The 144,179-nt window shown below is 46.6% G+C and overlaps 2 pseudogenes; one reads left to right on the forward strand and one right to left on the reverse strand.

Annotated features, from left to right (window-relative positions):
* Nucleotides 1–13,957: 13,957 nt before the first annotated feature.
* Nucleotides 13,958–88,332, forward strand: LOC147972293 (disease resistance protein RGA2-like; annotated as a pseudogene).
* A 3,931-nt stretch (nt 88,333–92,263) lies between these two features.
* On the reverse strand, nt 92,264–94,636 carry LOC147972294 (uncharacterized; annotated as a pseudogene).
* Nucleotides 94,637–144,179: the final 49,543 nt, after the last annotated feature.

The raw sequence follows: 144,179 nt of genomic DNA on the forward strand, positions 1-144,179 counted from the left end.
TCACCGGATAAGAATATAGATGGAAAAGAATGGAGAGACTTCATAACTAAAAGATGGATACTTGATTAAGAATTTGAGTCCTTGAGGAAAAAGGGTGGGTGGGCGGGAAAAACAAAGGTAACTTGGAGACGGATGAAACAAACACCATTGAGAAGAACTGATAATTGATCTTGCGAATATTGAAGTGATCGGATCCACTTGAAGAGAGACACACCGGTTGAAAAGGATTGGCATGACAATCTCGATTAATATGAAGGGGTTTGGTATTCACATAGGAATATGAGAACACCGTTTAGGAAAGGTATGGAATCAACACTTGACATTGAAGCAACTCGAATACCACAACTCAAAACAAAACAAGGATTGGCTTGCAGAATAAGCCGGAACAAACATATGACTGAGATTTCGTCCGAAGTTTTCGTGGTGGGGCCTACACGGGCTCGATCGTACATCACCATCATGTACAAGGAAGTGCACATGACATACGAAGCATCCCCGAGTCGGCAAAGCCGAGGACTCTTTAAGACACAACGAGACCACTGTAAAATCAACCGTGGATAGGCGGACCACTAGACGTCGAACCCCAATTTCATATCATACATCTGTCAGAAAGATATCCTAAGAGATACTTGAATTCCCACTTATAAACTCCCGAAATTTTACGGTTATGCAATCAGGTGTTGGGGATACAGGGGAAGCATAATATCTCACCCAAAACTAACAAATCCTACATCCAGTTGTATCCATCCTTCAACACATAACCAAGAAACCTTCGGAAATCATCTACCTCAACCTTCGAAAAGCATCCGTTATACAAGTTATGGCAATACTCCCGAACTCCCACCCCAGTACTGGGTGGCGTCGAGGTTATCTCACCAACAACTGCATAAAAGAGATTTTCGATGTCGGCATACTAAACTCAGGTATTCCAGAACTGTAAACGATAAAATTGTGACGACAACACCTCGGAGCTCAACTCCCCGGGACACTGCCACAAAACCCCTGACAGGAGGCACCAAGACAAATGTTCTCGTCACAAAACCATCGGAACGATTCCAAGATACCCGCGTGATCCTAAATTTTTTTTAGTGAAATTTGAGAAGAGAAGAGTCAAAACTCTACGTCAGGATACCTTACCAGAGCGATGAGGAGACTGGGAAGTAAAAAGAATTCCTAAACTCTCCGATATATAATTCCTAAATGTCTCAAAACATTTTTCTAGACACAACTCGGCTGCTAAAACGATCAAGCAATGGGGCTCCTAAGGTCGGGGAAGGCTCTGATACCAACTTGTAACGCCCTCGATGCGGCTATATCTCCCATGTGTCGAAGCACGACTTAGAGGCATAACCGCATTGAAAGCAATGTCGCAAGTGAGGTAATCTTCACACAACCCATGTAATACAATAGGGGAAAAGATGCATAGTTGGCTTACAATCGCCACTTCACACAATTACATGAATAAAGCATTACATCTTCCAAATACACACAAGGTCCGACTACGGAACCAAAATAAAAGAAGAACCCGAAATGCGACAAGGTCCCCGATCGACCCTAACTGGGCTCCACTACTGATCAACTAGAACGAAACAACACAAAGGACAAGATCTTCATCGAGCTCCTCCTTGAGCTTGGTTGTGTCACCTGCACGGTCTCATCGGCACCTGCAAGCTGGTTTTGGAAGTATCTGTGAGCCACGGGGACTCAACAATCTCGCACCCTCGCGATCAAGACTATTTAAGCTTATGGGTAAGGTAAAAGGTATGAGGTGGAGCTGCAGCAAGCGACTAGCATATATGGTGGCTAACATACGCAAATGAGAGCGAGAAGAGAAGGCAAAGCACGGTCGATAAAAGTATGATCAAGAAGTGATCCTAGAACAACCTACGTCAAGCATAACTCCAACACAGTGTTCACTTCCCGGACCCCGCCGAGAAGAGACCATCACGGTTACACACGCGGTGGATGTATTTTAATTAAGGTCAACTTCAGGTTTTCTACAACCAGACATTAACAAATTCCCATCTGCCCATAACCGCGGGCACGACTTTCGAAAGTTCAAATCCCTGCAGGGGTGTCCCAACTTAGCCCATCACAAGCTCTCACGGTCAATGAAGGATATTCCTTCTAGCGGGAAGACCCGATCAGACTCGGAATCCCGGTTACAAGACATCATCGACAATGGTAAAACAAGTCCAGCAAGACCGCCTGATGCGCTGACATCCTGATAGGAGCTGCACATATCTCGTTCTCAGGGCAACACCGGATGAACACTACGTACAGCTAAAACCAGCCCTCAAGTTTCCCCGAGGTGGCGCCGCAAGTGGCTCTAGTTTGGACCAACACTTAGACAAGCACTGGCCCGGGGGGTTTAAAATAAAGATGACCCTCGGGATGCGCGACTCCCAAGGGAAAAAGGCTAGGTGGCGAATGGTAAAACCAAGGTTGGGCCTTGCTGGAGGAGTTTTATTCAAAGCGAACTGTCAAGGGGTTCCCATTATAACCCAACCGCGTAAGGAACGCAAAATCCGGGAACATAACACCGGTGTGACGGAAACTAGGGATGCAAGAGTGGAACAAAACACTAGGCATAAGGCCGAGCCTTCCACCCTTTACCAAGTATATAGATGCATTAATTAAATAAGATATATTGTGATATCCCAACAAAATATCCATGTTCCAAACATGGAACAAGCTCCAATCTTCACCTGCAACTAACAACGCTATAAGAGGGGCTGAGAAAAGTGGTAACATAGCCAAACAATGGTTTGCTAGGACAAGGTGGGTTAGAGGCTTGGTTCAACAATATAGGAGGCATGATAAGCAAGTGGTAGGTATCGCGGCATAGGCATAGCAAAAGAGCGAGCAACTAGCAAGCAAAGATAGAAGTGATTTCGAGGGTATGGTCATCTTGCCTGAACTCCCGCAAGGAAGAAGAACGAGTCCATGAAGAAGACAAACAGACGAAGTCGAACGGATCCTCACAAACGCGACGTTATCGGAACCAACCCGAAGAAGCAACACCGGAAAGGAGCAAGCAACATAGTAAACAACCACCACATAACATGGCATGATGCACAACCAAGTATGATGCACGTCCGGTTTAATGAAGCATGGCATGGCAAAGTGCAACAAACAACACTACAAATTAAGTGGAGCTCAATATGCAACGAGTTGCATATTGCCAGACACCACATTTGGTTATTTAGTTCAATCTCGTTTATGTACCCAACAATATTAAATGTTCTTAGCATGGCACAAGGCTGAAGCAAAGTAAAATTACGTATCTAGTCAAGTTTAAATGAGGCCGGAAGCAACGGACAACAATTCCGGTAAATCCCCATATGCATATATTAGGTTTGGTGCTGTTCTGCCCTAAACCAAATTTTATAGTTGTTAAACATGCAAAGTGATACCACCATGTTAAACTAGGCATTTTTCTACCCCATTTACATATAAAGTTTGTTAGAAACCGAGCTACGGTTATTTAGTTATGAATTAAACCGTTTTAGCATGCTATTTATGCAAAATTAAACAAACAACATTTTAGACATTTTTAACATGCATGAAAGTGGCATATTATGAAACTAGACAAGATTCTAAGCAACTTTCGTATTAAGTTTGTTTTAATCCGATGCACGGTTCAACAGTTATTAAATGCATGATGCTTGGGGGGTTTTCTGCAAAACAGGTCTTCTTTGGAATATTAGGAAAATCCTCCTGAACTGAAAAAAACATCATGGGCCGAATCTGCAGGCTACTCGGGCGCTCACCATGGGCTGAGGCCCGATTTGGTGAAGAGGTAGGCTGGAAGGGGCGGCGCGGATCTGGCCCGACTGGGCCTGGCTTGGCGCTGGGCCACGCGACTTACGGCCACACGCAGAGGAGGCCGCTCGAGGCGAGGCGGCTGGATCGAACAAACAACTGGGGGAGGCGTGGTCAACGAGTGTAGGCGAGGCGCGTGTTCTTCCTCGAAGCAGATCCACGGCGGCGCGGGCAACTCAGAGGAGGACAGAGCGACGGGAACGGGAGGGGATCGCTGGATCTGACGGTAGGCTCCTGGGACGACGCCGGATCGGAAGAAGAAGACAACCCCGACATGGGCTCTTCAGCGAGGTGGCGTTCTAACGGAGCTGAAGCCTATCCTCTGTTCAACGAGGAGACAAATTCAGAGAGACGCAAGTCGGGGAAGGAAAAGGAGAGGCCGAGAGAGGCCTTGCTGAACGACAGCGACCCACCGGCGGCGGCGCCATGGCAAGGCACAGAACCAATGCAGGGCGAGGACTCGGCGAGGCGGATTCGGCAGCAACGACGAAGCAGCACGAGGACGACGGCAACGAAGCCCTGTGCATGGGAAAACAGAGAGAGCTTGAGACTGGAGGCAGAGGAAAAATCATATGGAGAACAAGAGAGGGCGACGGGGACGGGGAAGGAAGAGGCACGGCGACATGACCTGCTGGTCGCCGGTGGCGGCAGGATGAGATGGCGTCGGGGGCTCATCTGCTGGTCTCGGGAGGAGCGGGAGAAGAGGAGATCCTCCGGTTGGCTGGGTGGATCGAGGGAAGGGGCTGACTGCGAGGGGATCGATGGAGGTAGGTGGCGGAGCTGGTTTGGCTCGGGAAGGAGTGAGGGGATCCTGAGGAAGATTCTTTGAGCGGCGGCGGCAGGGAGGGACAAACCTCCTATGTTTTAGGTGAGGTTGGACTATAAATATAAAGAAAATAGGGAGTTTGGATCGTCCGATCGAAATCGGATGGTTCAGAAAGAATAGGCTAGGGAGTCCAAATAATAAAACGGTGACGTTTTGTAGATGTTTGGGGATGATCCAGACACAACGGTGGCGACAGTCCGGGTCGGGTCCGGGACAATTTCGGACGCGCATGTGAGGGGTTCAATGCACTGTGCAGAGAGGGTTTCGGACCGTGCGGTCGCATCGGACAACTCCGGAAGCGAAGAGGGGAAGGAGGATGGACTAGGTGGGTTGTGGCGAGACTGCGAGGGGAAGAAGAGAGAGAGAGGGCCCGACATCTGTTTCCGGAGACCGAAAACGTCCGACGTTAGACCGGCTATAATGCCGCTATAGTTAATCGTTGGGGCGTCAAACGAACTCCGAATGCGATGAAACTTGGCAGACGGCCTACGTACACTATAATAAGACCGCGCGCCAACTCTCATCCCAATCCGAGAACATTTTCCGGCCACTTATAAAATACTATCTCGGACATGTCGCGGGCGCGTGCAAGTGTGGTTGGGCTCAGAACGGACAACGGAGAGAACTCGGAGAACCCGGACGAATGCATGTTTTGAAAAACATGATGATGCTATGCAAATGATGACATGATGAAATGCAACACGCAAGCAAATGACATGGCAATGCAGCGACTAACTGGAAGACACCTGGCACATCGGTCTCGGGGCATCACAAATAGCTCCAAGTGGAACGTGGTAGCAACATCTACGATATGACATAAAGTTTTGCGAAGTACATGCGGATCTGATTGTTGCATCTCTCACAAGCATAACATGACCAAACCCAGAACTCATTAAGTGTTAATCACATGGTAATGTGAACTAGATTATTGACTCTAGTAAACTCTTTGGGTGTTAGTCACATGGCGATGTGACCTTGAGTGTTAATCACATAGTGATGTGAACTGTATTATTGACTCTAGTGCAAGTGGGAGACTGTTGGAAATATGCCCTAGAGGCAATAATAAATTAGTTATTATTATTCTATTTCCTTGTTCATGATAATCGTTTATTATCCATGCTAGAATTGTATTGATAGGAAACTCAGATACATGTGTGGATACATAGACAACACCATGTCCCTAGTAAGCCTCTAGTTGACTAGCTCGTTGATCAATAGATGGTTACAGTCCCTGATCATGGACATTGGATGTCGTTGATAACGGGATCACATCATTAAGAGAATGATGTGATGGACAAGACCCAATCCTAAGCCTAGCACAAGATCGTGTAGCTCGTATGCTAAAGCTTTTCTAATGTCAAGTATCATTTCCTTAGACCATGAGATTGTGCCACTCCTGGATACCGTAGGAATGCTTTGGGTGTACCAAACGTCACAACGTAACTGGGTGGCTATAAAGGTGCACTACGGGTATCTCCGAAAGTGTCTGTTGGGTTGGCATGAATCGAGACTGGGATTTGTCACTCCGTGTAACGGAGAGGTATCTCTGGGCCCACTCGGTAGGACATCATCCTAATGTGCACAATGTGACCAAGGAGTTGATCACGGGATGATGAGTTACGGAACGAGTAAAGAGACTTGCCGGTAATGAGATTGAACAAGGTATCGGGATACCGACGATCGAATCTCGGGCAAGTATCATACCAGTAGACAAAGGGAATTGTATACGAGATTGATTGAATCCTTGACATCGTGGTTCATCCGATGAGATCATCGTGGAACATGTGGGAGCCAACATGGGTATCCAGATCCCGCTGTTTGTTATTGACCAGAGAGATGTCTCGGTCATGTCTGCATGATTCCCGAGCCCGTAGGGTCTACACACTTAAGGTTCGATGACGCTAGGGTTATAGGGAAGGTATGTACGCGGTTACCGAATGTTGTTCAGAGTCCCGGATGAGATCTCGGACATCATGAGGAGTTCCAGAATGGTCCGAGGTGAAGATTGATATATTGGACGAAGGGTTTTGGAGTCCGAAAGTGTTCCGGAGGTACGAGGTGATGACCAGCATGACCGAAAGGTATTTTGGGAGCCCCGGCAAGTGTTGGGGGGGCTTGATGGGCCAAGGGAAGGGGGAAAACCAGCCCACTAAGGGGCTGTGCGCCTCCCTCACCTATTCCCACGTGACCAGGGGGTTTGGGGCGCCCCATCTAGGGTTCCCACCTCCTGGCTTGGGGGCCAAGTCACCCAAGGGGAAGATTCCATCTGCCCTGGCCGCCGCCCCCCTAGGGGAAACCCTAGGGCGCCTTCCCTCCCCCTTGCCCCTATATATAGTGGAGGTTTTGGGGCTGCCCAACACACGAGTCTCTCTCTCCCAAGGCGCAGCCTTACCTCTCTCCCTCCTCGTCTCTCATAGTGCTTCACGAAGCCCTGCTGGAGTACCGCGCTCCTCCACCACCACCACGCCGTCGTGCTGCTGCTGGACGGAGTCTTCCCCAACCTCTCCCTCTCTCCTTGCTGGATCAAGGCATGGGAGACGTCACCGGGCTGCACGTGTGTTGAACGCGGAGGCGCCGTTGTTCGGCGCTTAGATCGGAATTGACCGCGATCTGAATCGCCACGAGTACGACTACCTCATCCGCGTTCTTGCAACGCTTCCTCTTAGCGATCTACAAGGGTATGTAGATGCACTCCCCTTCCCCTCGTTGCTAGATTACTCCATAGATTGATCCTGGTGATGCGTAGAAAATTTTAAATTTCTGCTACGATCCCCAACAGCATGCTCCTAGGGGGATAGATTGGTAGGAGAAGACCATCGCTCGTCCCCGACCGCCACTCATAAGGAGGACAATCAAAGAACACCTCATGTTTTAAATTTGTTACATAATGTTTACCATACGTGCATGCTACGGGACTTGCAAACTTGAACACAAGTATTTCTCAAATTCACAACTACTCAACCAGCACAACTTTGATATCACTACCTCCATGTCTCAAAACAATCATCAAGCATCAAACTTCTCTTAGTATTCAACACACTCATAAGAAAGTTTTTACTAGAATTGAATACCTAGCATATTAGGACTATTTAAGCAAATTAACATGCTATTTAAGACTCTCAAAATAATCTAAGTGAAGCATGAGAGAATAATAGTTTCTACAAAACAAATCCACCACCGTGCTCTAAAAAGATATAAGTGAAGTACTAGAGCAAAAACTATATAACTCAAAAGATATAAGTGAAGCACATAGAGTATTCTAATAATTTCCGAATCATGTGTGTCTCTCTCAAAAGGTGTGTACAGCAAGGATGATTGTGGTAAACTAAAAGGCAAAGACTCAAATCATACAAGACGCTCCAAGCAAAACACATATCATGTGGTGAATAAAAATATAGCTCCAAGTAAAGTTACCCATGGATGTAGACAAAAGAGGGGATGCCTTCCGGGGCATCCCCAAGCTTTGGCTTTTTGGTGTCCTTAGATTATATTGGGGTGCCATGGGCATCCCCAAGCATAGTCTCTTTCCACTCCTTGTTCCCTAATCCATCAAATCTTTCACCCAAAACTTGAAAACTTCACAACACAAAACTAAACAGAAAATCTCGTGAGCTCTGTTAGCGAAAGAAAACAAAACACCACTTAAAGGTACTGTAATGAACTCATTCTTTATTTATATTGGTGTTAAACCTACTGTATTCCAACTTCTCTATGGTTTATAAACTATTTTACTAGCCATTGATTCATCAAAATAAGCAAGCAACACAATGAAAACAGAATCTGTCAAAAACAGAACAGTCTGTAGTAATCTGTACCAAACGTATACTTCTGGAACTCCAAAAATTCTAAAATAAATTGGTGGACGTGAGGAATTTTTCTAGTAATCATATGCAAAAAGAATCAACTAAATAGCACTCTCCAGTAAAAGGTTGAAGCTAATCTCGTGAGCACTAAAGTTTCTGTTTTTTACAGCATTATCATAAAGATTTCACCCAAGTCTTCCCAAAGGTTCTACTTGGCACAAACACTAATTAAAACAAAAAACCACATCTAAACAGAAGCTAGATGGATTATTTATTACTAAACAGAACCAAAAAGCAAGAAACTAAAATAAAGTTGGGTTGCCTCCCAACAAGCGCTAACGTTTAACGCCTCTAGCTAGGCATGATGATTTCAATGATGCTCACACGAAAGATAAGAATTGAAACATAAAGAGAGCATCATGAAGAATATGACTAGCACATTTAAGTCTAACACACTTCCTATTCTTAGGGATTTTATGAGCAAACAACTTATGGGAAAAATAATCAACTAGCATAGGAAGGCAAAACAAGCATAACTTCAAAGCTTTAAGCACATAGAGAGGAAACTTGATATTATTGCTATTCCTACAAGCATATATTCCTCCCCCATAATAATTTTCAGTAGCATCATGAATACATTCAACAATATAACCAGCACCTAAAGGATTATTTTCATGATCTACAAGCATAGAAAATTTACTACTCTCCACACAAGCAAAATTCTTCTCATTCGAAATAGTGGGAGTATCATAAGAGACTTGAATACTATAAATTGTTTCCACATTAAAAGAGTAATGTTCAGAAAAAGGGTAATCAAAATCATGACAAGTTTTATAAATATAATCATCACTACTTATTATAGCATAAGTTTCATCACAATAATCATCATAAGTAGCAACTTTGTTCTCATCATAATCGATTGAAACCTCTTCCAAGATAGTGGATACATCATTAAATAAAGTCATGACCTCTCCAAATCCATTTTCATAAATATTATAAGATTCAACGTCCTCCAAAATAGTGGGATCATTACTTCCTAAAGTTGACACTCTTCAAAACCCACTTTCATCAGTATAATCATCATCGGTAGAAGGCATGCTATCATCATAACTACTTTTCATATCAAAACTTGGGAGGCTAAAAATATCATCATTATTAAACATAGCATCCCCAATCTTGGGACAAACATTAATTGGATCAAATATATTCTCAAAAACATCATCTTCATCAAACATAGCATCCCCAAGCTTGGGCCTTTTTCATATCATAAGAATAATCACTCGCATCATTAATAGTATGGATAGCACCAATAGTATAGCAGTTATCATATTCTTCCAAGCAAGTGCCAAAAAGATTTTCAAGATCATAAGAAGTATCATTATCTTCCCAATCATAATCATCACAACAAGCAATAGGCATAACGAGATCATCATCAAGTGCATCATCTTCCACAATTATTTTTGATTCATTTTCATGGGGCACAACAATAATATGAGTAACATTATTTGGGAGAGATATCTTTTTACCTTTCTTCCTTTTTCTTTTCTTCTTCTTCACATCATGTGTGGGTTCAATCCTCTTTTTGGAGCTCCTTATTAATGAGATTGGTTGAATAGAAGGCTCCTCCTCGTTACCTGATTCATCATAAGAAATAATAGGAGAATATTGGGAAGTCTCTTCCCTTTCGTTAGTATTCTCTTCATCTTCTATTTGCTTTCTTTTCTTTATGTAATTGGCGATATAAGGATTTTCAATGCAATTCACCGCACAATACATATAAATTTCTTCTAGATCAATATTAAGAAGTTTATCACGGGCAAATACTGGAAGATGCTTAGTTATGCGTTTCATTTCTTCGTAACCCATAAGAAAACTAAGTTCATTATAATATGCAAGGGAAATCAAGTCATCACAATTTTTGGACACGATTAGATCATGAAACAATTTGCATCGGATAGTTAAATGACCCCATTCATTGCTAAGTTCACAAGTATGGCTAAGAAAATTTAAATTTTAAGCACAAACATCTAGCCTTTCTTGCAACAATTTAGTTTCTAAATGCGTATGCCTCTTACAATATCTATCTTCCCTATTTGGTGTGTACTTGCAAACCCAATGCACTCCACAAAAATTGACATGTTTATAGGAGACATTTTCATCATAACTAGTGCAATCATCATTAGTATTATGGATATTCAAGGAGTTCATACTAACAAAATTGCAATCATGCTTATCATTCAAAGATTTAGTGCCAAACATTTTAATGCATTCTTCTTCTAACACTTTGGCACAATTTTCCTTTCCATCATACTCATGAAAGATATTAAAAAGGTGAAGCGTATGAGGTAAACTCAATTCCAGTTTTTTATAGTTTTCTTTTATAAACTAAACTAGTGCTAAAACAAGAAACAAAAAGATTCGATTGCAAGATCTAAAGATATACCTTCAAGCACTCACCTCCCCGGCAACCTTCTTCTTGTAGGCGTTGTTGGGCCTCCAAGTGCAGAGGTTTGTAGGACAGTAGCAAATTTCCCTCAAGTGGATGACCTAAGGTTTATCAATCCGTGGGAGGCGTAGGATGAAGATGGTCTCTCTCAAGCAACCCTGAAACCAAATAACAAAGAGTCTCTTGTGTCCCCAACATACCCAATACAATGGTAAATTGTATAGGTGCACTAGTTCGGCGAAGAGATGGTGATACAAGTGCAATATGGATGGTAGATATAGGTTTTTTTAATCTGAAAATATAAAAATAGCAAGGTAGCAAGCAATAAAAGTGAGCGTAAACGGTATTGCAATGCTAGGAAACAAGGCCTAGGGTTCATACTTTCACTAGTGAAAGTTCTCTCAACAATAATAACATAGTTGGATCACATAATTATCCCTCAACATGCAACAAAGAGTCACTCCAAAGTCACTAATAGCGGAGAACAAACGAAGAGATTATGGTAGGGTACGAAACCACCTCAAAGTTATTCTTTCTGATCAATCCATTGGGCTATTCCTATAAGTGTCACAAACAGCCCTAGAGTTCGTAGTAAAATAACACCTTAAGACACACATCAACCAAAACCCTAATGTTACCTAGATACTCCAATGTCACCTCAAGTATCCGTCGGTATGATTATACGATATGCATCACACAATCTCAGATTCATCTATTCAACCAACAGATAGAACCTCAAAGAGTGCCCCAAAGTTTCTACCGGAGAATCAAGACAAAAACGTGTGCCAACCCCTATGCATAGGTTCATGGGCGGAACCCGCAAGTTGATCACCAAGACATACATCAAGTGGATCAATAGAATACTCCATTGTCACCACGGGTATCCCATGCAAGACATACATCAAGTGTTATCAAATCATTAAAAGACTCAATCCGATAAGATAACTTCAAAGGGAAAACTCAATCCATTACAAGAGAGTAGAGGGGGAGAAACATCATAAGATCCAACTATAGTAGCAAAGCTTGCGATACATCAAGATCGTATCACCTCAAGAACATGAGAGAGAGAGATCAAACATATAGCTACTGGTACATACCCTTAGCCCCGAGGGTGAACTACTCCCTCCTCGTCATGGAGAGCGCCGGGATGATGAAGATGGCCACTGGTGAGGGTTCCCCCCTCCGGCAGGGTGCTGGAACAGGGTCCCGATTGGTTTTTGGTGGCTACAGAGGCTTGCGGCGGCGGAACTCCCCATCTATTCTGTTCTCCGAAGGTTTTAGGGTATATTGGTATATATAGGAGGAAGAAATACGTCAGGGGAGCCACGAGGGGCCCACGAGGGTGGAGGGCGCGCCCCCTGCCTCGTGCCTTCCTCGTTGATTCCTTGACGTGCACTCCAAGTCCCCTATATTGCTTCCATTCCAAAAGTAACTTTCCCGAAGGTTTCATTCCGTTTGGACTCCGTTTGATATTCCTTTTGTGCGAAACACTGAAATAAGGGAAAAAACAGGAACTGACACTGGGCTCTGGGTCAATAGGTTAGTCCCAAAAGTAATATAAAAGTGCATAATAAAGCCCATAAACATTCAAGATGGATAATATAATAGCATGAAACAATCAAAAATTATAGATACATTGGAGACGTATCAGCGCGCCCTGGGCCGGCCACGACAGCGCTGGGAGCCCCACCTGAAACGGGAGCAGCGCCTGCCCGCCGTATGCATGCGTGCCCTGGGGGTGGCCATAGGCGGCGATCGGCGGCGGAGCTGCGTACGGGCCAGCCATATACTGGTGGTACTGGTTTAGATGGAGTCCCTGGACGGCCGTCACAAGATCCTGCAAGGTATTGGTGACCTGTTCCGGCGTGAAGACGGCGACGGTGGTCGGCGGCGCGGAAGTGATGGGGGCCGGCGGCGGTGAGGAGCCCGCGGTGGTGATCGGCCCCAACAGCGTGGGGGCCTCGACGGTGGACATCGGGGCAGAGGACATCAGGGCGGTGGTCATCGGTGCGGAGGTGACGACGGGCAGCGGCGGCGATGGTGTTGAAGAAGACATGATCGAACCCAAGTTTTTGGATACCAAATTGGTAGGAGATTGTACCCTGCTAGGCCTGGGGCATAAGCGGTAAGGGAAGGAGGGGGCTGGGCGAGGCGATGAGCGGCCGCACCGGCGGTTGGGCACCATCGCGGAAGAGGGAGATGGCGGCAGCGGCGCAAGAGGCAGGGGGCGGCTAGGGTTCCGGCTCCTCTGAGAGCCAGGCAATAGAGATAATATTCTTATTGCTTAATCTAAAAAAGAGTCTTACAACATATATTTATAACCTAGATAACTTGCATACGAATTAACCTAAGATAATTTGTGGGCTAAGATTGCCCGGTGGGCCTTCTATGGCCGTAAGTCAGGCCGGTCATAACAGAGAGGTGCTTACGTAAATAAACCGTGTTTTTCTGAAGCACCGGTGCCTATTTCTACAGGAGAGACGCTTAGTTAAGCGTCTACCCTATACAAATAAGCACCGATGCTTAAGGAAAGCCTGGTTTATTTCTCTAAACACCTCTCCTAAGTATCTCCCATTGTACAAGGCCTAAAAGGACCCATCGCTCCAGATTTCATTAGCGAAATCAACAAAGTTCACTTCGTGGGTTGAGAAAATGTATTGCGAGTTAGTCACTAATTGAGTGAAAAGTTTAAATTTCACTGGGAAGTTATCAGTTGGCAGAATAGAGTCTAACTCTGCATTGCCCATGGCTGCTCAGTTCAACCACTTCAGCGTTCCACAAAGTCAAGATGAAGCTAAGATTAGACTCTCACAAACAAATGGTTTTGTGGGGCACTCGATATTTTTATTCTCACTCTTTTTTTGGAGGAGTTGAGCACTTGACATAAAGAAAACTATCAAAGTATACTAATCCTAATCTCATCTTCCCCGATGGACCCATGTTCACCTAATCTTTAGCTCTTTCTGCATTATTGCCTGCCCAACTAGTCTTCACCTAATCTGCACTGGAGTACATCGATCTCTTCTTGGTCACCATTGAGACTCGGTTAACGGTACTATGGCAGAAGCATTGCTTCTTCCTGTGGTACGAGGCGTGGCCAGCAAGGCCGCGAGCATCCTCGTCCAGACCGTGAACCGTATGTGTGGTGTTGACGATGACCGCTGCAAACTGGAGCGCCAGCTGCTGGCCGTCCAGTGCAAGCTGACCGACGCCGAGGTGAAGAGCGAAACTAACCAGTACGTCAAGAGGTGGATGAAGGACTTCAGGACCGTCGCCTATGAGGCCGACGACGTCCTCGACACCTTCCAGTATGAGGCGCTGCGCTGCCAAGCCTAGAACGGTGTGTCCAGGACACACAAGGTACTCAGCCACTTCACGTCACACAACCCGCTACTCTTCCGTCTTACTATGAGCAGGAAGCTGAGAAACATCCACTACAACAAACACCCCCCTATAGCAACATATGTCTAGCAACGACAACAATACAATGTGTTGTTTGATTGAACCCCCCTTCCCCACTTAACGCTAACCTCCCCGTGACCACCTCCATCTCTTTTTGCGCTGTCAACGCCCGCGCACTAAGGGTGAAATCTCCCTTCGCTATTTTTTTTCGAGAGGCACACCCAGCAGCCAAGGCTCCCACCGCCGCCGCCGCCCCCTCCCCCTCGGCCGCCTGCCCTCGTTCCTCCTCCAAGCTCGCCTCCCTCACCAATTTCTCCGCTCTTCAGGGACGTACACTGCGTCGTCGCCCATCCTCCTGCGTCGGGAAGGCATCGCTCCTGCCGTTCCTCCGCGCGACCGGAGATGCAGACGCCGCCGGCGCCCCCTCGCCCTCGTTCCTCCTCCAAGCTCGTCTCCCTCGCCAATTTCTCCGCTCGTCGGGGACGCACACTGCGTCGTCGTCCGTCCTCCTGCGTCGGGAAGGCATCGCCCCTGCCGTTCCTCCGCGGGACCGGAGATGCAGATGCTGCTGTTGTTCGTCCGCACAGCCAGGAACGACACAAGGACCGACGGACCCGTCCTCCTCAACTGTAGCAGTTCAGCAGGTCTAGTTCTGTCCCTCCCGCGTCTGCAATTTTTTATTTGTGTCTTTTTTTGACGTGTGCAATTCTTTAGTTGTATCCTTAAGGCTTTGTTCGGTTCGATTTATTCCCCAAAGAGAACCAACCAACACATGTTACTCAGATCCCTTTAGGGATTGAATTCCTTGCATCAACTACTCCCTTCATATAAATACTGTTCGATTATATACAGAGTTTGGCAGCGATTATTAGTTTTTTTAGGGATTATTAGTTATTATATCATGATGGCAGACAACAAAACCCAGAGGAGGTGTTTGGTTCAGATCATGGCAACGCAAATGGTAACGAAATCAGAATACACCGGCAATGTAAATAGAATGCGAAAACTCAACTTTGTTTGTTTTGTCACCGTAACAGTATGCATATACAATATTTCGTTCTGATTCATGACTTGGGGAAGATTTTATCTGAACAACAGCCATAGGTCTTCACGAACACTGCAAGCACCGAATCCAAAACCAAAAGGCCGTGCAGCTGCTGATGCTCTTGCGCTACCGTCGACGGTGGCTCGCTGCTCTACGCAATGTACTGCCACCCCATGACCATCGTGTTCTCCTCCTGCTCCGCCGCCATGAACGGCTCGCCGATGCCAGCAGATAGGTTGAGCGACACCGCCAGTTAGAGCCGCCTGGCTGGCTCGGCTGCTCTCGGCTCTCACATCCCACGCGAACCCCGGCCCCTCCCTTGCCCCCTTGCCTGAGATCATATTTGAGGAGACGAGAAAGAACGGGAGGGATAACCCTGATATCGTTAACTGTTGCCGGTGAGGGTTGAGCGGTATCGACCGTGAGTAGCGACGTAATTGGATTACATGGAAAGGGATTACAACCCATGTAAACCAAACACGAGTAACGTTTTCAAGTTACGCTGTAATCTGGTTATGGGCAAAAATTGACGAACCAAAAACCTCCAGAGATTTGAAGCACAAACATTCTTATTATAAAAAAAATCATGAATCAATGTACGTATAGATCCCAATTAATGCATCATCACATTGCTTTTTCTAGACAACCACATGTTTGTTTACCACGATTATTGCTAGTATATATATATTTTCTCATTTAATAGTAAAGCAAAATCTTATTCTCTTGTTGCTTCACAGTTTAAATCTTCACTGCATTGGCATTACACAGTTACTAATAAGCAGAGTATACTCCAAAAGGTATATTGATAATCAACTCTAATACTAAGTGGATTTCACAAATGTGGAAAATGGAAAAAACAAATATACGCCCACAACAGCCACAACAACCGAGGAGAATTGAATAATTCAGCCCTAGCTAGGATGTAGCAGGAAACTAGGGTCAAGAACCGTCTCAATCTAACCTGACCTATAACTTAAGAAGAGGAGAAGAAAGAGAAGGGCGATGTATCTGTGTCGCCGTCGCTGCCGTCGGAAGATGGCTGCCCTGTCCCTGTCACTTCCCCCTCGTGGTGCAGACTTGCAGTGTTCTGTTCCTGTTCAATCCATGACATCTTTCTATGCATGAATGTGTAATGCAAGGAGAAGACCCTCTAGCCTGTACGAGCGCTCGCCCAAGCTAGCGCCGCCGGCAGCAACTACGCCATCATGTCCTTGCCCACAGCCCCTTAAACCTCTCACCAACGTGTTCTTCCTCCCATCTCATCCTCGTGAAGGGGTGAAAGTGCTAGCTAGCGATTCTCTTCCATCTTTTCCATATTTGGTGAGCTAATCTTCCAACTTTTTGCCCCCAACAATTGATTCCTCACAAAATTTACATCACCCTTTTGCTCCTGCTCACCCTTATTCATGTGGAGCTAGCAACTTAAATGGGGCATGGAACAATCATAAGTGCCATTACTTTACTGTTTGTACCTACAGTTCTTCTTCTTGATTTTCCTGTGTGATTACTTTACCTCGGTCATTGATTTCAGGTGGCTCTTTCAAATTATAAGTGGATATAGAATGAGGTATCTGTGATCTTTCAGTTTCTGTTCCTTCAATTGTTTTCCTCTTACCTCTAATGAATTTATTTATCATATAGCCCCTTTAATTTCCTGATAGAAGTACATGTGGACCAGCATGCACTTGCCCCATTGCACTACTATTTATAATTGGGAGATATTGTGCCTTTTGCTTTGTAACAAATGAATTCATGGCATGTGTGTTTGGCTCAGCTACTTTGGATTGTATATGTGTTTTTTTGGGAAATGTGTTGTGTAATACACAAATGCTTAACCATGGATTGTTTCTGCAACCAACACAAGTGACCTCTTCTCAAGTTCGTTTTCTTTTCACAATTTTTCTTTAGTGACTAACTACTCCATATTTGGTTACTTGAGTATTTCCTCTGCTGACAACTGGATATTAGATGTCTCATTGTGCCCGCACTCCTGATAATTCTGTCAATCAGCTATATCTAATCTTTATTTGAAATGGCCGCATGGCTGTGTCCATGGAGCCATGTGCGACTCTCATGTGCGGGGTAATAAAATGCATCTCCGCAAGTAATAGCTAACTAACGATACCCTTGATGTTACATGCTATTTGGTTGCTATGTCTGTCAAGAAGCTTGGTTTGAGTACCCAGTATTACATAGGCACTGCCTTGGTTCTCAAAATTAGTTTAGATGTATCCTTGTATGCTTAAATTTGGCTAGTGTTGAAATGAAATCTCTTAACTATAAGATAACATGGTATACGTAGTGCTCTACACTAGATCAGATGGGGTGATGATCTACTTTTTCCTTCTTCGTGCTTTCAGTTTGGTTGCCCCTCGCCATGTTTTATTGGAGAGAAAATGTGGCCATGAGAGATAACTCCAACTGTCCCAAATCTGATGATGCTTTTTTCATGTTGTTGCTTCTGCAGGTTCTGAGAATCTTATTCATGGATAAGGAAACTATAATTTGTGAATTTGTAGTTCTCAGGTAACTACGAAGTTTTGCCTGATGTAGATTATTTAAGGATTTTCAAGTTGTTTGCACTGAGATTTTCTCCTAATACACCATAGCAAGCATGGCTAATGAATCATCCCAAGCTGAGTAGTACATGAGTAATGTGACGCAAAGCTAATTAGTGCAGAGACCTCTGGAAAATGGAGATGTTCAATTTTCTATTAATCGGTACTATTGGATTTGTCATTAGCCGGTTCCTGAATTCATCTCATTGTTAATATAATACTATGTTTGTATAATTTATTAATTTATAATAGTAAAGACAAGCTGATAGTTTTCACAATGGACATCCACATCCGATAGGTCAAAGGTGCTTGGAGTTTTGCTGCTCAAAGATAAATAAATAAATTAGTACACGAATATAGGTTGCATAATCTGCAATGTTGTTTAATAAATTCATGTTAAAGTAGTTTTCTGTTCAGATTATTAATTAGCCCCACATCTATATATAAATCTATGTCCTGGTTAATCACATTTGTATGGTGGCCATTTAAATTTTAATTCTCTCTTAGCCTGATTTTCCCAACTGTAAGTTACTCACCTCATATTGTTGTTGTAGATCACCAAGATAAATTGGCGATGCATGGCTCAGATGTTCATTGCAAGGTTAAGAATAGAGCTACTACAAGATAATTAGAATGCCATTTTAGGATCAATGTTTCAAACATTACAGTTGATTGCAAGGTCAAGAATTGGGCCACTACTAGATATAGATTCACCTCATGTAATCGTTGGACCATGTTCTCTGTAATGCAACATAGTTTATTTAATATATGAGACCTATAATCTTTGGATCATGTTCTTTGTAATGCAACATAGTGGATTTAATATATGAGATCTTTCGGTTTGTTATATTGTGCTTCCTATGCACTACGGGCATCGACCTAATAATTATGGATGACAATATATAAAATTTCATTAATTGTTCATGCTATATAATGAAGCTTAAAGTCAGTTGCAATGCTTCGTTATGTCCATTTTAAAATCCTTGTGTGCAGGGTCGCCACCAACGCATATGAAGTGTTGTATGTCTCTAGCTTTATACGTTGCTACTTAACAACGCTTCTACACGCTGTTTACCAACGCATGCATATACGCTGTTGTAGATCCTTCCAACGCCACCAACGACAACGCATATTAATCCGTTGGTGTAGATCTTAGCAATGCATATATGGACATAAGGCAACGCATTGATGCGTTGCTGTAGGGGGGTTCTTGTTGTAGTGATCCTCGAGAAGATCAATGAACTTGTCACGGAGATGAACACTTTTGGCCTGCTGAACAGTGTGGAGCCGCCGCAGGTTCCTTGCCGGCAGACACACTCAGCACTGGATGAATATGCGGAGATCTTTTGGAAGGGATGATGACAAGGAGGTGGTGGTGAAACTTTTGCTCGACCAGCAGATAATCAGAAGTTGCAGGTGCTGCCAATCTTTGGGATGGGAGGTTTGGGCAAGATGACTCTTGCGAAGATGGTGTACAACGACCACAAGGTCCAGCAACATTTTCATTTGAGCATGTGGCACTGTGTCTCTGAAAACTTTGAAGCCACTGCTCTTGTGAGATCAGTCATTGAATTGGCTACCAAGGTAACATGCAACTTGCCAGACACCATCGAGATGTTGCGGGGGCGACTTCAGGAAGTCATTGGGCAGAAAAGGTATCTCCTTGTTCTTGATGACGTATGGAATGAAGAGGAGAGGAAGTGGGAAGACGATTTGAAGCCACTGCTCTGTTCTGTTGGTGGGCCAGGAAGTGTTGTAGTTGTCACATGTCGAAACCAGCAAGTGGCGTCCATAATGGGCACGCTAGGACCTCATAAGCTAGCATGTCTAAGCGAAGATGATTCATGGGAACTGTTCTTGAAGAAATCTTTTAGTAATGGTGTAGAGGAGCGAGCAGAGTTGGTCGCCATTGGCAAGCATATTGTCAAGAAATGCAGGGGGCTCCCTCTTGCTCTGAAGACGATGGGTGGTTTGATGAGTTCCAAACAACTAGTGCAGGAATGGGAGGCCATAGAAGAAAGCAGTATTGGGGATAATATAAGAGGCAAAGATGAGATCCTACCCATACTAAAATTGAGCTGCCGACACTTGACAGCCGAAATGAAGCAATGTTTTGCCTTCTGTGCTCTCTTTCCAAGGACTTTGAGATGGAAAAGGACACATTGATCCAGCTATGGATAGCAAATGGTTTTATTCAAGAAGAGGGCACAATGGATTTGACACAGAAGGGAGAATCCATTTTTCGTGATCTGGTTTGAAGATCCTTCCTCCAAGATGTGAAGACAAAGAAACTTTATTCCGTTGGCACAAGATATGAGGCAATTGGATGTAAAATGCATGATTTAATGCATGACCTAGCGAAAGATGTAACAAATGAATATGCAACTATAGAAGAGCTAATTCAGCAAAAGGCAATGATAAAAGATGTTCGTCACATGACAACTGTATATGCATGGTCTGAAGCGGAGCATGTTAGGAGTGCGTTGAAAGACACCGTCTCTCTCCGCACTGTCTTTAAGCCTTTAATACTACCCAAGAATTTGAAGGTGTCAGGACTGGAATCGTTAAGAGTCTTGTGTTGCTGGGATCCTTCTATTATCCATAATCGGGTCATAAATGGAAAACATTTGCGGTATCTGGACCTTTCTATGTCTAGCATTATTAGAATGCCAAATTCAATATGTTCGTTGTATAACCTGCAATCTTTGAGGCTTAAATGTTGCAGCCTTCTACAACAGTTACCAGAAGGCATGAGTACTATGCGGAAGCTTATCCACCTTTATCTTTTTGCATGTGATAGTTTGGAACAAATGCCTCCAAATATTGGACTACTGCACAACCTTCATACCTTAACAAATTTTGTTGTGGATATTGAAGTTGGTTGTGGAATCGAGGAGCTCAAAGATCTGAGGCACCTTTCAAATAGGTTAGAACTGTACAATTTGAGAAAAGTAAAGAATGAAAATAATGCTAAAGAAGCCAATCTCCACCAGAAGTAGAATATAACTGAACTGTTGATGCGTTGAGGGTGCAGGAAATATGACATGTGTTGGGGATATTACTACTAGGCGTAAACCGGCCAGGAGAGGCTGGGTTAACTTCATCAGTAGTTCATTACACTTGAAGCCCATGAAGACAGACGGCGACGATGTGTAAAGGCCCAGGGCCCAGAACCGGTTTAAGGCCTGTAGCTATAAACCGGTATTGATATGTAACTCGCATTGTAAGGTAGAAAGAGTGGAGACCGAGCCGGACACGTTTATGTTAGATTTCGGGTTCCGGCAGACCCTTGAGGTTCCAACACTGGGGTGCGTGTGGAGATCTCTCCCCTACTGATCTACGTCCGATCCTCTCGTGTGAACTAAGATGAAAACGATGAACAACACAAGGGACACGAGGTTTATACTGGTTCGGGCCACCGATGTAGTGTAATACCCTACTCCCGTGTGTGGTGTGGTGGATTGCCTCTGGGGCTGGTGATGAACAGTACAGAGGAAGAACAGCCTCGCAAGGGATGTTCTTAAGCTGAGGCTATGTGTTCTACTTTGCCTCTTAGCTTGGGCTCTACCAGATTTCTAGATGCCTCTACTCTGTGGTGGCTAGCTTTATTTATAGAGGCCCTGGGCCTCCCCCGAATAATTGAGCGAGAAGGGCGCCAACAATTGGCCATTTTGAAGGGGAACATCTAGTACAAGTTATCCTGACCAAAGGTGGTCTTCGGCTTCCAAAAGCACTGGTGATGACGCTGTCTTGGGCTCCATGGTGACCTCTGTCCGGCCGTCCAGCTGGTCTTGGTCTCGTTGCACCGGAATGGTAACCTTTGCCTGATGCCTTGGCCTGTGCTTGCCCCCTTTGCACCAAAGGGGAAACAAGGACTCTGTGCAAGCCGGCGCCTGCCTGGCCTTGATCGTCATGGCTTGCGTCACGAGATCCTCGCGAGGTACCCTTGCATTGATCTCTCCGCCTCCTCGCGAGCCTGCCTGAAGAGGCCGCCCTTGAGGAAGCTTCCTGTCGTCCGCCCCGCGAGGCTTGGCCCCTCGCGAGGGTATTGGGCTTGAGCTGATGAAGATGGGCCGCGTTGGGCCCCCACTTGAGCCATGCCACAGGCCGCAGGCAGGCAAGTCTGGGGACCCCCGTTCCCAGAACGCCGACAGTAGCCCCCGAGCCCAAGGCGCGCGCAGGCTTGGCTTAGCAAAGAAGCGAAGGGGCAAGCGCGAAGCGCCGCGGGCCCTAATAGCCTGCGGCCTTGGGCGCCGCGTGGCGGTTGATTGGACGTGGGCGTCTGCACTTCCCATGACGCCTCGGCAACTGCACGACTGACAAAAGGGGATGCCCGGGCCAGGCTTACTTGCCCTGCTCTCGTCCGTCTTGCCCTAGATCCCCTTTCTCGCTCTCCTTCCTCTTGCTCCCGAAATCCTCCAGATCCGTCTCAGTCCTTCGCATCCGGCATGCCATGGCGCCTCGCAAGTCTCCGGCTGATGCTTGGTACTCGCCGGCCCTGGATTCCCCGAATTTGTCGGAGAAGAACCTCGCCCTCGCGCGCCTGATGACGGTGGCGCAGGGCAGCGAGGGGGCGACTGTGCTCAAGGTCGGCTCCGACCAGCCTGAGGGCAAGGGGAGCACTTTCTATCCGTTCTTTGTGAGCGCCATTGTCGTGGGTCTGGTGCCTCCTTTCTCTGAGTTCTTCCATGCCGTTCTCCACCAATACAACTTGCAGGCTCTGCATCTCCACCCCAACTCTGTCCTTCTCCTGGCGACTTTCGCCTATTATTGCGAGGCTCATGTTGGTGTGAAGCCCTCGGTGGCTTTGCTGCGCCACTTCTTCTCCCTTCGAGTTTCTGGCGCTCAAGTCTCCGCATGCGCGAGATTCATTGCATACTCCAACTCCAACGCTATCTCGAAGCCTGGGAAGAGGATCGAAGGCTACCGGAGCAAGTGGGTCATGATGGATGTCGGGCGCCTCCATCCTCGTCTGGCATTGCCCACGGGGCAGCCTAAGTCCGTTGACGCATGGTCCCGCGTGGAGCTCGTCGACCCTCGCGCGAAGGCGGTGTTGAGGAGGATGAATGCGGACCTGAAGCCAAGCAACTTGGGGGCGGCGAAGCTGACCGGGGCCTCGCTCCTGAGGGAGTTCTTGGAGCACCGGGTGGCTCCACTCCAGGAGCACTCGCTCCCACTGTGGAGGCTTGGAAGAGCGGACGCCGCCCTGCGCCTGAGCTCTGAGGCGCTGACCGACGAAGATCTGGCCACGGCCCTCCATTCCTTGGTTGGGGAAGACGAGGCGAGCCCGGTGGGCGCCCCCGTCCCCTTGTTCCTTCGTGACGATTGGGAGCAGGTGGTGAATGCCATGCCCACCTTCAACGGCGAGGGGCTGGTGCTCGCGGCAGCTCCCGAAGATCTGGCGGTCCTGGCGATGGTGAACTTGTCCTCCGGCAGCTCCAGCGGGGGAAGGGGGAAGAAGAGGTGGAGGAGGAGGCGTCTGACTCGGAGGAGACTGGCGAGGATTGGGGGGATTCCTTCCCTCGGCGCGGGTCCCAGGCCCTCCGCTCCATGCCGTACAACGACGAGACCGGTGCCAGGCGAGGAGGGGAGGGTTCTTCCTCGGTCATGAGGAAGGGCAGGTCGAGCCTGGTTCCCCCAGGGTCTGCTTTGGTCCCTGGGGGGGTCCAAGGCCAGCTCCATCCCTCCTGACGCGCCTTCTGCTTCCGGGCCCCCCAAGGCTGACCCCCGCTGCAGGCTCTCGGGCTTCAAGTTTGGCCGGAGGTTGCTTGAGTCCACGGACGACGTACAGTAAGTGCTCGATTTGTGCTCCGCTTGGTTTCTGCCACTGAAGCTTGACGTTTGCGCTCTTTTACCAGGCCGGCACCTGCGGCCAAGAGGTTGAAAGAGGGTTCTGCGGCCTCGCTTGGGGCGAACCCGTCCGCTGGGGCGGCGCCTTCGGCTGCTAGGGGAGATGACGGCGAGGCCCGCACCTTTCCGATCCAGCCGCCCTCGCGAGGCCAACCGGGGCACCCCGGCGAGGAGTCAGCCCCCGTGGCCCCGCTAGACCTAGAATCGACTGTGCCCGACGCTGCGCAGCCGAGGCGGCCAAGGCTCAGGAGGTCCCTTCCTGCCAAGCCGGGGTCACGCTGCCATCTGCTACCTCTTGAGCTTGCGTTGGTTTTCCTCGAAGAGGAGAGGATGATGCAGCAGAGTAGCGTAAATATTTCCCTCAGTTTTTGAGAACCAAGGTATCAATCCAGTAGGAGGCCATGCTCAAGTCCCTCGTACCTACACAAAACGATAGCTACTCACAACCAACGCGATCAGGGGTTGTCAATCCCTTCACGGTCACTTACGAGAGTGAGATCTGATAGAGATAATATTTTTGGTATTTTTGGTATAAAGATGCAAAGTAAAAAGTAAAAGGCAAAGTAAAAACAAAGCAAGATTAAAGTGATGGAGATTGATATGATGAGAATTGACCCGGGGGGCATAGGAGAATATCTAGGCATGATCATGTATATAGGCATCATGTCCGTGACAAGTAGATCGAAACGATTCTGCATCTACTACTATTACTCCACTCATCGACCGCTATCCAGCATGCATCTAGAGTATTAAGTTAAAACAGAGTAACGCTTTAAGCAAGATGACATGATGTAGAGAGATAAATTCATGCAATATGAAATAAACCCTATCTTGTTATCCTCGATGGCAACGATACAATACGTGCCTTGCTGCTCCTTCTGTCACTTGGAAAGGACACCGTAGATCAAACCCAAAGCTAAGCACTTCTCCCATGGCAAGAACTACCAATCTAGTTGGCCAAACCAAACGGATAATTCAAAGAGACTTGCAAAGATAACCAATCATACATAAAAGAATTCAGAAAAGATTCAAATATTGTTCATAGATAGACTTGATCATAAACCCACAATTCATCGGTCTCAACAAACACCCCGCAAAAAGAAGAAGAAGATTACATCGAATAGATCTCCACAAGAGAGGGGGAGAACATTGTATTGAGATCCAAAAAGAGAGAAGAAGCCATCTAGCTAATAACTATGGACCCGAAGGTCTGAGGTAAACTACTCACTCTTCATCGGAGAGGCTATAATGATGTAGAAGCCCTTCGTGATGACGGCCCTCTCCGGCGGAGCTCCGGAACAGGCCCCAAGATGGGATCTCGTGGATACAGAAAGTTGCGGCGGTGGAATTAGGTTTTTGGCTCCTATTCTGATCATTTGGGGGTGCGTGGGTATATATAGGAGGAAGAAGTACGTCGGTGGAGCTTCGAGGGGCCCACGAGGCAGGGGGGGCGCGCCCTAGGGGGGCGCCCCCCACCCTCGTGACCGCCTCTCCGATGCCTTGGCGTAGGGTCCAAGTCTCCTGGGTCTTATCCGGTGACAAAATCACGTTCCAAAAAGGATTTTTCTGTTTGGACTCCGTTTGATATTTTGTTTCTTCGAAACACTGAAATAGGCAAAAAAACAGCAATTCCGGGCTGGGCCTCCGGTTAATAGGTTAGTCCCAAAAATAATATAAAAGTGGGAAATAAAGCCCAATATAGTCCAAAATAGTAGATAATATAGCATGGAGCAATCAAAAATTATAGATACGTTGGAGACATATCAGGCATCCCCAAGCTTAATTCCTGCTCGTCCTCGAGTAGGTAAATGATAAAAAGAGAATTTTTGATGCAGAGTGCTACTTGGCATAATTTCAATGCAAATCCTCTTAATTGTGGTATGAATATTCAGATTAGAAAGATTCAAGACAAAAGTTCATATTGACATAAAGAATAATAATACTTCAAGCAAACCAACAAAGAAATTATGTTTTCTCAAAGTAACATGGCCAAAGAAAGTTCATCCCTACAAAATCATATAGTTTAGTCATGCTCCATATTCTTCACACAAGAATGCTCTCATCATGCAAAACCCCGATGACAAGCCAAGAAATTGTTTCATACCTTAATAATTTCAAACTCATAAACTTTCACGCAATACATGAGCGTGAGCCATGGAAATATCACTATGGGTGGAATAGAATATAATGATAGGGGTTATGTGGAGAAGACAAAAAAGGAGAAAGTCTCACATCAACGAGGCTAATCAATGGGCTATGTAGATGCCCATCGATCGATGTTAATGCAAGGAGTAGGGATTGCCATGCAACGGATGCACTAGAGCTATAAATGTATGAAAGCTCAACAAAAGAAACTAAGTGGGTGTGCATCCAACTTGCTTGCTCACGAAGACCTAGGGCACTTGAGGAGGCCCATTGTTGGAATATACAAGCCAAGTTCTATAATGAAAAATTCCCACTAGTATATGAAAGTGATAACTCAAGAGACTCTCTATATGAAAAACATGGTGCTACTTTGAAGCACAATATATGAGACTCGCTATATCATGGTGCTACTTTGAAGCACAAGTGTGGAAAAAAAGGATAGTAGCATTGCCCCTTTTTATTTTCTTCTTTTTTTTGGGCCTTCTTTTTTTCCCTTTGGCCTTTCTCTTTTTTTGGGACAATGCTCTATTGAATGATGATCATCACACTTCTATTTATTTACAACTCAATGATTACAACTCGATACTAGAACAAAGTATGACTCTATATGAATGCCTCCGGCGGTGTACCGGGATATGCAATGAATCAAGAGTGACAAGTATGAAAGAATTATGAACGGTGGCTTTGCCACAAATACTATGTCAACTACATGCTCATGCTAAGCAATATGACAATGATGAATGTGTCATGATAAACTAGATGGTGGAAAGTTGCATGGCAATATATCTCGGAATGGCTATGGAAATGCCATAATAGGTAGGTATGGTGGCTGTTTTGAGGAAGATATAAGGAGGTTTATGTGTGAAAGAGCGTATCATATCACGGGGTTTGGATGCACCGACGAAGTTTGCACCAACTCTCAATGTGAGAAAGGGCAATGCACGGTGCCGTAGAGGCTAGCAATGATGGAAGGGTGAGAGTGCGTATAATCCATGGACTCAACATTAGTCATAAAGAACTCATATACTTATTGCAAAAATCTACAAGCCATCAAAAACCAAAGTATTACACGCATGCTCCTAGGGGGATAGATTGGTAGGAAAAGACCATCGCTCGTCCCCGACCGCCACTCATAAGGAGGACAATCAAATAACACCTCATGTTTCAAATTTATTGCATAACGTTTACCATACGTGCATGCTACGGGACTTGCAAACTTTAACTCAAGAACTTCTCAAATTCACAATTACTCTACTAGCATGACTTTAATATTACCACCTCCATATCTCAAAACAATTATCAAGCATCTAACTTTTCTTAGTATTCAATGCACTCAAAAGAAAGGTTCACAAATCTTGAATACCAAGCATATTATTATTAAGCAAATTACCATGCTATTATGACTCTCAAAATAATTTAAGTGAAGTAAGGGAGATCAATAGTTTCTTTAAAACAAACCACCACTGTGGTCTAAAAGATCTAAGTGAAGCACATAGAGCAAAATTACAACGCTCAAAATATATAAGTGAAGCACATAGAGCAAAACTACATAGCTCAAAAGATATAAGTGAAGCACATAGAGTATTCTATCAAATTCCAATTTAAGTATGGCTCTCTCAAAAGGTGTGTACAGCAAGGATGGTTGTGGCACACTAACAAACAAAGACACAAATAATACAAGACGCTCCAAGCAAAACACATATCATGTTGGTGAATAAAAATATAGCTCCAAGTAAATTACCGATGGAAGTGGACGAAAGAGGGGATGCCTTCCGGGGCATCCCCAAGCTTTGACTTTTTGGTGTCCTTGGATTATATTGGGGGTGCCATGGGCATCCCAAATCTTAGGCTCTTGCCACTCCTTGTTCCATAATCCATCAAAAAATTCACCCAAAACTTGAAAACTTCACAACACAAAACTCAATAGAAATCTCGTGAGCTCCGTTAGAGAAAGAAAACAAAAGACCACTTCAAGGTACTGTAATGAACTCATTCTTTATTTGTGATGGTGTTAAACCTACTGTACTCCAACTTCTCTATGGATCATACCCTATTTTACTAACCATAGATCCATCAAAATAAGCAAACAACACACGAAAAACAGAATCTGTCAAAAACAGAACAGTCTGTAGTAATCTGTAACTAAGGCAAACTTCTGTAACTCCAAAAAATCTACCAAAATTAGACAACCTAGAAAATTTGTTCATTGATCAGCAGAAATTGGAATCAGTATTTTATCACATTCTGGTGATTTTTAACAATTCGGGCACTGAACGCAAAGTTTCTGGAAATTACAGCAAGATCAAATAACTATCATCCAAGAAGATCCAATAGGTCTAGCTTTGCACAAACACTAATTAAAACACAAAACCACATCCAAACAGAAGGTAGATGGGTTATTTATTCCCTAACAGAAGAAAAACAAAAAAACTAAAAATAAAATTGGGTTGCCTCCCAACAAGCGCTATCGTTTAACGCCCCTAGCTAGGCATAAAAGCGAGGATAGATCTAGGTAGTGCCGTAGTAATAAGATAGATCGGTAAAACTCATTTCATATTCTCTACGTTCGGCAGCAAGTTTCCTTTGAGGCAAACAAAAGTAATCAAAAGGGCCAAATTTGATAGGACAAAAGTCCCCAAGATCAATTTTGGGAGGTATAGGTTCCTCTTTCGGCCCTTCGTATTGCACAACCAATTCATCATTATAAGCATTCTTTTGACAGAACCTTGTGAGCCTAAACTCAAGATAGCACCCTAGCTCATTATTTCGAATAGCCAAATCATCATTAAGTTCAGAGATTCTATCAATTAAAATATTGATTGGCACCTTTTTTCTAAGGTTTTCATTGAAAGCAACATAGTCAAGAGATTGAAAGCGCATAATTTCTTCTTGATCAAAGAGGATAGATTCTATGGGAGGACGGCCAGCGTCCACCCTATAGTGCGCAAAGATTTCTTTGGCTTCTTTTATTATAAATCTGAATTCATGATCCAAAAAGATAGTAGCGGCACGCTTAACAGAAGAATGCTCGATATTAGAAAATTCTAGGAAAATTCTTTGTATAGATGGGTGCATATGCATAAATTGACTTTCAAGTTCAACGATAAGCATGGCAATAGCGTCCGCAAGACTACTAGTTCTATGGAGAATAGAACTGCCCACAGAGGGCAAAGCACCGACACAAGTAAAGAAATCTTGGATAACTCCTTTTCCAATAATATTACCACTACCGATTCGAAATCTTTTTGTATGATAGGTAGGGGGTTCTTCAGCAGGAGCATCAGAATTTTCTATGATATTGTTATCGCCCATACCGGTGATAACTTCCCCAATTTCAGACATAGCGACAAACAAGCGATCCAACACACGAGCAAACAAAAGGCAAGCAAGAAAAAGACAAACGGAGAAGGAGAAGGAGAATAAAACGGCAAGGGTGAAGTGGGCGAGAGGAAAACGAGAGGCAAATGGCAACTAATATAATGCGAGAGATAGGGATTGTGATGGGTACTTGGTATGTTGACTTTTTGCGTAGACTCCCCGGCAACGGCGCCAGAAATTCTTCTTGCTACCTCTTGAGCTTGCTTTGGTTTTCCCCGAAGAGGAGAGGATGATGCGGCAGAGTAGCGTAAGTATTTCCCTCAGTTTTTGAGAACCAAGGTATCAATCCCGTAGGAGGCCATGCTCAAGTCCCTCGTACCTGCACAAAACGATAGCTACTCGCAACCAACGTGATTAGGGGTTGTCAATCCTTCACGGTCACTTACGAGAGTGAGATCTGATAGAGATAATATTTTTGGTATTTTTGGTATAAAGATGCAAAGTAAAAAGTAAAAGGCAAAGTAAAAACAAAGCAAGATTAAAGTGATGGAGATTGATATGATGAGAATAGACTCAGGGGCCATAGGTTTCACTAGTGGCTTCTCTCAAGAGCATAAGTATTCTACGATGGGTGAACAAATTACTGTTGAGCAATTGACAGAATTAAGCATAGTTATGAGAATATCTAGGCATGATCATGTATATAGGCATCACGTCTGTGACAAGTAGATCGAAACGATTCTGCATCTACTACTATTACTCCACTCATCGACCACTATCCAGCATGCATCTAGAGTATTAAGTTAAAACAGAGTAATGCTTTAAGCAAGATGACATGATGTAGAGGGATAAATTCATGCAATATGAAATAAACCCATTCTTGTTATCCTCCATGGCAACGATACAATACGTGCCTTGCTGCCCCTTCTGTCACTGGGAAAGGACACCGCAAGATTGAACCCAAAGCTAAGCACTGCTCCCATGGCAAGAACTACCAATCTAGTTGGCCAAACCAAACGGATAATTCAAAGAGACTTGCAAAGATAACCCATCATACATAAAATAATTCAGAAAAGATTCAAATATTGTTCATAGATAGACTTGATCATAAACCCATAATTCATTGGTCTCAACAAACACACCGCAAAAAGAAGAAGAAGATTACATCGAATAGATCTCCACAAGAGAGGGGGAGAACATTGTATTGAGATCCAAAAAGAGAGAAGAAGCCATCTAGCTAATAACTATGGACCCGAAGGTCTGAGGTAAACTACTCACACTTCATCGGAGAGGCTATGATGATGTAGAAGCCCTTCGTGATGATGGCCCTCTCCGGCCGAGCTCCGGAACAGGCCCCAAGATGGGATCTCATGGATACAGAAAGTTGCGGTGGTGGAATTAGGTTTTTGGCTCCTGTTCTGATCGTTTGGGGGTACGTGGGTATATATAGGAGGAAGAAGTACGTCGGTGGAGCTTCGAGGGGCCCACGAGGCAGGGGGCGCGCCCTAGGGGGGGGCGCCCCCCACCCTCGTGACCACCTCTCCGATGCCTTGGCGTAGGGTCCAAGTCTCCTGGGTCTTATCCGGTGAGAACATCACATTCCAAAAAGGATTTTTCTGTTTGGACTCCGTTTGATATTCTGTTTCTTCGAAACACTAAAATCGACAAAAAGACACAACAATTCTAGGCTGGGCCTCCGGTTAATAGGTTAGTACCAAAAATAATATAAAAGTGGGAAATAAAGCCCAATATAGTCCAAAACAGTAGATAATATAGCATGGAGCAATCAAAAATTATAGATACGTTGGAGACGTATCACCATCTTCTCCGCCTGCTCCATAGGTTCTTGTCTCTTCTGCTCCCTCCATCGTTGTCCTGGACCAGGTTGCCAATGAGCTGAGCCAACTGCGGGAGGATCTCCTGAGCGCGGACCCTCGTCTGGTGGCCGGGCGCCTGGAGTTGGCCTCTGGCTGGGCTCGTTCTGCCGCCTCCGTCCAAGTGGCGCTGAGCCAGGTTGTGTCATCCTCCGACGAGGAGAAGCGGGCCGCTAACCAAGCCAAGGCCGCTCGCGATGCTGCCCTGGGCGACGTTGCAACCGCCCAGGGCCACTGCAATACGCTTGAGGCCGAGCTGCAGGGCCTGCGCGACGAGCTCGCCAAGGAGGTGCACAGCCGGAAGGAGAAGGAGAAGGAGATGAAGGCTAGGGAGGCCGACGCCAAGGACCGGGACGCCAAGCTCGACGACCGCCATAGCCGACTGGAGACGCTGGAGCGGTCGCTGAAGGCGGAGAGGACCGAGCTGGACGCCAAGGCGAAGGTCCTGGCGGAGGACCGGGTGGCCTTCGCGAAGCTGGAGAAGAAGGCTCGTGGCATACTAAAGACGTTGTATGAGAGCGGCCTGGAGGAGCCGTTGGCTGGTGCGGAGGACGGTCCTGCCAAGCTGCTCCCCTTCCTGGTTGATGCGCTTGAGGACGTCGCAGATGGCCTTGGCCCCACGGTTGAGGCCGAGGCGCGTGCCATATCTTCCGTAGCGCTGACGCATGTCCTCAGCCATGTCTACCTACGCGACCCCAACGTCGACTTCGATAGCCTGCTGGAGCCTGTGAGCGGCGACCATGCCGCCGCTGCCGCTGAGGCCGTGAAAGGCCGAGCCGAGGTTTTACTGGGGAAGTTCCGCTCCCCCAGCGTCCTGCCCGGGCGCGGCGCCGCCGACCTTGCGACCTCGAGAGGCGAAGCTGTCTAGCATGACTCCACCACCGGTGACGGCGTTACTGGGGAGTGATCCCTTCGCGACTTCCATCCTGTTTTATTCCTGCACATGCACCATGCCTCGCGGAGGTGTTTAAATTTGTGTTTGGCGTTGTGGAACAATCTTATGGCTTGTAATATTTGCTTTGAATTTCCTGGAATTTGCATTTTCCTCTCCTACTTGCTTGCGCTCTACGTCGGTAGGGCCCGACCCCGCGCGTACCTCGCCCAACGTTAGCCCCGACCGGAAACCAAGGACGAGACTAAGGAGTGAGGGGCTACGTGGCAAGTTAGGCTCCTGATTCGCGATGCTGAGGAGTCCCCCTTGATGCGCGAGCAACAAGTACGGAAGGGGGAGGCGAGGAGTGGATTGACCGTTCTACGTCGGCAAGGCCCGGCCCTGCACGTACCTCACCCAGCATTAGCCCCGACTGGAAACCAAGGACGGGACTAAGGAGTGAGGGGCTACGTGACCAGTTAGGCTCCTGAGTCGCGATGCTCAGGAGTCCCCCTTGACGCTCAAACGGGTTTCGTACCTTGGCTCCGCTCGGGGAGTGGCGCACGACGACCAGGTCCAAGGGACCTGGCTGGGTGGCGTGCGCTCGGGCGAGGCCCGGGCATAGCCCCTGTGTCCAGCCCCCTCGCACGGCACTCCCGAGGGGAGGCGTTGCGATGGTGCCAGACACTGAGCTCTAGGCTCCCTGAGGTTGGTACGGCTGTGGGCCGCCCTCAGTTGTTTATCACCAGCGCGGAGCATAGCGCTTCTGTATGTGTACGGGCATAGCCGCTCCTCGGCAGTGTCGTCAGCCAGCGCGGAGCATGGTGGTTCCACTGGTGCGTGGGAGGGGGCTCCCCTCCGGGAGGAGCCCCGGGGCGTGTACAGCCCCGCCCTGACACGTGGCCGGCACGGTAGGGCTAGGAGAGGTGTATCTGGGCACCCGTGAGCCAGCGCGGGACTCACGAGGCCCTACCTCGAGGCGGGTTACGCCTGGCTCTGGGCCTTTATCAATTGGTGTGTTCCTGCAGGGTTGTTAGAATATAAATGCTCTATGTCCTCAGGTCCCGGCCCTCGAGCGAGCTCAGCTGCCGCTGGTATGACAGGTCGCGATGCCGTGGGTCAAGGCCAGGGGGTGAGGGCTGGAGAGCCAGTAAGAGCCCATGAGTCGCAATGCTTAGGCGCCCCCCTTTTAACGTGCAAGCGCTTTGCATGGCGATAAGCAGTAGGTGATAACTTTACGGGAATCAGATTTAGCGTGAAAGAACACTCCATCCTAAGGTAAATGCTAAAAAAGCAACTGCCGCTGGGTCGGGCCCGAGCGGTGTGGGGATGATGCAGCCCGAGGGGCGCCCCTAACAAGGTAAGTAAAGAACATGAACAAAACAGATACATGTCGCGGGGATGGACCCACGCGGCCTGGGAATGGTGCAGCCATGTGGGCGCTCCCAGCTGAAGGTAGAACTCTGAAAGATGTCACCTGATGCCGTTGAAGATGAAGTGATGTTGAGGAAGTGAGAGATGCGCGGTGAAGACGTGGGCCCTCATGAGCCCCTAGGCCCAGGGGCCTCGGGAGGCTCCGTGGGCTCAAGTGGGTCCTCGAGAGCCATCTCCATCTCTGCCAGGACTGCATGATGCCTGACCTCCTGAGCCTGCAGAATGCTCCTCAGCAGGCGCTGGCGAGCGGCGGCCACGTTTGGCATGCCGAAGGGCATGCGAACATAGCTGTGAGGTGGCCCCTCACAACGCCCCACGCGCGAAGGCCAGAGGCGCTCCTAAGACGCGGCTCGGTTGAGCCCCGGGACGTCGATGCAGACGCGCAGCCCACCATCCTCGCCTGGATGTGGGGCTACGGCGGGCAAGCGGTGGCTGCCGCGCATGATTCTTCACTCTTGTAGCTCCTGGGTGTGTCTTGCGTCGAACTCCTGAGGGTTTGGTCTTCCTTGCCTTGTACCTTCCTGAGGGAAACATGCCTGAAAGCACCCCTCCAAGTGACACCCGAGCGCCTCCCTTGCGACCTTGGCAAAGTCGGTGGCTCTCCAAGAAAGAGCCCCCGAGCCCTGCCTGAGGAGGGCTCCGGGCGCGCCTTCCTATGCGTGAGAGGGTGGCGCTCCCTAATCAAGCGCGGAGCCTGACGCAACACCCCTGGAGGTGCCAGCCTCCTTGTGGCTTGAGCCTGACGAGGTCTTCTTCTTCTTGAGGGTCGCTTCGAGAAGTCTCCCGCTCCTGTGATCTGGGTCTTCGATTGCTGTGGCTTGGAATGCGCGCTCAAGTGAACACACTGCGTCTCTTTCTTCACAGGGCACGGTGATGACTCCACCGCTTCCAGGCATCTTGAGGATGTTGTAACCATGGTGAGTCACTGCCATGAACTTGGCTAGGGCCGAGTACCCGAGGATGGCATTATACGGTAGGCGGATGTGAGCGACATCGAAGTCGATGAGCTCGGTGCGGTAGTTGTTGCGCTGCCCGAAGGTGACTGGAAGGCGCACCTGCCCAATTGGAACAGTGGAACCATCGGTGACTCCTGAGAAAGGCTTGGTTGGCTGAAGCTGATCGTACGGCACTTGGAGATCGTCGAACGTCTCGACGGACAGGACGTTGAGTCCTGCGCCGCCATCGATGAGGGTCCTGGTGACCTGCACATTGCTGATGACTGGGGAGCAAAGCATCGGGAGGACTTCGGCCGTCGCCGCGCACTTGAGCTGATTCGCTGAGCTGAACGTGATAGCGCACGTAGACCGTCTGAGAGGGCGCATGGCCTCAAGCTTGGGAAGGACTGCATTCACCTCGCGAGCAAACTGCTTAAAGATGCGCTGTGAGGCTGGGGCCTGGGCGCCACCCAAGATGCAGGCAATTGCGCGCGGCTCCTGGAAGCCCCCAACCCCATCATCTTGATGTTGGTCTTCATTCCTCCTTGGCGGTGGCGGCAGAGGAGGGAGGCATGTGTTGCCGTGCGGGCGGTCCTCGTGAGGCTGGTCCCTCCAGCCTCCCTCGCGAGGCTAGTCCTGCCAGCGGTCCTCGTGAGGGCGGTCACGCCATCCCTGGCGTGGGCCATGGTCTTCCCATCGTCCTCCACCTCTTCCTCCTCCTCGGTCATAGCCCCTGTCGTTGCGCTCGAGGCGTCGGCCGATTCGCCCGTCTCGCACGGCTCTGAGCTCTTGACATTCGTTGGTGTTGTGGGTGTGGAGGTCGTGGTACACGCAGTAGCGTCCGCCCTTCGATGACTTAGGCCGATCCCTGCCTCGCTTGGTGTCTGGTTCCGCTGCCAGCACAGGAGCCCCCTTGCGTTTCACGTCTTTGGCCTTGAGCTTCTTCTCTTCTGGGTCGGCTGCCGGGAGCTCGAGAAGGGAGAGGCGCCCTTCTTCAGCCCTGGCGCACTTGGTCGCCAAGTTGAACAGCTCCAGGGATGTGCAGAGGTCTTCATGGATTGCTAGTTCTTCCTTCATCTTGATGTCGCGCACGCTGTCGGAGAAAGCTGAGATGATGGCTTCCTCAGTCACCTTGGGGATCTTGAGGCGAGCATAGTTGAAGCGCTGGATGTACTTCTGCAGGGTTTCCCCTGGCTGTTGCTTGATGCGGCGCAGGTCGCTCACGGCCGGGGGCTGGTCGTGAGTGCCCTGGAAGTTGGCGATGAAGCGGGTGCGCATCTCGCTCCAGGAGGAGATCGTGCCGGGGGCCAGGTTCAGGAGCCAGGTGCGGGCGCCGTCCTTGAGCGCCATGGGGAACCAATTCGCCATGACCTTTTCGTCCCCGTTGGCAGCTACGATGCCCAGCTCGTAGAGCTGTAGGAACTCCGCGGGGTCTGCCGTGCCATCGTAGCAAGGAGGGAGGTTAGGCTTGAACTTGCCTGACCATGTGACGCCGCATAGCTCGAGGGTGAAGGCGAGGCAGCCCGTTGTGGCCACCGGCGCCCTTGGCTGGTGCTGGACTTGCTCTTGCAGGCGACCACGCGCCGCCGCTGGGAGCAGCGCGGGGTCTTGTCGTGGAGGCGCTGGGACGCGATCTTAGCCCGCCGGCGCCGGGAGCGCGCGAGCACCTTCTCGGGGACGTGGGATCTCTTGGCAGCTCCCTTCTTGCTGCACAGACGCCGGACGTGGAGGGTCTCGCCCTGGGGCTGCATGCCTTGCAGCCAAGGCACCTTCTTGGGGAGGAGGTGCCGGAGGCACCTCCTGATCATCGCCTCCTGCGCGGAACAGAGGGCGAGGCAGCGAGGGGGACCGCAAGGGGGAGCCCCCTGCGGCGCTGACGATCTCGGTGATGCGGGCGAGCCAGTCCTCGTAGAGGTCATCGACGGGGCGGTAGCGGAGAAGCTCTTTTCCCAAGAGCAGCAAGGCGCGCGCATCCATGGGGGCGCGACGGGCGTGGGACGACGAGCCAGCTGGGGTTAGCGACGGGTGGCAGTGCGGCCATCCCGCCGCACCGAAGGATGCTGGGACGAGGCCTGCTGCTCGTTCCCCGCCGGGCCGGTGGCGACGTTGGCGGCGGGCGACGGGGAATGACGAGGGGGGCCGCCGACGGGCGCCGTCTGGGCGACGCGGGTGGCGAGAGCAGCCCGGCGCTCGGCGCCAGCCCGACGAGCGTTAGCCATGGACACGACGAAAGATCACACGTGAGCAGCGGAAGAAAGATTCCGGCGCACCCCTACCTGGCGCGCCAAATGTCGGATTTCGGGTTCCGGCAGACCCTTGAGGTTCGAACACTGCGGTGCGCTTGGAGATCTCTCCCATACCGATCTATGTTCGATCCTCTCATGCGAACTAAGATGAAAACGATGAACAACACAAGGGACACGAGGTTTATACTGGTTCGGGCCCCCGATGTGGTGTAATACCCTACTCCTGTGTGTAGTGTGGTGGATTGCCTCTGGGGCTGGTGATGGACAGTACAGAGGAAGAACAGCCTCGCGAGGGATGTTCTTAAGCTGAGGCTATGTGTTCTACTTTGCCTCTTAGCTTGGGCTCTACCAGATTTCTAGATGCCTCTACTCTGTAGTGGCTAGCTCTATTTATAGAGGCCCTGGGCCTCTCCCCGAATAATTGAGCGGGAAGGGTGCCAACAATTGGCCATTTTGAAGGGGAACATCTAGTACAAGTTATCCTGACCAAAGGTGTTCTTCGGCTGCCAAAAGCACTGGTGATGATGCCGTCTTGGGCTCCATGGTGACCTCTGTCTGGCCGTCTGGCTGGTCTTGGTCTCGTTGCACCGGAATGGTAACCTTTGCCTGATGCCTTGGCCTGTGCTTGCCCCCTTTGCACCAAAGGGGAAACAAGGACTCTGCACAGGCCGGCGCCCGCCTGGCCTTGATCGTCATGGCTTGTGTCACGGGATCCTCGCGAGGTACCCTTGCATTGATCTCTCCGCCTCCTCGCGAGCCTGCCTCAGGAGGCCGCCCTTGAGGAAGCTTCCTGTCGTCCGCCCCGCGAGGCTTGGCCCCTCGCGAGGGTCTTGGACTTGAGCTGATGAAGATGGGCCACGCTGGGCGCCCACTTGAGCCACGCCGCAGGCCGTAGGCAGGCAAGTCTGGGGACCCCCGTTCCCAGAACACCGACAGTTTATGAGCCGGCCTCGGGACTCTGTAAACCGACGAGCGTCAACCCATGTATATAAGGGGACGACCCGGCGGCGGTTCAGGAGAACAGACAACAACTCGAGACTCAGGCAAAGCGTATTCGCTCCATGGTCATCGAAACCCCATCAATTCCATCACAACTAGATGTAGGCTTTTACCTTCATCATAAGGGGGCCGAACTAGTATAAAACTCTCTCGCGTCCCTTGTCCGCTTTAACCCCTTTAAGCTAACCCGTAGCGATGGCTCCATGACTAAGTCCTTTCATGAGGACATCTGCCGTGACAAACCCACGACAGTTGGCGCCCACCGTGGGGCTATCGCACGATGGTTTCACGTTCTTGGAGGGCAACTTCAAAGGACTCAAGGGTTATGCTGTGGGCCAGATGACCAAGAGTCGTCGCGGCAAGCTCTACATCGACGATGCAGGCTGGGGCCCTGAGGACGGCTCAATCGCGTACGGGTACCGGGTCCCCTTTGGTGGCATACACGTTTTCATTGGCAAGATCGGCGAACCGGGCCCTGAGCCGGACATCTGCACCGACCTCGTTGAAACGGCTCAGCGTGCGAGATCTGCCCGGGTCAAGCCTATCATGAAGTGTGCCTTCGTGGGAGTTATCCATGGAGGGGAATACGAGGACAGATCAGAATCTGGTGGTGAAACCGTCGTTTATTCCGGCGACGAGTCATCGACCGGAGAGACCAAGTCATTATATCAGCTACAAGATGGCCGGATTGGGGCTGTTCCGATGGTGACAGTATTCCGGACCCCTCTGATCTGCCAAACCGGGTTGCAATCTTCATGGCCGGTATGCAGCCGGCGCTCCACTCTTCGACCGCATCAGCAATGATTTCCGGATCAGCAGCGGCGACGGCAGCCGGGGCAGGAGGCCCTGTGCAACCGCCGGCTCAGGTTTTATCTGATTTGTTTGATGCATTGGCGACGCTGATGGCGGAGGCTAACCTGGCGGATCAGGATGCACACAATGCGGAGATCACGAAGGTAAAGGATCAGCTTACTCAGGCCAAAGCCGATTTAGCCGCTGAGGATACCACGATGGCCGTAGAGCGGGCCGCTTTGGATGCACAGGCTTACCGGCTTATGCTGGATCAGAATGCATTGCTTGCACGAAGTCCTAATGAGGAGACACTGATCTCGCCTGCCTCTGGTTTATGATGCTAGAAACCTCTTTAACACCCCAGGAGCCGGGACCAGTAACCCGCCAGTGGCAAACCGGGCGGAGGCACCTGGAGCAGGGGGGCCGGTTCAGCCCCGTTTGACGGATCCGCCTCTTTAGAACAACATTGTGACACAGCCTGTCCCAACACCACCGGGTCATTACTCTACTCCGATGGACAATCTTGTTGCTGCCGCTTCACGGCTGGAGGCCATCCCGATTGAAGGTGATTTGCCGACAGCGGTGGAGATGCGTCGGGTTAAGGAGCTTCTTCGGACATCCTTGGTTCAACAGGAGGCTTATTCATACAGTCGTGATCGAATTCATTCCACACCCCGTCCAAGCCGGAGTTACAGCAGGCGCATGGATGAACCGGCCGTGTCAAGCAATGCGCGGAACCGTGGCAACAACCCGGCAGGTGGCGCTGGTGATGCTCAGGAGGTGGTGGACTGGGCTTGAGCACGCAGGGGGCCGAGTTAGCGGCGCAGCATGAAGCCCGTCAGCTTACTCCAGTTCGTCCAACCACGTTGGTAGAGCCAGGGGTTACCTCTAGTTCTTTGGGGGTGCCGTGTCTCGTCCCAACGTTGTGCAACATGCGCCTTCCTAAGGATTTCAAGGGCCCGCACAAGGTACCGAATTACACTGCCGATTTATCTCCAGAGATATGGGTTGAAAGCTATGAGATGGCCATGGAGATGCTAGATGTGGATGATGCGGCGTGTGCAAAGTACTTCACCGTGATGCTAGAAGGGATGGCTCGCACTTGCTTAAAGAGTCTACCGGCTAACTCTATTAGATCATGGGCCGAGTTGAGAGCCCGGTTTATCCAGAATTTTAAGGATATATGCAAGTAGCCTATGTCGATTGTGGACTTAGCTGCCTGTGTCCAGGAGGAAGGAGAGTCAACAACCCGGTGGGTGCGCCGGGTTTCGGAAATTTTGCATTCATCAGACAGCATCAATGCCGATGTCGCAGTTCTGACCTTGGAAGGCAATTGCCGGTTTGAACCACTGAAGTTGAAGCTGGGACAGCTAAAACGCCATTGCAATGACATGGGAACCCTCATGGCTGCTTTAGTGAAGTATGCTGACTCTGATAGTACCAAGGATCCCGAGTCTGACGATGATAAGACAGGGAAGGGAAAAAAGAGCGGTAACGCCAAGGGTCAACACCACAACCCGGCGGGTCATGGAAACGGCGGCAAACGTAAAGCAGATCACAGCTTGGACTTTGTGGCTAATACTAGCGCGTAGGACAAGGGCCAGCGACGTAAGGGTAAACCGCCCCAGCGCGGCGGAGCACCTAGTCCTAACCCAGAGCGCCTATCTTACCTGTTGAACCAGCCCTGCCCAAAACATGGGACGAAGGAGATGCCGTCCACACACCTCTGGAAGGACTGCTACATCATGCAAGAGTTTAAGAATTCTAATTCTTTCCGGTATGATAACGGGCCGGGTGGCAGTTCAGGCCACCTATCTCATGGGTCGGGTTATGGTGGAGGCAGCTCCGGTTCAGGCTTCCATGGTAATCAGGGTGGAAATAATAATCAAGGTAATCAGGGCAACCAAGGTGGCTACAATCACCAGGGCAATCAGTAGCAGCAGCAGCAATCGGGTTACCAGAGCAACCCGAAGCAGTTAAACAGTGGGCAATATCATGTCTTCACCACTAGCTTAGACAAGCGTGACCAAAAGCTTCATGAGAGGGCCATGAACTCCTTTGAACCGGCAGTGCCCCATTACCTACGCTGGTCTGAGCAGCCGATTGTTTGGAGTAGAGAAGATCATCCACCCCGGGTTGACAATCTGGGTCATCTGGCATTGGTGGTGGCACCTCAGGTGGGAGGTTATAAGTTCACCAAGGTACTCATGGATGGAGGAAGCAGTATCAATATCCTTTATTATGAAACCTTCCGTCGCATGGGGTTACCAGATAAAAATCTTAAACCGTCCAATACGGTGTTCCATGGTGTCACTGGTAGAAAAAGGGTCTGTTGTCCCGGTTCGTAAGGGCCTTTTGTCCCAGTTCCTGAACCGGGACTAAAGGGTCGGTACTAATGCCCTGTCCCTTTAGTCCCGGTTCAATCCAGAACCGGGACTGATGGGCCTCCACGTGGCCTGTGCGCGGAGCCCAGGCAGGAGACTCATTGGTCCCGGTTGGTGGCACCAACCGGGACCAATAGGCATCCACGCGTCAGCATTTCTGTGGCTGGGGTTTTTGTTTTTTTTGAAAGGGGGGGGTTGGGGGTTTTGGGGGGTTAATTTAGGTGTTCCATATATTGTGTTAGCTAGCTATAATTAATAGAGAGAAGTGTCCTCTCTTATGTCCGTGCTTGGTCGACGCTACGTACTATACATACGTATAGAGAGGACTAGACACGCTAGCTAGCTAGTAAGCAAACGAAGGAAACAGAAGATCGTCATGAACATATATGCATACAGAGAGAAGTGATATCGACCACCTCTCCTTCTCCGAGAGATTGGTCGAACAACAAGTTCTCGTATATCTATCCGACACTACCGGCTACATATATACAATAATTATCTCTTACAAATATAATCATACGGACTCATGGTCCACATAGTATTCTCCGTCTTCAGCGATCACGTGGTCAAGAAAGAATGCCGCCAATTCCTCTTGAATTGCTCGCATGCGAGCTGGCGCTAGGAGTTCATCCCGCTTCCGAAACATCTAATTTGAAGAAGGGGGTCAATAGATATATATATGAATGAATGAAACTCAACACAAATGATGGTAATAAAATAAAATTGTGAATGTTGTTATTTACGTACTTCATATTGTTCGTCAGTGTAGCCCCGCTCACAGGTCATGTGGCGGATGGACTCGCAAACGTAGTATCCACAGAAATCATTCCCTTGTTCCTGCCACAACCACTTTATAAGAAATAGAGGTCAATCAAACTGATAAGCAAGAATGCCAAATGGTATTGATGAAACTAGCGCTTGAATCAATAGGAGATGCACGGAACATGCTACTATAGTACTTACTTTCGGGTGTCTAAATTGCAGCTTCTTCGGGAGTCCTGGAGCTTTTTTGGAGAATTTTTTCCAAACCCTGCCAGACAATGAAAACAATTACTTGATATATCAGGAAATGAACAAAGTTGCTGATATGGTGGATAATGATTGATTTAACTTACCTCTCGAGCATTTGAGTCATGTCTACATAGTCCTGGGGATCTTTTCGTCTTGAGTCTAAGACGGTTACTAGTCCCTGCTCAAGCTTAATCTCTAGGAGAATATAGTGGTAACTGCACATGCATGCATAACTCATCAATTACTTTACTATAACCTTGACTAATATATAAGGGAAACCAAATACGCACAAGACAGTAACACTCACTTGAAGTTGTAAGGAAAGAGTATTATATCTTTATTTTCATTTATTACCAACGATCATAGCAAGTTGGCCTCGGTATCTGCGGCATGAAATTTAACCTGAGTTGCATCTATGAGATATGTGTTAATGAACCCAATATCACCGACTTGCCTTTTCTTCAATTCGGCAATCTTCAGTCTGCATAATATATTGAGGATGATTATAAATACATGCAATGAAAGAGCTGAGCTATATAGAGAGACTTAATGACAGAAGTAGTACTACTTACAGACAGTAGCAGGCGACCGTTGTTTTATCGAGGGCTAATTGATTGAAAAACTGAAAGAACTCCTCGAATGGAACAGGAAACAGTTCAATTCCAACGAGGTCATGCTCCTTTTTAACTTTCACATACAAAGTACTCCTCCCCCTAGAGTCTCTGCAGATTTTCAAGTACCAATCATGCAATCTTTGCATCATCATTGATAGAGATCTTTCGTCTTTGACGAGAGGCTTCCCGTACTCGTATCTTTGTATCTGCACCTCCATGAAATCATAATGTACATCGTCGGGCAGGTAATCGCCAAGATTGCTATAACCGGGCACCATCCTCGGATCATTAGCGACGTTGTCGCTAGGCACCTTGAGCGGGGGGCACGATTGCTTCGCTTGTTCGCCGAGCTGGGCAATTTGTTTCCCAGCTCGTCGTTCTTTCAGCCTTTGATCACTGATAGTACTTCCCGACCGCTCCGCTTTAGCAAATTCCTTTCCAATAATGTGCTCATAGTTTCCTTTCGGCGGAGACTTGGGTGGTTTTGTCAGGGCAGCCAGAGTGCGCTTCGCTTTCACCGGATCTACCTTCTCCTCCGGAGGTGGATGTTTCTTTGCTTTCACCCCTTCAAAGTAGTTCCTCACTTATTCTCGTGCGATCTCGGCGTTCTCCTCCGGGGTCCTCTCGTATGGTAACTTCTCTGGAGTCTTCAGAGAAGGACCAAATCTGTATTTCCTCCCGCCTCTGGCTGTACTGCTAGACGCCGGCAGAGCAGACGGAGCGGTTGTCTTCTTTACTTGCTTACGAGGCGGAGGAGAAGGACTATGACGCACTGGAGCAGCCAGAGCGGCGGCAGGTCTCTTCCGCCCACTGACGAGGCGGAGAAGGAGGAGGCTGGCTGCTCGGGCGCGTCGGCGCAGGCGGAGAAGGAGGCGGAGTGCCGCCACGCGCTGGAGAAGGAGCCGGTCGAGTGCCTTGATCGTCACTCGCCGGAGGAGGAGGCGGTGGAGGAGGCGGAGTGCCTTGACTCACTGGAGGAGGAGGTGGAGTGCCCTGACTTGCCGGAGGAGGAGGAGGAGGCGGAGTGCCCTGACTTGCCGAAGGAGGAGGAGGAGGCGGAGGCGTCCAGTTCCGAAGGTTGATGAGCTCCTTCCGCCATAGGCATGGAGTCTTCAGAGCAAACCCCAGCCTAGTCTCCCCTTCACCGGTAGGGTGGTCAAGCTGGAGGTCCTCAAATCCCTCCGTTATTTCATCCACCATCACCCTAGCATATCCTTCTGGAATCGGCCAGCAGTGAAAAGTTGCGCCGGGTTCAGTAGGATAAACAGAGCCAACAGCCGCCTTGACCTTCAAATTCATCCATTGCATCATAAGGTGGCAATTTTGAGACTCCGTGATAGCATCCACGGGATAGCTGGCAGGAGCCGTCAAGGCGTGCTCCGGCTGAAGCAGCTCAGTGGAAGCCATGATGCTTCTCCGCTGAGATGGCGGGGTAGCTTCGGGGGAAGCTTCGGTAGTACGTTTGCTGCGATTTTCTTCTCATTCCTCTATCGCTTGTATCCTTGCTTGCAGCGCCTGCATTTGGGGCTGCTGCAATTTTTTCCTCCTCTCATGGGATTTGTAACCGCCTGCGTTCGGAAACCAAACCTTCCACGGAATGGAGCCTGGCGTGCCTCGTGTCCGTCCAGGGTGCTCAGGATTCCCGAGGGCCATTGTGAGCTCGTCGTTCTCTCTGTCTGGAAAGAACGTCCCTTGCTGCGCTGCTTCGATATACTGCTGAAGCTTCCTGACTGGTATGTCCAATTGATCGTTCGTCCAAATGCACTTCCCTGTTACAGGGTCCAAGGTTCCGCCAGCACCGAAGAACCAAGTCCGGCAACGGTCTGGCCAGTTAATTGTCTCTGGTTCGATCCCTTTATCAACCAGATCATTCTCAGTCTTGGCCCACTTAGGCCGGGCTACGAGGTAGCCACCTGACCCCGTGCGATGGTGATGCTTCTTCTTCGCAGCATTTTGCTTGTTTGTCGCCGACATCTTCTTACTCTTTTCCGATGTCTTGTGGGCCACAAATGTGCGCTAGTGATCTCTGATCTTCTCATATCTGCCCTTGAATTCTGGTGTCTCATTATTTTTGACAAACTTATTCAGCTCTTTCTTCCACCTCCTGAATAGTTCTGCCATCCACTTAAGAGCAAAAGACTTGATTAATTGCTCTTTAACTGGCTTCTCTGGATTATCCTCTAGCGGTAGGGTGAAATTTGACTTCAGCTCAGTCCAAAGATCATTTTTCTGCATATCATTGACATAAGACACCTCAGGGTCCTCTGTAGCCGGCTTAAACCATTGCTGGATGCTGATCGGGATCTTGTCCCTAACCAAAACCCTGCACTGAGCAACAAATGCGCTCTTTGTCTGGAGGGGTTCAATCGGTTGGCCGTTGGGCGCGATTGCTATGATCTCAAACTTTTCATCCGAGCTCAACTTTTTCTTCGGGCCTCGTCTCTTTACCGAAGTTGTGCTCGATCCAGAGGGCTAGAAAAAAGAACAAAGACTTAATTAATATGTGCACATACCAAAACAATGAATGCATCAATTAGTTAGTCAGCAGAAGCTTAACTAATATATATACCTGGCCGGACTCGGTTCGGTCACCGGAGACGTCATCACGGTCTCCTTCTTGCACCGGCATTGGGTCACCGGAGCCGTCCTCACGGTCTCCTTCTTGCACCGTCATTAGGTCACCGGAGCCATCATAATCATAGCCAGCTGCTTCCAGACCATCAGTGTCGTTGAGAAACAACGAGCAGACGACATCACTTCCTCGTGCGATTATGTCCCCCAACAACTCTTCTTGTACTTCGTCTCGGGCGGTGTCCATAGTTTCTACAAATATTGACAACATGGCAATTATTATTCAAACATGACAGATGGATATATTAGTGGCAAATGTAGAACTAATATTAATTAGTGGCCTCGACGCTGCTTCTCTAGGGTTTGGGGTGGCCTCGACAACGCTTCAAAGAAAAAAAGAGGAAGAAGAAGAAAAAAAAGAGGAGAAGAAAGAATAGAGGAGTAGAACTCCTCTATTCTTTCTTCTCCTCTTTTTTTCTTCTTCTTCCTCTTTTTTTATCAGGAACGAGGGTCGTCGAGGGTCACCGAGCGGTAGAGGAAACACTAAATAGCAAGTATCGTGGGTGTGAGATACATGTGGTCGTCGGTGTCAGACACTACATCCACGTCCCACAAGTGACGTGGGCGTCGAAGCCCGCGCCACTTGTGGGATGTGGATGTAGTGTCCGACACCGACGGCCACTTGTATCTCACACCGACGATACTTTCTATTTAGGGTTTCCTCTACCGTTCGGCGACCCTGACCCTCGACGACCCTCGTTTCCGATAAAATAAAGAGGAAGAAGAAGAAGAAAAAAAAAGAGAAAATCTTTTTTTTCTTCTTCTTTCTCTTTATTTTATCGGGAACGAGGGTCGTCGAGGGTCAGGGTCGCCGAGCGGTAGAGGAAACCCTAAATAGCAAGTATCATGGGTGTGAGATACATGTGGCCGTCGGTGTCGGACACTACATCCACGTCCCACAAGTGATGTGGGCGTCGAAGCCCGCGCCACTTGTGGGACGTGGATGTAGTGTCCGACACCGACGGTACATGTATCTCACACCGACGATACTTTCTATTTAGGGTTTCTCCTCTACCGCTCGGCGACCCTCGACGACCCTCGTTTCCGATAAAATAAAGAGGAAGAAGAATAAAAAAAAGAGAAGAAAAAAAGAGAAGAAGAAATCTTTCTTATCCTCTTTTTTTCTTCTTCTTCTCTTTTTTTTCTTCTCTTTTTTTTCTTCTTCTTCCTCTTCTTCTCTTCTTTTTCTTCTTCTTCCTCTTTATTTTATCGGGAACGAGGGTCGTCGAGGGTCAGGGTCGCCGAACAGTAGAGGAAACCCTAAATAGCAAGTATCGTGGGTGTGAGATACATGTGGCCGTCGGTGTCGGACACTACATCCACGTCCCACAAGTGACGTGGGCGTCGAAGCCCACACCACTAGTGGGACGTGGATGTAGTGTCCGACACCGACGGTACATGTATCTCACACCGACAATACTTTCTATTTAGGGTTTCTCCTCTACCGCTCGGCGACCCTCGACGACCCTCGTTCCCGATAAAACAAAGAGGAAGAAGAAGAAAAAAAAAGAGGAGAACAAAGAATAGAGGAGAACTCCTCTATTCTTTGTTCTCCTCTTTTTTTTTTCTTCCTCTTCTTTTTTATCCTCTTCTTCCTCTCATGTTCGACGACCCTCGACCCCTCGGCGACCCTAGACCCCCTCTCGACCCCCTCATGTTGAAGTTATCGGGTAGGGGGTATATCGACAATGACATACCCGATACATACATACATACATACATATCACATGCATCCATACATATATGAACAAAATTAATATCTACTAATTAACAACCTAAATAAAAAAACTAATACATATAGGAAGAAGAAGAAAAAAGAAGAGAACAAAGAATAAGAAGAAAGGAATAGAGGAGAAAAGAGAAAATAGAATATATATATATATATATATATTCTATTTTTCTCTTCTTCTCATCTATTCCTTTCTTCTCCTCTTCTTTTTCTTCTTTTTTCTTCTTCTTATTTATTTCTCCTCATCTTCCTATCCCCTCTTCTTCTCCTTTCTTCCTCTTCTTATTTCCTTTTTCCTCTCATTCCTTTTCTTCTTCTTCCTTCTTAAAAATACATGCAGTAGTATTGCTTGTTTTTTAAAATAATGTTCAAATAGAAATTTTAGAAAAAAAGTAAAGGTTTTGCCTAATTCATTGTTCATATGAATATGCAAACATTTGCATATTTACAATAATCAATATCACCAAAAAAATCTATGAACAGAAAAAAATACTATTTTTTCTGTTAATCTATCTTTTGCATACATATACACACATACATATACATATAATCAGGAAAAAACATATATGAATTTGCAAAAAAATTAAAAACAGGGGGGAAGAGGGGGGCGGTACCGGCCCTGACCAAAGCGAGAGGCGACGACGGCGCGGGGCGGCGACGACGAGGCAGAGGCGGGGCAGCAATGGCGTCGGGGTGGCGACGCGGGGCGGCGACGGCGTCGGCGCGGCGCGGGGAGGTGACCGCGACGGCGCGGGGTGGCGCGCGGCGACGGAGTCAGGGCGGCGCGGGGTGGCGACAGCGTTTGGGCGGTGCAGGACGTCGTCGGAGGCAGGGGCGACGACGGCGACGGCAAGGCGCAGAGGGGCAACCTAGCGGCGTCGGGCGGGGAAGACGAACTGAATGGAAATTTTCACAAGTGCTAGTTATATAGCAAAGGCATTGGTCACGGTTCGTGGCACAAACCGTGACCAATGCCCCCTTTAGTCCCGGTTGGTGCCACCAACCGGGACCAAAGGCCTATTTTCAGCAGCCCAAAGGGCGGGATGCGGCGGCCTTTGGTCTCGGTTGGTAGAACCAACCGGGACTAAAGGGGGGCATTGGTCACGGTTCGTGTCACCAACCGTGACCAATGCCCCCCTTTAGTCCCGGTTGGTGCCACCAACCGGGACCAAAGGCCTTGTGCGGCTGCTGCGTCGAAAGTTTAGTCCCACCTCGCTAGTTGAGAGGGGTGCGCAATGGTTTATAAGCCCCACTGCTGCACCCCTCTCGAGCTCCTCTCCATTGCAGGCTTACGGGCCTAATTGTCACTGCTATGCCTGTGGGCCTACTAGGCCTCCTGCGGGCCTGAATCCTGGCCCTTGGATGGGTTTCTAGTCGTATTCAGGCCGTGGGGGCCCAGTAGGTGGCATTTTTTTGTTTTTTTGTTGCTTTATTTATTTTCTTTTGTTTTTTGCTTTATTTTTTAATTCTTTATGCTTTTAGTTTTAGAAAAAATATAAACTTTTTGTTAATGCCATTAGTTTTCAAATTTGAAAACACTATTTTTGTTTTTTTGTTTTCTTTGTTGCTTTATTTATTTTATTTTGTTTCTACTTACAACAAAATACTTATTGTTGCTATTTTTTCCAGTTTTTTTGTTTTGTTTTCTGCATTATTTATTTTCTTTTGTTTTTTGCTTTATTTTTTTATCCTTTTTGCTTTTAGTTTTAGAAAAATTATAAACTTTCTGTTATTGCCATTAGTTTTCAAATTTGAAAACACTTTTTTAGTTTTTTTGTTTTCTTTGTTGCTTTATTTATTTTATTTTGTGATTAACTTTACTATAAAAATAGTTTTTTCCTGTTTTTTTGATTTGTTTTTTGCATTATTTATTTTCTTTTGTTTTTTGCTTTAATTTTTAATTCTGTTTGCTTTTAGGTTAGCAAAATTATAAACTTTCTGTTAGTGCCATTAGTTTTAGAAAAATTATAAACTTTCTGTTAGTGCCATTAGTTTTCAAATTTGAATAGTTAAAATTTGAATTCTTTGAAAATTGTTTGAATCACAAGTTTGTGATTAACTTACTAAAAAATGAGAATAGATGCGCTTATAGAGAAAATTCAACCTAAATTCCTAGTAAATTTCTATGAATTTCAGAGAAATTCACTATGAATTTAGGTTAAACTTTTCTCTATTAGGGCATCTATTTTCACTTTGAGAGGAGCTCAACAAGGCAGAGAGGGAAGGGCTTATAAACCGGTGTGAGCCCCCTTCGGTTGGCGAGGTGGGACTAAACTCTGCCCGCAATGAGGACCAACCCTTTAGTCCCGGTTTGTGGCACAAACCGGGACTAATGGTCATGGGCCAGGGGCGAGGAGCAAAATTATAAACTTTCTGTTAGTGCCAAGAGTTTTAGAAAGTTGAAAGTTGAAAGTTGGCATGGTATCATAATTTCACCCACATAGCATGTGCATGTACAAAACGGACAATGGTAGCATGTTCGTGTGCTACAAAGTTGGCATGGTATCATCATAATAGTTGCGGGAGAAAGTCTTCACTTTTTCTTCGCTTGTGTCATTTGCTTATTGCACTGTAACCATGGATAATCTTCATTGTTTATCAGGATGCTTGGGTCAGCCTTGACATTGAAGGGAGGAATTTCATGAAACTTTTCATAATCTTCAGACATGTCTGTCTTGCCGTCCACTCCCAGGATGTCCCTTTTTCCTGAAAGAACTATGTGGCGCTTTGGCTCATCGTATGATGTATTCGCTTCCTTATCTTTTCTTTTTCTCGGTTTGGTAGACATGTCCTTCACATAGATAACCTGTGCCACATCATTGGCTAGGACGAACGGTTCGTCAGTGTACCCAAGATTTTTCAGATCCACTGTTGTCATTCCGTACTGTGGGTCTACTTGTACCCTGCCGCCTGACAGATTGACCCATTTGCACTTAAACAAAGGGACCTTAAAATCAGGTCCGTAGTCAAGTTCCCATATGTCCACTATGTAACCATAATATGTGTCCTTTCCGCTCTCGGTTGCTGGATCAAAGCGGACACCGCTGTTTTGGTTGGTGCTCTTTTGATCTTGGGCGATCGTGCAAAATGAATTCCCATTTATCTCATATCCTTTGTAAGTCAATACAGTCAAAGATGGTCCCCTGGACAACAAGTACAACTCATCACAAACAGTGTTGTCACCTCTGAGACGTGTTTCCAACCAACTGCTGAAAGTCCTGATGTGTTCACATGTAATCTAGTCGTCGCACTACTCCGGGTGTTTGGAGCGCAGACTGTTCTTGTGTTCATCGACATACGGGGTCACCAAGTTAGAGTTCTGTAGAACTGTGTAGTGTGCTTGAGACCAAGAATATCCGTCCCTGCATATTATTGAGTCTCTTCCAAGAGTGCCTTTTCCAGTCAGTCTCCCCTCATACCGCGATTTAGGGAGACCTATCTTCTTAAGGCCAGGAATGAAGTCAACACAAAACCCAATAATATCCTCTGTTTGATGGCCCATGGAGATGCTTCCTTCTGGCCTAGCGCGGTTACGGACATATTTCTTTAGGACTCCCATGAACCTCTCAAAGGGGAACATATTGTGTAGAAATACGAGCCCCAGGATGACAATCTCGTCGACTAGATGAACTAGGACGTGCGTCATGATATTGAAGAAGGATGGTGGGAACACCAGCTCAAAACTGACAAGACATTGCGCCACATCACTCCTTAGCCTTGGTACGATTTCTGGATTGATCACCTTCTGAGAGATAGCATTGAGGAATGAACATAGCTTCACAATGGCTAATCGGACGTTTTCCGGTAGAAGCCCCCTCAATGCAACCGGAAGCAGTTGCGTCATAATCATGTGGCAGTCATGAGACTTTAGGTTCTGAAACTTTTTCTCTGGCATATTTACTATTCCCTTTATATTCGACGAGAAGCCAGTCGTGACCTTCATACTAAGCAGGCATTCAAAGAAGATTTCTTTCTCTTCTTTCGTAAGAGCGTAGCTGGGAGGACCTTTATACTGCTTCGGAGGCATGCCGTCTTTTTCGTGCAAACGTTGCAGGTCCTCCCGTGCCTCAGGTGTATCTTTTTTCTTCCCATACACGCCCAAGAAGCCTAGCAGGTTCACGCAAAGGTTCTTCGTCACGTGCATCACGTCGATTGAAGAGCGGACCTCTAGGTCTTTCTAGTAGGGTAGGTCCCAAAATATAGAGTTCTTCTTCCACATGGGTGTGTGTCCCTCAGCGTCATTCGGAACAGCTAGTCCACCGGGACCCTTTCCAAAGATTACATAGTGTAAATCATTGACCATAGCAAGTACATGATCACCGGTACGCATGGCATGGTTGGTCGGAAGAAATTGATGATGGCCCAGGTACACATTCTTCCTGCATTTGTCCAGGTATATACTTTTAGTGTCATCTAAACAGTGCGTGCATGCGTGGTATCCTTTGTTTGTCTGTCCTGAAAGGTTACTGAGAGCGGGCCAATCGTTGATGGTCACAAACAGCAACGCCTTAAGGTTAAATTCCTCCTGTCTGTGCTCATCCCACGTACGTACACCATTTCCATTCCACAGCTGTAAAAGTTCTTCAACTAATGGCCTTAGGTACACATCAATTTCGTTGCCAGGTTGCTTAGGGCCTTGGATGAGAACTGGCATCATAATGAGCTTCCGCTTCATGCACATCCAAGGAGGAAGGTTATACATACATAGAGTCACGGGCCAGGTGCTGTGATTGCTGCTCTGCTCCCCGAAAGGATTAATGCCATCCGCGCTTAAAGCAAACCATACATTCCTTGGGTCCTTTGCAAACTCATCCCAGTACTTTCTCTCGATTTTTCTCCACTGCGACCCATCAGCGGGTGCTCTCAACTTCCCATCTTTCTTTCGGTTCTCATTGTGCCATCGCATCAACTTGGCATGCTCTTCATTTCTGAACAGACGTTTCAACCGTGGTATTATAGGAGCATACCACATCACCTTCGCAGGAACCCTCTTCCTGGGGGGCTCGCCATCAACATCACCAGGGTCATCTCGTCTGATCTTATACCGCAATGCACCACATACCGGGCATGCGTTCAGATCCTTGTATGCACCGCGGGAGAGGATGCAGTCATTAGGGCATGCATGTATCTTCTCCACCTCCAATCCTAGAGGGCATACGACCTTCTTTGCTGCGTATGACTTGTCAGGCAATTTGTTATCCTTTGGAAGCTTCTTCTTCAATATTTTCAGTAGCTTCTCAAATCCTTTGTCAGCCACAGCATTCTCTGCCTTCCACTGCAGCAATTCCAGTACGGTACCGAGCTTTGTGTTGCCATCTTCGCAATTGGGGTATAACCCTTTTTTTGTGATCCTCTAACATGCGATCGAACTTCAGCTTCTCCTTTTGACTTTCACATTGCGTCCTTGCATCGACAATGACCCGGCGGAGATCATCATCATCGGGCACATTGTCTGGTTCCTCTTGATCTTCAGCAGCTTCACCCATTGCAGCATCATTGGGCACATCGTCTGGTTCCTCTTTATCTTCACCAGCTCCCCCCGTTGCAGCATCACCGTATTCAGGGGGCACATAGTTGTCATCGTACTCTTCTTCTTCGCCGTCTTCCATCATAACCCCTATTTCTCCATGCCTCGTCCAAACATTATAGTGTGGCATGAAACCCTTGTAAAGCAGGTGGGAGTGAAGGATTTTCCGGTTAGAGTAAGACCTCGTATTCCCACATTCAGTGCATGGACAACACATAAAACCATTCTGCTTGTTTGCCTCAGCCGCATCGAGAAACTCATGCACGCCCTTAATGTACTCGCAGGTGTGTCTGTCACCGTACATCCATTGCCGGTTCATCTGCGTGCATTATATATAATTAAGTGTCCAAATTAATAGAAGTTCATCATCACATTAAAACCAAAGTGCATACATAGTTCTCATCTAACAACATATAGCTCTCCAGAGCATCTAATTAATTAAACCATACATTGAAACTAAGTAAAACATTTCAATGCGAAAACAAATGCGATCATAATCGCAACCAAGGTAACAATTGATCCAACGGCATATTGATACCAAGCCTCGGTATGAATGGCATATTTTCTAATCTTTCTAATCTTCAAGCGCATTGCATCCATCTTGATCTTGTGATCATCGACGACATCCGCAACATGCAACTCCAATATCATCTTCTCCTCCTCAATTTTTTTTATTTTTTCCTTCAACAAATTGTTTTCTTCTTCAACTAAATTTAACCTCTCGACAATAGGGTCGGTTGGCATTTCCGATTCACATACATCCTACATAAATAAAATCAATGTCACGTTGGTCGGCATAATTTTCATAAACAATAAATGAACCAATAGTTATAAAGATAATATATATACCACATCCGAATCATAGACAGGACAAGGGCCGACGGGGGCGGATACCAAAACCATCGCACTATATAAGATGCAATAATAAAAGTAAGAAAATAATACAAGTATCTATGTAAACATACAAGTAAGGATATTTTTCCTTTCAGAAAGAAGAACAAGAGGCTCACCATTGTGGTGTCGGCGATGAGCTCGGCGCGGGTGATCGACGGCGGTGAAGACGGGGACGGGGCGTGACGGACCGCTAAACCTAGACAAATATTATGGAAAATGGAGCTTGGAGGTTGAGTTTGGAGAGGAGAAAGCTTAAGTAGTGTGGCTCGGGCATTCCATCGAACACCTTGTGTGCATAGGAGGTGAGCTAGAGCACCACCAAGCCCTCTCCCCCTCGGCCAGAGAAAAACAGAGCACTGGGGTGCTCTGCTCGCGAGCGAGGGGTATATATAGGCACCTCATTGGTCCCGGTTGGTGACATGAGCCGAGACTAAAGGGGAGCCTTTGGTCCCAGTTCAAGCCACCAACCGGGACCAATGGTGGTGGGCCAGGAGCGAGGCCATTGGTCCCGGTTCATCCCACCAACCGGGACCAAAAGGTCCAGATGAATCGGGACCAATGGCCCACGTGGCCCGGCCGGCCCCCTGGGCTCATGAACCGGGACCAATGGCCACATTGGTCCCGGTTCTGGACTGAACCGGGACTAATGGGCTGACCTGGCCTCGACCAAAGTCCTGTTTTCTACTAGTGTGTGGTGCCTGGTAAATCGGCATATCCTGTTGGTACGATAGCTCTGGAGGTGGCTTTTGGAGATGATCATGACTCGAGATCAGAAACTTTGACCTTTGAAGTGGTGAAAATAAGAAGTCTGTATCACGCCCTGTTTGGGCGGCTGGCTTATGCTAAGTTTATGGCACGACATTGCTATGTTTATCTGCAGCTCAAGATGCCGGGTCACAAGGGAACTATAACCGTCCATGGGAGCCGCAAGATTGCTCTGGAGTGTGAGGAAGGTGATGCGGCTTATGCTGAGTCGGTTTGTGCCACAGAAGAGTTAAAGTTTTAGAAAGATAATGTTGATCTGGCAGATATGACTTCATTGAAGAAGCCAACTACAGAGCATGATCCGGCCCTGAGGTTTAAATCGGCTGATGAGACTAAGCTTGTTGACTTCATACCTGGCGATTCGTCCAAGTAGTTCAGCATCAGCGCTAACTTGGATCCGAAATAGGAAAGCGTGCTCATCGAGTTCATCCATGAGAATCGGGACATCTTTGTGTGGAAGCCTTCTGACATGCCAGGTGTACCGAGAGAACTCGCTGAGCACACTCTTAATGTTGATCCTAAGTATAAACCGGTCAAGTAGTTTCTCCGTCGTTTCAATGAAGAAAGATGCAAGGCTATTGGAGAAGAAGTAGCCAGGCTCTTGGCGGCTGGATTTATCGTTGAAGTTTTTCATCCTGAGTGGTTGGCCAATCTGGTGCTGGTCCTTAAGAAGAACAGCACTTGGCGTATGTGTGTGGACTACACAGATCTCAATAAGGCTTGTCCAGCAGATCCTTTTGCCCTGCCCCGTATTGATCAAATTATTGATGCTACGGCGGGTTGCGAGCGTTTGAGCTTTTTGGATGCATATTCTGGTTATCATCAGATCAAAATGGCAGTTAAGGACCAGGAGAAGACGGCCTTCATAACCCCCTTTGGAGCCTTCTGCTATGTATCCATGCCCTTTGGGCTCAAGAGTGCCCAGGCGACTTATCAACGGTGTGTGTGCAGAATTGCCTTCATAAACAAATCGGCCATAATGTTCATGCCTATGTGGATGATATTGTGGTCAAATCAAGGAAGAAGGAGACGTTGATTGATGACTTGAAGGAAACCTTTGATAACCTGCGGGTTTACAAGATGATGCTTAATCCGGCCAAGTGCGTTTTTGGTGTACCGGCAGGCAAGTTCTTGGTTTTTTTGGTGTCTAATAGGGGCATTGAAGCTAATCCGAAAAAGATCAAGGCCATCACCTCCTTGGCTAAACCGAAGTGTATCAATGACGTTCAACGCTTGGCAGGCCGGATTTCCGCGTTGAGACGGTTTATCAACCGCCTTGGCGAGAAGGCCATTCCTTTGTATCAGATGCTGAAGAAAACGGATAACTTCGTCTGGAGTGACGCCGCGAATGAAGCGTTTGAGGATTTAAAGCGGCAACTAGCTAACCCGCCGGTTCTTGCTGCTCCGGTTGACAAGGAGCCATTGTTACTATATGTGGCAGCTAATGCTCGGGTTTTTAGCGTGGCTATTGTGGTGGAGCGCAAGGAGGCAGGAAAGGAATATCCGGTTCAGCGTCCAGTTTACTATATCAGTGAGGTGCTTATTGAGTCCAAGCAAAGGTACCCGCATTGTCAGAAATTGGTATATGGAGTTTTCATGGCAAGCCGGAAGCTCAAGCAATATTTCCAAGGACATCCCATCACGGTGGTCAGCTCTGCTCCTTTGGGAGATATAATTCAGAACAGGGAGGCAACCGGCCGGATTGCCAAGTGGCTATCGAGTTCGGGCCTCACGGGTTGAAATACATACCCCGAACGGCCATCAAATCTCAGGCACTTGTGGATTTCATCAATGATTGGACGGAACTACAAGCACCAGAAGAGAAGCCGGATCACACTTATTGGACTATTCATTTTGATGGGTCCAGGCAATTGGAGAGCTCGGGGGCTGGAGTCGTATTAACTTCCCCACGAGGTGATAAGTTTTGTTATGTTCTCCGTTTAATGTTCCCTTGCACTAACAATGCAGCTGAGTATGAGGCTTTACTCCATGGTCTTCGGATGGCTAAGGAGATGAACCTAAGCCGAGTTAAGTGCTTCGGTGACTCGGACCTGGTGGCTCAACAGGTGTCTGGCACTTGGGATTCCAAGGACCCACTCATGGCAGCGTATCGTCGTGAGGTGGATACTGTTGCAGGACACTTTAAAGGTTATCAGGTGGATCATGTGGACCGGAGGAAGAACGAAGCGGCGGATGCTTTAAGCCGCCTGGGTTTCCAACGTAAACCGGTTCCGCCTAACATCTTCTTGGATGTTCTGCATAATCTGTCCGTCAAGCTCCCTGGTGAAGATGATTTGGCTATTCCTGATCCGGAAGCTCAGTTGGTGGCGGCACTTCATGTTATCCCAGATTGGACGGTTCCTTATCTGGCGTATATGAACCGGGGCGAGTTACCAGAGGATGAGACTTTGGCCAGGCAGATAATCCGGGGCGAGTTATCAATGGAGAGTTGCATCATTGCAATGTGACAGGGGCATTTCAACGTTGTGTGTCTCCTAAAGAAGGCTGTGAAATTTTGCGTGAGATCCACGAAGGAGACTGTGGTCACCACGCCGGTTCAAAATCTTTGGTGTCCAAGGCATTTCGTCACAGTTTCTATTGGTTGACAGCTCATGCTGATGCCGAGGACTTGGTCAGGCGATGTGATGGCTGTCAGAAATTCTCGAGGCACGCTCATGTACCGGCTCAAGAATTGAGAATGATTCCAATCACTTGGCCTTTTGTGACTTGGGGGTTAGATATGGTTGGGCCTTTTAAGAGGTCCAAGGACAAGAAGACCCACCTTCTGGTGGCGGTTGACAAGTTCACAAAGTGGGTGGAGGCAGAGCCAGTTAGCAAATGTGACGCAGCCACGGCAGTTCAATTCATCAAAAAGATGATCTTCCGGTTTGGCTTTCCACATAGCATCATCACCGACAATGGTACCAATCTGTCAAAGGGTGCCATGAAGGAGTTCTGTTAGCATGAACACATCTGGCTTGACGTATCATCAATGGCTCACCCACAGTCCAATGGTCAAGCGAAGAGGGCCAATCAAGAGATTTTGAGAGGCATCAAACCCCGACTTATGGTTCCTTTGCAGCGGACGCCGGGTTGTTGGGTTGAGGAGCTACCTTCTGTGTTATGGAGTATCAACACCACACCCAGCAGATCAACAGGATACACGCCGTTCTTCATGGTCTATGGAGCGGAGGCAGTTCTTCCTCGTGACATACGTCATGACTCACCTCGTGTAGCGGCATATGTCGAAGCTGACAACGAGAAGGCATGGCAAGAGGCTCTTGACCTATTGGATGAGGAGCGTGACATAGCGGCGGCCCGTTCGGCGATTTATCAGCAAGATCTGCGTCACTAGCATAGCCGCCGGGTTAGAACCATAACCTTTCAAGAAGGAGATTTGGTGCTTCGGCTCATCCAGGATCAGACAGACATGCACAAGTTATCCCCCCCTTGGGAAGGACCTTTTGTGGTCAGCAAGAATCTGCACAACGGGTCGTACTACCTAATCGATGTTCGAGAGCGCAAAGACTCACGTAAATCGGAGGAGGAGTCATCTTCGGCCCTACTATACTTGAGCTATAGGCTCTGCTTATGTACATATTATGAAAATGTATATGTTATGATTAATACAATAAAGCGGACCTCAGCTAAAGCGGGGTATCCGTTGTTTTTTCCATCATGTGTGGTTACATGGAGCTTTTGTTTCTAAAACGACGTCCGGTTTACCCCTTGATTTAGCTTTTCAAAGCTTTATATTACATCACTTGGGGGCTTGGTCATGTCCGAACCATAGCTACACCTCTTGATAGGCGCAATGTCACAGCATCACTTGGGGGCTTGGTCGTGTCTGAACCATAGCTACACCTCTTTATAGGCGCAATGCCACAGCATCACTTGGGGGCTTGGTCGTATTCGAAACATAGTCACACCTCTTGATCGGCTCAAAGCCAATTTGGGGCCAAAGAGAGCGTTGTCAAACAACAACTCAAACATGGGCACCCACTGAGCACTGCTCAAAACGTTACTTGGGGATTCTTTGCTATCGCAATGAACTTAGAATCAATGCTTGTAATTGGGCTATCAAGCCATGGCTTGGAAGCCTGGTGTATACACCTAAAACCCCGGGTTAACCTGCCTCTTTAAGTAAGTCACGCCGCCCAGGTAAACCTGGTATGACCCTTCGAACTTTGACAAGTTACTCTAAAATACAGACCCTGAACTTGTCAAGTTAAAACGATGATTGGTTAAGGATTGCGGACCATCTTAAAAGGCTTTGCAAAAATGGTTTAACTCAGTGGCCTGGCAGCCCATGAAAAGCCTCGAATTTGGGGCCTGGCAGCCCGTGAAAAGCCTCAACTACAACGGTTTTATTTGCCTTTGGTTGAGTTTTGCTTTATTTTTGATAAGATTTATGCTGTTTTTTAAACCGGCGTTGTCAACCTGGACAGACTGACAATTCTAAATTGGCAGTACATGATCAAATCATAATCCGGAGACTATCAGCCTGGTCGGATTTTGAATCGAAATCTCAGTATGGAGTAAACCGGCGTTTATCATAACCCAGAACGGTTTATATTATAAACCGGCCTTATATCAACAAGAGTTGTTTCTCCTCCAATAGCTGGGTTATAACTCCTGCTACAAGGTTGGTCAGCCAACATCATGCCTAAAGGTTGCAGGTATTATATATTTCCATATTTGGTTATATGTTACAACCTAAGTTATCATCTTTGGTTATATATATATATGGGTATCATGACCCGCCCGGCAGTAAACCGTCAGGGCGCTTTAAGCTTCTTATCTGCAGGAACAACTTGGACAAATGAATATGGATATCATATCTTACATATGTCGAATCAAGCAAAGCATCAATTGCAGATAAATATGCGCGAAGGCATATCAGCACAAGTATTTTAGCTAAGCCTATTACAAGGCTTTTCAGTGCCCAAAAGGATCATTGTTTTCTCAATTACATGTCGTAGCATGTGGAAGATTAAACCGGCTTCCGGTTTATGGTTGGTCACCGGCTTGGCCTGACGGTTGTGGATCATCTCGCGCCGGTTCAGCTTCCTCTTCTCTACCCAGTGGCTGGAAATCAACATTTGCCCAGTTGATCCTAGTTAGGGCTTGGAATATAGCTTCATCACTTATCAGCGTGGACGGTTCAATGTCAGGGGCATAAGTGTGCTTACGGATTGGCGGGATAAGATTTTGAGCCTCTGGAATCGGTGCAACAATTCGCTTGTTCTTGTCATCATAGCTGGCTTGATAGTATGACAGGTCTGCTTCTTCAACCAGTTGACAAGCCAATGGGCATACTTCCCGGTTTATGATCCGGAGGTCATCTTCGCCAAATTTTGTTCCGTCTTCCTTTAAGCTGGGATAACCTTGGGCCGCTTCAACTGGATCAAATCAGGTACCCATGCCTTTGTCCGGGTCAGTGCGGCCAAAGCGCCCGTTCTAGCAGCAGACTTTTTTAATTCGTCTACTCGGGCAGGAAGCATAGATAACCTCTGTAGAATATCCTTGATCAAGGTGGGAGGCGGATTGTTGTGTGAAGCAGTGTAGATGATCCGCTGCGCGCCGGTATACAACTGCTCTATCAAAGTATAGGCCGCCATCAATTTCTTCTGAACATCAGACCCTAAGTGGCTAATACGGGCTCCTGTATCATCACGAGGATTAGTAAACCGGCAAATACATGCATGGATATATGGAAAGCTTAAGTTAAAAAGCTTACCGAACACGGCGACGGTCATGGCATGCACCTGCCGCTTCACGTTAGTCAGTTCATCAACCACCGGTTTAAGAGTGGCTTCTGCTTTTTCAGCCCTTTGCACCAAAGCGGATTTTTCAGTCTCCCAATCTGCCCGCTCTTTGTTGAAACCCTCTTTAAGTTTCTCCATAGCGCTCAAAGCGCTGATCAATTCTTCCTTCGCCTTGGAGGTTTCAGCTTGTTGCGATTTAAGGTTCTCCTGCAGGTCAGCGGTTTGGCTCTCTTTCTTGCTCAACTCGGCCTGCATAGAGACAATTATATGAAGGTGACAGTACATACTTGAATTACCAAGCACATAACAAGTTATGCCCTCGGTGCTTGGGGGCTAATGCATATTTGCTCTTCATCATAAATTTTCTACAAGTCCCAAGCATAATACAAGTATTCAACTTGGCACTTGGGGGCTAATGGATATTTTCTCAAAGACTACTGATACAGGAGTTTCTTCTACAAAGTCCCGGTTCATCTTTATAAAAGTTAAACCGGCACTTGGGGGCTATTTCAGTGAAGTTCAGATGCATTATTGCAAATTATAAAGTTTTTTACTAAGTCCCGGTTTAGATTGGTATCTTAAACAGTCACTTGGGGGCTACTGGAGTTGATAAGCTACAAGTCAGTACAAGAAGAGAAGCATGTATGAAGTTACCTCATACTCCCTCCATTTTTATTTAGTTCGCATATTAGCTTTGGTCAAAGTCAAGCTTTACAAACTTTCACCAAGTTTATATACAAAAATATTAAGATATACAATAACAAATCAGCAACATTAGATTTATTATTAAATGTACTTTCACATCATATAGATTTATTATGATAAATGTCTATATTGTTTTCTATAAACTTGGTCAAACTTTACGAAGTTTGACTTCAGTCAACTCTAATATGCAGAGTAAATAAAAACGGAGGGAGTATTTTTCCTTCATCATATTCACCAAGCCGACTTCATAGTCACGACTGGTATATAGACGGTTCAGATAGCCGGAATGAAGGTCTTGAGCACTTAGATGGGCCTAAGTGGACAGATCAGCATTCCATTTGCCTTTGCCAATTGCAGAGAATTCCTCTTTGGCGGTATGCTTTGACAAAGCGACAGGATTTCCTGGATCAGTATGGCCAATGGCAGTAATCAGAACATCATCATCCTTCTCCTCAGCAGTTCGTACTGGAGTTGCCGGTTTGTCAGTATCTTTTCTTGGACTGTCCGGTTTATCAGTTCGGATAGGGCTTGTTGGCTGGTCGGCATGGCCGGTGGTGTCAATTTTGGCCTGCTCAGCAACGAAGTCATGATCTTGAGGCTGTGGGTCATTCAGAATATCATCAATGTTGGCCTCTTCAGGATCTGAAGTCTTCTCCGGATTAACAGACACGTTTCCATCAGCCGGGGTGTTCAACCGAGCCTTCTTGCTTGGTTTGGGCTTAGCACTGAGAAAAGTAAGAAGGATGGAGGTCAATATAATATATAAAATGCATGTTAAGGGTAAAAAAAGTATATAACTCACCTAAGAACCATTTTGAGGGGTGGAAGTTTGGTGGCCGACGACTTGCCAGAGGATGAATGAGAAGTGCCCTGATAATTTGAGTCAGACGGATTAAGAGGTTGACAAAAACGACCCGCTTTGGGGCGTGAAGTATCAAGGGAATAAGAGACCACTGATTGGCGTTTCCGAACCGGACTGTTCGGTAAACCGGCGGAGGTAACTACCTGGCTGCTATGCCGGGTTGTGCGGCAAGCCTCGTGCTGTTGTGTCTTCACAAGAAAGTTTGGATCCAAATAAGCAAGAGGATGAGAAAATTTAACTTTCCAGGTTGCTCGACGGATTTTTAGTGATGGCAAAGGGTTTGAATCGGAGGAAAGAACGATTACCTCTACAGCATCAGCGTGACTGGCTTCAGCGTCGTCCTGACAATAATCATCATCAATAAGGCGTACGAAAAATGAACCAAGTGAGTCAAGTTCTACCTCTAAATCCGGGTTACCCTCATCATCGTCAGCTGGTGGATCGGAGGATGCGGTGGTTCTCTTCCGGTTGGCATGCTTTTTCACAGCTTTAGTTTTTTTACGGGTTGGCTTCACCGGTTTGTCTTGCGGAGGTTTCTTGTTCCAGAATGGATCATCGCCCTGTCAAAAAATCATCACATTTTCATAGAATATTTTGACAGAAGCAATTTCATATAAGCAGATGGTATGATTCTTATAGCTGGCGGTTTGTTGATGGCGCAGAAAGGGGGTAGGCCGGTTTGAGCACAGACAGCCTCCGGTTCATTCAACATATTTTTTACAGCTTCAGTGACTTCGTCATCGGTAAGCTGAATATCAATGTGCCGCTGAGCATCCTTCAAATCCCCTGTGTACTCACACATCAAACCGGGGCCCTGGCTCAAGGGCAAAACACTCCAGCTTATCCAGCAGCGTGCAAAATCAACTCCTGTCAAACCGTTTGCCATAAAGGCCCTAACCTTTGATAGTTGAGGAGCATATTTGATCCTCTCTTTAGCAGTTAGCCATTGAGGAAAAGGATGTGTGTTGCTCAGACGTTCAGGACGATAACCCGGCAGGGGGTTTTCGTCAGCTGGAGACGTATCCTTGCAGTGAAACCATGTCTGGTTCCACTCTTTGGGGTGACTGTGGAGATTGGCATGAGGAAAGGTGACTTCTTTTCTTTTCTGAATCGCCATTTCACCCAGTTCCGTGTTAGGTCCATCTTTGAACTCTGTGCGACGGTTTAGATGAAAGCAATCCCTGAATAGTTCTACTGTAGGTTCCTCTTGAAGGTAAACCTCACAAAAAGCTTAGTTGAAAGTTGGCCAGTACATCTCGGAATTTTTTTGACCGGGAGGGTTGAAACCCCGGCTTAAGTGATCAGAAAATACAATAACCTCTCTGTCCTTGGGAGTAGGAGGACATTCCAGGCCAGGGACCCTCCAGTGAATGACATTTTTCTTGGTTAAAGTACCCGTTTTGACAAGGTTGTCTAATTGTTCTTCAGTTACTCGAGAAGGGACCCAATTGCATTCATACAGCCATGGCAATGAATGATCTACAACATGATAATTACCGGTTTAAGATTTACAGTGGACAGCTATGCGGCAATACAAGGATGTAAGCATGTGTTAAACCGGAGTTGGTTAATCGTAAACCGGAATTTATTAAAGGCTATAAGTTCATTGGCGGTTCAACGAGGGGACTAATGGTATATGTCGGGTCATCATTTTTCGAAAAGTTAAACCGCCTAGTCTGACATTGAAGATACAAGTCTACAGATGTATAAGTGAAGGAAAAACAGATTTCACAAAGTGGGTATTACAATTTTGGATCTGCTGCGTATTGGAAAAGAAAATATATTCAGACCTAAGAAACAATACCGAAACAGTGGATAAAGGTTCAGATGGGATTTTCTATCTTAGCGAGGTGCATTAGATGGAAAAGAAGGGCTACGACTATCATTGAGCAGCATAAACATCAAGGTTTGGATCAAAAGGCTATTATACAAGCAGTGGACACTGACGAACAACGAAGAACACCGAAACCCTAGAACAGATCTATGGCGGAAGAGAAAAGAGCTTACCAGTGTTGATGAGAGAGTGGAGAAGCACCGCAGTTCTCTGGTGCGTTCAGGGTGATGCAGCAGCCAGAGTTGAAGCAAAGGCGATGGTCGACGGTGGCGGCGGAGCTCTAGAGGGTGAGCAGCGCGAGGAAGACGATGACGCGAAGAGGCACGAAGGGGAAAGGTGAAAATGACCCTCGGCCCTATTTATAAAGGCAAGGGATAAGTGTCAAGCGCGAAAATCGAGGAGCCAGAAAAGTGGAAAGAAGGCGGAGCTGTCGCCTCGATTGTCGGAGGCCCATTAATGAAGATGGGTTATACACAGTTTTTCATAGCAGATGATGTCATGGTGGTTTACCACGGTCCGGAAGATGACGTCACGGCGGTTTACAAATTTATGTGAAGATGTTGAAGACGAAGTTTTTTTGAGGACTGACATGAACCAGTTCAAATCAATATGGGGCCTAATGTTGGGGATATTACTACTGGGCGTAAACCGGCCAGGAGAGGCCGGGTTAACTTCATTAGTAGTTCATTATACTTGAAGCCCATGAAGACAGACGGTGACGATGTGTAAAGGCCCAGGGCCCAGAACCGGTTTAAGGCTTGTAGCTATAAACCGGTATTGATATGTAACTCGCATTGTAAGGTAGAAAGAGTGGAGACCGAGCCGGACACGTTTATGAGCCGGCCTCGGGACTCTGTAAACCGACGGGTGTAACATCCCGATTCTCGGAATGTTTAAGAAAACGTTCTCCAAAAATCTGGGCAAGAAAATTTCATTTGTTTTATTTGTTAATAAAGCTTAAATTGGACTTTTCTAATTTGGAGGATTTAATTTGATCTAATGCCAACCTAAATTAAAATTTGATTTTGCTTCTTTTCTTTTAGTTGGGCTTTATTTTCTTTTCATCGGCATATTAAAATGTGCGGCTTTGTTTTTCTTTGGTTTTTCTGAAATTCGTTTGATTCCTCGAGCTTCTTTTCCTTCTCTAGATTTCCTAAACGGAAATCAATTTCTTTTCCTTTTCTCAATCTCAGGTCAAATTCCATCGGACCATTAGATACGTTCTACCATTTGAATTGTCCACCTATCTTACTCATACTTTCCATCCACGCATACATTGTTTCTGAGACAAATCCACCAATACATGCATCTGTACATCTCTCTTCTCTTCCCTGGATTCATCCAAATGTTTTTGTTTTCTTTCTCAAGTCACATGGGCCGAGCCCACCTATTTTTTCCACTCTTATTTCCTCCTGCCCTCCTTCCTTATGGGCTGGCCAAACTGGCCCATTCCTCGACCTAGCGAACCTCCTCTCCTTCCTGTACGTTCACGTTCACAACTCAGGGAAGAGGAAACCCCAACAGCCACCACGCACATTGACTGATGCCTTCCTTTAATCCTCCTTGACTCATCCTTGCTTGGCCCATCACCTAGCGCCCCAAGCGTTTCTCCTTCCTCCACCCACGCACACGTTCATGCAAACCTACAGAAAAGGAAACGCTACAGCCATGATTGGTGACATTCCATAACTCCCATCAAATTTCAATCGTTTCTAGTTATGAAGATATGAGGGCATGCCTCCCGACCTCCTCTCTCATTTCCTTCAGCGCTTCTGCCTTCTCCCTACCTCGTTCTCCCGAGAACTCTCAATAACACTCTGCAAAACGGTGCTCCATGGACACCGGTGTTCGACCCCGATGAAGGAAGCCATCCCCATCCGTTTCCTACATAGTTGGTCAAGTAAGCTAGTCAGCCTTAGGTGTCGATGTCGCCGTACCGCAGATGGGATAGCTGCCTTGCGAGGAGTATCCTCGGCACAGATGGGGGGACCGATTTGAGGTTGTACTCCCAGTTCTATGCGCCAGACCCGGTGGGCATGTCACATCTTTGGGGGATCTAGTCTAAACACCTCGTCACAATCTCCCTGCCGGTATACCAGATGGTGTACTATGCTAGCGACGGCTAGTGGCAACAAGTCGGGATTGTGTCGTGTGGGTAAAGTGTACTACCTCTGCAGAGTGTAAAACTATTCGAATAGTCATGTCCACGGTCAAGGACATCACATGAATCTTTCTCGACATACAGGACCTGTCTTGCTTATTCCCTCTTTGCCCCTATGCTTGAAACCTATGAAGGACGTGAGTTGATCGAGGATCCTCACTTTGATGAAAGTTATTCTGGAGATAAAACTTGTTTTCATCAAAAACTGCTTTTATCCAACTGCTATATTTTTCAAACAAAATTAGCTTTTATGCAAATGAGCCATACAACCTTCCTTTGAAGCCACATGTAGCTATTAGGTCCTTCCCCGTGGGAGGCATGTTGAGTACGTAATGTACTCATGGCAATAATTTTGTTGACAACAGAGTTGCATGAAGATGATGGTGATGACTACGACTACTATGGCGATCTGTAGGAGTGAGGTCACGTGGACTACATCGACTGCCTGTGGCTGAGATGGGGTCTCTACGCATTGTACTTTTCCGCTGTTTTTCTTAATGTAATAAGTGTCATGAGACATTTATCTAGGTATGCTTTGTGGAAAGATATATTTAATATTGTAATACCTTTTATGCATTGTGCAATGATATCATTTCACTGTGTTGTCAACAATGATCCTGGGGTTGACAAATATACACAGGAGGGTCTGGAAGTTAATTCCAGGTTCTCACAGAAGTGGTATCAGAGCCGATGTCGACCTAGTCGCGTGGCCTTAGTTAGAAATGGAAAGCCTTAGGGACTAAGAAAAACTATTTCGAAAAGGATCATTCTCGTACTCTTCTCCTTCACTGTTGCTATTGTCATCTCATCTTATTCAATTGAAATTTAAAATCTACTTCTCTACCATGTTCATTGTAGTATGTGAGACCCTTTTCCCTGCCCTTGGTGTTGAAAAGTCAGAAGCTTCACACGATGTGCCAATAATTTCAAGATAACTTCAACCCCTGAAGCTTTGAGTTGCAACATTTTTCCAAGAGAAGACACTTCGAGACCTCAAGAAGGCAATAACCTTCGATCATGATCCAATCATCAACGTTGAAGATTTGCTCCAAGATTTATTGTGACCAGCCATATAGGATTAGGTTGGTTAATACCCATGTAGTGGTAGGACTCGTAGCTAGTAGACGCAAAACTTTTTGTGTGAGTAACGTCTGCATATTTTTTCTTCTGGCGTTTTTCTATGCAGTCATACTAAAACCCTATTTGCCAAAAAGAGTTGCTTTTGAGTTTTATTTGGATAGCTTCATGTTTATCTGTGTGTTATCTTTTGTTTATCTTCTGGGGTATCTCCTCCTTATGTAGGATTCTTTTACTCCTCTTATGACCTTTCACTCTTCTCAATAAACGCTGGAGGAGGACACTTTCAGAGGAAAGAAGTTGCAACAGCAAGCTCAGAGGTCTATTATCGATGTGAACCCCATGGAAAACCTATTTAAGGGGGTAGTAGACGGTGACTCGGCGAGATTGAAGAATTGAAGACCTTTATTCGCAAACAAGACAAATATTTGAAGACCTCCACCACACCTACCGTAAAGTTTAACCTAAAGGAAGGATCAATGAGTCCAGCCGCACTAAAGCTTGACCTAAATAAGAAGGGCAAGATAGAAGAATGTCAACCACTCAGAGAAGCTTTTAGATTACCATCGCCAAGACCGAACGACTGCTTCCAAGCCTTGAGCAAGTTGGAGACAGTATCAACAATCAAATTATCACCAATCAAGACCCCGAAGTTGCTTGCCATCAAGATCAGAATCAACCGTGATTCCATAAGTTTCTAAGAAGAACTGTGTCGAAGACGAAGCTAACCCAAACCCATTCTCTTTAGTCAACCTGAATCTCGGGGACGAGATTCCTTTTAAGGGGGGTAGATCTGTAACATCCCGATTCTCGGAATGCTTAAGAAAAAGTTCTCCAAAAATCAGGGCGAGAAAATTTCATTTGTTTTATTTGTTAATAAAGCTTAAATTGGAATTTTCTAATTTGGAGGATTTAATTTGATCTAATGCCAACCTAAATTAAAATTTGATTTTGCTTCTTTTCTTTTAGTTGGCCTTTATTTTATTTTCATCGGCATATTAAAATGTGCGCCTTTGTTTTTCTTTGGTTTTTCTAAAATTCGTTTGATTCCTCGAGCTTCTTTTCCTTCTCTAGATTTCCTAAACGGAAATCAATTTCTTTTCCTTTTCTCAATCTCGGGCCAAATTCCATCGGACCATTAGATACGTTCTACCATTTGAATTGTCCACCTATCTTACTCATACTTTCCATCCACGCATACATTGTTTCTGAGACAAATCCACCAATACATGCATCTGTACATCTCTCTTCTCTTCCCTGGATTCATCCAAATGTTTTTGTTTTCTTTCTCAAGTCACATGGGCCGAGCCCATCTATTTTTCCACTCTTATTTTCCTCCTGCCCTCCTTCCTTATGGGCTGGCCAAACTGGCCCATTCCTCGACCTAGCGAACCTCCTCTCCTTCCTGTACGTTCACGTTCACAACTCAGGGAAGAGGAAACCCCAACAGCCACCACGCACATTGACTGATGCCTTCCTTTAATCCTCCTTGACTCATCCTTGCTTGGCCCATCACCTAGCGCCCCAAGCGTTTCTCCTTCCTCCACCCACGCACACGTTCATGCAAACCTACAGAAAAGGAAACGCTACAGCCATGATTGGTGACATTCCATAACTCCCATCAAATTTCAATCGTTTCTAGTTATGAAGATATGAGGGCCTGCCTCCCGACCTCCTCTCTCATTTCCTTCAGCGCTTCTGCCTTCTCCCTACCTCATTCTCCCGAGAACTCTCAATAACACTCTGCAAAACGGTGCTTCATGGACACCGGTGTTCGACCCCGATGAAGGAGGCCATCCCCATCCGTTTCCTTGCGCCAGGAACTTCTCATCCATGCCATGAATCCATTCAGAGAAGAAAGAATGCGATCCGTCGACCTCACACGAAGAATTCCGCATGTCCATGTACACTGTTCATCAAGTTCGCCGCACCCTTCCATCAAACTCGGTGAGCCTCTATCAAATTCCGTTTTCACGTGTACTCGTCATCATCTACTCTATCCCGTAGACATCATCGTTCATCCTATCTATACCGTTGCTCGCGTTGATGCTTGAATGGATGCAATTGACATGTCGGCGTATTTTTTTGAGTTCCTCGGATGATCTTGTGTTCAAGATATGATTTGTTTCTCATGCCCATAGTAACTTCATGGTGGAGTTAGATCGCTAGTTTTATCAATAGGATTTTAGTATAAATTTTGTTATAGTGATTCTTGCCCAAGATTGAATGGGGTTTGTTAATCGGTTAATTTTTTGTATTAATTAATATGTTATTGTTCATTTATTTGCGTTATGCCTAGAAGTGTATCCTATTGGTTTCATAATTTTGTGTGTGGCAAATGATTTATTAGATTTATTTGTTTACCCATTATAGTTTTTGTTCTCGCAAGTAGATAATATTTTTTGTATTGTTATTGTCATGTGTTAGTCATGTCTATAGATTTCAATATAGTTTTGTATGGTTTCATCTATATAATTCATGCCTAATTGTACTGTGTTGCTTGTTGTTTCCACTTGATAATTTGTTGTATTGTGTGTAGTCCTATTTTATGCACGCGTACAATATTTGGTGAACGTTTCACATGCCTAGGAATCACTCGTAGTTACTTTGCACTTTTAGTAGTAACATGTGTGTTACTACATTTATTTGTAGGATTATTTAACTTACAAAATGTTCTACAAGTTGTTTCATGAGATATTTTTCTTTCGTGCGGCACATAGTATGATATGCATATGTATATGTTTTTGCAAAATATTACCATGAGTAGGTTTATGTAGAATTACTCTAACCTTTGCATGATTATGCAATACCTAATGTTTTGATTATTTTCATTTTTGTTTGGAATGAATATATCTTAGATATTGATTATATATTCATTTTCGTCCATGTCGCATGTTCGTTTATTTGGTTTGAAATCATGGCATGCCTCTGATAGTTATTAGGCATCATTTGTAGGTGTTTGCATACTTTTCTTTATGCTAGATGTCAAATACAATGTCTTGTTGTTTGGAAATGAGTGCATTATAGTTCGTTGCGTAGAATATAATTCCAAGTTGTTCCTCTTCTTTCTAGATGTTTGTTATCCACGATTTCATGGTTGGATGCTTTATGTCATTCATATTTTATTGCTATATAGAATCATTCTGATGGAATAAAGCTAGTTTATTGCATATGATAATTATCAGGTGTGTTTATTTATATCAGTCTATTACCATGCCATGTTAACAATTGGTTAAAGTAGAATGTATGTTTGGTTGTTGTTGATCATTATAAATATTTGGATTCTATCTAAATATTTATTTGTGTTTAACTTTCTTTTCTTTTATCATACCATGTTCTTGGGATTGTATAAATAGATTGCATAACATGTGTGTAACGTCCCGTGTGTCTATGATGCCTAGGTTGTCCATTTATGTATTAGCAAGTCTAGGTTGTACTAGACAAAAATACATGTCTTCATGTTATTCATGCTAGTATAGCACATTGCTTGATGTGATTGATGCCATGACCTAGATGTGTACTTGCTTAGTATGCTTTTCCCTTTTGTTTATAAGTCACAGCTAGCATAATAGTATTGTGTGCTAATGCCATTCTTGTTAGTCGTGTTCGTTGATATCAACTAAGTTATCTCATAGTTACACGTTGCATTTTATTAGTAGCATATTTTGGTATCACGTGTGATGATATTCCATGCTTATGGGTATATATCTAGTCATTGCACTGTTATATGCCTAGACATCTTTCATGCAAGTGATGTTTCATGTCTTATTATACTACCATGTGTTATAGTTGTTTCAATAGTCCATCTCATGTTCAAGATATTTTACCTCTCATGTTAGTTGAGTTGTGCCTTCCTCATATGCTTAACGCGCATAGTTTGCTATGTTGTTTAAGCATGTGCGGGTAATCTTGTTACTAGTGGTAATTGGATATCTGTTCTTTCTTACTTAAAGAGCATGTACTACTTTAGTATCTTTTCATGATCAATTGTATGTTTGATGCTTCACTACTAGGAAAAGGGCTATAGATAGGATTGATACTAATGGCGCACCAGGTAAGCAGTGCGTCACTACTCTATACTAATGGCGCACCTGTTGGTGATGCGCCATTAGTGTGGAAGACACTAATGGCGCACCAGAAACAGGGTGCACCACTAGTATTACATTTTTTTCCCATTTTTCCATACATACTAATGGCGCATCAGGTAGACAATGCGCCATTACTAGTTACAATGCGCCATTACTAGTTCTAACTAGTAATGGCGCACCTGGCAGTGAATGCGCCATTACTGTAAATTTTTTCTTATTCATTTTTTTTTGCAAAACTACTAATGGCACACCGTCTAACAATGCGCCATTACTAGTTTAAACTAGTAATAGCACACTGTTAGACGGTGCGCCATTAGTATATATATTTATATTTTTTACTTTTTTGTAAAACTTCTAATGGAGCACCGCCCGCGGGTGCGCCATTAGTAACCAGGGTTACTAATGGCGCATTCCCTTGAGGTGCGCCATTAGTAACCTGGGACCCCAACAAAATATTTTGGACAGCCCCACACCTACCCACTCACTTTCCTCACTTCATTCCCTCCACCTCCTTCTCCAAGCTTTCGGCTGCCTCCTCCTCCTCACCTCATTTGCACCATAGATTCATCAAAATTAAGTGGTGAAATTACCTTTTTTTTGATAGGTAAGTAAGGGGAAAGCTATCTTAATGATGTAGATCTACTTTTTTTCTCCCTAGCTCGCTCCAACAACGTGCACATGCACTTTTTGTGGCCTAGCTAGATCTATGTATGTTTGTGGTGTTGCATATATGTTTATGTTTGAAGGTACCGGTATTTGAAATGCGATAGTTGCCAATATTTTGCCGGAATGTTTTGATTCATTTCCGTTTCGGCGAGAATTTTGGCACTCTATGCATTCTTTTTGGTCCTATTTTTAGGGAAGGTCATGCCAAATTTTTTCTTGGTTCTAAAATATCGTTTTGCTCTACCCCGCAGGCGACCATGGTCCGCACGATGACTGAAGGCATCATGAATAGGTTTTTGAGCTCCGCGAAGGCCGAGATGCTTCAAAAGAACGAGACGGAGATAAGATGTCCGTGTCGAAGATGCAAGCTGAAGAGCCTTATTGCGGACCCGGATTCCGGGCAGGTGTGGGACCACCTGCTCTTGCATGGTTTCATGGATGGCTATCGGTGGCAAGGTGATGAAGATGACTATGAAGTCGTCCATGGCCGGGGCCAGGCAAGAAATGAGGAAGGGCAACAAGACAAGTACCACCGCGGCGAGGGCGGGCGAGAAGACGAAGAATCTCCAGGACATGATCACGACGGTGATGCTGTACATAGTCATCATGTAGAAGATGTCGTACATGATGATGAGGAAGATCAAGACGAAGGGCATGCTCATGAAGATGAAGATGCTGGAGCAGACGACGATGGAGGCTGGGTGCAGGACCCTCATTTCAAGAGCTGCTTCTCAAGCAGACGGATAACGCAAGAGCTGCCGCCCGAGAGAAAGCCAAGCTGGATCAACTGGAGATAGACGCGGTTACTCCATTGTATGAAGGATGCAGGCCCGAGGATACCCGCCTGAAAGTAACGCTCATGGCTCTGGAGATGAAGGTAAAACACAAAATGACCAACGCATGCTTCGACGAGAAAATGTCATTCTGGCACGAACGTCTTCCCAAGGGGAACAAGTGCCCGACCAGTTTCGAGGAGGCGAAGAAAATCGTGTGTCCTCTGGATTTACCGCACGTGAAATACCATGTGTGCATGAACAATTGTATCATTTATCGGGACGAGCACGCGGAGTCTACCATATGTCCGGTGTGCGGCGTCACTCGATACAAGAAGAGGAAGAAAGCTCCTCGAAAATCGGTGTGGTACTTTCCGATCACTCCTCGTCTGCAGCGGTATTTCGCGGACCCTAAGGTAGCAAAGCTCCTGCGTTGGCACGTGGATAGGGAGGAGAAGAAGCGGGAAGATGACGGAAATGATCCGAAGATAAATAAAAAAGACAAGATGCTGAGTCACCCTAAGGATGCGAGCCAGTGGCAAGCGTTGAACTTCGAATACCTAGAATTTGGGAATGATCCAAGGAACATCGTGCTGGGCGCGAGCACTGATGGAGTCAATCTGTTTGGCAGCCAGAGAAGCACACATAGCACCTGGCCTGTGTTTGTGTGGATGTACAACCTTCCCCCCTGGTTGTGCATGAAGAGGAAGTACATTCACATGAGTATGCTAATTGAAGGGCCAAAACAACTAGGGAACGACATCAATCTGTATCTGGGGCTGCTGAAGGAGGAGCTAGACACGCTGTGGAAAACGCCAGCCAATACATGGGACGCCGCAGAGAAAGAATATTTCTCTATGAGAGCCGCACTGCTCACGACGGTGCACGACTATCTCGGTTACGGATATCTCGCGGGGCAGGTAGTACACGGATTTTCTGGATGCGTAAGGTGCATGGATGACACAACGTATCGCCAGCTGGATAGACATCCCGGGTCTTCGAAAACCGTGTTCATGGGACATCGAAGGTGGCTTCGCGACGATGACCCGTGGAGGAAACGCAAGGATCTATTCGATGGTGAACCCGAACCCCGAAAACGCCCGTGTACGAGGAGCGGCGAGGAAATAGATGAGCTGTTGAAAAATTGGAAAGACTGCCCACTGCCGGGAAAGAAGCAAAAGGCGCCAGAGCCGGGAAAGAAGCGAAAGGCGCCAGAGCCGCTGTTGAAGGTATGGAAAAAGAGGTCTGTTTTCTGGGACTTGACGTACTGGAAGATCCACCGTGTGCCTCACAGCCTTGATGTCATGCATATCACGAAGAACGTGTGCGAGAGTCTGCTTGGTACCCTGCTCAACATGCCAAAGAGGACCAAAGATGGGCCGAAAGCAAGGGCAGACTTGAAATCAATGGGCATCAGGCAGGAGCTTCACGCTAATGATGATGATGATGATGATGATGATGATGATGATGATGAGGCGAAGCAGGACACAGAAAGTCATCGCAAAGGCAAAAAGGCCAAGAAGACCGGAAATGACTACCCTCCCGCGTGCTTCACTCTAAGTCAGGAGGAGATCGAGCAGTTTTTCACCTGCCTCCTAGGAGTAAAACTTCCTTACGGTTACGCGGGGAAGATAAGCAGATACCTAGACCCAGCGAAGCAGAAGTTCAACGGAATGAAGTCTCACGACTGTCACGTGCTGATGACGCAGATACTTCCAGTTGCAATCCATGGGATCATGGACGCGCACATCCGTGAAACGCTATTTGGCCTATGCAACTTTTTCGACGTCATCTCTCGGAAGTCGATTGGCGTGAGGCAACTCAGAAGGCTACAGGAATAGATCGTGGTGATACTATGCGAGCTTGAGATGTACTTCCCGCCCGCATTCTTCGACGTTATGGTGCATCTGCTGGTCCATATCGTGGAGGATATCATCCAACTCGGGCCGACGTTCCTGCACAGCATGATGCCGTTCGAAAGGATGAATGGTGTCATTAAAGGTTACGTTCGCAACATGTCATGTCCAGAGGGAAGTATAGCTAGGGGCTTTCTGACCGAAGAGTGCATCTCCTACTGCACGAATTATCTAGGCATCGAGAACCCCGTTGGTCTGCCCGTCAACAGGCACCTCTGCAGGCTCGCTGGATGGGGTCACCGTGAGGGTCGCCGCGAAATGCATGTCGACTTCGAGGGTCGACTCGCCGACTTTGAAAGAGCAAACCTAGTTGCGCTAAAACACATAGACGTGGTCGATCCTTGGGTGGTAGAGCACAAAACCTTTATTGAGAAGACGTACAATGACCGAGGCCAACAGAGGACGGACGGAGATATACTCAAAGAGCACAACTCATGTTTCACGCGTTGGTTCAAGCAGAAGCTTCTGTCGTACCCTTTACATGAGGATTCTTCCGCGAAAGAACAACTCATATTCGCCTTGTCACAGGGCGCCGAGCACAACCTGATGACCTATGAGGCATACGATATCAACGGCTACACATTCTACACCGAGGACAAGGACATGAAGAGTGATGGTTATCAGAACTCCGGGGTAATGATGGAATCCTACACTGGTAACGACAAGGACAGATACTACGAAAGGATCGAGGAGATCTAGGAGCTGAGCTACGCTGGAGAGAAGGTCCCGATGTTCCGTGTCAGATGGGCCAAGAGCGTCCTAAAAGAAGACCGGTATTTCACCACCATGGTTATACCCGAAGACAAATCCAAGACCGCGGGCGCAAACGTCACCGCGAAAAATGAGCCATGGGTACTGGCTTCACAAGTGGACCAATGCTTCTTCATTACCGATTCGTCAAAGCCCAGTCGTGTTGTCGTGAGGAGAGGCAAAAGGAAGATCATCGGAATGGATGGAGTAGCCAATGAGCAAGACTTCGACAAGTATGGTGACCCGAAGATCGAACATGACGACGATGATGAAGTAGCAGCATACACCACAAGAAGAAGCAAGACCACCCTACCTAAAGGACGTCCGTTCCACAGAAGAACTCCATTTGCGAAAAAGAAGGGCAAGAAGATTGTGAACAGATAGCTAGCTAAGATCGATTGTATTTAAATTGTAGCCTTCATTTCTCGGGCACTTTTTGATATCATGTATATTTTTGTATTATGAAAAAATATTTCTCAGGCCTATAGAAGATCGATTGTATTCAATATGAAAAAATATTGAATATTCATGAGGACACTCAATCTCGATCCCCCTCCCTCTTGATAGCTATCCCCCTCGCCAGATCCCCCTCGCCGCCGAGCACCCCCCGCACCCCCCCCCCCCCGCTCCACCGCCGCCGAGCACCCCCCGCACCCCCCCCCCCCGCTCCACCGCCGCCGACCCAACAAATTTGATGATATTTTGAAATAAGAAATTTGATGATATCTTCAAATAACAAATTTGATGATATTTTCAATTAAAAATAAAAAAACAAATTTGATGATATTTTCAAAAAAAAATTTGATGATATCTTCTGTTCTAGTCCTCATGAAAATAACAAATTTGATAAAAAAACAAATTATTAGATGCAACAAGAAATAATGAAAAAAAATGTTACTAATGGCGCACCAGAGGAGGGTGCGCCATTGCTGTCAGAAAAAAAAGTTACTAATGGCGCACCAGAGGAGGATGCGCCATTGCTATCAGGAAAAAAAACTTACTTATGGCGCACCGCTAGGTGGTGCGCCATTGCTATACCTCCCCCGACTAAAATCTCGGCCCCAATCCCCGGCCGATCCCATCTCACATCTCACATCGCCAATCCCCGGCCGCTGCCCCGACAACCCACGACGCCGCCGCCCCTACGGGCGCCGCCGCCCCCGCGCCCCCGCGCCCCCACCACTGCAGCTCCTCCGCCGCCCACCCTCCTCCGCCCGTAAGCCCCCTCCTCCGCCGCCCACCCTCCTCCGCCCGCAGGACGACGACCGCCGCCGCCCGTAAGCCCCTCCTCCTCCGCCCGTCCTCCTCCGCCCGTAAGCTCCCTCCCCCTAGACTCCCCTCTCTGCTCCTCCCTCCTTGCCCTCTCCCTCTCTGCTCGATCCCCTCTCTTCTCTGTCTCCACCTTCTGTTCTTGACTATGAGGTGTTTGATTGAATGCCAATTCAAACGATTGATGCAGCTGCGTCCACTGGAGCACCACGACCATGTCTCTGACCTTGTCTCTGCTCCGCCGCCGTCTACGACCTCGTCTGCGACCGCATCCATCGAGGTGAGTTCTAGTCTGAAACTCTCAATGCTCAAGTCTGGAAGCATCATGGATTCAAGTGTTAGCTAGCTAGATGATAAGAGGGATGCATGAGAAGCTAGCTACACTGCCATGAACTTTGTTTTTCCTTTTGACAAACACTCTTGTTAACATCAGGAATTAAAAATGCAACATAGAACAAGATATATACATAGCTGAAACAAAGAGGTGTGCTTTGAAAGAAAAAAATGTGCACCTGCAAGTGTCCATGATGCATAGGCTATATTTGCCATGGGAGATGGCAATTTTGTTAGATCATGATCCAGAGATTAAAAAAATGCATAGACTATAGTTTCCTGGCATGATCAATAGAATAAAAATGTAGAATAAAAAATGCCATGATCCATACACTATAATTTTCATGATGCATAGACTATATTTGCCATGGCCCGGTGCAAAAGAAATTTGCCATGTTGCAAAAAGAAAAGAAATTTGCCATGGTGCATATAGTAAAAACAATGCCATGATCTGTAAAATACATTTGTCATTCTTTCTGTGTTTGTACAGACTTGCTAAACTATTGATGATTTTTTGTTGGGAGACATATTATATCTGGAATGGAAGCTCACATAAGTTGAGCTGATTTTTGTCCATATGAAAGCAGAGGACCATATGGTCTGTGGCTGGGTTTTGTCTCCGACCATTGTGTCGTGATGAATTTGTAGGTACCCCGAGAGGCCCTTGAGTTTGCCAGAATGTCGATTAACTTCCGTTCCGGCAAATTCGGGTACTCCATATGTCCTATTTTTAGCAAAGGTCATGCTGAAATTTTCCGTGAATTTTAGCATGACTTTGCTAAAAATAGGACATATGGGGTACTTGCGACTAATGCATGGGCCGGGGTATCTTAGTACTTAGTTAAGTAGGATCAACTGCCCCGCCATTCTTGCTGCATTAAACCATAGGTGGCAATAGAGCCAAGTGATTAGTGCCAAGTGATTAGGCCCAACCTAGGGTGCCTCGGCATCGATAAACCCTAAATGATGAAAACTTAACTTGGCTGCCCTGGATGCCTCGGTGTCGATGAGAACCTAAATGATGTACGCTTAGGCTTTTAGGGTGCCTCGGCATCGACAAACCCTAAATGATGAAAGCTTGGGCTTTTAGGGTGCCTTGGTGTTGACAAACCCTAAATGATGAGACCATGATCTTGTTCCTTGACAATAACCAACTTTTTGACCAAACTTTTTTCCTATTTAGAGCGAAACATGGCCCACAACGATGAGGCCGGTGGTTTGGGCGGCAAGCAATTCTGGGAGTTGTCCCAGGATATGTCGCCATCATCATCGGACGACGAAAGTCTCCCGGCGGAGTGCGACTGGTGCCACGACAATCGAGGTTTGTGCGACATGCCTCACCTGGACGATGATCGGCGCTTCAGCATTAAGCTCGAGGAGACCTTCGAAGTCGAAATGGTACACAACGACGACAAGTGTTATTTTCATAATTAAGCATTACTTCAACTATTTCAACGTGTAATTTTCATCTTTTACAATTCGAGTATAGCTTATCCCATGCCATGCAAGACGCTATGCCTTGGAGAGGATGGATTTTGAAGACCATGAAATTTCTGAAACAAAGAAAATTCACCTAAGGACTCATCACGATGTGGACTTTGAAGTAAATCTATATAATTCTGAGAGCGTAACCCATTTTGGTTGCAAAAATTGGGAAGCATTTTGCAAGATGTATGGTTTTGATGGGGGTATGCTTATCACCATGGATCTTGGTAATCCTGACATCAACCAAGACAATATGGACATTTGGGTCCTTGTTGATACGCCTCCAGTTCTACCGCTATGTGAGTTTCTCAAACATAGTTATTAGCTAATTTATATTGTTTATTTCAAAATAGTTGACAGCTTATTTCCATTGACAGCTTATTTTTATTGTTCAAAGAATGTGCGGGAGATGGTAAACAAAACCCACTACACCGATGGCTCCGAATTAACAACTTACAAGGAGAAAAATCATCTGGTCGGATTTTGTACTGACATTGAAAATTACATTATCCACAAACAAATTCATCAACATTATGGTAAATACGTGCCACTAGTGCATGTATTCAACTACGGTAACTACCATGGAGATACCCTGGTAAGATTTTTACTATTACGACATCCGTGCATCTTTTGCATACTTCTAAAACTAGTACATCATTGCTAACTATGAAGTTATTACTATGTTTTTCAACAGATAATCCCAGAGAATTGTGTGCCTCATATGATGTATCTGAAAGGTAGTGTTAATGTTTTGAACATACAGCCAGGTCATCCTACGAATCTCAACTGTCCATACGAGATTTCTAAAAGAAGTGGAGACATGAAAATCAAAGGATGGAAAAAATGTATGGACAGTCGTAAGGAGCTTCTTGGAAGCAAAAGGAAGCGAAGCGCAAGAATTGGAGACAGGATGTTCTCCATTCTCCATAATGGAGAGTCAGGGTCTATATTGTTTTATGATATTTTAGCTTAAATAGGGTATTTAGGTCCTGCCTAATACTGATGATCATGTGCTGATGAACAATTAAGTAGGGTTGGTCGAAGACTATCAAGATGATGATCATATGACTTGTTATGAATAACGAGTAGAAGTTGTATGATGATGATTAGTAGGACTTGTTAGGATTAGTATTACTTCCGACAAACTCGATACTCGCGTTCTTGAGACTTGTAATGTTTTATGTTTGTTCGGTCTTTTGAATTCAGAGACTAATATGATGAATTGTATTCGGAGACTAATCTTCTATTGTATTCGATGAATCTAATGTTGCTGTCTATATTCTGTCTAATAATATATTTTATATTCTGTCTAATAATATATTTTATAACCTGCGCAAAAATCAGAAAAGGAAAAAAAACCAAATATTCATACTAATGGCGCATCACCACCAGGTGCGCCATTAGTATGCCAAAGGATACTAATGGCGCATCAACAGAGAATGCGCCATTAGTATGACAAAGCCATGCTTACGTATGGCCCCCCGGGAGGCACACTAATGGCGCATGTTGTTACATACGAATGGCGCACTAGCTGGTGCGCCATTAGTATACCAGATACTAATGGCGCACCAGTGGTGCGCCATTAGTAAAAAGTACTAGTGGCGTGCTACTAATGGCGCACCGGTGATGCGCCTTTAGTAGGCAAAACCGGTGCGCCATTAGTAGCCCTTTTCCTAGTAGTGCTTGTGGTTTTAGTTAAAATCTCTTTATGATTCTTTATTCACATGCCTTGTATGATACGTGCCATATTATTGTATTGTTTATTTTCTTCCTAGTATTGTGTTGGCTCTTGATATAAGAGTACTTCTTAATATTACTTATGGATACATTGCTTGTTGTTAACCATTATAAATATTTGGATTCCTCCAAATATTTATTCTTGGTTGATTACCACATTTAATCATATCATGTCTAGGATAGTTGTTCATCCATTTGTTTCATGTAGAGTTAGTCGAGTTGTGTAGTGGGCACTACTATTGGTTAGTAGCACAGTTCATACTAGAGCGTTAGTCTTGATCGCCAAGCCTTCCATAGTTGTGTCAACCTAAACCTTGTCACACGCCGATTCCTCTCTACTTACCTCCCTATCATGCTATCTCATTTCAGAATCTCCATCTGATCGATATCTCTCTATCCATCCACTCTTAATTTGTTTTGGATGTTATTTGGATTTACTATTGTTTTGGTATTTATTCGTTTTCCATTTGCTACCGTTACGACGAGTAGGGAGTGGCGAGGTTGGACAAGGACAGAAACAGGTTACCAAAGAAGGACTCAACAATGAATGCATGCCTCCTTCTTTGATCATACTTATCCTATGGTTTACAAAATTGCATTGAGTTTTATTGTTTCTATGTGCATGCTATTTTAATTCTCGTAGCTAGCATGTCGATTGACACATTACCTTGATCCTCTTGTCGCCTATTCACTTGACACCTGAGTAGAATTATAGTATTCTTGTAGAGTAGAAATGCTTAGCCATGCTTATTACCCTATAGGTGCTTTGTTGAATGACCTCTGAGTCATTGACAGTTGAACTTACCGCTGAGCTAGGCTAGATGGCCTTATTGATATCCTCTACTCTCCTCTACTCTGGCTGAAACTTACCATTTGAATGCTGGCGCGGGCGACAGCTGAATCAAGGATTGAAGGAGCAATTGGCTGCCCTTCACAGGTTGAAGGGGGCAATCAGTCGTCCGTGCCGCTTAAGGCCTAATAAGTCTTGGATTTGAAGATTGTGATAACAGTACAGCCACATGCTATATGGGCACTGGCTTGGTCAAGTAAGCTAGTCAGCCTTAGGTGTCGCTGTCGCCGTACCGCAGATGGGATAGCTGCCTTGCGAGGAGTATCCTCGGCACAGATGGGGGGACCGATTTGAGGATGTACTCTCAGTTCTGTGCGCCAGACCCGGTGGGCATGTCACATCTTTGGGGGATCTAGTCTAAAGACCTCGTCACAATCTCCCTGCTGGTATACCAGATGGTGTACTATGCTAGCGACGGCTAGTGGCAACAAGTCGGGATTGTGTCGTGTGGGTAAAGTGTACAACCTCTGCAGAGTGTAAAACTATTCGAATAGTCATGTCCACGGTCAAGGACATCACATGAATCTTTCTCGACATACAGGACCTGTCTTGCTTATTCCCTCTTTGCCCCTATTCTTGAAACCTATGAAGGACGTGAGTTGATCGAGGATCCTCACTTTGATGAAAGTTATTCTGGAGATAAAACTTGTTTTCATCAAAAATTGCTTTTATCTAACTGCTATATTTTTCAAACAAAATTAGCTTTTATGCAAATGAGCCATACAACCTTCCTTTGAAGCCACATGTAGCTATTAGGTCCTTCCCCGTGGGAGGCATGTTGAGTACATAATCTACTCATGGCAATAATTTTGTTGAAAACGGAGTTACATGAAGATGAAGGTGATGACTACGACTACTATGGCGATCCGTAGGAGTGAGGTCACGTGGACTACATCGACTGCTTGTGGCTGAGATGGAGTCTCTATGCATTGTACTTTTCTGCTGTTTTTCTTAATGTAATAAGTGGCATGAGACATTTATCTAGGTATGCTTTGTGTAAAGATATATTTAATATTGTAATACCTTTTATGCATTGTGCAATGATATCATTTCACTGTGTTGTCAACAATAATCCTGGGGTTGACAAATATACACTGGAGGGTCTGGAAGTTAATTCCAGGTTCTCACAACGGGCGTCAACCCATGTATATAAGGGGACGACCCGGCGGCGGTTCAGGAGAACAGACAAAAACTCGAGACTCGGGCAAAGCGTATTCGCTCCCTGGTCATCGAAACCCCATCAATTCCATCACAACTAGACGTAGGCTTTTACCTTCGTCATAAGGGGCCGAACTAGTATAAAACTCTCTTGCGTCCCTTGTCCGCTTTAACCCCTTTAAGCTAACCCGTAGCGATGGATCCACGACTAAGTCCTTTCATGAGGACATCTGCTGTGACAAACCCACGGCAACATGCCTGAAGATGAGGCTTGTAATAATGATGAACAAGTGCTGGAGTCTCTTATACCTCAGAGTAAGCTCCATGTTTTGGGGGTACATGGATATGGTGGCCTAGAAATATCCCAATGGATGAGAGAGCCTGAGATGTTCCGGTGCCTGAGAAAGCTTGATATGTCCAACTGCCCAAGCTGCAAGAATATACCCATAGTATGGCTATCAGACTCTCTTGAGTATTTGTTGTTATACAACATGTGTAACCTGACCGCATTATGTAATAGTCTTGACGTGGAAGGTGGAGGACACATCACCCCTCTTCGGATTTTCCCGAAGTTAACGGAAATGACTTTAGATAAGTTACTGAACTTGGCGATATGGGTAGAGAACAGTGTAACAGAGCCGAATAGGTTGGTAATGTTCCCAATGCTCAAAGTGTTAAAAATGAAGGATTGCCCAAAACTTGCGAGTGTTCCAGAGAGCCCTGTCCTGAAAGATCTGAACATAGAAAATTGTTGCAGTCTTCCAATGAGTTCACTTACGCATCTAAAATCATTGTGTGACTTCCAATGCGATGGAAAAGGTATTGTGTGTACAAATATGCCTTTGGGATCTTGGCCATCTCTTGTCAGTTTAACTGTTCTCTCACTCGTGAACATGATGATGGCCCCTCTAGAGGATCAGCAAACCCGGAGACATGCGGAAACCCTTCGGTTCTTGAAGCTTCATGGTCCCAACTGCTTCTTAACAACACCAGGATTGTCAAAATGGTAACTTGGCCTTTGGGAATGCTTTTATTTTGTGGAAGAATTGTGGCTTAATCACTGTGATGATTGTCGGTGTCAAAACCGGCGGATCTCGGGTAGAGGGTCCCGAACTGTGCGTCTAGACGGATGGTAACATGAGACAAGGGACACGATGTTTTTACCCAGGTTCGGGCCCTCTCGATGGAGGTAAAACCCTACTCCTTCTTGATTAATATTGATGATATGGGTAGTACAAGAGTAGATCTACCACGAGATCAGAGAGGCTAAACCCTAGAAGCTAGCCTATGGTTTGATTGTTGTTGTCCTACGGACTAAACCCTCCAGTTTATATAGACACCAGAGGGGGCTAGGGTTACACAGAGTCGGTTACAATGGGAGGAGATCTACATATCCGTATTGCCAAGCTTGCCTTCCATGCCAAGGAAAGTCCCATCCGGACACGGGACAAAGTCTTCAATCTTGCATCTTCATAGTCCAAGAGTCCGGCCAAAGGTTATAGTCTAGCTGTCCGGACACCCCCTAATCCAGGACTCCCTCAGTAGCCCCTGAACCAGGCTTCAATGACGGCGAGTCCGGCGCGCAGATTGTCTTCGGCATTGCAAGGCGGGTTCCTCCTCTGAATACTTCATAGAAGATTTTGAACACGAGGATCATGTCCGGCTCTGCAAAATAAGTTCCACATGCTACTGTAGAGAGAATAATATTTACACAAATCTAATCTGCTGACGTATTCTGTAGCATGACATCACACCACAGCCAAGCCTTTATTCGAACCGTTTTTTCTGTCCCACCTCAGCGCATTTTGCGAGGCGGTTTCCTTGGCACGTCTTGTTAGAGCAGAGATCGTGTCCCCTTTATTTACGGGATTCTCATCAACACGGATGTGGGTAACCTAGTCGTGCCCGTTGGTATGTCTCCTCGATCAAAGGTAAGTCCCAAACGGTCACGGGGAGGGCTCTTGGTATTCAACCTCTTATAAAGAGACCAAGGCTTTACTCCTTTCTTTCGATCTCAATCGAATCCGCCTCTCGCCTTGAGTTCCAACACCCAAGGCTCCAGATTTAGGAGCTTCGGACCTTCGACGATGTCTGGCTCCAACCTTCGAGGCCGATGGATGCCTTCCTCCGTCATGGAGGAAGACGTACTAAAGCTGAGGGAGGCCAGGTATTTGACCGGCGAAATCCCGCATAGGCTTCCTGCTCAAGGGCAGGTTATTCCCACTCCCAAGCCTGGCGAGAGCATTGTGTTCATGTCTCACCTCCTCTGAGGGCTAGGCTTCACGCCGGATCCCTTCGTGAGGGGCCTCATGTTCTATTATGGGCTGGACTTCCGAGACTTAGCTCCGGAGTCTATCCTCCACATCTCATCGTTCATCGTTGTGTGCGAAGCCTTCCTCTGCATTACCCCTCACTTCAGACTGTGGCTCAAGACCTTTAAAGTAGAGCCGAAGATGATCGAGGGACATCACGCAGAGTGCGGAGGCGCTGTAATAAGCAAGAATGTTGACGCTCCATGGCCCGAGGGCTCTTTTCAAGAGGAGTCTAGCTTATGGCAACAAGAGTGGTTTTATATCACAACTCCCAGGGGTACCAAGTGGGTGGCGCCGCCCACTTTTCGCTTGGGTCCCCCGCCCCAACTAGCGTCATGGGTTAATAAGGGGCTGGACTGGGGGCCAGCAAAGGACGTGCCCCTGTTGCAGGGCCGCATCCGAGATCTCCTGGAAAGAGACATCAGTCTGGTTGTGGTAACACAGGTCATGTTGATTCGCCGAGCCCTGCCCTGCAAACGTCGCCCCCTCCGCCTGTGGGAGTTCAATCCGGAGGGACCGCGAGCTCTCCAACATTTTATGGGCGCGACGCCCGTAGAGATGTACAAATTGTTCTTCGGACCACAAGTAGTGTGTCCGGACTCTACTGAGGACGCAGGTCTGAGCTGCAGTTGTCTGGATACTCAAGTAAGTAGCCCTGTGCCCGGACACGCCATCCGTTCATTTATCACAACATCGCCCTCAAAAGAGTTGTTCTTGAAACAGGAGTGGATAGCGAAGGCGAAGTTAATCAGGTGTCCGGCCCCCCTTCCTGAGACCTTGCCGGATCCCGTGTTAACCAGGATGCTGGAGATCGTGCCTTCGGAAGAAAACAAAGGGGGGACAAGGAAGCTACTGCCTCCGCGAAGGAGGCTGTCCGAAAAGGAGGAATTGAAAATTCCTATCCTCAGGGGAAGAAGAGGACCGCCTCTGAAGACCCGGAGACCGTGATCTCAAAGCGGGGGAAGAAGTCTTCGGCAGAGGGTCCTGTGCCGGGGAATACCTCGGCCATACTATGTCCTCAAGGGGATCAGCCCTCCACCGAGCCATAAGTAAAAAGGGGGTTTAAAAAATGAGAGAAATCCTTGCTTTATTTCTGAAGAAAATAACCGAAAATTTACCTTGTAGTTCGGACCTTAGCCCTTCTCAGCAGAGCTCGTCTTCGGGGGATCTTCTTTCGGAGATGATGGAGAGCGGAACGCCTCCCCCTGCCATACCGCCTTGTGAGGCAGGCGACCCCGAGGTATCGTCGCGGAGGGTTTCTCCTAATCCAGCAGGGCCGGAAGGCAGTCATATGGCCCCCCGAAGCCCTCCGTGTCCGGCCTTCGAAAAAAGCAATCGAATGAGTCCGGCACCGCCTGGTGCACGGTCGGAGGTACTGAAGGATATGCTAGTGCGAGTGTCTATCTTAGAGGAGCACCGTACATTGATGGGTACGGTAATTGAAAGGATTTCATCCGCAGAGAGCGGGTTGCACGAAGCTGTCAGGAGTTTACTGACAGGTTTTGAGGTACGCGAAATGATGTACCTTTTGACAGTTCCGCATATTTTAAGATGCGCCCTGTGTAGATAGTAGCCCCTGAGACTCTGTGTGCTGTCGAAAGCGACGGCACGTAGAGGATCATAATCCCAGGTGTAATTCGCCTCCTTCCTATGTAGGTAGCGAAGTGTCCGGTGGCCAGCCGGACTGATGAATTTGCCGAGCTAAAGCGGCAGCATGACGTGGCAGATGCCGACATCGCGCTTGTCAACGAGCGGCTTGACGAGGCACAAGGTATGTAATTTCTCCAGAGACACCTGGTAAGAGGAGCTTGATGCCAGTATCTTACGACGTGTGCGCTTGATGCAGATGGGGCTGCCGCCGTGGAGGACCTTCGGGCAGAACTTGCCCGAGCCAAGGAGCAAGCCAGAAAAAGCGATGCAGCTGCCCTAAAGGCGGTTGAGGAGCTGAAAGCCGAACAGGCTGCTCACTGCCGAAGCAAGAAGGAAATGGCCGAGATGGCTGTGAAGTTAAAGAACGCTGCTGACCGCTGCAAGCTTCTTGAAAAAGAAGATCGGGCGGAGCGGACGGACCTAGAGAAGGCCACTACAGCGGCCAAGGATGCTCGTTCTGCGATGAGAGCGATGAAGGAGGAGCTACGTCAAGCCGGAGATATCGCGGCTGGAAAGCCCTTTATGCTGCGGATGAAGTTCGGAGATCCTAAATATGCTCCGTTGGACCGGATGTGGAGTTCGGCGGACGCGTATCTGGATTTAGCGACGAGTGCCGCTGATGCGGCCGAACACTTCTGAGATCAGAAAGATCGCGAAGTGGAAAAGCTCTTCTGGTCACAGTTCAACAATCCGGAGCGTCCGCTTCCATTGACCGATCGTTTAGCCGAATGGGTCGAGCTGAACAGGTTGTCCGGACTTGTCATGAAGTATGTCGTGGATCATCTGTGACCGGAAAGGCCAAAGCCGAACAGCTATTTTAGCTTGGTGCAGTAGTTCCTTGGTGCAGTGCCGTATATCAACGCGATGAAGAGATCAGCATGCATGGAGGGTGCGCGGATGGCCCTTACCCGTGTCAAGACATACTGGGCAGAGATGGAGGCCACCGCCGTTGCATCCCCAGATTCGGACGGGAGCCGAGTACCTGCCGAACACTACTTTCAAGAAGTTCTGGAGGGCCCTCGTTTAATAGAGACGCAGTGCTCGAAGGATATTATGTTCGAATAACATGTATTCTTGCTTAAAACAATATTTTGATGAAATGTAGAAGCTTTTTATACTTGTGCCTGCAAGAATTATAATACCTCCTGTGCGGCCGTTAGTGTATATATTTGTATAATCTGAAAGATGGCAGTCGTCGGCTTCAGCCCCCACGCATATAATGCAGGGGTGTTCGCAGAAGGCGCATTTTCACACTTGATCCAATGTCTTGGTCCATGAAGGAGGTGAGAGCGCAGCGAACTAGGCAATCGGACTATAATGCTTTATCACTTTCACTTAGCCATAGGAGCTTGACAGTGGGGCTACTATATAGCCCCTGGTGGCGCCGCGCTCGCCCGAATTCGGGGCGCGTGTGTGCTTGGCCGGGAAATGGCCCTTCGTTAATGCGGAGGAATCTCGAAGATTCTGATAAGTCATCAAGCGGTTGACCAGTCTCTTGCTATATCATGACAGTCAGTTTTCGGCTTTCTCTACTGAGGTGCTCGCCTGGCTGAACCGGGCACAATCGCAGTAGTTCTCCTGGTGCCGCCTTAGCCGATAGAGCGGAACGTAAGGCAGCAAAACACAGGAGCCGGGCAAACCCAACATTTGACCAAAGACCTGATTCAGAGCTGATGCATATAAGGCCAAACTCGCGACGCCGAACACTCCCTAAGGTATTCGATCTTTATGAAAACGGGATGAATAGTGCCCTTTGTAATAAGCCCCTGGTGTCCAGGTACATGCAAAATTCTGACGTGGCCACATGCCAAGACGCCAGCCTCCTTCTGGGTTATACTGAGAATCTGAGGAATGTGTATCAACAAGAGACAGTAAAAAGGTTTACGCAGGGTCTTAATCTGAAAAGAATCCTTGGGACGGGTCCCTGCTGCATGTCTGCGCCTGTCTATCCGTTGTGCTGTGTCCTGGACAGGTGTAGCACGATTTCCATTTGTAAAAGAGAGGAACTTAGTTGTAAAAATAGTCGTGCAAAATGTATGTTATACTAAACAAAGTATAATTCAAGATGGGTAACATTGAGCCTTATTGTCGCTTATTTTACATCCGCGGAGCCCCTTGAATAGGGGTGTATGGCTATTAAACCTTTATCAATTATATGTTTGCTCCAGACTCGTCTAGCCGTGTCCGTGGTCTTAACGACCTGTTAGATGCTTTGGTTGGAGAAGCCGTTTTAATGTGTGCCTGCTAGGGCAGCCGCATAGTCTTCCGCGTGTGAGGAGGGCTCGATATTTCCCTTTAATGACATGATGCCTCATGGGCCAGGCATTTTAAGCGTGAGAGACGCATAATGCGGTATTGCGTTGAAGCGGGCGAAAGCTTCACGTCCCAGTAGTGCTTGATAACCGCTTTGAAACGGAGCGATGTGGAAGGTCAGCTTTTCGCTACGGAAGTTGTCGGGGGAGCCGAACACAACTTCTAGTAGGAGGGAGCCCGTGCAATGGGCTTCTGGGCCTGGCGCTACTCCTTTAAAGGAAGTATTGCTATGGCTAATTTTTGTTGGGTCCATCCCCATTTTGCGGACTGTATCCTGATATATCAGGTTTAAACCACTGCCGCCGTCCATCAGGACATGTGTAAAGTGGAATCCGTCAATTATCGGGTCTAACACCAAGGCAGCCTAGCCCGCGTGTCGGATACTTCTGGAGTAATCCCGATAGTCGAAGGTGATCGGTTTTGACCACCAGTGGCGAGACTCCTTTGTGATAGGCCGCATGGCGCGTATCTCTGTGGGAGCCACTTCGTTTCTCCCTTTTATCACGTGTAGTACGTTTACTATCTTGACTTCTTGTGGGAATTTCTTTCGTTCCCCAGTGCTTTGTTTGTGGGGTTCATCATCGTCCTCACTTGGTGTATCCAGCCCCTTGTGTTCGGCGTTGAGTTTGTCGGATTGCTTGAAGACCCAACATTCTCTGTGGGTATGATTTGCAGGCTTCCTGGGGGTGCAGTGGATTTGACATATCTTGTCCAGGATTTTGTTTAGGTTAGACAGTTCGTCCCTGTTATCCTTGAGGGGTAGTTTTTTCTGACCCTGCCGAGAGCTTTAGAATCCGGCGTTAACTTCCGTGCTCTTCGGGCTATTTCCCTTATTCCGGCGCTTGTCTTTGTTGCGTCGCGGCTTCCCATTTCCATCCCTGACTTCGGATGTACTTGGGTCGCTGGTGCTGCATCTTGCCAACCAGCTGTCCTCTCCTGCGCAAAAGCGGGTCATGAGGCTTGTTAATGCGGCCATTGTACTTGGCTTTTCTTGGCCGAGGTGTCTGGCGAGCCATTCGTCTCGGACGCTGTGTTTGAAAGCTGCTAAGGCTTCGATGTCCGGACAATCCGATTTGTTGAGTTATATGACTTAAATCGTCCGCATCCGGTGGTCGGATGTAGGTCCCTTTAAAATTTGCCCGAAAAGCGTCCTCGAGCTCTTCCCAACTTCCAATGGTGTTTTCGGGAAGGCCTTTAAGCCAATGTCGGGCTGGCCCTTTGAGCTTGAGGGGTAGGTACTTTATGGCGTGGAGGTCATCTCCTCTGGCCATATGGATATGGAGGATGTAGTCCTCAATCCAGACCCCAGGGTCTGTTGTTCCTCGTATGCCTCTATGTTTACGGGTTAGAATCCCGCTGGAAATTCATGGTCCAGCACCTCATCAGTGAAACATAGGGGGTGTGCGGCACCCCTGTATTTGGGTGTGCCGTGGTGTTTGGATATTTGTTGTGTTGCATTGCTTGCTAGAGCGTGCTTTCTTGGCCCATAGATAGATCTGGTTGGGCCATCTTTTCGATGCGAGTCCTCGTGTGGATCGTGTGCTGGCTTGTGTGCAGCGTCATTCGCTGCTCTATGTTGGCCGTGAGGTCGTCTATCCGACCGTATGGTTGCTTTGTTTTTTGATTGCGGGGGCTCTAAGGCCTCTTCATCAAATTCCGGTAGTAGCTTTCGCTTTGGGTAGCTCTTTGTGTGGCGACTGCCGCCATATTTGTCTGCGGTGTTGAGTACTTTGCTCCATCTGATTCTGAGTGCATCTTCCGCAGTTTTGAGCTTCCGCTTCTCCTTTTTCAGGCTACGCGCAGTGGCGATGAGCCTTTTGTGGAGGTTATTCTGCTCCAGGAACTTGTCCGGCGTAAGGTCGTTCGGACTGTTATCTTCGCCGGGGACGGGTTGTTCGGTTTGGTTATCCAAGTTACCTTGTTCGGACGGTTGCTCGATGCCATGTTCATCGTCCGCCGACTCGCCCTGCTCTGTGGCTGGGTCTGTATGACCGTCATCTCTGTCGAGGCGGGGTTTGGAGCGGTGCTTACACCGCCGCTTTGACTGCTTTTCGAGGGAACGATCCTTCGTTGCGTCCTCCCGTTCCTCATCGTCGTTTCCTTTGGGTTTGTCCACCATGTATACGTCGTAGGATGAGGTGGCTCTCCAGTGCCCTGTGGGCGCTGGTTCCTGTTCGTCTCTCATATCGTCGTCCATACCGTCGATGTCTTCGGAGTCGAATTCAACCATGTCGGTCAAGTCATCGACAGTGGCTATGAAGTGGGTGGTGGGTGGGCGTCGAATTTCTTCGTCGTCCGCATCCCAATCCTGCCGGTCATAATCCGGCCAGGACTCTCCTGACAAAGAGAGAGCCCTTAGTGAAATTAGTATGTCACCGAAAGGCGAGTGCTGAAAGATATCCGCGGTGGTGAACTCCATGATCGGCACCCAATCGGATTCGATTGGCAGGGGCGCGGAGGGTTCAGAGTCCGGTGAAGAGTCCGGCAATGTGGAGTCACGGGCCTCGCGAAGGATAAGGCTGGTGTTCGGCTCGATCGCCGTTGAGACTGCAGCCCCCGCGGCGGGGTCTAGCCGCCCGCCCTCGGTCGGCGCAGTTGGCTCCGAGCTAAAGGTCGGAGCGGATACGGGTGCGGCCTCCAGGGCACTGTTCGGTGGCAGAGCTGAATCATGCCCATCGTGACAGTGCGACGCACTTGGCAGGGGCTCGAACCCGTCGAAGATCAAGTCTCCACGGATATCGGCCGTGTAGTTTGAGCTTCCAAACCTGACCTGATGCCCAGGGGCGTGGCTTTCAATCTGCTCCAGATGGCCGAGCGAATTGGCCCGCACTGCAAAGCCGCTGAATACAAAGATCTGTCTGGGGAGAAAAGTCTTACCCTGGACTGCATCGCTAACAATGATCGAAGGAGCCATCAAGCCTGATGACGACGACACAGAGGAACTCTGAATGAAAGCACCAATGTCGGTGTCAAAACTAGCGGATCTCGGGTAGGGGGTCCCGAACTATTCGTCTAGGCGGATGGTAACAGGATACAAGGGACACGATGTTTTTACCCAGGTTCGGGCCCTCTCAATGGAGGTAAAACCCTACTCCTGCTTGATTAATATTGATGATATGGGTAGTACAAGAGTAGATCTACCACAAGATCAGAGAGGCTAAACCCTAGAAGCTAGCCTATGGTTTGATTGTTGTTGTCCTACGGACTAAACCCTCCGGTTTATATAGACACCGGAGGGGGCTAGGGTTACACAGAGTCGGTTACAGTGGGAGGAGATCTACATATCTGTATTGCCAAGCTTGCCTTCCACGCCAAGGAAAGTCCCATCCGGACACGGGACGAAGTCTTCAATCGTGTATCTTCATAGTCCAAGGGTCCGGCCAAAGGTTATAGTCCGACTGTCCAGACACCCCCTAATCCAGGACTCCCTCAATGATCTTGCCCGCTGGCCAACAGAGGAGCTCCAGAGCTTGCAACGCCTCCGCTCTCTGCATATTTGGTCTTGTGCCAACCTGGAGGGGAGGGGTTCATCGTCTGACGAGACTTTGCCACTGTCTCATCTGGAGAAGTTGGATATTCGCAATTGTCGCACTTTATTAGAGATTCCCAATTTGCCTGCATCCCTAGAGGAATTGCGGATTACCCAGTGCAAGAACCTGGTGGCGCTGCCTTCAAACCTTGGAGATCTAGCCAAGCTGAGGGTTCTCTATGTGGATCGCTGTTGTGGCCTAAAAGTACTACTTGGTGTGATGAATGGCTTCACTTCCCTCGAGCGATTGCAAATTCATGGGGTGGAGGAATTCTAGCAGGTTCCCATTCAGTGGCTCCCAGCCATCAAATCCTTCATAATAATGGGTTGCCCAGAGTTGCAAAGACGCTGCAGAGAAGGCGGGGAGTATTTCCACTTGGTCTCCTCTATCCTGGGTAAATGCATTCCATCACCAGAACCCCAGCATGAAGAAACCGAATCGAGCATGAAGAAATTTCTGAAGAGGCTCCTCCCTTCATGTGTTGATGGCTCACTCTAACTTAACTCTGATTCAGCCACTCAGGTGCGTATGCCCGCCTGTGCCCCACCCCTCTTCCATTACCTCTTTCCACTGCTAACCTGAATTTCTTGAGTGCAACATGGTCTTCTGCATATTGGAGAGTAATTTTTCTCTCCCTTTCAGTATTAGGATTATATGAAAATCCAACTTCACCTTCCGCTGGCTTTGAGATTTTAAGTTGGGTCTCATGGACTCCATTTGCAACATTTGTTCTCTGGAATTCATGTTTGGGCCATCACTTGGCCCTTTCCAGGAACGGCTAGGCTATTTAGGCCCAGTTCTTTTCACACAGGATTCTGCAGAATCAAGATTTTGGAAAATTCTCCCAGAATCTGTTGCCGAGTTCTTTTCTGGGATTGTAGGTTGAAATTCTGGAAAGAGATGTGTGTTGAAATGTCTGTAGTACCCTTAGACAGAAAATGTTTGATGAATTTATTAACACCTTGTTGTTTCTAACAATATCTAGTCGAATATGAGTACGAAAGTGATTTACGAATGTCATAAAAAGTGCTAAATATTACATTTAGAATAGATTTAAAGATTTGTTCATTACAAAAGTGGATGAACTAAAAAATGGATAATCTCAAGGTATGAGACTAGCAGCAATTGCCTCGCGTACTGCGTTCATGGTACCATCATCTTCTGGTGGTAGAGCATTGGCACCTGTAAACGGCAATGGAGGTTGCACATATGCATCATTGTCGAACTTGTCAAAATGCTCATCACGTAACTTGCTATCACGAATCCAATTGTGGAGACACATGCATGCAGTGACAATCATCTTTTGGGTCTCCGGTTTGTACCGAGGTATGCCTCCATCTCCAAGAATTCGCCATTTCATCTTGAGAACACCAAATGTTCTTTCGATGACATTTCGCAAAGAAGAATGTCGATGGTTGAATGTCTCATATCTCCCAACTGGTGGGTGTTGTTGGAAATCTGGTACATGGTATTGTTTCCCTTTGTATGGAGATAGATATCCAACCCTGTTTGGATATCCGGAGTCAACAAGATAATATTTATCTACAGTACGACATCAACAAAAGAAATTAGAAATGTACAACATACCATCATGTATATAACAATATGGATACATGCAAGATGTTACCCGTGGGGGGTTGTGGAAAGTGATCATAACGAACTATGGCATCGCTCCATACACGTGTGTCATGAACAGATCCGGGCCATCCGGGAACAACAAACATGAACCTCATATCAAAATCTCACACTGCCATAACATTTTCACTTGTGTAAACTTTCCTATTCCTGTGTTGGGGCTCCAACTCCTTAGGCACAATCACCTTAATGTGTGTTCCATCAATGGCTCCAATAGCATGTTGAAAATGAGGCCAAAACTTTGTTTTTCTAAGTACTGGGTGTGGTTCAGAGAAAGTTGGATCAATTGGTCTTATGTAATCACCGGCCATGCGGTCTACACACTCCAAAACCTCGTGGAATTTTTTATTAATGACAGAACGACTATGTGCAAACCGATCTGCGACATTATCAGTTGTTTGACATGTACCCACAGTCCATAAAAATTGTACCAATGCTTCTTTGGATGAAATGTTGGAAGTTGACTCAAGCCCATACTTCTGAACTAACAGATCATGCAATGTGCGAAACACTGACCTACTCATTCCGAACATAGCATAGAAAGAATTTACATCTTTCTCCTTCTCTTCTACCCATTGGAGGCCTGTAACAAGATGTAACTTTCTTGGTGCGTACGGCAGTGTCACACTTGACGACGCCACATCCAGAGCAAATGCAAGCTTGGCCGCCTCAAATTCCTTTTCTTCTTGTTTCTTTCTGGATTTATCCATCTGCCACAACAACATGAACATAGTGTAATATTAGATATAACACAGTTCAGATAACAGTACATCTCCAATGCAAATAGCTTAGTTCACAAAAGTACACCTCCAAAGCAAGTAGCTTAGCTCACAACATTACAAGTAAATAGTCTGGTAGAAAGCAACTAAAACATAGATGTTCTGCTTATTATTGAGCTCCCACATCCTCTTTATCCATCCAAGCCTTGCAACAGATTCATGAGCCGTGAAAGTGGAGAACATCATGATATTTCTTTTCCATGAAAAGAAATGTAGCATAGAAATTCTCATCACTTCCTGATTTTGCACCATCTGCTTCCACCATGGCCATCATTTGTTTAATCTCTTCTCTTGTTGGATCCACACTCTCCTCTACATCTCTCTTCTCTGCATCCCTCCTCTCCCTTGCCCTTTCCTCTTCATCCCTCTTCTCCCTTGCCCTCTCCTCTGCATCCCTCTTCTCCCTTGCAATCTCCTCTGCATCCCTCTTGTCTCTTGCATCAAAGATGTCCACCATGCGTACAAAAGCCTCATTTTTAGCATTCTCACTTGCCCACTTTTCATTCATCTTTGGACTTGGCGAATAAGGACACGCCCTCTTCTTCCCACCCTTGGCTCGATTTTGAACAGGGGTAACTTGGCCTTCATGACTATCACACCCTGAGTCATCCTTCAAACTGATTCGAGAGGGATCACCTTGATACGAGGGAGTTGGCACCCTCGCATGCTCATTGTGACACAAGTAGTATCGAAAACCTCTGACATTTTTTCCTCCTCCGCTAGTGGAGCATAGCGAAACTTGGCGGCTTCTGGATGTGCCTATAATCATATAGCACCACAGGTTACTATCAAAACCGAAGCAACATGACTCGTTATTTAAGAAGCACCACAATTTAATGTATACCCAAGTGCCCAACACTAGAATTATTAGTGAAAATTATGGTTGTGGATATCTCTTTCAAGTTCTTCACTTTTGTAAATAGCCAAACAAGCTGCATTCAACAATCAATCCATCCATCCATCTATCTAACAAATCCATCCATCCATCTAACAGCATCAGCAATCTGGGTGCAAAAAATTAGCACCATCCATCTAACAGCATTAGCAATCAATCCATCCATCTATCTAACAAATCCAAGCATCAATCCATCTACCTATGCTACATAAATCAATGTAGTACTCCATAGCATAAGAAAAAAGAAGAAGAGAGAGATGGGGAAAGAGGATGCCTCACCGTGGGTGTGGTCTGCACCTTGCGTGGGCTGCTTGTGGCCGTCGAGGTGCAACGCCGGTGGCCATTGGTGGCCGTCGAGGTGCAGCGCCGGTGGCCGTCGATGTTGGCGGAGACACGGCGGAGGGGAGGACAAGCATCGAAGGAATAGGGGCGACGAGGGAGATAAGGCGGGCGGCGGTGGCGGGAACCTGGCTGGCGGCGGCAAGGGCCTGGCCGGCGAGGTTGGCCCGGCGGTGGCGCAACAACCCAAGCCGTCGCCGCGTCTGGGGACTCCTCACTACAAAAAAAAGACACATCCGTGACATTTTGGGCCGAACGAAATTTTTTTCTGTCATACATATGACACTTCTATGACGATAATTGTGACAAAACCCGGTATCATCATAGATGTGGTGGGCTCCTACTTCTATGACAAAAAATCATGACAGAAAATGGGCTTTTCATCCTGGGCGGGCCGGAGACGCAGCTGCATGACATTCTTTGGGCCATCCATGATGGAAAAAACCATGGTAGAAGCGAGGGGGAGGAAAATTTCAGGGAGTTCCCGGTTACGGTGGGAGGTCGGGGGCCGAGCGATGCGCGTTTCTCTCGTACACGTACGCGCGTGTGTGCGAGGCGTTGGCTCTAACTGAACCCGAGTGAGGCGTTGGGCTCTAACTGAACCCGAGCGATTGCACTGCAGGCTACGCGTTACTGAACCCGAGCGATCGATCAATGGCTGTTAACTGAACCCGATCGAGCGATTCCTTGGCTACTGCTGCTAACTGAAGCCGATCGATGCTGCCTCTGGATGAACAGTGAGCGTGCGGGGGGGTTTGGATGAACAGTTCCCGATGGGGTGGATGAACAGGACCCCGTGGTGTTGCCTCTGGATGAACAGGACCCCGTGGTGTGGTGGAGGGCTAGATGAACAGTAGACGGTGGAGGGGTGCCCGTGGAGGGGTGGATGAACAGGACCCCGTGGTGTGGAGGGTAGGATGAATAGTAGATGGTGGAGGGGTGCCCGTGGAGGGGTGGTTGAACAGGACCCCGTGGTGTGGAGGGCTGGATGAACAGTAGACGGTGGAGGGGTGGTTGAACAGTAGACGGTGGAGTAGCACGCGGTGGAGGCTGGATGAACAGGAGCCCGTGGAGGCTGGAGGAGGTCGACGGTGGATGAACAGTAGCTCGTGGAGGCTGGAGGGGGTCGACGGTGCAGATGAACAGTATCCCGTGGAGTCCCGTTTTGCGGTACGCCACACCCCCTCCCGATGAACAGGACCCCCGTTTCGACCATAGCGCTCCAACACAAGTCTGTTTCCTCCGTTTTGCGGTACACCACACCCCTCCCGATCAACAGGACCCCCGTTTCGACCGTAGGAGGTCCGTTTCCTCTGTTTTGCGATACGCCACACCCCTCCTGATCAACAGGACCCCTGTTTCGATCGTAGGAGGTTCGTTTCCTCCGTTGTGCGGTACGCCACACCCCTCCCAATCAACAGGACCCCCGTTTCGACCATAGAAGGTCCGTTTCCTCCGTTGTGCGGTACGCCAGGCCTCGTTCGCGACCAGAATGACAACGCTACATACGCTTCGACCAGGTGGGTCCCGACTGTCAGGCACTTCCTTGCTTGCGAAGATGTAGCTGGTGGGTCCCAGCAGTCGGGGGGCGGTGGGTCCCAGCAGTCAGGGGGGCAAATCATTTTGGTTTTCTTTTTTTTTGCCCGGACGCACTTCCTTGTGTGCGAAGATGTAGCTGGTGGGTCCCAGCAGTCAGGGGGGCGAATCGTTTTTTTTTTTGCCTGGACGCACTTCCTTGCGTGCGAAGGTGTAGCTGGTGGGTCCCAGCAGTCAGGGGGGAAACGTTTTTTCGTGAAATACTGTGGCCCGTCCGGTGGGTCTCTGCTGTCAGGTGGAGGAATCATTATTTTCCGCGTAATAAGGAGGCACTTCCTTGCTGCCGCCGTGGACCCAGCTGTCAGCCTCTCCACGTACAGTCCATGTCCGGTGGAAGTCGTTCCTTGACCACGTTGACCACGCCGCGCCGAGAGCACCAGGGCGGTGGATGACAGCGAGGCCTAGGAAGGGGACGACGGGGAGCCGGGGAAGATGCGGCAGTGGAAGCCCGCGCGCGCGGAGAGGAGTATGAGGGTTCACTGGTTCGGCTGCGGTGTGAGGCTGCCGTCGCCGCAGGGCCTGGCCAGCTGTGGGAATAGTAGGGGGCGGTGAGGCCTCCGCGGCAGCACAGCCGGCCACGGGAGGCAGGAGCATGCGGCACGACCGGCACTGCTTTGGGCGGCTGGAGCAAGAAGACCAGAGGTTGAAGAAGCACTACGGCCGTTGGACGGACATCGTACGGTCACTGGAGCTAGAATCGTTCATATTGACTAAGTTGACAAAGCCCTTCGTCCCCGTCAACTTAGTAGGCCCACAAGTCAGCCTCCCACCAAGGTGGGTCCCAGCTAGCCGGGGGATATTCATTTTTTTGTGCGTAATAAGGAGGCACTTCCGGTGGGTCCGAGCTGACAGCGGGGGGAATGTATTTTTTGCAAAATACGGTGGCCCATCCGGTGGGTCCCGGCAGTCAGGGGGAAACGAATTTTTTCGGAAAATACTAGTGGCCCGTCCGATGGGTCCCCGCTGGCAGGTGGAGGAATAATTATTTTCCGCGTAATAAGGAGGCACTTCCTTGCGGCTGTCGTGGACCCAGCTGTCAGCCTCTCCATGTACAGTACTCTTCCGTTGGAATTCGGTCGTTAACCACTTTGACCACGCCTTGCCGAGAGCACCACGGCGGTGGACGACGGCGAGGCATAGGAAGGGGACGACGCAGAGCCGGGGAAGACGCGGCAATGGATGCCCACGCGGAGAGGAGTACGAGCGTTCACCGGTTCGGCTGCGGTGTGAGGCTGCCGTCGCCGCAGAATAACAGGGGGTGTGGGAGAGTAGAGGGATGCCCTGGCCAGCGGTGGGAGTAGTAGGGGGCGCTGAGGCTTACGCGGCAGCACAGCCGGCCACGGGAGGCGGGAGTAGGCGGTCCCGCCGGCGCTGCTTTGGCGGCTGGAGCAAGAAGATCAGAGATTGAAGAAACACAACGGCCATTGGATTGACATCCAACGGTTACGTCTGCTAGAATCGTTTGTTGACGTATATAATAACTAAAAAAATCTTGCATACGCGTCAACTAAACAGGCCCACAAGTCAGACCACTCCCTCTTTTTTTTAATAATTTATATATAGCTCATGGAAACTTCTTATGCAATTTATTGCAGTCGTTCTTTTTTTTGGTTGGCCAGGGCCAATTTCGCATATTTCTGTGGGTTCCAAACTATTTTTAATACCGAAATGTCCATCCAGATTTAAAGTACTTTGAAGATATATTTAAATTAGGTTAATGCCCAGTGAAATAGGAATCTGAAATGTGATAAAATTCAGAAATTATAAAGTAATTGCCAATTTGTCATCTATTTTTATATTTACAACCCATTTCATATTACTTTCAAGATTTGTAGGCGTCTTGAAAGAGTTGCAGCCCATCAGGGCGTAGAAAAATAAGTAGGCCTGGATTGGTTATTCTTCAGAAAAAATAAACCGGGCTCATTTTCACAAAGAAAAAATAGCTGGGCTGGTCACATGGTGAACATAGAATATAAGCCTGAGCTAGACAGGCCACAGCCCAGTTCAAACCCTACTCCATCTCAACAATACCAAACAAAAAAATAATGCTCGAGTAGCTACGTCCCAGGTGTCAGCCGATCTTGTGCTGTTCTCTTGTCTATTGACTATATGTGCTCACAATGTCGTGGGTCCCAGATGTCAGGAAAACGCTAGGAGGAAGCATTTTATTTTTCCATACGGCCCCTACTGTCATCCTCTCCACGTACTTCTGTCGATTCCTGTTGTTTGTTGACCATGTTGACAACGCGAGAGGGCGGCGCCACGGCGAGCGCACCAAAGCGCGTGGAGGACGTCGGCGTTAATGATTTAGGAGACGATGGGGCGGTGATGCGTGCGCTGAGGCGCAGCCAGCCGTGGGAGGCGGAAGTAGGCGGCCCCGCCGGCACTGGTTTGGTTTTGGCGGCTGGATGAAGACAGGACTGAAGAAACACGACAGACTGTAAAAGCAGCAGGAGTACTTAACAACCTTAACTGAAACCAGCAGGGGCACTTAACAACCAAAGCTGAAAGCAGTATGAGTACTTATACAGGTTCAACCGTACAAAGCATGCCTCGAACAGTGCTACTTTTCCTACAGTTAACCAAGGGTGAGGCCGCCAAGCCACAGGACAAGGCCCAGGCACCACACCGCGCATCCACAACCTTCTGAAAGCGGCTTCATCTCGCAACGTGGTCAATAAACAGGATATTCACTTTAGAGCCATGGAAAAGCATGAACATAATCTTCTGTCCTATTCTCCAAGATGGACGGGCCTTCATTATTTGAGACCACCCATGAATAAGTATCTTTTCACCTCCAAGGGGAATTGAGTAGGTCGACATAAACATCATGTGGTGACCAAGCGCAAGTCTGACCCGACCATGGTCAGGCATCTGTATAGAAACAATAGAACTCGGCAGTTCCTGTTTCAAGAAGATCACAGCTGTAAAACTGTGTATAAGCAATAGTTTATGAACAACATATATAATAGAAAACAGCTCGTACCATAAGTTTCTCGACATAGTTGGACCTGTTCAACGAGTGCAGCAGTGGCACACATATCCCACGTGGCCTTCCACCATTGAAACGCCCCACAAGGACCTCAAGACGATCAATAAAGTGTAGGAACTTGTGGATGTCGATCCAGTCAACTTCAGTGCCATTAGTAACAGCCGAGTTATTACAGAGTAACAAACGAGCAGACTGCTTAACTCTGAAAAAACCTACGCGTGCCACCAATTATAAGAAAATATTAGTTAGAAGTAGCATCTTTGTGAGAGATTCGTTGCTACTTCTAAAGTTAAATTGTGATTAGTTAGACAGAATAGGTGGATTAAGAAGTAATCGAGGCAACAAGCAAGAACCAAATACAAAACTAACATGGATGAACAATTGGAATGACGTCGGGGTGGAAGATCACAGTGAAGATGAGACCAGGTTCTGCTATTTCCATCAACATTCGTGCGCCAACTTTCAGTCCGTAACACTTGAGAAAGTTTGTCCAAGTTCGGCCATAAAAAAGCAACGATCTTCTTGGTTCATGAACCCAACTCGGAACTTATATCCATGGCTTGTCTTCACTGTGACCATTAAACTAGTGTATTCAGTTATGGCAAGGCCGAGCATCTTGAGTACATGTGTTCTCGCAGAGCAAATAATACACTGCAGGAAAAATAATATGAGAACACAGCATGTTCAAAAAAAACCCACCCACCCGGATAGAAAAGAGGATTCTAGGAACATACTGTGCGCGTTTAAAAATGCTGTGTTAGGATGAGAAGGAACAAGTGTGGCATCTCGCCGAGGGCGCAGAAACCTGTAGGGTACTCGCACTTTTAGCACTGCAAAGGAAACACACTAGATTCAGTAGGAAGAAAAATGCATCAACGGCGGTGGCTGCCATCCAAGGATTACCTGCGACCAAGGGACTTGGGTTTATCGGGGATGGATGAAGAATTCATACCTGGTTCTCCATGAGAAACCCCTATGCAATCGCCGAGAGGGGGTTTTCTCTGAACAAGCAGACGAGGGAGAAGGGGATTCAGGCCTAGTGAAATATTGCCGCTTCATCCGTCCAGCTTACTGCTAAAGCTGGAAAGGAGGGGTTGTGATTTGACGGCTCATTGGGCATTACTGCGGCGCTACGACCGGGGTGTGTCTACCGTGAAGTTGTGCACTCTAATTTTTGCATATGGCACGTGGACCCCGTTGCCGGTTGCCCCACATATCAGCGAAAGGAAGTAGAAAGACAGGAGTAACTAGTTACACATAAATATATCTTTTGACAGAGAGATACTCCCTCTGTAAAGAAATATACAAATCTTTTTTATCATAGGATCACCTTGTCGAGAAATATACTCCCTCTGCAACGCACGGGCATTATGGGGGTTCAGCTTTTTTTATGGGGGTTCAGCTGAGAATATAATACTCAGATAGGCTCACGGTTCTGGACTTTGGGCCGCAGGCCGACCCTGCATGTTTGGGCCCATGTGTTCTACCTCAGCGCTTTTCATATTGCGAGCGATCGGTACGGCGCTGGTTTTAGATGCTGTCGCAAGGCGAATACACAAAATTGAATAAAGCACGGCAGCTGTTGGAATGAAATCGAACGACAGTTCCTAACCAGCAAACAGAGTTGCAATTCTATCAACGATATACCATGTGATAAATAATACTGTCATACTACTTATACAAATAGGACACTTGTTTCACCATGCCAGATTATTACATCAAAATCTCTCGGAGGATAGATCAGTTCAGCAGTTGCGTGCTGCTAATTTCAAAGTTGATTTGGACCAGCTCTCCTTGCCGAGAAAGTTCGATTTTGACATCATCCCCTACCGCAAGATATGATTTAGATTTGAACCTTAACCATCCTTTAGCATCAATCATCATGCGACCATCCTTTGTACTTACGGTATATTGAGCAGGTTCATTCACACCAAGGTTGCGCATGGTAAGAGAAACTTGGCCGCGGTCGCCCGGATTGTTGAACGACTCCCTCGTTGTTCTAGGAATTCTCTGTTTGCAAACAAGAAGACATACCCAAATAGTTAGATCAACACAGTGAATCATGTGAAACAACATGGAAAGAAAAAAGAACGAAGCACTTGGGCGGCCAATGCTTACCAAGAAGGTGGACATGTCAGTTTTTGTAAGGACTTTGGTATATGAAGTGCGAACTACAGCCCAGTCTGTTGCCGGTGCAACTGCAAGGGCCGGAGCAGATGCAAGTGCAAGTGTTGGTGCAGGTGCCGAAGCCGCCGCTGCTGCCGGAGATGGTGCTCCTTGTAGAGCTAGTGCCGGTGTCGATGCCCGATCCTCCGGTAGATTAGACTGATCCGTTGACGCGGTCGGTGCCCAATCCTCAACTGGATCAGACTGAGCTACTGCCGCTGTCAGTGCTAGAGCAACTGCCAGTGCTCGATCTGTGCGAGACAGCGGCGATCGTGTCTGGTCTGCTATGATCAGCTTTCTAACTTGACTAGGATCCGTGACCGTGATCTAGTTTTTTTCTTCATTTCTTTTAAACGCGAGAAGGACTAATTGTGGCGTTTTTGTTAAACCAAACTGCAGTTCATCATAGGAATTCAGCTTGTACTAAGACAACAGACTGATCCAATTTTTTCCAGTAATATAAGTGATGGACAGTGCCTTCGTTACTGACACGACATAAGAAGTGAAACCTGCAAAAATAGCCATCGTAGAGCAAACCAAACGGTTTATTCTATGATGAATGTCACATGGCAAAACCTGCATCGTAAAATTGCAGGAAAAGAAATAAAACATGACATTAAATCAATAAGATTTAGACAGTAAATCAATAAGATTTACTTGATGTGACACGAGTGAATCCTTACCAGGAAATCACTATGTTGAAGTACTAAACAGAAGATTGATCGTCCAACTACGCGTGGCATGTAGGGGCCCTGCCTACTCCCACAAGCAGGACAGTCCAAAGGTCGTGACAAATCATATGGACCGAACATCCATGGGACTGGAAGTCCTGGTGGGTGCGATAAACCCTGAAATGCATACAGATATTGGAGTGTAACCATAATTGATAAACCGTCCTCACAAAAAATATGATTTGGATACTTCAAAATATACAGACTAAATTGAGTGGATAGACATTAACATAGACCATTCTCAGGACTGACCACACACCAAAAGCGGCAGTACTAATAAACAATACAGGGTTCACAAACACAAATCAAGTACTAAACAATAGTACTTACTACAGACAAGCAAAGTTGCACTAACTAACCTCTGCAGACTATTTCTTGCCACTGACCTACGGGATGAACCCCGCATAACTGACTAGGCCATGGACTTCGTGTGAGATGTCTACACGCACCATCACCATCTTGTCAACCTTGGAGAACCTCACAGAGTGGTCTTTCCACTCATAAACATGATGATGAAGACAGGCCGCATCAGATTTGTTGGGAAGCTTTACAAGAACCACACCCTTCGTAATCGAAGGCACGGCCAGGAAATTGTTGTGGTCAAGTACAGCCTCGAGAACACGCCTGACAACAATGCTACAGGAAAACACTAGTTCAAGACACGTGGCGACAAGGACACAGCAGCTGGATAGTTCAGTAGTAGAACTCATCATTAGGTCTTCCAGTTCACACGGCAAGACTTTGAGAACTTCATCTCCACCGCGGACCTGGTTCTAATTCAAACAGAAATCATATTTTATTACTACCTCCGTTCAGAAATATAAGATGATTTTCGATATTATACTCCATATATGAATGACTACATATACGCACAGAAATGAGTGAACAAAGACACTAGAACATGTCTTCAAAGGCATGAGAGCAGAGGGATTACATGCAAAATCCATAACACAAGTTACTGAGGAAAATATACCCTCTTAAAAGGTAGCATTGATGTTCATAAAGTACTCCCTCCGTCCCAAAATTTCTTGTCTTAGATTTGTCTAGATACGGATGTATCAAGTCACATTTTAGTATTAGATACATCCGTATCTAGACAAATCTAAGACAAGAAATTTGGGACAGAGGGAGTAGTTGAAAGTAATCTATAAGAAATCAGTGTCAACCTCTCGCATGTTTTGGTCAAAAGAGGAATTTAGAACCGTCATTTGGCACACAAAAATCACATGCAAGATCACCCAGAAAATTGTACTACTAGTACTAGTACTGCGTGTTAGATGAAAAAACACGACCAAGATCGAGAAAAAGATCGTCAAGAAGAGATATTACCTGGACTTGCTTAATGAGGGATCCCGGAGAGGGGGGCTTGGACAGGGCGATGGCTTTGAGCTTGTCTGCGGTAGTCTCGGCGGGGTGCTTGCGCTTCTTCGAACCATGAGCCTCGACGGTTTTAGCCGGAGCCATAGACATCACTTCGGCCGGTGCTCCAGCGTCCATCAAGAAACTGTCAAATAGAAATAAAAGAAAAGAAACCATAATCACAAACCCAAAAGAAGAAAAGAGAGGGAGTTATAGGATCAGTCTCGGGGTTGCAAGACCGGGCCTTGGCCAGAATCAACACCATTGATGCGCTCACCTTTCCTTCTTTGGGAGAGAATAACAATGGCAGAAGCAGGTCGGGGTTTTATTGAAGAAATGAGGAACAAGATGAGGCAGAAGCGAGGGTTGGGTAGAGAGGAAGCAGAGAGAAGAGTGAAATGATGGTTGCTTCGTCCGTCCAACTTAATGCTGGAAAGGAGGGGGTTTTGTGATTTGACGGCTCATTGGGCATTACTATGGCGCTTCGATCGGGGTAGTCTACCATCACTCTACTACGGAGTAATTTAGTGCATGGCTGGTGGACCCCGATGCTGGCTGTCCCACATGTCGGCGAAAGTGAGTAATTTAGTGCATGGCTGGAGGAGGATCCGCACGGTAGAGCGTGTCCACTATTTTTCAAAATAAAAAATGATTACAGCAAGCGTTTCCACTCTTACGACGGAGGAGTGCGAAACACGGCAGCCACTTGAACATACACAGTGCTCTTACTACTAGGCATGTGCAGTGGTTCATACGTCAGTACTACACAATCTTGTTGCTAGTGTAGTAAGATATGACGATAACAAATGATGTTGTGCACATGTCAACTACTCCTATATGTAACAAATACACGAAGAGGAAACAACTATATTGAGATGAGAATGCAACCAAACACACCCACACGCTTTGTGCTACAGTGACTGGTCTGCACCGTCTGAGTTTGATCCAACGGTCATGTTGCGCCGAGACATGGACATGCCCATGCAGAGGGCGCCTAAACACCACCGAAGTCCCTTTGCATCTCGAGGCGCATGACATTGGTGATGCAGGGTGCAACCACCCGCAGAGCCCGCTCCCGGTCGACGGGAGCCAGCTCGTCAAAGACGGCGTCCAATGGCACGAATGGATTCTGGTGACGGAGCCCTGAAAGGATTCGCCCGGCAACGGCGACGGCAGCCTGCAACCCCTCCTTGTCCAGCTCAGCCCCCACCATTGCGCGGAGACGGCTCAGCTCCTCGGAGATATAGGTGAAGAAGGAGACCAGGTCAGGAAGACGCAGCTCGTTGAAGTCGACCGGGTGGTCGAACGGGTTTAGCCCGACGGCCGGCATCATCGCGCTGGCACGATGGTAGGCATCGCGCAGCTGCAACACGTGCGTGGCAACTTGGTTCACCAAGTGGCTGAGGCGATCCTGGACCTCGTCACGATCGGCCCGCTCGCGCTCCAGCCGGCTCCCCTGACGGACTATCGTATCTCCCGCTTTCTGCAGCAACGCCGCCGACAGCTCGAGCTTCTTTGTGGTGGACGTCTGCCGCTTTTGAAGCTCCGTGAACTCCCGCACATAACGGAGGAGCATGGCACTCCTCTCCTCGATCTCACGGAGCTCCACGTCCTTGGCCCTGAGCTCCGCATCCTTGGCATGGAGCTCCTATGTCAGGAGCCTCACCTCGGACTCCGTGATCTGCTGCGCCGCCATGGCACCAGGTAGAAGCAATGGGGAAAGGAAGCAAAGGGGGCGAAACGGCTGAAAGGCAATGCAATCTAAGGGAAGGCGGAGGGAGCGGGGAATCTTTTGGTTTTCACCATGGTAAAACACCAGTCGACGACTTCTCACATCCGGGAGCGGTGGGTTTTTGCAGGCGGAGTCATCGTGACTAATTTCTGCCGCACCTGCTCCCATCAATCAAAAAATTAAAAATCCTGCCGCGCCTGCTCCCGTCAATCAAAAAAATAAAAATCCTGCCGCACCCAAACACCAGAGCAACGTCGCGGTGGATATTTATATTTACTTGCCGGCAAGTAGATAAAAAAGGGTGAAAAAACAAATGTGGCGGCGGCCTAGCTAATCGGTCGAACTATCCCAACTAGCTAGCCACCGTGCTTCACTGATGTACTTGGCGGGAAAGGTGGTCTTTCATGATTTGACGATTCATTTACTTGCTTCGGCGCTACGACCGAGGAGGACCCAGAAAATGCGTGGTAGGGCGTCCCACGTCAGGAAGAATATATGTGTGCACCACCCGGGAGGACCCCAAAACCGCGCGGTAGGGTGTGCCACGTCTCGGCACGGAGGAAAAATGTGCATGTAAAAATATACTGTATCAGACGTAGTACCTATGGTTCGACCTCGGGACCCAGCCAGTCGGTCGAAAACACCCCACTAGCCACACAGCTTCATCATGCAAATGTGGCACGGAGGATAGATGTGGTTAGCTCCGTCTCGACCAGCCACAACGTCTCATGTTCTAGGCGATTCTTCTATTTTCCAAGCTTTTTTTTAGTTGTAATAACACCACGGCAAGCTAGCGCCGCTCTTCGTGTGTGCCCGTGCAAAGGTTAGACGATGGAGAGAAGAGAGATTGAGATCGCAGACCTGGGACCCACCAGTAAGTGAGACAACGGTAATGCACGTGTTGACGAGGCGCTCCCTCTACTCTACTCAACGAAAGTACTGTATAAATAAAATCAAGTTATGGGACAAAGCCAACAACCATTCGTTTTTTCAGGCTATCGACTTACGCTTTGTAGTCCAGGTTGCCAGTTCGAATCTCGTCTCTCAGATTTGTTAGTTTTAGGTCCAAATTTGATTAATGACAAGTGGGACCCCCGTGTGTTGTTCCGATATTTCAGTGTAGGATGGTTTTTTTAACAAACACTTTGCGTGGTTAGACAAGTAACGGCACGAGTTACACATATTTTGCAAGTTTATGAACAAAAATGACAGCGGCATAGAATATTACATCCACCCCGCAGCTTAGATACTATGGTGATACGAGTTTATACACCGTTGGAAGTGAGATCCAATGGCTTGGGAGTAGTCTTTGTAATTATGCGCAATTTCCAAACTCTCCAAAGGTTTTTTTGCAAATAAAACATTCAGGCCTCGTGTGTGCTGCTGCATCTTCGATCCAACGGCTCCCCGGTGCTCATATTAGGTGCTCCCCGTAGCTTAATTACCCGCTACGGTGATATGAGCATCTAGGTCGTATGATCAGTGATCAGATGGCACATGCGTAGTACTTGTACTTTCTGCGCATTTCCCAAACTCTATCAGCCGTATATTGCAAAAACACTCAAACCTCCTATTGTGGGCCGTTAGATCTTAGTGAACTCGTATCACCATAGAATCTACGGTGCGGGAGCACCTCATACTCTCCCGTGCGAGAAAACATAAGGTGCTATCGCAGCTTGGATGCTACGGTGATACGAGCTTGGAGGTCGTTTGATCTGAGATCCAATGGCATCTGAGCAGTCTTTGTGCTTGTAAGCAGTGGCCGAACTCTTTTGGGGCTTTTCTGCAAAAAAACCATTCGAACCACTGAGGAGGTGTTGGGTCACAAATCCAACGCCTCCGAAGAGCTTGTATCACCAAAGCATCTAAGGTGTGGTAGCACATGATATTCTTACATACAGGAGAATATGATGTCCTCCTTCATCTTAGATGATATGGTGATACAAGCTTCGAGGTCGTTGGATATGGGATCAAAGGGCATCTAAGTAGTTTTTGTACAAATTGTGTGCAATTCTCAAACTCATCAAGGTTTCCTGCAAAAATATTAAGACACATCATGTGAGCTGCTATATCTCAGATCTACAAGGTCCAAGCAACTCGTATCGGCATATAGCATCTAAGGTATGGGGGCACATGATATTCTCCCGGGGAGGAGGGGTGGGGGTGCACAACCAATCGGTGGCTGGGAGGGTGGGGACAAATATAATCTAAACAACCCTAAATAGAGCTCCACAATTTTATCTAAGGTCGAGGGGTTGACCCCCGACAATCATAGCTCCGCCTAAACAGAACATTTGCATGTACTGTTGTAATAGACTTAATATTCATGTTTTAGTTTCATGTTCATTTTAAATATTGAACTGAGGACCATGTATGTCTTACATTTTACTCCCTTCGTTCCCAAATATTAGTCTTTTTAGAGGCTTCAAATGGACTGGCACATACGGATGTACATAGACATATTTTAGAGTCTAGATTCACTCATTTTGCTCCGTATGTAGTCACTTGTTGAACTCTCTAAAAGACTAATATTTAGGAATAGAAGGAGTATTTTTGAATTCGTGTCATACATGCATGGTTTGGAAAAATAGATGCACTATACTTATTGTATTGTTGTTGTGTTCGTGCGTGTCTCTCTCTCTCTCTCTCTCTGTGTGTGTGTGTGGTCATATGCTTGATACATACAAAGTTTTCTCACCTCCATGTTGTTCATCTTTTAAATTTGAATTTGCATTGGTAAACTTACTAGGGATACCATGAAATGTGAAATCCACGTTGAGATTACTATATCACAAACTCACTCTAATTCAACAACTCGTCATAAATCAATTACCACGTTGAGATTAGTATTTGCAAGGAAAATACGGGTATTGTAATACACATAGATTCGTTCGGCAATTTAAAAGGTTCCTTTCGTATTCTCGAATGGTAGGACCCAATGGCGTACCAGCCAGACCTTGGCTCGTGTTGATCCTAAAAAAACGGGCTCGTGTCCTTCGGTGGCGTGCGTGGTACGCACATTAGGCAAACCCATTACCCCAACCAGTCGAGCCTCAGCGTTTCAAGTCGAAATATCTGGCGGCCAGAATTCCAGCCCTAAGAAATTCCCCTCATGTCCCCGGTCCATAATGACTAGTACCGATGAACAACGGAGGGATGCTTTAGTAACTAGACAACGTTACCTACCGTGCTGAGCACGGTTCAATTCCCTCGGTCACCGCTCGTCAAGGTCACCCGTCAACTGCATTGCCTAGTACTACTACTACTACTACTACTACACCAGGATGAGCAAAAAATTGAGCCCGTTTGTTCGTGCCTAGTACTTGAGTTAATATATCAGGTAATGCACTGGTACGGAGGGATTATCCTTTTACTCTGCATATATAACTTGTCTGAAGTCTAACTAAGCAAAATGTTTGACCGAATCCTTTCTTAAGAAATACAACAGGACAGATGTACCGCTTGAAAATTTATTGCATGATGCAGGTTATGATATTGTTTCGGATCCTGGATCTTAAATTTCAGAAAATCCAAAAGTGAGCATAAATTCTTGAAACTAAGCATGGTCACGTGATATGGCACAAATATTACTTCGTAAGTTTTTTCTTCAATTTGAGACAAGCTGCTTATGACAAGTTGCACAAATGAAGAGCCAAGGTATTTTGGAAGAAAGACCTGTCACGTTAAGGCGAACGCTTTCACTATTGAAACCGTGGGCGTTTACGTGCCGCCATGAGTCCCCGCTTCTCATCGGCAATCGGCAGGTGCCGTCCGAGCAAACGTGTGAGTCGACGGGAGGCGTGCGAGCAGACCGCCGTGCCGGCTGTCAGGGAGGCGTGCGAGCAGACCGCCGTGCAGGCTCACCGGGAGGCGAGCCCTTTGACCAGGCTCCGCCACCCACCGTCGTCCCAACTGCTCCCACTTTCAATGTCGTCGGCGCCGCAGTTTAAAATCAACCCCGCACTACCCGGTACTCCCTCCTTTCCGGTTTATAGGGCTTATCTCAAAATATTAGTTTTTCCATTTTATAAGACTCAATTTTGTTGTTTCACATCACATGTTCAGATTCCAAGGTAAATTAAATCATTGCATGCAAGTATTAAGAGAAAATTGACCAATGCATGTAATTTATGCATGCATGCATTGCAATTAATGCATTGGTAAACATATTTTTTTTAGAAAAACAAGAGCATTAATTGGGTGCTTTTGCAAACTACAATAAGTATTCCACCACTCACCATCTACCTTGGTTGGTGAGATTTTTGAATTGAGCCTTATAAACCAGAAAGGAGGGAGTATCGCTACAATCCTCTCTCTTCCTCTCCGATTCTCCTGTCGTCTACCTCCAACTAGCCTGACCTAAACGTACGCCATGCTGCATAATGATGGTCTGCCCTTAGTGTTCCAGTTTCCTGAGGAAGACACCCAGCCGGAGTCTCAAGAACATAAGGTGCTTTGGGACGAGCTTGAACTGGCCTTGCGGGAAGACGCCGCGCCTCTCCCCGCTCCCGTTCCGGCTCCCGTCGCCCCGACTGTGCCAGCGCCCATCCCCGTGGCATTGATGGGCTGGGAGCCGCACATTGTCGCCGAGCTTGATCCCATGGGGTTCCACGAGGTGCCCGCCGACTTTCACGTGCCCGTGCACCTGCCAGCGCATGCGCCTGCGCGTGCACTGACGCGCATGCCCGTGCCGGTACTCGTGCACCTGCCAGCGCCTGCGCCTGCGCGTGCACTGACGCGCACGCCCGTGCCGGTGCCCGTGCACCTGCCAGCGCATGCGCCTGCGCGTGCACTGACGTGCGCGCCCGTGCCGGTGCCCGTGCACACGAATGTCTCCGCCGCGCCGTTGACAGCGCCTGTCCCCGCGCGGGTGCCAGTGCCCCCCTCAGCGGCATGGATGGCCGCCGTCGACCGCTTCCTTGCACCAACGCCAGTCGCCTCCTCCCGCCAGTCGACTCGCTCCGAAGTCCAGAACATTTTGTCCTTCCTTGAAGCTAGGCCAACGTCCAGGAGTACACCAACAACGGCGCAAGACGCCGCCGTCGCCATCAGTCAGTGGCCCGACGACACACAGAGCACGGCAGAGGAGCCGCTTCCCACCGTGAGATGCCCCCGCCGCCGCCGCGTAATCTAAATTTGCCATGAAAAACGTTCGGATTGCCATGCTTAAAATCCGAACGTTTATCATTTCCGTTTATTTTATATCGATCATCGTATAATTTAAAGTCGGAGTCAGACTGAACGAAATGTATGGTTTGATCGATTGAATGTTCTGCTAGAGCCGTATCAAATTAAATATAAAACGTCATCAAGCCACATGTATTCCTTGTCATCCAACAACCTAGACTGCTTCAATGTTGAGCGCTCAACACGTTTAGCGTGCAATTAATTTCATGCCAAAAATAGTGCTAATCACATGACAACACGCAAATAATATCCTAGTAGTTAATATCCGCATGCACTTAATATACATCCAAATTAACGTGCATTGTACGTACACACTGACTAGTGCTGCTAGTACGTGAAACTGGTGCCGTGACTTGTGAACGCGTCCAGATATGGTAAACGGCAATATCGCTCGCGAGATCTTCCTGTTTGCCCATGCGTCTAAACGCGGAAGGGGAGGAGAGAGAGAGAGCACACATGGAACCCACCAGTAAGTGAAGACATGTAGATATATTTTGTGCATGGGAGGAAGCAAGGTCAACCGATCACATAGGGTCGTCGTGCGATCGAAAGAGTGAGACGGGTTTGAGAGAGTAACCTAGATAGACGATGTGCGTGAGAGAGTATACAATGTGAATAGGTCGAATTGGGCCCAAACATGGTGATATATCGTTTTTGTCCGAGAAAGAGCGAGGTCAATCGAGACATACGGAGAGAGAGAGAGAGAGAGAGAGATTGAGTGAGCGTGGCCCACCATGAGGTCGAAAGAGTGGTGGCCGCTTGGATGGACTGACCTAGATAGACAATCTGTGTGAGAGAGTATAGAGTGTGTCGATCGAGGCCCGAACAGGGAGATATATCATTTGTGTGTGAAAGAAAACGAGGTCAAACGAGACTCGGATAAAGAGAGCGAGATTGAGCGAGTGTGGCCCGCCGTGCGGAAGAAAGAGTGAGACAGTCTCGAGGGAGTGACCTAGATATACAACATGTGTGCGTGCGCGTGCACGAGAGGTTGGGGGGCTAGATAGGCAATGCATGTATTTAGCACGAGAGGGTGAGAGGGAGAGGGGGGGAGAGAGAGATCGGCATGGGGTGCAATGGCGGGTGTGTGAGGTAAATACATTTGGTAACAGAGTGGAAAAAGGGGTTGTGTAGTTGAGAGACTTAGAGATCGAAACATGGAGAGAAAGAATGAACGTGTGTTGGAAATCGATAGCTTCCTAAGGTGGTTAGGAGAGGAAGATTGACCGATACAGGAAGTATGTAGCGTTTGTGCGGGGGGGGGGGGGCTAAAAACAACATTTGAATGTACATAGTATGAGACTTAATATCGATGTTTCAATTCGGTGTACATTGTAACATTCGAACCGAGGAGCAGGCATACGGGTAATTATTTCGAATTCGTGCCATACTAAGTTTCGAAAAGTTGACATTGACTCAGTTTGTTGTGCTATTTTGTAGGTCATATGTTTGAATCCATCCAAAAGTTTACTCACTACCATAGTGTTCATCATATAGATATGCATTTGTATTAAAAAAGTAGCATGGATACAGTGAAATGCGAAATCCATGTTAGAATTGGAGATCACTACGTGACACACACTCTAATTCAAATAACTAACTACGTGACACACACTCTATAATTATGTGAGACACACTCTAATCCACGTTAGCGTGGGTACCGTTTTGATTTTTTTTCAAATAACTCCTCATTAATTAATTTATAGTACTCCCTCTGTTCACTTTTATAAGACCTTGAAGACATTTCAGACAATGTGCAAAACAGTTCATTTTAAGTTGTTTGAAACGACTTACAAAAGTGAACGGATGGAGTATCTCATTTCGAATGACTAATTATTGCAAGGAAAACATGGGCATGGTAATACATACAGATTCGTTTGCAAATGAAAGAAGATTCGTTTGCATTCTCAAATGTAGGCGCACCAGGCAAACCAGGGTCATGTCGTTGTGGACGCTGCTTCGATGCCTTAAAGGCAACTGCCTTTGCGTCACTGACATGTGGGTCAGCCACCTGTTGGGCCCATATGTCATGGACACAAAGGCAGATGCCTTAAGGCACCGAAGCATAGTCCTATCGGGGTGGTCGCATGTGTCGGACGGACGCATAGCACCCAGCCACCCACCCCCTCCCCCCCCCCCAAAAAAAGGACGACGACAATATAAGTTCGCGCTTGCACGTTTCGGATTGAAATATCTGGCGGCCCCTTCCAGCCCTGCAAAATCTCTCTTCTCCACCGTCCTCTTCCGCGCCCAGATTGCTCAAATCCCTAATTCGCCAATGAAGACGACGGTCGCGCTTCACCACCGCACCGGAGCTACCTCATCTACGCCCTCGTCCACCGCACCGGGTGGTCCACCGACAACGTCGGCCGCCGCAACCGACGTGCCTCACAGACACCGAGTTCCACCGCATCAGGTGTGCTTCACCGACGCCGTCTCCCAGCTCACCGGGGCTACTTCACCGAGCACATCGTCGCACCTCCGCCCCCCGAGGCCGTTGGGGCTTCACCAACGGTCTCGTCCACCGCATCGTAGCACTCCGCTGCCACTCAAGATCTGCATCTGTGCGCGGCCAGCCAACGCCAGCGCATCACCCTCAAGGGCTCTGAAGTGACCCGCACTCTAGCTAGACGATCATGCCCAAACGCCGGCCCGAACTAGGTATCCACACATCACTCCCTTGTGCACTGTTCCGACGATGTTTGGATATCCTTTCACTGCTCTCTTAGCTTACACACCTATGCAACTCTGACCTTAACTCTTATTTCTTCTGGAGATATCATCTGAAACAAGCAAATCCATATTTTACCGAAGCATGGCGGCGCTACGGGATCTGGTACACATCTTGCACACCCGTATAACCTTGTAAGTATCTGTCCTCTGGTACAACATCAAGGTCGATTCCTCTTATTTGATCAACCATTCGCCGTGTCAAAAATGCAGAGGGGGATGCAAGGAGCACAAGGCCTGCACATCCAAGCAAGTGGTAACATGGACTTGTACATGGAACATCCCAAGTGCAAGCAGAGCTGCAGTGAGCCTGTATAACGAGCTAGCGTAAGTCCCTGCATTTCATTTAATTCGTACTGGCATTCGTGTATGATTTGTGTGCAGTGGCTGATCCACGAATTCAAGTTACCAGGGGCAAACATTTAACTTAACAAATACGAAGGCACTTGCACTCCGGAAATCAACATAACTTGAGAAATGTGAAGCTACATGCACTTTGAAAACTAGCTAATGATCCAAAGTAGTTCAGATTATAAACACTAAATGATGCAAGCACCAAAAAACACAAAATGCAACATGGTGTACAAGGACTACAAACATGGTCTGTACCTGCTTGAATTATTCGTTCTCTGGCTGAAAATATCGAAGTGTAATTGCACGTATAACTAGTGCGCAAACTGCATATCAATATATCTATCCTACACAAGTATGCCAATAGTTTCAAACAACAGATTAGAAAAGTATTTATGCTATGTTGTCATGATACAGGGACTTTCTGGTAGATGGCCTCGATGTTTCCTCAAGCTATGAAAATGCACTATAATTTGCTTGTCATCAATGCCTGTAAATCTCTGTCTCTCTCAACATAGTAGATCATCATTAGACACTAAATCCTTCAATGAGCTTGCAAAATTCTTGCATTAGATCCCTCATTAGACACTATATGTTTATCACCAGGAGCATGTAAAATGTTTGCATCAAATCCTTCATTAGCAGTCTGTTCATTAGACACTTCAGGCTCAAGAACAACATGAGCTTGTATGTTTGCACCGGAAACTTGATTAGATACATCAGATTCAGTCAGTTCAGTATTGATTGGGGGAGTTACTCATAGATTCCCTACATAAAAGCAGTTTTACAAAACCGTCAGGTTTAACTATTGGCCAGAAATTGAAAAGTTGAATTAGATATAATCAGGGATGTGATGTACCTGCTCGTTGCGCATGCTACTCTTGTAATTAGCGACTGTCCGTTTGCGCAAGCTCGATGCCATGCCCGTGCTACCGCCGCTGCCTCCCACGCAGGCTACACCCAGGGTTGGATCTTCATCTTCTTGTCCTTCCATTCGCTTGAAGCCCGGCGACCGCCCTCCAACGAGGGCGCGAGGAAGTGCTATGTCGGTCTGTCCAGCGGCGGCTAGGTTAGGAGCGAACCAGACTGGAGGCTGGAGCGAATGAATTGGGATTTTTCCTGCTGTCGATCGATATGGGAGGCGCTCGTTTGGGCCGCGAGCCTGCTATAGGGCCTGCCTTGCACTTATGTTATTGGCCCATCCAAATTGAAACATTTTTCTTCATTTTTTACATTGCCTGCTCGTGCGTTGGGACGAACAAAACTAGCGTGGGCCAACCTGGACGACTCAAACTAGGTGCACACTTTCCAGCCACCTGAGGCGGCCGCCCATACCAGCCCCTATGGTGGCGTCGCCCCTTTTTGCGTGTATGATTGGATAGTGAAAAATATTCCAGTGGCGCTTTTGATTTACCCACAGAATGGTTGAATTGCTTGTTTCTATGAACTGAGTTCGCCAATAATGTGAAGGATGCCAGTCTTTTCATCCTATTGTAGATTGCTTAGATCTCAATATGCCAAAAGTAATCGCATGAAATATACAGTAAAAGCCATTGTGATGTGTTTGGCTACAACTAGTCAGACTACACATCCTCATATAACATATCAAGGACGCACCATCTTACCAGATTAACCATTCAACTTACCCATGCAGTGTGGGAAGAAAGAAGTATTGGGACTGCGTATCCAAGCAATTGATGCCATGGACTCCTTCGTACAACCATGTAAGCGAAAAAGAAGTTGCAATGTGCCTGTACAAAGAACTAGCGTAAGTGCAGTTACCTGCTTCTCGGAATTTTAGTTAGCCACTTATTGCAAAATTGTTCAATTACGTTGCGTGGCTTAATTTAGTTTGCTACTGATTACATAATGGCACGGCCTGTTAATCATATTGTAGACTTCGCCTATCTATGTGTTTGATACTTACTGTGAAGAATTACCTGTTTGCCTTAACTTAAATATCTACTTGTTTGTTTAACTGCTTTGCTGCTGCAACAGCGGGTTACAATGATGTTAATAACTACTTTTCAGCATCCAACTGAAACTCTTTAATTCCTTGTTTGTTTAACTGGTTTGCTGTTATAACTCCCAGTTGAGATGTTTTGTTAACTTCAACTTTTCTGAATCCAATCGGAACTTTAATGGCAAAACAGGTTAGCCCAAGATCAAAGAGCGAGGTCCCCATGGACGTTGCATCATCCCACAGCAGTGGCACCGGCCCAATCGTGCATTATGAATTGCCAACTGCTGATGCTCTAGAGGCTAAACTAGTGTTAGAAAGAGATTCTGCTTCTGCACTTAGAGATGAAGTTGACATGTTGAGGAAGCAAACAGCACAATCACAAGCAGTACTCAAGACAACCATTAAATATTTGGTGGATTTCAAAATGAAGCAAGCTGAGACTCTCCAGATTGTTAAGGTCCTGAAGGAAAAAAGGACATTAAATTCCTACATGGTAAATCATAGGTGAAATGTTCTTTCCATAGTTGAATAACCTTTGTGTTGTCTGTTCATGTAATCACTCAAACCATTTGTTTTAGAGATCATGTAATAATTGTTTTTTTTTGTTTTTTTGTTTGTAATTTTATTTGAGCACAAGTCTGTATTAATTGATAAGACTCAGAGACATTTCATTTGGATTGCTGTGCCAGACCTACAAATATGCCAATCGGGCTGAATGTGCATTCAGCAATACTAGTATAAATGGACCATAAGTGGCACGCATCGGAAAGGGCCAAGATGCTGGCTAAAAAAAAGGATGCTGTTGTAGCCAAAAAAAGTACAGCGGCCTGGCTTATGTATGTTAGTTGATATTATTGATCCATATACTCTATAAGTGTTTATATGTCTGTTAGTTCCGTACATTCTTGGTTGATTGACTCGGTATTTGAATATTGATACATCGCTTGTGTACATATCTAAATGGGAGTACACATTATGCTGCGTGTGACATTTGAGTTGGACATGAAGTGTTCCAAATATTCGAATTCACCTTAAACTGGATTCTAGTTTCTGAATTTGAGTATCGGCATTTGTAAACCATATTCATATATGACAGTGGAATACATCTTTGTCGTCCTTTTGAAGATATATAAAAACACACAGAATGATTTATAAAGATTCATATAGGAATACAAAATGGATTCGAGTTTAGTTGCCAGGGTAAACGTGGATGCTTATTGTCCCAAAATTCGAACGAAACAGCAAAATGTCCACTCCCACATCCGCTGCCCGAAGCCAAGTGTTTGGGAGACGGAAATTACTGTCTACCCATTACACGGACAATCCATCGGCCCGATTTCCACTGCTCTAAATAGGGGTAGGTTAGTAACTTCAATTAGACGTGACACGACCGCCTCTAAGCCCATTCTAACACGGTGGGCGTCAAACATGGGAGGCAAAACTCATTTGATTCAAGCTCGTCCGAAAGACCACTGTTTGTCCCTCCATTCCCCATTCATACACGATGGGCAGCAAAACAAACTCTCCTCGTCCGAAATAGATGTAGGCTAATATTTTAAATAGGAGCAGATGTGTAACTTCCATCAGACGTGACACAACCGCCCTACCTGTCAGCCCCTTTCATACACCGTGGGCGCCAACTATGGGCGGCAAAACACCCTCTCCTCGCCCGAAATAGTTACCGACAAATATTAGGGAGATGCGAGATTACCGTCCTATCCCCAACCGACGAGACATCCAAATTTGAAACGGGGGATAAGTTCATAACTTTCCCATATTTCAGACAGGCGCGTCCCAAAAACATGGTTCCCCGTACCTCTCCCTCCATTTTCCCATTCATACACCGTCCGCGCTAGAACACCCCATTCCCACACCAGCCTCCGTCCGCCACCCCATCCATCGCCGCCGTCCTCCACCACATCCATCGCCACCGTCCTCCACCATGCCGGAGCGCCTACCAAGACCGCGTCGTCCACTGCTAGAGATGGATGTTTCTCATCCACGGCGACGGACCAATAGCCTTTCATCGCGTCCTCTCGCTTCATCGGCGCTGTCGTCCTCTTTGCCGGGGCCGCTCACACGACCTTCTCTTCCACCGCAACGGGACTTATCCCTCGATGCACCCGTCTACCGTCGCAGATCTGCTTCAACGCCACCGATAGCCATCGCACCCCCGATGCCTACACGGCGCCGCAAGAGAGGTGGTACTTCATATCTCCTCAACTTTTTGATCTCAACCAGAAAATAGATCTTAACTTGGTTACTCTACTTTCTTTTCAGCTCTTAGAATTTAGTTCTTAGTTCGAAGCAAACAATGGATGCTAAATATCATTTCTCTGGTTTGCAGCTTCAAATCTGCCATGGCATGCACAGCCATAATACGGTTTAATTGATCATGCTTAGGGTTTAATTGGTCATGTTGGTTCCGTGGTGGTTTCTTTAATAGAAATCAGAGGGGAAACCCTCTTTTGCTAAAAAATATATGCTTAGAGTTTCCCCCTTTTATGATCACTATACGATCAGAATACGTGCTTTTGTCATAATAATACTGCTCCACCCATCAAGCTAAACAAGCTTAGTTGTTCAAATACGAATCTGATATTATTAAAACAGAGTTGTTTAATTGGTCAGCTAAATGTTCCTAAATTAGTTTCGAAAATGCATGTTCGCCCCTCGGGTGTGTATCTCTGTGTGTGGTCTGGTCAGCACGGTTGGGGAGGTGAACTTTGCATATGCAGGGGTTTATAGGGAGACACTCTCCAAGTTGAAACCGCAATGCATTCCATAGATAATCTGACTACTTTTTATGTTTTCATGAATCTCAGATTCTGAACAGCATCATAATGATTATGAGCTTGTGCGCATGAAAAGAATAAAGCAGAACAATGCCATGGCTGTCAAACTTGGCATTAAGGGACTGAAATCAAGTCTGGATGCAATGCAATGCAAACACTCTCCACCTACAGATTCATGCTCAGAATATGATCCTAACAGTGATTCTGAGCTAGAGGGAGACCTAAGTCAATGTAGCTCCCTAGTGGAGGAGTCAGAGGAAGATGCCCTATCTTATTCACCCATCAAGGTACTTGCTCTAACTTTCCAAGGTTACATTGCTCGCACATATCTTGCAACTGATGCTTTGCATTGCTTCTACTTTGTTGAACTGCCATTAGCTTAGTTTACACATCGTGTATGTGAATACGCCCTGCCTATCCATTTTCAGTACATATTCCATCTTTCATCATACCATATTTATCCATTCAAATGATGTTCTTGTGTATCAGACGTTCAAACAGAAGAGGGCGATTGCTGATCGTGGAGGAGCACAAGCAAAGTATTTGGAAAAGGTAGTGGCACCTGATAAATCAAATAGCCCATTAGGTGTAGTTGCAATATCACCTGACCCACAAAATACGCCAACTCTAGCAGACTCTAGCGCTACTACACTGGTCATTTCTGATGCCCCAACTCAGCAGACCCCAACTGCAGCAAACAGTATGATTATGCCAGTTGACATAGCACCAGCTGTACGATGCAAAACCCCCATTCCAGCAAAGAGTACACCAAATCCAGTTGTCAAATCCCTTTTCCAACCAGAGAGAGCCCCAATTGCAGCAAATAGGACCCCTGTTCCATTTCTTCCCAGTTTAGAAGACGAAGCTTATGTTGTTGTCAGGCACTTTGTGCGCATCTTTCCTTCATGGAAAGATTATACCGCAGACACAGAACAATTTCCAGTATTCCTCCGCAACTTACGCGTAAGTAATTTACTAATGTTATTCATGGTCATTACTGCATATGTTTCTGCTGACAGAAGACACAAGATTTCATTCTTTTAAATAGGCAAGGCACAAACTGAATTGTGATGACGAGCAAGGGTTGGTTGCGCTTTTCAAGCACTCGTTGATGAAGTATCATTCCTACCTGAGGCAAGCGCACTTCGATGGCAAGCCTCTGAACGAAATTTCTATAAAGTCTCCGGTGCTACATTTATCCGACGGTGACTGGAATAATCTTGTTACACATTGGTCTCGGCTGCAGCGTAAGGTACTGTCTATGATATCACATCAAAATTTGAACTACATTTCTGCATTTGCCTTAATGTCTCACTTGTACGAAAACTGAGAGCAGAAGAACATTCGTTCTCAAGGGACCACAGAATCTCGCAACTATACTGCACACTGCATTGCTCTTGTGAGTACCTCTTGCCCTGTATGACCATACTTACTTTCATAGCTGTTTGATTATGTAGCATCACTGCACATGTTAGCCTCGTAATCGTCCATTTGGTGGACATTATAAGATCCGTATGGACTCTTACATAAATTTAGAATCAACCCAATGCTTTTGAAGAGGTTTAGCTCTGCAGTCCTCTTGTAAGGACTGAATGTGGTCTATCACTGTACTTACATTAACAGCTACTCCCTCCGTCCCATAATATAAGAACGTTTTGTACAGTACACCAGTGTTCAAAACACTCTTGTATTATGGGAAGAGGGTTTGGTTCATTTTGTAGCATTCTGCATCTTATCTCCCTCGCCCACCATTTACTAAAAAAGATCAGATCTATATTTAATCTTACCAACAAGTAGAATACACAGACAATGCCAGTGCAGAAGTGTAGCCCATTGCTCTTGTCAGTACATTTTGTCCTGTAACGCTTGTACTTCCAGGGATTGGTAGTTGATTATGTAGCATTAATCTGCATCTTATCTTCATTATCCTCTACCCCTTCCAGTACTATCATATCTATAATTACTCTCTACAAAATGTAGAGTACAGGCAATGCTTATGAAGAAGATTCTGTGCTGAAATTCTTGAGTTATCCTTCCCTTGACATGGAGAAGGGCATTATAAAGCCGGTGTTAACTGTTAATGTAAGTCAGTCCTTCTAAAGCCTTTATCCTCAACTGCTGTTTAATTTGCTCATACTCCCTATCGTTTACTGCTGTTTAGTTTGCTGTTTCTACCAAAATGCATGTTCGTAAGAACCATAAGTTCTAAGTTTTACTTGTAAAACCAAATTCCTTATTCATACCATGCACATTACTTAATACTCCCTATATGTATGCTTGTTTTTGTGGATCTATAATCTAGTGTGTGGTGAAGCAGCCCACGTTTGCACCTTGTCATCTCCTGTTTTATCTTACTGATGTGGCTGATGATATGAACAACATGCCATGCACATTATCCAAAATAGATACAATGATTTTCTTTACCCTTCATCTATGCTTGTTATGTTGACATGGTAATCCAGTAGTGTGGTGAAGCTCCCCGCATTATGAACAATGCCAAATTATGCTATTGATATTTTGAACATACTCTTTATTTTCTAATTTGAAATTGGATAGAATTGACAGAACAGTTATCATCTTTCATTATACACGTGGAAAACCTGTCATCTCTCTGCTTTGTTTCAGGGTGATATGCCTGATGGCATGCACAAGTCTGCTGAAGGCTGTGAGACAAACCCAACATATATTGCCGCAAAGAAGGCAAAACATCTTGAAGATAGCGAGACAACCCCAAAGTCTTGTCTTGATGCAGTGTTCAAGTTACTTGACACTAACAGTCAGACAAGCTCACGGAATTCGTTGTCTGAATCAGTTCGACTTCTTCAGTCCCAAGTTCTAGCAGAAAGGCATTCTGCAACTCAACTTCGACTTGAAGTCCTATCTCTAAGAAAGATTGCGGAGAACACCAATGAGAACCTCATCGCTAAACAGCTACACCTGGAAGCTATGACCGACATGCTAGGCCGGTCTCACAGCCTTGCTCAGCAGCTTGCGCAGCAGTTCCCCCGCAAGGCTAACCTTTCTTGAACTGTCTTGGAAGTGGTCTCGATTCAGTATTATTTTGTTATGCTGCAATGGTGCCCAGTTTTTGTAATCTGCTTCTACGTTGCGCTTTATGATCACTGGTGGCAAAGTTCGATGCCCAGTGGATGTAATATACCTTAAACCCTTTATTGTATAGTGTAGGTTTATTCTAAGTTACTATAACGTAATTTCTTTATTGTATAGAGTAGCTTTGTTCTTAATTCATACTAGTTACGCAGCAGCCCGAAATGAACCCCAGCCCATGATTGTGCGAATCAAATCACGGGCTTTTAACAGGCCAAAATTGTCTCGGTCCTTGTTTGGCCCAATCAGATATCGGCTGCGAGCAGGCCGGATGCAAACAGGGCCGTAATTAGGCCCAACTATATGACGGGCCTTTAACAGGCCGAAATTAATATAGGGCCGAAATGTTAAACGGGCCCTTAACAGGCCAAAACTAATATCAGGCCGAATTACTAAGTGGGCCTTAAGCAAGTGGGCCCAAAAGCATAGTGTCCAGTTGACGGGCCGAATCTGATATGGGCCATAATTGAGCCCAAAGCCTCTTAAAGGGCCGGACCTGATCTGGGCCGTAATTTGGCCCAGAACATGGTGGGCTTTTAACGGGCCGGATCTCATATGGGCCACTATTAGGCCTGGAGCGTGGCAGGCCATTAATGGACCGGATCAAATATGGGCCGGCATTTGGCCCAAAACATGGCAGCCAGTTAATGGGCCGGCCTATTAGGATCCTCAAAATCTTGTGGGCCTACAGCTGTGCCGGCCCATTAATGTCGGCGAAATCTCGTGGGCCTTTAGCTGGGCCGGCCCATTATGACCCGCAAGAATCTTGTGGGCTTTACCTGGGCCGGCCCATTATGGCACACAAAAATCTTGTGGGCCTTTACCTGGGCCGGCCCATTATGGCCCGCAAAATCTTGTGGGCCTTTAGCTGGGCCAGCCCATTACGGTCCGCAAAATCTCGTGGGCCTTTAGCTGGGCCGGCCCGTTATGGTCCGAAAAATCTTGTGGGCCTTCAGTTGGGCCGGCCCATTTAAACTTGATGGGCCGGTCCACGTGTCAACATATCATAGGCACGTCGCGCCCATTGGATGAGTTGACACGTGTCTCCTCCAGCCAATGATGATTTTACACGTGGAAAATCCCCATTGGTCGGGGCTGTTAATGGGTTATCGGATCCAAAACCCGACCCGATAGCTTAACGGCGTTCCGTTACGGTGGATGCCACGTGTCGGTCACCCTTGACGAAAGCACTTCTGTGACGCGCGATTTATTGTCATGGAAGTGGACACTTCCGTGATGATAATTTTGGTAATGTCATGGAACACTTCTACGACAGCACAGGTATGACTATCTTGATTCTGTCATAAATTTATCATGGATGTACATGCATGACAAAAAAGCGACCTACTGTGACAAACACGTATCATCACGGAAGTGTATTTTTTTGTAGTGCCTTTTCCCCCGATGCGAACAGGGGTCGAGCGGCCGCTCGCTCGTTTCCTCTGGTCCAGCGCGTGGATGGGCAGTGGCATTCCTGGTGTAATTTCGCGATGAGATAGGGGTACTCTTCTATTTTGAAACATTTTCATTGGTGGGACTTGCCAGAATCTCAGGATTCTGGGAAAATCAAGCTTTTTGGGTGCTTTTGGATTGCACTAGGATTCTAGAGAATCCTCTCCAGATTTTGGAAGTCAAAACGAGTTCTTTTGGCTCCAGATTTTCCAGACCAAAATTCTCCACAATCTGCTCAAAAGAACTGGGCCTTAGTTGCTTGTTGGACTGACCTTATCTCACACGTCACGTAATTAAGATGGAGGTAAACTTTCAATGCAATTAAATTATAGTAATTCATACCATTACCTTGTGCTAAATTGTCAAGTCTACAGATGCAACTCATGAAGATCTTATTAGTTGCTACCAACTGTTGACTGATGATTCAGCCGGAGATATTAAGCATCTACTATTCTGGTGGTTGGCCTACGAGTGTGAAGTTGCCCGCATCTCCCTTGAGGAATTGGCAATTTCAGATTGCAAAAGTTTGGTGACATGGCTTTCGAGCCTGAGAAAACTGGGCAACCTAAGGATGCTCCAATAGTGCTGCACGATGAACTGAATGGCCTCACTTTCTTCAGCAATAGGTAAACTTCCAGTCAGTCCTGTATCCATATGCCATCTACTACTTCATGTCCAGCTGCATTATGTCGCCATCAGTCCGTGTGCGTTCATTCACTACATTCAGGAACCTCTTGTTCCTTTCCAAACATTGCATTTGTCTCTGTGCTCCCCACCAGGGCATTTGTGGGTGCATTTAGGGGCTTTTTATTTTTATTTTCCCTCCGCCTAGGCATAGCTTCAGTCTTGTATGACTTTGCTATTTGCCTGCGTGATTCTTTGTGTGTGTAGTTAGTGTCGATTGTGAGCATCCTAGTTATGCAAAGGTCGAGTGTGTGCTCATTGTGTTTGAATCCCTTGACGCTTAATTTTACCCTTTGTCGAAAAAATGGCCCCTTGTTGTCATTGTCTTTGATCTAGAGCAAGCCAATAGTAGTAGAATGGAGAGTCCTGAAACTTTTATTTATTTCTTGTCCTTGTGTAGTTAGACATCTTCAATAGCATGTGTATATTTGTATGTATGTGTGTGTCTATATATATATAGCAATGCTATTCATCACCTAGGGTGCAGAATATGTTATTCTTCACCCGAGGTAATCTTAAGATCGTTTCATATATTAATTACATTCCGTATACAAAAAGTTACATTCATATTGATTTTACTACGTAAAATTTAGTATAAGAAAACAAAAATATGGGTCCTAAGTCTAGAAAATTTGCATTTATGTACATTTTACACTATGCTTTTATGTTTTGTAATTTTAGGTAACATAAAATATTTTTTTGGCGATTATAATTTTCTTGCGTACTCTTTTTACGTATGAAATAAGACAAAATAAATATGGCGGTTTTTCTTACATTCTCTTTTTACGTATGGCGATTATAAATTTTTGAAACTTTTCAGTTTCAAAAAATTCTGAAAATAAATACACATATACCAAGATACATAATGTACATGTGTGCAAATTTTCAGTTCGAAATACATCAAAATGTGAGCTGCACAAAAAAGGCAAATCTGGAGTCTTTTAGCATATGTACTGTTCATCTATAAAGTCCATGCTTTTTGGTTTTTTGTACAGCTCGCAATTCAAAGTATTTCATCCTGAAATTTTTCACACATACACTTTACATCCTTGCATACATGTGTATTTTTTCAGAATTTTTTGAAACTGAAATTTATGAATTTTGAGTTATTCAAAATAAAGGGCTCCATGAAGCTCGGTATCCAAAATGCCCTACTTTATATATAGACAATGGTCTAAAAAGATTTTTTCGAATACACGTCCAGTTTTACAATAGAACATCTATATACAGAACGTCTATAGTCTCTCTCCTAAATTTTAATATTATTTTGTAACTACCAATTCAGCAAATCCCCTTTCATATAACAGTAAATGTTCAAAATGCCAACAACGGCCCGCGCCTTCTCCATCTACTGCAAGCAGCCCCTGGGTTTGTCATCTGTCAAGCTTTTTCGTACTTCCTCCGTTCCACAATATAGTGTATCCGTGCTTTCTGAGATTCAAATTTAACCGTAAAGTCCCGATTACGGAGGGAGCAAAAATTACATTAAATTTGTATTTTTATATGAATTCAGTGATATAATTTTTGCTCCCGCTGTAATCTGTTTTGTTGGTTATATTTACGGTCAAACTTGAATTTCAGAAAGCATGGACGCACTACATTATGAAACGAACAGAGTAGATAGCAACCGGTCGCCGTCGCATCCTTCTCATTCTTTTAATGCTTTTCAAAGAAAAAGATGACATCTGGAACGACTTTGTAGTATGTACTTGGTGTACGGGACATACGGATTACCTTTTTTTTGAGATGGAACATTCGTATTCCATTTAGATCACGGCTGAATCGCCGGTTACAGCACGGATTACAAAATCAGGGAAGGCGTCGGCCCACTGGTTGCAAGTCCCCGGAGCTAAACACGTACCAAACGAAGCCAGCACATGCGCTGGTTTGTTACAATCACGTGGTGTATGCACCACACTAGCCTGGATAAATTGTGTCATAAGCTTGGCCTTGAGATCTCTGAACATGTGTCCCATCGGCGACATATCAGAGGCCCCAGTTGTTATGGCATGCTGAAGTACAGAGCAGTCTGTCTCGAACTGGACTTTCCCGACTCCCAGTTGATCAGCAAGGTGGATAGCTTGTGCCAGAGCCAGTCTCGGCGTGCAACGCATCGAAGAGGTGACCTGAAGATCCCGCAGCTGCAAATAGGATGTCATTGTGGGAGTCACGACAGATGAGACCCCAGCCTCCCCTCCCTGTTTCAGCAGTGTATGCACCATCGCAGTTGATCTTAACCCGGTCTGGAGATGGCGGCTGCCACACTCGGGGGGAAGCCGCTTGGCTTGGCTGAACCGGCCTAAGGTAGCGATTCCATTCCGTCACATGGAAACGGACATGGAACTGGAATTCGTCCGCGGTCAGCCGCCTCTCCCCATGATTCCCCCGATTCCTTTTCGACCACCAAGACCACAAAAGTGCAATCGCCAGCAGCCTTTGATCTTCAGGAAGATGCAGGATGGTATGTACCACTTCCCTTGCTGTCCGGAGCTGAGCTAGTCGTAGCCTGACATCTTCCAACTGCAGGATACGCCATCGTTGTTTAACCCATTTGCAGTTCAAGAACAAATGCCCTCCATCTTCGAATAGACGGCCGCACACCGCACACCGCGTGTCCAGCTCAACTCCTCTTCTGGCAATGTTCATGTACATTGGATGGCTGTTGTGCGCCAGTCGCCAAAGGAAGTGATGAACTTTTGGAGGGCAGTTCTGCTCCCATATGAGCCTGAAGGTGTCGGCATGGATCACCTCCCCCGAGGAAGTCTGTCCCTTTTGTCTAATGCTCTCCCATTTTAGCACAGCCACATGCACCTTATGTGCTGATTTGACCGAAAAAATCCCCTTACTATCATAGTGCCAAGCCACGAAATCTTCAGCCTGCTCACAGATCGGGATGCTTAGAATGGACGGCATGTCTTCAGCATGAAAACATCCCTCAACTAAGCCCTGATCCCAGGTACCCGTGTCCAGGTCGATGAGCTCGCAGACCCTAGTGAGCAGGCTCTGGCCTCTAGGGGCCGACGGTCGCCGCGTGTCCCCCCTAGGGATCCATGCACTACAAAAAAATACACTTCCGTGATGATACATGTTTGTCACAGTAAGTCGCTTTTTTTGTCATGCATGTACATCCATGACAAATTTATGACAGAATCAAGATAGTCATACCTGTGCTGTCGTAGAAGTGTTCCATGACGTTACCAAAATTATCATCACGGAAGTGTCCACTTCCATGACGATAAATCACGCGTCACAGAAGTGCTTTCATCAAGGGTGACCGACACATGGCATCCACTATAACAGAACGCCGTTAAGCTATCGGGTCGAGTTTTGGATCCGATAATCCGTTAACAGCCCCGACCAATGGGAAATTTCCACGTGTAAAATTCTTATTGACCGGACGAAACATGTGTCAGCTCATCAGTGGGTCAGATAGGCGTCTATGATACGTCGACACATGGCACGGCCCAATAGAGGCCCATTCCTATGTAAAGGCCGGCCCGTTTGACTTGGTCAAAAGCTGGCGGGCCGGCCCATGGAAGGCCTGTTAACGGCCTATTCGAATATAGCCCATTTACAGCCCGCTAACCCAAGGCCCGTTACGCCCTATCCGAATTAGGCCTAGTAGCGTCATCTGGGCCATCCAATATGATTCCAGCCCATTTTCACTTCTGACCCATGTATGGCCCATGACGCCTTTCGGCCCATATGAGGCCCTATGTAACTCTTGGCCTACTAACGGCCCGTGGTGAAACTGGCCCGTAATGAACAGTGTATCACTTTACACCCATTAACGGCCCGTGGTGAAACTGGCCCGTGATGAACAGTGTATCACTTTATACCCATTAACGGCCCGTTATACCGTTGGGCCGTTTCCAGCCCATGTTATCTTTCGGCCTTCTCAGAGCCCATTTATTCTTGGGCTCATTTCCAACATTCGTTTACTTACGGCCCGTTACTGTCCATTTCTGCTTGTGGGCCAAATTCAGCCCGTGGTTACAGTCGGCCTGTTTGTGGTCCGTTAATACGTTGGGCCGTTTTCATTGCGTCATCAAATACGGCCTATTAACGATGGCCCGTTATGGTCGGCCCATGAACGAACGATTCCAACTCTAGCCCGTTTACGGCCATAATGCGGCCTGTTATTGGCCCATGTTTGGCCATCGATCATAGTGCCCATATAAGGCCCATTGATGATACGGCCCGTAGAAGGCCCACTGTTCCTACGGCCCGTAGGAGGCCTAGTGTCACTACAGTAAATATTAGCCCATGGTTATTGTGGTCTAGTTTTAAAAAATAGGTTAATGCAGCCACTAGCAAACCGCGGAAAAAGAACTGCAATGACTAGAAGCAAACAAATAAACAAGACAACAAGGAAATAAATAAGCAAGCAACTTACGCTAGTCTATCACACATATTACATCCACTGGGCATCAAAGTTCGCCACCAGTGCAAATAAACGCGCCGACAAAAGAATATACAAAACTGAGAGCACTTCGGAAGGCACTAGGCCTGGCCAGGTCGGGCCCCCCCAAACAGCTGAAGAAGCTGAGTAGACCTCAGTTGTGTCAACGATAGATGCATCAACACTAGATTTAAGGCATGATGGTGCGCACGGCAGTTCTCTGACATCTTCATTGCATCTTTGACTTCAAGTCGGAGCTGAGCTGAAGCAAGACTTTCCACTTTAAGTTGAGACTGAAGAAGTCGAACTGATTGAGGCAGCGACTGCACAAAGATTGTCTCACACCTGCTGGTGAGTAGCTTCAACTCACTGTCTTCATCAAGACAGGACCTTGGGGTCATCTCGCTGTTCTCAAAATGGTTTGGCTCACTATCTTCCCTAAAGTTCTGCCTGGCGTAAGAGATACGAGTCTGAAAGAGAAACAAGGAGACACGTAACAGGTTTCACAATTATATAAGCAAATAAATGGATCTGTTCTGCATAAGGAACATGTTTTTACAACTACAATTTGAAACTGGTAGTTGTTGCAAACATCCAATCAGATGTAAACAGCAAAGCAAACAGCAGTGGAGGAAATGATGCATATCCTAATCTATACTAGAACAAAATTTGAAGGCTTGAGAAGGATGAACTTACATTACATGTTAACACGGGCTGGACAAAGCCCTTCTCCATGTTGATGGAAGGATAATTCAATAAATTCCCCAAAGAAAATTCTTTATAAGAGTTGCCATTATTCTACATTTTGCAAAGAGTAAATATAGATCAAATAATATTGGAAGAAACAGAGGATAATGAAGCTCAGGTGCAGACTGATGATACATAATCAAATAGCAATTAATTAAGTACAGCGTCACAAGGCAAAAGGGAGAGAGGTACTGACAAGAGCGATGCAGAGCCCATTATTGTTTTGAGATCGTATGATCCTTTGAGCAAGGAGATTCATCTGAAATTAGTTTTCATACAAGAGAGAAGGTAAGGCACAAGCAGAAATTTAGGAGTTCAAATTTTGAATTGATATCATAGACAGTACCTGACGCTGGGCTCCCAGCAGTTCTAATAGGGGTTTGGCCACTGGAGTAGGGGTAAAGTGTGGTACAGTTGGGCCTGTGTTTTCTGTGGCTGCTGATCTATCTGATTTAACAGGTATCACTACCTTTTTCCAAATACCTAGTTTGTACTCCTTGACGACCTGCACTCACCCTCTTCCTTTTGGACACCTATTACGAAAGAACAACATCTGACTGGAAAAACATAGTGTGACGACACATGGAATAGGTACAGAAAATGGATAGGTATGGCATATACTCATATATGATGCTTAAACTAAGCAGATGGTGTAACAAAGTAGAAGTAATGCAAGAGGTCAAATGCAAAATATGTGCGACCAATACAACTTTGCAAAGTTAGAGCAAGCACCTTGATGGGTGAATAAGATAGGCCATCCTCCACCATTCCAAGTTTGATAGCCAGTGGATCGCTCCGCAATATTCCTTTCGTGCGCCCATTCTCATATTCATTTTGATAATGTTCAATATCTGACATGCATGAAAACATAAAAACAAGTGAGATTTTCTTTGTAATGCATAAGTGATGCTAATCCAGTACTGCCTCCCTGTAAACCCCTTTGTGCTATCTCTGCAATTCTTTTTAAAAGATGCCATGCATGCTGTAATTTGTTGTCTGCATTAATATAATGTGGCCTACTACTCAAAATATGAGAGCTCCAGAAGTGATGACACTTCGCAGATGATAGCTTCAACATATAGTAAAGAGGAACAAGTCGATCTGACCTGACAGATTCAAAATATACTAAGGGAGAAAAACTCGACCTGACCAGTCGACCGCAAGAGAAGAGTATCATCTTAAAGAAGAGCAAGCAGATTGAAGATATTACAAGTCTTTTAATACAATGTCGGTTGGCCACCCATGATGAACCAGAGCGCACAGAGAAATACTATTCTTTCCAGTATCTCCATATGTGACTCACATGCATTTTGAAACTAAAGTAGGAACATTTAGCTAACCAATTAAACATCTCTCAGTTTTACTAATATCAGCAATAATATCAGATATGAATTTGTATAGCTAAGCTTGTTTAGCTCGATGGGTGGAGCAGTGCTATTACAACACAAACCACGTAGGTTGATTGTGGTCATCATAAAATGGGGACAACATAAGCTTGATGAGTACAGTGTTGACCGTGGCAGTGGGATGGCAGATCTGAAGCTGCAAACCGCACAAAGGGTAGTTAGCAACCGATGTTTGCTTTGAAATAACAACTAAGATTTGGTATGGACAAGAAAGTACGGTCAACAAGTGACAAAGAAATGCAATTATGTTGTCTCTCTATATGTCGCGACATGCATTTGGAAACTCAAGTGGGACCTTTAGCTAACCAATTAAATGTGTCGGTTAACTAATATCAGTATCATATCACAATCATATTTGAACAACTAAGCTTTCAAATTCTGAGTGTTGTGTTGTTTAGCTTCAAGGGTGGAGTAATGCTAGTACGACAGAAAGCACCTACACAGATCATAGTAGAGTATATAAAAGGGGAAAACCCTAAGCATCAAGAGAAAAATCAGGAAAGTGGAACTAGCTGGACCAGTGGGTGGCGCACATGCTTTTCGAAACGAATATAGGAACATTAGGTGACCAATTAAACGTTGTCTGTTTTAGTGATATGAGCATCATATCATATTCGTATTTCAACACGTAAGCTTTGGGTTGAGGTCTTGAGGAGCAGTGCTAGCACGACACGAAGCACCTACGATGATGGTAGTGAATATGAAGGGGGGAAACCATAAGCTTTACGAGTATAGTGCCCGTGCCATGGCGGATCTAAAGGTGAAAACCGGACAAAGCTACTTCGCAACCAATGTTTGCTTTCAACTAGCCACTACGATTTGGTACAGACAAGAAAAGTACAGTAAACAAATTACGATCGATTTTCCGGGTGAGATCAATAACTTAAGCACATATGGAAGAGTACCAGCTCTCTTGCGATGCCGTGTAGGCCTATGCTGATACGTTGAGGGTGCTGTGGGTGCAATGGCTGTCGGTGGCGGGGAAGAAGACTTTAGACGGCAGACGGCCGGGTCGGGGGATATATCCTGTTGCCGTGGACGAGGCGGTCGTAGGAGCGGCAACGGCAAGGTGGACGACGGCGCCGATGAAGCGAGAGGAGGCGATGAAAGGATCCTGGTCCAGCGCCATGGATGAGAGACGTCCATCTCTTGCGGTGGACGACGGGGTAGGGGTAGCGGCTCCGGCAAGGTGGAGGATGGGGTGGCGGACGGAGGAGGCTGGCCGCAGTGCGGAGGTTGTCGTGCCGCCGGTGGTGTATGAATGGGGAAATGGAGGGCAGGGGGGATCTCAAACTTTGGGACGCGCTTCTCTGAAATGGGGGAAAGTTATGAACTTATCCCCCGTTTAAAATTTCGGACATCGCGTCGGTTGGGGATAGGACGGTAATCTCGCATCTCCCAAATATTTGCCGGTAACTATTTCGGGCGAGGAGAGGGTGTTTTGCCGCCCACGGTTGGCGCCCACGGTGTATGAACGGGGCTGACAGGTAGGGCGGTTGTGTCACGTCTGATGGAAGTTACACATCTGCCCCTATTTAAAATATAAGCCTACATCGATTTCAGACGAGGAGAGTTTGTTTTGCCGCCCACCGTGTATGAATGGGGAAATGGTGGAAGAGACACGTGTCTTTCAGACGAGCTTGAATCAAATGTGTTTTGCCGCCCATGTTTGGCGCCCACCGTGTCTGAATGGGCTCAGAGGCCGTCGTGTCACGTCTGATTGAAGTTACTAGTCTACCCCTAGGATGTCAAGTGTCAGGGGTAGACAGTAATTTCCATCTCGCAAACACTTGCTTCGGGCAGCCCACAAATTATAGTGGGTGTTTAGCCACTTCGTTCAAAACTTGGGAGAATTAGCATTCACGTTTGCCCTGGGACCTGGCAAACTAAATTCAAATCCAATTTGTATTCGATTACGAATATCCACAGATAATTATATGTTTTGTTATTTATTTCTTCAAAACCACAACAAAGATTTATTCCACCTTTATATATGATTATGATTTAGAAATGCCGTGATCTTCGAATTTAGTAGGTTGGATACACTCTGAGTCAAACAGTTATTTCATCCAATACAATATGCTCACACGAAAAACAGTTCACCTTATGTCAATCATACAAGTACTGAGGATTACCTCACCTAAAAAATTCGGATCATTACAACACATGGACAACATAGGGGGTCTTGCAACATAATCCATTCAGAGACATGACACAACATGCAAGTACAATAATCTAATGAAAATTTCAACTGGTATATAAAGAAGAACCGGGATTATCTTGGGCTTCAGATAGCAGAAACAGCAGGACCTCCTCTGTCTTCAAATGCAACATTCTTACTTCCTCCAATTCTTGGGTTGCTTGCATAATGCGTGCCGCTAATTCCGTAATTTCCAGCCTCAAGATAAAGATTACCTCATTCATGGCAGCCACACCATCTCTTTATGCCTCTAGTAGAGCCTCAAGCACTATAATATCTGTGCTCAGACTGCTCTCCGGTGGTGTTGCCTCTGAACTGCTACCATCTGGTAACATGGATGGCGCACTGCTTCCACAAATAGATTCTGGGGTTGTACATTGTGTGCTAGTGTGAACGGCATCCTGAAAGGTTTCCGCTGGACATCAGTAAGAGATAGTTATCGTATGATCCAGGCAGTAAGCTTACATGGTAAACGACGGACGAATTATTGCCGAGCATGGCAAACTATATTTAAATGGTTCGAAGCAGCATCAGCCGAAAAGAAATTAAAATGGTAAGATAAAACTAGGGATGTAAGTGGCAGATAAACGAAGTCCGCCAGTCCCATCTAGTTAGTTTTTGCTACCTCCCTAGTTCATTTTCCTCAAAAAACAAAAACTTTTTTGAACTATCATACCACTAGTGGACTTTAATCGGGATTAAACCGGACCCAGTTGACATCCCTAGTTGAAAGGGAGTGTACAGCCGCTATATTTAAGTTGCCAAGGCATCTAAGCAGTTGAAATAATCTGAGAAAGCACTTAACAGTCTGGCCTCATATAAACTACGAAGACAGTCTTGTGATGAAGTTGAGAGGAAAAGTTAAGGACTCAAATGAAATAGGCATGCATTTCTTTATGATAGTACAGCAGGCACTGCTGACATATTGGCCAACTTAGGTATAGCGTAACAACAAATAAGCATTCAAATCAAGCAATACAGCAAAGTAGACAACTGAACTATTTGTAATTCGGTAGGATTACACGTTGAGGGGACAAGCCAAGAAAGCAGCCCACTCGCATTACATTTCACATGTACTAAAACACACTGGCTTACCATATGTTGTTGTGAAGCCTAGCTGCTGTTGCAATGTTCTTTGAAGATATCGTCAGCATCCCGTGGTTGCAAATCTAGTTGTTGTAGTTTATTCTGCACCATCTATTTAGGTAAAATTAATTTTAATCGCATGCACTGGTCTGAATTGATCATCAATGGTTCATCTAAACTAATGAAAGAAGGGTGTGTGCATACACGACAATACTCCCTCCGATTCTTTTTACTTTGCGTATAACTTTTTCTCAGTTTTCTCGTATTAGTCTGCGTGTTGCCGATTCCTAGCGCTGGTTTCCTTTTGTGTCCCGCCCCATCTGCCTCTGCCCTAGTTAATTGGCAAATTAGTCCAGAAAAATTAAAACAGTGCCCTCCTTGGTATGCGGGTCAAGAGTTATGTGTAGAGTAAATAGAATCGGAGGGAGTATATCTGCTTCCCTATATTTTTATGCTTGTTCGAGGTGCCAGCCCCAAAAGAACAAATATTTTGCTTGATGGGGTTGGCAGCTCCATAATTAATAGAAGCATCAAATTAGTCATGCAACTTGGGAAGATCAAGAACACACAAACAAGTAATGAACAGAGGCTCGGAGCAGTGATGTAATAGCTAGCATCAGAAAATGTAGGGTAAAACAAACAAAAAGCAGCAGAACCACATGCTAGTTTGCTGATGTGTAATTAAGCATAGAGAACATTAAGCAGTCTGATGGAACCAACAGGTGGCATCAGAACAAAACTAAAGCATATTAACTATATGTGCACTGGTATGTAATTTAGCACATGTAATATGTTCCCTGCCAGATGTATGGCCCTACAGGTGCAAGCAGAATAGCGCGTCTCATGAAAAACTGAATGATGCCCTGAAGAAATTCAAAGGTGCGCTGCTTATGCTAGAAAAGTGAACGTAGGCGCCGGCCGTTGGATAATAGTACCTGATTCTCGGTGGCATATGGGTATCGTTGTCATACTTGATAACTAAGGATCGTCGATGGTGCTCGTGTTGCGGTTGAGTTTGGGCCGGCTGTCGCCGTCGCTGAAGCGGCTCCGGTGCTACGGTTGCGACGCCTGTCGACATACAAGAAAGCTCATCTGTGGTAAGTGAACAGTTGCACGATAAAGAGAAAAATCGAAAGGAGTACAAATCGAAATAACCTGATGAGGCTGCGGCGTCGGTAAAGCAGGGCCGGTGGAGTTGAATATGGCATCCGTGGAGCGGGTCCGGTGTAGTGGACAAAGGCTTCGGTGGGCGCGTTGTACACTGCTTTCGGTGAGGCGGATCTGTTGCGGCGAACGAGGGCTTGTATGAAGGGCCAGCGAAGGGGCGGATGAGGGAGTCACTGAAGGGCCTACGCTGTGGTGGACGAGGGCGCCGGTTAAGCAGATCTGGTGTGGTGGACCATGATGGCGGTCAAAGAGATCTGGAGCGGTGGACAAGCCAGTCGCTGAAGCGGCTCCGGTGAAGTGGTGAGTTGGCAGTTGGGGGTTCCAAGGTGCGGAAGGTAGATCCGGCGGGGTGTGAGGTCCATCGCTGCGGCGGAGGACTAGATTCGGCGGCTTGCCGTGGTTGGGGGGGTCGGGGAAGGGAAGGGGAGGGGCTCTGGGGAAGAATGTTGGGGGCAAAGAGGGGAAAACAATGGAGTTACCAAAGCAGCCCTTTTTCGTTAATGTGGTAGGGGTAAAACAGGAATATCGCAGGGCTAAACTTTCGGGCGCGTGATATTTTGATGTGAGCAGGAAGTTTGAAAGCTTTTGGCGCCTAAAATTATAAGTATTCTGCTCTCGTACGGCCGACTATGGTATCATGGCCGACAATTTGTTTGTTTTGCACGCAAAAAAAATGTGCAATTTTTGAAAATCAATGTCTCCAACTCGAAACTTAGATTGTCCATTCAATTCAAATATGGATCATTGAGCTACTACAAGCAAATACCATCATACGGTCCAATTCAAATGAAATTCCAAATGTGTTTATCCTAAATATGATGACAAAAGCAAAAATATGTATGTGTATGAATAAAGTGGATGATTATAAAGTTTGAACATGCCCGTATGTGTATATCTCTAGGTTTGATATATGAATTTGAAATCATGAAATCCCGGCTTAAAAAATGTACCTCCGTTTAAATGAATTACAAAAGCTAATGATGGAGTCGAATTCCAAAATTCTAATCTTAGGTTTGTATTGCTGGTACATCAAGGTATATCACGCATGTTCAAAAGTATCGTTATCTCATAGTACAAACTGTGAAACAAATTGACCAACCATGAGTGCACAATATCTCAATTACGCTAAAGTCCCTCAAATATAGACACCTCACTCTTTATCTGAAGTCAACCCCCCCCCACCACACACACACACACACAGAGAGAGAGAAGTCGTTCTCTCCCCCAAACACCAACACACGAGCACATTAACACCCCTCTCTCTTGTAAAGTCCGGACCCCAACATAGGTCTCTATCACTTTGTCTCTCGGGCATGCACACATCTCTTCCCTCACTCTCTAGGTCTCACACTATCTCTCTTACCCAAGCACATGCACTATGTAGAGTGTATATTTCCCATACACACAAAACGTCACCCCCAAACGTCTATATCCCTAGTTATGTGGTTCTCGCGCACTCACCTCACACACCACCCCCACTGCAAACAAGCACACTTTGTCTCCTTGTGCACCACTCTCCTCTTTCTATCTCTCCCACATGCGGACCCACCCCAGCTCTTTCCCTGTATACATATATGTCGTGACTCTTTGCATAGCTCCCTAATGTATGATCGTTCTCGATTTCGCACATTGTTCTCTACACCATCTATTCTAGATCTCTCATGAAGTCCCTATCACACACACGATGACTTGCTTCCCTTGCGTCTCCGTTCATAGGCCAATTTCGGACAACATCAACATTGTCTCTCTATCTATGCCACCTTCCGTGCACGACACGGAAGGCCTCCCGTTCATGAAGCATGGTTGTGTCTTCAGTGCGCACCGCCGGATGAACGACATGCTGGGACACGCTATCCCTGATTTATGCCGCTTCAGCTTGGATGAGTCTCCATCGTGTGGAACCGGACTAGAAAGCTGCGACAATGATTCCCGTTGCCCACCGCTATGGATCGTGCCATCCATGAAGAACACCTGGGACTGGAACCTGGAGGAGGACATGTAGCCCATCTATAACGTGTAAGTGGAGTACGGTAATTGTGAACGGTAGCGCTGTGAATATATGCAGACTAGTCGTGCACAAATTTATCACATGAGTTGGAGATGAACTTGTGTGGCATACTTGCATTTGTCCTTTAGAATTTATTACTAGTAAATGTGTTATGTCTACGTGCAACTTGTGTGGTTGTTGCACGGGCTCCAACACGCTCTTTGAGAAAAAAAAAAGGTGGCACAGCTTTGGATATACGTGACGTGGCGGCATCACATAGTAGCATCGTCCGCTATAGTTGTACTAGTACACTCCTACTAGGACGACAACTCCTATAAAACCTTGCGCTTGGCTCTTTGCCTCTTCTGGAGGTTCAACAGTTCGTACTCGTGTGAACCTTGCACTTGGCTCTTCGCCTCTTCGGAAGGTCCAACAATGATGATACTGCAGTACAATATGCTTCTGGAAATCTGACACCGATTGAACTGCTGCACGTCCACCGCGAGGGCGAGGGAGAGGGAGAGGGCGTTGTAGTCAAAACCCTCTCCTCGTCCTGCGAACCACCGCGCGTGTGGGCGAGGGAGAGGCATAGTAAGCAAGCTTCTCCTCGTTCGGCGAGTTGACAGGACACATCAAAGCAGTACTAGTACTAGTAGTAGTAGTCCATACTGCGTCCTCTCCGATTAATATGGATTAATTTGAAACGAGAAAAATACACTGGCGGTCAATGTATGTAACAGTACGCTCTTTACGGTCACTATATATAGTTTTGCGGCGATTATGCGGTCACTAGCTCATCGTAGAGCACCGTATTGCACCCTACTGATCGGCCACATAGTCGACGTGGCACTTTGTTGACTGGTTAAATTGTCACCTGGTTTCTGGGTCCCACCTGTCAGTTGGCAGAGTAAAGAAATCAGTTAAACAAAACTTTACGCAGGCGCGACACGAGTCCAACCCTTGCGCGCGAACCGCCCTAGCTGTGTATGTGAGTGCATGCACGTGTCCTCCCTCGGTCTTCCAACAAAGAGTGTACTACATGATGTACATCTACACTTCCAATGCATTTAGCCTTTAATCTACTAAATCAATATTGATTGACTAATGCACCAACTTGTGATGTAGGTATAGGCTACATGTCTATCCTTAATTACAGCATGCAACAACCTTCATTTAATCTTCTTATCTCAATGGTCGCATGCACACATAAGTCTGCTACTTTTGGGCATTAATTATGCCCTGGTCAATGTGTAAATCTCTAAATGTACAGTCTTTCACGGACGTAGGGAGTAGGTTGAGCACTTGAGCGTGAGCGTGTGTGTTGCCTCGTGTGCTGTGTGCCGCATGGGTGCATGAGTGTTGCGTGCGTCCATGTATATGTGTGAGTGTTGCATGTTGCATGCATGCATGCATGCATGCATGGGGCTTACTCCCTCCCATTGACAAGTTCATATTTCAAGCTTCCTCTGTTCCCTCCATATGGTGATACTCCATCTGTTCCCAAATATAGTACAAAGTTGAGTCGTCTATTTTGGAACGGAGGGAGTAGTATGGAGTAAAAGCCTCCCTCTGTTCTCAAATACGGAGTATTTGTCTTTCTACAGATTTCAACAAGTGACTAGGTACGGAGCAAAATGAGTGAAGTGAGCGTAGAGGCATAGGGATACTGTAGAAAGGAAGTCCTCGCGATCCATTTATTCCCCATCTCGGTCAGAGAGAACTATTCAACTAGTCTTCGCAGTGAAGTGACAATACACGTTGCAGTAAATGGGACACGTAATTAATAAGCTGAACCAGCGTGTTGGTGTTACTAAACCAGCCTTACCCAGTACTGCCATCATGTTTGCCAGTAGAGCACGCTTCCGCAAATACGCCTACGCACCTCTGTCCTCCATTAACTGACATATGGGCCCTGTTGTGGTAGACCCACATGTCATCGGTGTAACTATTTACACTCCGAAGGACGGTATATCCTGGTAGTAGTACTAGTAGAATTGAGATTGAATGCACTTTCTTCCCCGTCTTCCACTCTTCTTCCTCCTCTCTTCTTCTTCCTCCTATCTTCCCCATCGTCGGCCGCACACCATTTACCCCCGCTCATTGCTCGCCCGCCCGCACCATCTTCCTTGGTAGCTCGCGCGTACCATATCCCCCCGCTCACTGCTCGGCCACACTAGGAGAAGCTTCTTCGCTCGCCCGCCCGAATCCACTTCCCCGCTGGCTCGCAGGCACCGAAAACTCCAATGGTAGAACCGACTGACACGCAGAGCCGCGATTGGAATTCCCTCCCCGATGTTCTCTTGGAGCAGATCTGTAGTCGTATGGACCTACTCAGCACCGTCCGTCTGGCCGCATGCTCGGTGTCTTTGTACCGTCTACTCGTCTGCAACCGGCCGGCTCTTTTCAAGACACCCTGCTTGCTGATGCCCGATCCTCGCAGGTGGCCCAGACACCGACTTGACGATCCTATGGAGGTTGCCGTGGTGCCCCTCGACATGCTACCACTACCCGTCCACCTGCCCTTCATGCGCGGCCACTACTGGGCGGGCATGAAGGCCAACTGGGTCGTCCTCATCCACCAAGCTGGTAGTCCATGGCGTCTCGTGGATATCTACACCCAGCGAGAGATCACCCTTCCATCTTTGGATACCGCCGCCATCGAGCCTCGCGGCCCGCCGGACACTCCTGCCTACTACGCATGAGACGCGTCAAGCTTTCGGCTCGACCTTTGTTTGCAGAAAGTTGTAATCTGCGAAGTGCCCACACCATCAGAAGACTACATGGATTACAAGCTCATTGCCTTGTTCAACAAGGGATTAGTCTATCTGGAATCCGGTCGCCATACATGGTTATGGCTCATCATCAATACTGTTGAGGAAACATTTATGTCTGATGCTAGAGTGCACGATGGCATCGTTTACGCGGTCGACGCACAGATTGGCTACCTATACTGGTGGAATCTATCGTCGTGTAATTATTCTATCTCATCTCATCTTTACCTTATGAATACAACTGCCTGTTCATTTGTTACAAATTTAGAATGCATAGCATGTATATAACCACATCATTGCTATATGTTCCTCTGATTTCCTAGATTTTTATGACCACACATGTTATTGTTAGAGTTGATATGAGACCAATTGGCATCTAATGATTGTTAGAATACATACTATGACCATAACATCATGATTGCTATATGTTACTCTCGTTTACAAGATTTTTATAACAACGCATGTTATTGCTTAGAGTTGATATGAGAACAGTAGTAGTAAGTGCTATGGTAGAATATGAGTAGGCGCTGTCATGGCTGTTTTCCTCTCATTGTTACATGATGTTTGAACCATGACATATTGCTAGAATATGAAAGCCATTGGCTTATTTTTTTAACTTGGGGTATGATTATGACCACGGCATTGCAATTCTCTGTCTATGATATGTGTCACTGTTATAATAATCTTAATTCCACACATACTCTGAACATGATTGTTTATTTTTGTCCTTTTGGTCTCCAATTTGAATTGTTGCAGCAGATGCAAATGCGCTGGCCTTCATGATTCCAGGACCTGGAATCATACCAGTTGATGGGTGGTGGTTTATCGCTCGTTCAGCTGACGGTGGTCATTTGATGCTCATTCGCACGTACCAAATTGACCAAACCAGTACATCAAACCACATGCAGTACAATGCATGGGGCGTTCGTGAGATTGATGGCTATGGCTGCTTTGTGTTCGAGAAAGATCCCAGCTCCGTTGGGCCAGGCATATTCAACTGGAGGTGGGTTTACAGCCTCGGCAACCACTCCTTGTTCCTCGAGCTCAATTACCCGATCATCCAACCAATCATCGATCATATCACCGGCGATGATTACTGTGCTATGCAACTTCCATTCGCGAGGGGGGGCTGTGTTTACACATCATACCATGGGTTTCATGAATCACCATATCCAGAGATTCGTCGACACAGCTTGTTGCCAGATAATCTTCAGTGTGTGAAAGGCATCAAGCTTCCATGCGATGGATGACTTTTGCAAATCCGACATGCGGCGATGTGGTTCATGCCAACAGCAAATATGCAAAACTTGATTCGTGCTGATATCTAGACTGAGCCATGTATTCTGCTGCTGTAGCACGACCCTCTTTTGTTGGATATTATGTATTGTTGTTAGTTTGAAGCACTCCTCTGGTTTGAAGGATAGATACCTTCCTGGGATCAAGTGCATCCTAACTCACCTGCGTAGGATGTACTGATAATGATGATGGAGATGCTGTGCAGAAGCCATATATATATATATATATATATATATCAGTTAGGCTTCAAGTGCGTACTTGTTAGTTAAACCTATGTATAAATTGTGACACTAAATACGACTAGTAAGTAGTACAGTAGCAGTACTAGTATACGTCGGTCAAATTATTCATCATGTCCACACATTGAATTGACGTGACAACACGCTGCGCGTGAGGTGACACAAGAATCCCGGCGGCGTGTTCGGGTATTCTGGAATTACCGATGCAAGTTGAAGAAGGATTGGCCCAACCTGAGAAACTTGAGGCCAAAGTGAGTGCTGACAGTGCGAGATTTCAGTCTCTCATCGATTTTTTCATACCAACCATCGACAGCGAGCACGGCATATGTTACACCCAACCTGAGAAACTTCCAGGTAAGACACCGATCGGCCATCTACTTGCACAAACATATTCCTTTGTTTATAGTTCTATTTTTCCTTTTACACGCAGACCTGGTGAAGTAATTACAATTTGACAGTTAATAAAAAATGAAACAAGTGACTGCAACATGCCAAAGATGTTATGAAAATGCCAACTACGTACACTAAAACATGTATTCCACAATACTGCAGGTATCACACTGAGTGGCCGGAAGCATTTCTTCCAGCACAATTCCAGGGCGTTCAAAAGGGGCGCGTGGACGCGTCGCAGGATACAGTCGGAGTGCGGCATGCACGCGATGTGGCACAAGACCGGCAATACCTTGCCGGTGATGGTCAACGGCCGGCAGACGGGCAGCAAAAAAGGTTCTGGTGCTGCACACCAACAAGAACTTCGACCAGCAGAGGACCAACTGGGTGATGCACCAGTACCACCTCGGGGACCTGGAGCAAGAGAAGGAGCGGGAGCTGGTCCTCTGCAAGATTTTCTACCAGACGAACACTAGGGCCAGGAGTAAAAAGATTATAAGTTAGTTTGGTATTGGTAGTTGTACTACCTTGCCGTCCGCAAGTTGGTATTGTTGTTAACGATCTTTTGGTATGAACTTGCATTTGCTTCCAACCATCATGTCGAGGGTCGACGTGGATATAAAGCTGAATCATTTTTTTCGAAACGAATTTTTAGGCACCTGATTTTTATTTGATGGGTAGCATAAGCACCCGCCGTTCGAATTCCCAGTTCTCCAATTTTTTTGAAACAAGTGCATGCACTTATTATCACGATAAAAAAACAATATCCGTGATGCATCCCAGTTATCAGTCTGTACTTGCAGAATTCTCTCGTTTATTGAGCACGTATATTGTTTTTTCTGGTCGAGCAAGTTTCAACTGGGCTGTAGATTGCCAGGGTTGTTTTGTTTTTAACAGGCCCAGCCCATGACGACGGGGCACAAAGATCCAGCAGGTATCTACTGGCCTCTGGCCCGCTAGCGTTAGTTATATTTTGTCTTACAACATCCGCAGACAGTTTTTTTACTGAATCAAACACATAGCCCAGTTCTATTTTCCTCTTGAAACGCATGTCCTACATCCGTTTTCTAAGCTCTACCTATAGTTTTACTAGTTCGTATACACGTATCATTATATTGAAAACACATAAAATTCCCTTTTCATATTTACATCCTTATTTTTGTTGTTTTTTCCCACCCAGCGCTGATATTTTTACCACTGGTTTTCCCTTAAACCAACTAAATTTGTCCCATGTCTTATTTTCTTACAAAAACAAAAAGATTTTTTTGGCAAATCAATAAGTTCTTTAAAAATGTTTATCATTTCGGGATTACAACAGTTCGGACTCCACCGAAATATGCAAAATAAGGTTGGACTTTTTGACCGTGGTCCTAGGCAGAAAATGGGCTGTAATAAATTACTTAAGAATTAGCAAATGGGCTGCAAATTATAAAAAATAGCAAATGGGCTTTATGTTGTCTGCCACAGATTTGGAGGCTGACTTGTGGGCCTACTAAGTTCATTCGTACACAAGGTTTCTCAAAAAAGAAACTTAGTCAACAATCGACTCTACCAGCGTCAGACCATTAGATGTCAATCTAACGGCAATCGTGCTTCTTCAGTCTCTGATCCTCCTGCCCCAGCCGCCCAAACCAGCGCCGTCGAAACCGCCTGCTCCCGCCTCCCATGGCCGGCAGTGCTGCCGGGAAGGCCTCACGGCCCCATCATACTCGCATCCCTGGCCTGTCTATCCCTCTACTCACCCACACCTCCTGTTATTTTCCGGCGACGGCAGCCGAACCAGTCAACCCTCGTACTCTCCACCGCGTGGGAAGCCACTGCCGTGTCTTCCCCGGCTCCGTGTCGTTCCCTTCGTAGGCCTCGCCGTCGTCCACCACCCTGGTGCTCTCGGCGCGGAGTGGTCAACGATGTCCATCCAACGGCCGTAGTGCTTCTTCAACCTCTGGTCTTCTTGCCCCAGCCGCCCAAAGCAGCGCCGGTCGTGCCGCATGCTCCTGCCTCCCGTGGCCGGTTGTGCTGCCGCGGAGGCCTCACCATCCCCATACTACTCCCACCGCTGGCCAGGCCATCCCTCCACTCACCCACTCCCCCTATTATTCTGCGGCGACGGCAGCCTCACACCGCAGCCGAACCAGTGAACCCTCGTACTCCTCTCCGCGTGGGCATCCACTGCCGCGTCTTCCCCGGCTCCGCGTCGTCCCCTTCCTAGGCCTCGCCGTCGTCCACTGCCTTGGTACTCTCGGCGCGGCGTGGTCAACGTGGTCAACGACATTCCATCGGAAGAGTATTGTACGTGGAGAGGCTGACAGCTGGGTCCACGGCCACAGCCCAGTTTTTTGTGATTTGCCAAGTAAGTCGCTTTGTTAGGCCTGTTGGGCTGCAAATCTTTCAAGACGAGGAGGAGAGCTTTCATTCGGCTGGCCGAGAAAATGGCCCATCAGTAATGAGAAATGGGATGTACATTTTTAAAACACATCAAACCGGCAATTAGTTTCAAATATCTTTTTTCATTTCGAGATTTGAAATTACATTAATTTTTATGCGTGGAGAATTTGTTGGATTTTATATTGATATACATTTATTTTTAAAATCAGTTTGAATGTGAGTCGAAATTTCGGGATTAAAAACAGTTCGGACCGCACCAAAATATGCAAAAATTCGTATAATTTTTTAACCGTGGCCACAATATGGGCTGTAATGCTAACAAAAAGAATATGGGCTCCAAAAAAACCTTAATAATTAGCAAATGGGCTGTAAATTATTAGAAATAATGGCAGATTGGCTGTATGCTGTTTCCCACAGATTTGAGGCTTTCCTAAAAAAGGTTGACGCA

Source organism: Triticum urartu, chromosome 5A (genome assembly GCF_056163025.1).
Source record: "Triticum urartu cultivar PI428250 chromosome 5A, HENAU_Tu73, whole genome shotgun sequence".
Classification (NCBI taxonomy): Eukaryota; Viridiplantae; Streptophyta; class Magnoliopsida; order Poales; family Poaceae; genus Triticum; species Triticum urartu.